A 144,179-nucleotide genomic window follows, 5' to 3' on the forward strand; every position below is an offset into this window, starting at 1 on the left:
GGAAAATAATGGAAAATTGAAGAAAATAGAGGCCTCAGTGATAAAAGGCTTCTTAGGATCAATTAAGAGCTTTTGTTAGTGTTAGCTTTTATCAGTTCAATTTTGGGAGCTCTCTCTATTCTCTCTCTCTCATACTCTTACACAATTAGAGTTTTCTTGGAGCACGCTTGGAGAAGTGTGGAACACTTGGGATTTGGAGCAAGAAGGCAAAAAGAGAGTAGGAAAGTGCAAGAAGACATCGAGATCAACAATAAAAACGTGTTTTTCTTGCAGGTACTGAGTTGCATGTATGATTTCCTTGCTAGTTTTGGCATGCATGGCACATGCATGTGGTTTCTAGGTCATGATATGTCATTGGCATCGAGGTTTTCTTGGATTGACAGTGGTTTTTCCTTAGCCTTTCCATTTCCTATATAGTTGTGGCATTGTGGGTTTCTTTCCTTTTGTTTTCTATTTCGTTCTCATGTTCCTTATGGTTGTGGGTTGAGTTACTAGTTCTTTGAGCCTTGGTTGGAAAAACGCTTTGGAATCCCTATAACATATTGGATTGAGTTACTAGTCCTAGAAGCCTTGGTTGGAAAAACGCTCTAGAGCCCTTAGTGGGTTGAGTTACTAGTCTTGGAAGCCTTGGTTGGACAAACACTATAGATCCCTTAGTGGGTTGAGTTACTAGTCCTAGAAGCCCTCGTTGGAAAATCACTCTGGAGCCTAGAAATAACTGTGGGTTGAGTTAGCAGTTCTAGCAGCCTTGGTTGGAACAAATGCTCTCGAACCCTAGACAGCTTGGGCAGAGACTGATCTTGTAACACCCTCCTCCCACATCTACCCAAACAACTCGCCAATCGGGGTAAACATGCAACGAGAGGCTACTATGATAGTATTAAACCTCCTAGGTAACCTTAAAAAGATGGAATTGATGGAAACACAACACAAAGACCTCCCTCATGTGCTTCAGGACCCCTAGAGATAATCCATCACTCCAGGTGCCCAACCCTTGAGTTAACCTAGCATTTAGATGAATTAAACCCAAATTAGCTCCCATGACAATGCATGCATGCGACTGTAACCCTATATTCGCTCTCACGGGCTTGCCTACTAGTGACCAGAAACCCAATTTGTCAGTGTTATGCCAACAACTCTGGGATTTGAGCCACTTTTTCAGGCCCAGAGCCCAGGTCACTACCCAAAATTGAACCATCTCTTCCAATCAGTAAAATAACATGGAAATGATAGTACTAAATCAAATTCTTGTTCAAGACCTTGATTAGACCCCTATTATCCATAACAGACATTTTGTCAAACACTTAATAAATATGGAACCTACAGGTGTAAATAACATATTTGAGCATAGGGGTCTCATACTTATCTAAGATTCGCTATGAAGCATTATATCCTCATCGCATCAGCTACCATTTCATCCATTAGGTCATAGATACATTGATCACTTAATAAAAAGTAATAACATGATGAGATCCATACATATCTGTTGTCATAAAATACATACATAACTAGTATAATAGGGACAAAAATACCAATGAAATCATATCCATATACACCGCATATAATCCATCATAATAATCATAGAAATACCAGGTGAAATAAACTTTCATTAATGGTGCAAAATCTAAACCGGGATGAGACTTCCATGTTCCACCTGACCGTAGAATGGCTGAGCCAAATCTCTTGTCAGCCTTTCACCCATGTGCCATATTCCAAGCATGAATGTAGGATCTCATAGAACACATTAATCAAAACTCATCTAGGGCTTCCAGAGGCCATCCACCTCAACCCATCAAATAGTGATTCCACCTCATGGTCGGACATCACAAAACCATCATCACATTAGTCTCCATCCAAGCCTTCCAGGGCTTCCAAAGTGCTTGTCCAACCAAGGCTTCCAGGACTAGTAACTCAACACACAACTCATTCAGGGCTTCCAGAGCATTTGTCCAACCGGGCTTCCAGGACTAATAACTCAACCCAAGCTAAGGAAACATGATAACTAACCAAAACAAAACAATGAAAGTAAACCCACAATCACCATGGCTATCCATAATAAGGCAAGGCTATGCAATCCACTGTCAATCCTGACCATCCTCCATGCCAATGATAGATCACAACCAAAAATCCACATGCATATGCCATGCATGCCAAAACTAGTGAAGGAAACATACATGCAACTCAGTACCTACAAGAAAATATGATGTAGTTGTTGATCTCGATGGCCTCTTGCGCTTTCCTACTCTTCCTTTGCCTTCTTGCTCCAAAACTCCAAGTATGACACACCCACCAAGAGTGCTCCAAGAAAACTCTAAGTCTCCAAGAGTATGAGAGAGAGAGAATAATGAGAGAGCTCCAAAACTGAATTGATCAAGTCTTACCCATTGATCCTCATAAGCCTTTTTATTAATGAGGCCTCTATTTTCTTCATTTTCCATTATTTTCCTTCATTTTCCTCCTCACATGCAACATGTGACCTTTCACCTTCCTTTTCTTCTAATTTCCATTATTTTCATAAATAAAATGCCAATTAATACCTTTTTGTCTTTTTAAAGCCTTTGCCATTTCCTTTTCCAATTTCCTTAGCCATAATAAACCGAATCAACACTCATTAGGATGTTTCCCCCACCATTCAACTTAGAAAACGTGTCCCATCGACCGTGGCCTTATATATATATTTTTACATGGAATTTTCACCAGGGATGTTACAGAACCCTCCCCCTTGGGAGGGAAACCATCCTCAGTGTTCAATGACACTTATAACCAACAAGACTGCTGAAAACAAAACATACTGCCCATGGAGCTTTATAACATAGCTCGTTGCAGTATTTATAATGATCATCTACTAAAACATGACAAACATATCGTTTACTAGACCTTTATAACACAACTCATTACGATATTTACAATAACCACATACACATTTGCTTCAACCGGAAAATAACCATATTGTCTACGGAGCTTTATAAATCCAGCTCGATACAATATTTACAAGAATATACATATATACACATTTGCTCAACCAACAAATAAAAGATACGATGTTTGCGTTCGCAACAAGGGAATCTAGAGGCTCACACCTCCATCCTCAAGTAATACGAGTATTCACCTCCTTCCCAAGAAGTCTAGAATCCACTGCCACAGTCAAACTACATCCAATGTCCAACACTATAATCTAGCACGATTTGTCCTCTCAATGAACAGTTATCGGCTCATTGTTCCAGGGTGTAGTCCTAATGTGCATTTGATTCCATCTAACAATGCTAATGACCAAAATAAATCAATCCTTGGTCTTCCCTTCTCTATTACACAGTCCCTCAGGAAATATGGTCAACCCCTTCCATGCAATCACTCACCTTCCAAGTGCTACTGGCACCCCCATCTCGGGCAGTCCATCCCTTGGCAAAGCTTCCTTGCATCAGAATATACAAAAATCAAGGCATCTCCCTGCCTCAAAACCATCATACCGGACATAGCATGCTCATGGCAATCAATGGACACTATTGGGTACAAGTGTCCCACAATGGCCCTGTTCCTGAATGCTTTACTAGCATACTGCTACATTTTCCAATTCCTTTTTTTTTACAAATTCTTGCAATTGATTTCAATCACCCAACCAGGCGTTTGATGCATTCCTGTACATAAATTCCATTAGATTTAAAATAAATTGAAATAAATTCACATCATACCTCATTGGTAGCTCATCAATAAGTTACATTTGTGATCCTGTTCACTTCCTATCACAACAAGTCAAACTAGTATATTTGACCAAATCAACATGTATAAAACTATCACATTAGGTTAGCTCAAAACATAACCATCAAAATCACAAATCATATGTAAGCATCATAAACCAAAATCATAGATCACATGTAATCGTCATAGACCAGAATCATAACTCATATGCATAATAAAACTGAAATAATATATCGATACTTATTCTTTAATCGATCCTTACTTCTGCCTTTGTTCTTATTTCATACACACACCAGATTGGTTGCCACACCCGACAAACACCCAGTACCTTCTCATAAACTAGGTGCACATATAAATAGTGTGCATCACACACATATGACCACACACAACATACAACTCCATGCAATACATGCACCTACACCTGACATACAACACATACACCTACACCCAGTGTATACAATATAATACATATGCCTACATCCAATGCATAACATAATACATACACCTACACCTAGCGTACAACACAACACAATACATCTATACCCGATGTACAACACCACACAATACATGCACCTACATAATGCACATACCTAGTAACACATGCCCTCAACACAGCATGTATGACATGCACACAATACCACACATGCACTAGTACCATATGTACAACATGTACACAGTACCACCTATACACTGCACCACCTACACAATGTGTGCACAACATCACATGTACACGGTGCCACTTACACAATGTGTACACAATGCCACATGTACACTACACCACTTGTTCAACGTGTACATAATACCACATGTACACAATACCGCATGCACGACATGTATGTGACACCACATGTACACAACGCCACATGCACGGCATGTACACATCACCACTTACACACAACGCCACTTAAAAAACATGTACACAACACCGAATGCACACAACACCACTTGCACAATCATGCACACCACACCATATGTGGATAGCACCACATGTACAACATGCACGCAATACCACATGTACGTAGCACAACACATCCAACATGTACATAGAATCATGTGTACACATCACCACATATCCAACACCCACAGAGCACCATATGCATACAACACCGCATATCCATCATGCACACAATACAATATGTACACAACACCGTATATCCAACATGTACATAGCACCATATATACCCAACACTGAATATGCAACATTCATACAACACTATTTGTACTAACACCCTATACATAATATTGCATAAACAACATGTACACACACTACATATGCACAATACTTCATGCGCATAATCATCATAGATGCAACATGTACAACATATGCAACATATGCTCAACAATAATACCACACATCCGAAACCACATTGTCCTTACCAAGAAACCTTGCTTCCAGTGTCTTATTCATGCTTATCCTAGCATGTCGCAGACCACACTGCTTTCATTTCGCTGATGTATCCCTTGGTATAACCTATCCATAACATAGACATAATATAATCACATAATATCAACTCATAACCACATGATACTAACCTCATATATTTTTCATGACTACTCTTCCCAATTGATTCCTTGTAAGACCAGGAACCTCTTCATGTCATTTGCCTACGTAAGCAATCATTCCTCCACCAAAACGATTCCCAATGACCCTGTCAGACAGTGACATAGATACATAGAAACATACATACATATACATATATATGAGCATAAAACAATCATGATCCTTGATGACCCTGTCAGATAACAACGTACATACATACATATATGCATATAATCATTAGCATAAAGCAATCATGATCACAGCATAAATACTAGATATCAAGGTCAAGGTTAAGAGAACTTCCTTTATTCATGCACAACATTGAGAACCATCATTCCCAACTTAGTCAAGCCATTTGACATCTCATGTCCATTTACTTTACCTTTTCTAGTTACCTTTCTCTTGACTATCTTGTCATTGTCCATTTACCCCAATGGACCCAACCAGTCCAACTGGTTGTCATAGTCTTACCCTCTGTTGCGCTTACTCATCCACAAAGGTTCATCTGAATCTTACATTACCTTTCGGGTACCACACAGCTCTCCCAAACTCCATTAACTTTCCTCTTTCCCCAAAAATTCCCAATACTTAAAGCGTAAAAGGCAAGAAACAAACAAAGAAGAAGAAAATCATGAAAACCAATAACAACCATATGACACCAAAACCGAAGTGGAAAGGCCTTGCACTAGACATAACAAAACTTCAAATCAAGCACAAGCAGATTAGAAAAGACCAAAATCACAAGACTAACAACAAACACCATGACTCATTCCCCATGGTTCCCAGTGCTTCCAAAGGAAAGCTCAACCTAAGCCTTCTTCAACATTTCATGGTAGTCTCTTTTTCCATGCAATCCTCTGCATCATACTGCCACAAACACATAATTGTCAGTGCATAAATAAACATAACAATACACCAGTTACCTTATCTTGTTGTGCCAAGCATGCTGCCTTGCAACTGAACACATCCACGCCATCTCTCAAGGGAATCCAATTCCCTTGACAGATCTAGCTGCAACTAAAGACTGGCTAGTATACCCGGTCAAGTACATGTTCATGATTATAGCACATATCAACATAATGTCAGACAAAATCAAGGTTAAGAATACTTTTTTGTATGCAAAACACTCATTCATTTGGAATTAGGGTTTCCAAACATAGCCAAAGGAATTCTTGTCCAATTCCTTTCTTTTACCATTTTACCTTGTTACAATCGAAGCTTACTATGCGCTATCATATCACCCAACTATTAGTTATGTAAACACATCAATTAATATCCTGTCACGCTAATATCAATCATGTTTTCTACAACTATTTACACATGTGAACCACATGTTCTAGATATAAAGACAGTCATATCTATCAATTTTAAATCAACCTTTACCAAGACTGACAATCACGTCATAATCCATAGTCAACTCAAAGTTATTATACATAATGCGACAACTATCACCTACCATATTCAAGTACATATCAACTGTCTCAACACATATGTGTTAGTACAATCATCTTAAATCAAGATCATTGGAACACATACTCATATTATGAAACTCATCAAACGTTCAACCAACTTAAAAACATACCATGTTAAATAAATCAACTATATGACATGATAAACACCAAGCACTCAACATCAAATAGATGACATAATCAAGAATGAAGCACCCAGTATACTACATAATAAAACTCATATCTTAGTGTACCTCAGAGGAGGCTATCTTTTGTACGCGATCAATCTAATTAGCAAGATATAACTTTACAACATGTCAACTCAAACATAAATAACATCATGATATCCATAAAATTAACTAACTAACATGTTCACATCATAATCTCATAAGCATTTATAGATCATGCGTAACAAGCACGTGTGAAAAGTCATCACAAATATGTCGGCTCATACCTGAATATCGTAACCATAACCATCTACATATGCCAATTCAATTTAGCATGATACATTTAACATCAAGATATTAATGTTATAACCATAATCATCAAGTTAACTAACATGTAACAACAATCAGTTAACATATATCATGCTCATTAACAACATATAACCTAATCATCAAGTTATCTAACATAAAACAAAAATAGTGATGCATACAACCACAACTTACTATCATTCATGACACATGTGCATGTGACTATACTAATCAACTATCATCTATCATGCATGTAACCATAACCTCAAAAACATGTACATAAACCTAATTTATATAAACCTAATGCATATAACAATCCTTAACTTACAAACCTGCATGCCAAACATACAATACTTATATGATGATCTGCTCTTGCCTCAAGGTCCAATGTTGCAACTTCACTTTCATTATATACATCTCATGTTCTATCTCAACCAACACATTAGCATCATAACAACCAATAACACCATGATGACCTAAATTTGCATACAATGACTTCACAAGGCATTTTTGACCTACTATTCATGCATAACTATAACCAATACTATACATGCATAACAACTACATATAGACATATAACACATGAGTGCAAAACCATATACACACCATTCTAGCTAGAGTCCAGTCATCAATGCATGACCATATCAACTACACAAACCATGACCTCATGCATGACAACAACAACCACCTCACGTGCATTTGATAATATGTGAACACTGACATGCATAAAATGCATAATCAACCATACACACATGAAGACATACTCCACGACAACACCTTCAACCTTCACATGGTGACATCACTACAACCATGATCAACACCATGCAAATGCAACAAGCACATGGACTACATGCATAAGGAACACATATGCAACCAACATGAAAGCATAATCAACACAAATCCCAAGGAGAGCACAACCACGCTCTGATACCACTCTGTAACACCCTCCTCTCATATCTACCCAAGCAACTGGCCAACTGAGGTAAACATGGGACAAGACGTTACTATGATATGATTCAACCTCCTAGGTAACCTTAAGGAGATGGAATTGATGGAAACACAACACATAAACCTCCCACAGGAGCTTCAGTACCCCCAGGATCTAATGCACAACTCCAAGTGCCCAACCCCTGAGTTAACCTAGCATTTAGATGAATTAAACCCAAAGTCGCTCCTATGACAAGGCATGCATGTGACTGTAACCCTATAGTCTCTCTCACAGGCTTGCCTGCCAGTGACCAGAGACCCAATTTGCCAGTGCTATGCCAGCGACTCTGAGATTTGAGCTACTTTTTCAGGATGAGAGCCCAGGTCACTGCCTAGAATTGAACCATCTCTTCAAATTAGTAAAATAACATGGAAATTGAAATATTAAAGCAAATTCTTGTTCAAGACCTTAACTGGACCCCTATTAGCCATAACAAACATTTTTTCAAACATTTAGTAAATATGCAACCTACAGGTGTAAATAACAAATATGAGCAGAGGGGTCTCATGCTTATTTGAGATTCGCTATGAAGCATTGTCTCCTCATCAAATTAGTTGCCATTTCATCCATTAGGTCATAGATACATTGATCATTCAATAACAAGTAAGAACATGATGAGAGCCATACCTAACTATTGTCATAAAATGCATACATAACCAACAAAATAGGGACAACAATACCAATGAAATCATAACCATATACACCACATATAATCCATTATAATAATCAAAGATATACCAGGAGAAATAACCTTTCATTAATGATGCAAAATGCAAACTCGAGATGGGACTTCCACGTTCCACGTGACCCTAGAATGGCTGAGCCAAATCTCTCTTCAACCATTCACCCCCGTGCCATATTCCAAGAATGAACATTGGATCTCGTAGAACACATCAATAAAAACTCATCCAGGTCTTCCAAAGGCCATCCACCTCAAACCATCAAACAGTGATTCCACCTCACGGCCAGACATCACAAAATCATCATCAGATTGGTCTCCATCCAAGCCTTCCAAAGCGTTTGTTCAACCAAGTTTTCCAGGGCTAGTAACTCAACCCACAACTTATTCAGGGCTTCTAAAGAGTTTTCCCAACCAAGGCTTCCAAGACTAGTAACTCAACCCACCAAGGGATTTTAGAGCGTTTTTCAAACAAAGGCTACAGGACTAGTAAATCAACCCAAACTATTACAGGGCTTCCAGAGCATTTGTCCAACCGAGCTTCCAGGACTAATAACTCAACCCAAGATAAGGAAACATGAGAACCAACCAAAAGAAAAGAATGAAAGTAAACCCACAATCACCATGGCTATCCAGGAAATGGAAAGGCTATGAAATCCACTATCAATCTCGACCATCCTCCATGCTAATGACAGTTCACAACCAAAAATCCACATGAATATGCCATGCATGCCAAAACTAATGAAGGAAACATACATGCAACTCGGTACCTACAAGAAAATATGATGTAGTTGTTGATCCTGATGCCCTCTTGCGCTTTCATGCTCTTCCTTTGCCTTCTTGCTCCAAAAACCCAAGTATGCCACACCCACCAAGAGTGCCCCAAGAAAACTCTGGCCTTATATATATTTTTACATGGAATTTTCACCGGGTTGTTACAAATCTGGTGATGGTTAGTGATGTTCGACTGTGAGGTGGAATCAATGGTTGAGGGTTGAGGTGGTTTGGCCTCTCGAAGCCCTAGTTTGGTTTTGTTTGATTTGTTTCATGAGATCCCACATTCATGCTTGGAATATGGCATAGGGGTCATTGGCTGAAAGAGAGATTTAGTTCAGCCCAATCTATGGTCATGTGGTATGTGGAAGTCCCTAACTTGGTCGAATTTGCATATGTTAATAAGAACTCTTTTTCCTTTTGGTATTTTCATGAGTAAATGTGCTTATCATTATGTGGTTTTAATAGTTGTTTCATCATTGACATATCTGGTTATTTGTTGGTTATGAGCATGTTTTATGGTAATCTTGGCGTATGGCTCTCATCATGTCTTGGTTAGCATATGAAATATTAGTGAATGACTGACCTAATAGATAACAATGCAATTATTGGGAGGATACATCAATCCTCCTTGACGATTCTCAGATAAGTATGAGATCCCTATGTTAAGATTGGTTGTTATGACCTGTAGATTACATGTTCATGATTTGTTTGGCGGAATGCCTGTCATGGCTGGTAGGGGTCTAGGCAAGTCCTTGTTCAAGTGTTTGCATTATTTGTCTTATTTCATTTTCATATATCATTTCTGGAAGTTCCATGAAGTTCTAGGCAGAGGCCTGAGTCCTAGTCCTAAAAAAGTGGCTCAAAATTCGGGGTCCCTGGCACATAACTGCCTAAAAAGTGCCACAGTCACATGGATACCTTGTTGTGGGAGCGACTGGAGAGTCTCAGTCGCATGCATGCCTTTTCATGGGAGTGAATGGGGGTCTAGTTCAACAAAACATCAAGTTCTCTTAGGGGTTGGACACCTGAAAGGGTTTGTTGGCTCCTAAAGTTTGTTGAGATTGCAACAATATGATGGAGCTTATTGAAAAGAGTCACCTTCACTAAGTGGGCCCACATGCTATTTTTGGCGCAAGTCTATTTTTTAGACTATGTCTATTTTTAGACATATGGATCATGTCTATGGATTGCAGGTTGCTGTTTATGGATGATTGATCAAGTTGGGAAAAAATAGATGGACTTCTATTTTTGATGAAAGTGTGAGTGATCACAGTGTGAGTGATCAAAGTCTATTTTAGACTGGCTGTCAAAAATAGAAAAGTCAAATATTATTATCTCACAATAATATTTGGACTATAAACTTAATCTTATTCTCTTGGACCACTTCAGTTTGAGCTACAGAGGTGGCACATGCAGCTGTCAGAAGGAAATACGCTTTTCCTATGAGTCAGTTGAGTTGTTGCATGCATGACTTCAGTTAGAACTCAATCAGTTGAGTTTGGAGGAGTTGATTGTGGAGTTGATGGAGTTGTGTTCAGTTTAGCTTTGTTAAACTAGTTGTATTTAGTCTAACTGGCAAATAGACTAGAGATGAGTTGGGTGAATTAGTTATTAATTTATTCACAAGTTATTAAGTCATAATACAACTAATGAATACATCAGTTAACTCAGTTGCATGTCAGTGCATGTTCAGTTCAACAGGGACAAGTGGTAGAGAATCAGATTGCTATCAGTTGTGACTATAGTTGTGCACCAGATCTTGCACAATAAAGGGATTGAGTATGCCAATGAGTTTGACCACGTATTTGCCCACATTATAGCTTGTGCTCACGTCCAACAAAGAGTGAGTGACTATTTTGCAGGTGAAAAACGAGTTTGGTAAGCCATTCTCATCAGTCCTTGAGCAGGTATTGAGTAGTGGAGGCAGGCAAGCAGTGGAAGAGATTTGGAGATCATATCTGAGCTGTATTGTGTGTAACAGAGGTGGAGATACTTGTGAGAAGTATTATGCTGTGTAATGTTACATGACTCAATCATTAATATACAGATAGTGTGGGGTTTTTAGCGAGATGCTTTCCCCGGGATACATACTGTGTTAATGTGTGAATGCTCTTGATGTTTTATTGTTATTGATGCTGCTATATTGATGATCAACGTAGAGGAGCTTATGTATTGTGTATGTTTTCCGCAATAGTACATGATCAGGATAATCTCCATTGAATATGTGTTAAATTATTCAAAATTTCTACAAAGTTTTGTAGCTCCCGAGGAAGGTAAGATTGGTCTTGTCTTGTCGGTTCCACTTCCTTAATTGTACATGGGTAGTTGAGTCATATCATATTAACTCTTCGTCACATGTTTACCCCAGTTGACCGGTTAGCTTGGGTAAATGTGGGAGGAGGGTGTTACAGAGTGGTATCAGAGCATGGTTCCATTCTCCTTGGGTGATGTCTGGTTCCCCTTTCTCTTTGGATGAATGTGTTGTCATGCATACATGTCAGTTGCATATATGTTCATTATGCTTGTGGTCTATGTGTTTGTTATGTATGCATGGTAATAGTCATTGTTGTCATTGTGATGTCATGCAAAAGATGATGATGTTGTTGTTAAGATGTGTTGTCATGAATGTATGTCGATTGTGTATGTATTGTTATGCATGTGTGTCATCCATATGTTTGTTATGCATAGTACCTAATCAGTGTTATAATTGTGGCATTATGCATGGTAACTGGATGACAATTAAGATGATGTCTATATACTGTAATGATTATGTTTATACATGTATTGTCCTAATATGGTTGATCTTGTAGACTAGAGATCCTCCCCTCAACTACACTGAGGTACATTGGTTTGTTTATAATTTGGTTTAGATGACATGATATACCTTGCAGGAAGAGAAGATCAAAGATGACTAGAAAGATGGTAGACTATAAATCACGAGATTCTCCCTATAGATCAAATGAGCAGCATGGTGAGGGATATTCTCCTGACATAGTAGACACTTTGAGAAGTTTGAAGGTAGAAATAAGGAGTTGCAAAGTAGATAATGGTCAAATCATTAAATCACAAGAGACACTTGCTAGGGCACAAGAGAAACAAGAAAAGGTCAATGCAGTGATTCTTCAAAGCTTGTTAGACTTTCAGAGACAAGGACCGCTTAGAATCAATCATGGGCAGGAGGATATGACTAATGGAGCATATGGTAGAATCAATCATGGGCAGGAGGATATGACTAATGGAGCATATGGTAGTAGGTCACATGGTGGGCACAGTTTAGATAGATATGACACGGTTACAGATCACAGATTATTGGAAACACCTTACAGATGAGACAATGGACATGGGCTTTACTCTAGTTCTGGTTCAGACAGGTATCATGGTCATCATCATTATCATCCTTACAAGAGGAGTGACATAGGATATTTGTCGGATGAGTTCAAGAAAGCAAAGCCACCTATGTTTGATGGGAAATGAAGAAGTCACAAGATGCAGAAGCATGGTTGTTTGGGATGGATAAGTTCTTCAGATTGCATGATTACTCAGAGAACATGAAGGCCGGAATAACTACATTTAGTCTTAAATGTAAAGAAGACATCTGGTGGGAAGATGTAAAGAATATCATAGGTATTCATTAAGAGGAGTTGACTTGGAGTGAGTTCGAGAGAATTTTCGGGAAGAATTATCTATCGAAGAGATACTATGATGATAAGGCAAAGGAGTTCTATGAGTTGAAGATGGGATCTATGACCGATGAGGAGTACACTAGCATATTCTTGGAGTTATTGAGGTATGTGCCTTGTCTTAAGGAGGAGAAGGAAAAGGTTCAGAGATTCATTAATGGGTTTCCGGTAGCAGTTAAGGAAAATATTGAGTTTAATGAGCATAGAACATTGGAGGAATCCATCAGGAAGCTAAAGCATTGTTATGAGAAATCAAAGCACAGATTTAAGACTAAGCAGGTTTTAATAAAGGAAAATAGGATAAGAAGCGAACAAGACCTCAGGAAATAGGTAACAAAGAGAATGAAACATCGCCTAAGAAGTTCAATGCATCTGATAGAGGACTGGGATTTCGGCCTGAGGAGCATAACAAGGGTGATGGCAGGAATCCCTTGCAGTGTTGGAATTGTGGAGGAGAGCATCGCAGAAGAGATTTTTCACAACATCAAGGTGGCAAACCACAGATCTACAGTTTTCAGGAGGCACAAACAGTGGGGGATGTTGGACAGAGTATTCCTTGAATCTATGTAGTGTTGGATAATAGGCATGCAGATCACTAGGCGTCTATTATCGAGATGGATAGTAAGCTTTGCGATCAAGTTGTTTCATTTTGATTGACCCTGGATTTAATTATAGTTATGTTAATATTGACTTGGTGGACAAGTGTGGTTTGAATAAAGAAGTGCATGCAGAGTCTTAGTTTGTGCAGTTGGCTACAGGTACTAAGAAGAGAGTTCATCATTGGGTAAGATATTGTGCATTTGAGTTGAATGGTAAGTCTACATTAGCGCATTTGAATGTGATTCTGTTGGGATCATACAATATGTTGTTAGCTATGGATTGTTTTTATCTTCATAGGACTAAGTTGGATTGTTATGACAAGGCTATTAAGTGCTTTGATGATAATGGAGAACCGAGAATCTTGCATTGTAAGAAGAAGGCAACATCAGTGAGAATGGTGACAGCTATGCAGGCCAAACGTAGTCACAGAAAAATGTGTGTGTTATTTACAATGCATATTTCTAGTGACAAAGGTAAGGAATTTGAGGACGTGAATTTATTGAGGAGGTATTCAGTTTTACAGCAGTTTCAGGATGTGTTCCAGGGACAGATTTCAGAGTTTCTGCCTCACAGGGAAGTGGACTTTTTTATTGAGTTGGTACCAGGGGCAGCACCAGCATCAAAGGAACCATATAGGATGAGCGCACCAGAGTCAGTGGAATTAAAGTTGCAAGTGAAGCAAATGATTAAAAAAGGATATATCAGGCCAAGTGTATTGCCTTGGGGTGCATCAATTTTGTTTGTGAAGAAGAAGGATGATAATCTCAGGTTATGCATTGATTACAGGTATTTGAACAAAGTGACCATCAAGAACAGGTATTCGTTGTCAAGGATTGATGATTTGTCTAACCAGTTGAAGGGAGCAACAATGTTCTCAAAGATTGATCTGAGATTAGGATACCATTAGGTACGCATTAAGAAATAAGACATCTACAAGGCTACTTTCCATGCTAGGTATGGGAATTATGAGTTTTTTGTAGTTCCATTTGGTTTGACTAATGTTCCACCTACTTTTATGTGCTTGATGAATAGTCTGTTGCATCCTTATATGGCCAAGTTTGTTATTGTATTCATTGATGATATATTGGTATATTCTTTGAATGAGTAGGAGCATGCCGAACACTTGGCCATAGTGTTGAGATTGTTGAAGGAGCATCAGTTGTATGCTAAGCTTAGTAAATGTAGTTTCTTCCAAACAGAGGTACATTATTTGGGACATGTGGTTTCCAAGGAAGGCATAATAGTGGATTCAAAAAAGATAAGAGCTATCATGGAATGGGAAACTCCTAGAAATGTGGATGAAGTAAGATCATTCATTGGGTTAGAAGGTTATTATAGGAGGTTCATCAGGGAATTCTCTCGGATTGCCTATTCCATTATATCATTGCAGAGGAAAGGTAATAAATTTTAATGGAGAGAGGAATGTGCAACCAGTTTTGAGCAATTAAAGAAGTTGTTGACAAATGCTCCAATTTTAAAGATTGCAAATCCGGAAAAAGAGTTTGTGGTATGTAAAGATGCTTGCAAGAAAGGTATTGGTGGAGTCCTGATGCAGAAAGGACAGGTAGTATGCTATGAATCAAGGAAATTGAACGAGCACGAGAATAATTATGTTACACATGACCTCGAGTTGGAATCAATTGTTCATGCATTGAAGATGTGGAGGCACTACCTTCTTGGTAGGAGGTTTGTATTGATGAGCGATCACAGTGGATTGAGATATCCATTTGACAAAACAAATTTGAATTCCAGACAAGCCAGATGGTTGGCCATGATTAGTGAGTTTGACTTTGATATTAGGTATATTAAAGGTAAAAAGAACAAGGTTGCAAGTGCTCTTAGCAGGAGAGGACATGTAAATCAAATAACAACCTATTGTACTGTTCAGCAACCCCCATTTTAACGTATTATAAAATTCCTATGAAATTTATTATATTAAAATAAGGGCCCTTTAGTTTTAGAAAGTCAACATAAAAATTGCTAAAAAAAAGAACTATAACCAAAGTTTAATACTTAGGCTTTTTAATTAAAACCCAACTATAAAACCTTGATTATCCAAAAAAAACAAATTAAATAGCCCCCGGAACCAAGACTTATACTTAGGCTTTAAAAAACCTTAAGTAATAAATAATATGGGTTATTTAATTAAAAAACAAAATAAATCGGAGTTTTTAATCCCCAAAGGTTAAAATCTTTATAAACAAAAGTTAACTCTTTACAAACTTTGACTCTCCACCATACCCCACATCACACATCCCATAATAAAAATTCCAAAGGCAAAGACTCCCCGCTAACACCGAATTGCGAAATGCGATTAGACAGGACCCAAACGGGTTGTTAACTGCATTTTTAAAAAGAACCCTGCGTCCATCAATCGCATGGTCCTCTATTATATAAGTCCATGCCTCCTACCTTAGCCGATTGTGATATGCAATCAAACCTGGACCCGACGGGAAACTACATGCAAATCCATAAAATCCTGCATCCGCAGGCTATCGCAAAAGTTCCAAAGTCCATACTTTGCTCCCTTTCCCGATTGTGATATACGATAAGGCCCGGACACAATGGGAATATACACTATAATTCCATAAATCTCCCATGTCCAGAGCTATCACAGTTACCAAAGAGCCTTGCCTCCTGCCTATTACGATTGCGATTAGACCGAACCCGACGCGATTATTAACTGCATTTCTAAAAAACCCCGCGTCTGTGACTATCACAAAGAGTTTCAAAGGCTTAAGTCCTACCTCATGCTGATTGTGATTGCGATAGCTGGACCCGATGGGATTATTCACTCCAACTCATAAATCCCCCGTGTCCACGCAATCGCAAGAATCACAGTCTCAATCCTTCCGATGTTGATTGTGATTTGCGATAAACCTTGGACCCGATAAGAATTACATGTCAATTCATAAAAATCTAGCGTCTGCAACTATTGCAATTCTATTAGCCATGCCTCCTGTTCCAAAGAATCTTGCCAAATGCGATTAGGCCCAATCCATCTGCCACATCATCCCTTACGTCATTCCATAGATTGCAAATCACAAATCTTTCAAGACTGTTGGTGTTGTACCGCTCTGTTATTGCGAAATGCGATCAACCCCGGACTCATCGAAATTATTCACTCCAACTCATAAATCCCCACATCCGTGGTTATCACAAAATACATGGAACTTAAGCCATTCCTCCTCTTCCCATTCCGATTGCGATTTGGTCTTATTCGGATTTTCGTCTATTTCAATAAGGATTCTCCTTGCTTGAAATATGACAATAATTCAACTCCCGGCCTAAAAGTGATTGCATTTTTGTGATAAGACTATAAAGTTCGACTTGTCTTACCACAGACCTCACTCCACATTCCTCTCCACGATGGTTGTATTCGGAATTTATTGCAACTCTACATTTTTCCTAATTTCCTGCAAAAGTGATTTGTTTCAAACAAAACTCGCTTATTAGTTTCACTTATTTCCAGCTTATCGATTCCTGTTTTTCTTGTTCAGGTTCGTGACAGAAGAGGACAACTTTGTTGACAAGCAATAGTTTAGTTCAAAATAGATAGACAAGTATCTAGATAATTTGATGGAACAAGCAAAGCTGATGAAGACATCAAATCACATTCAGAAATAGCCACAAAAAAAAAAAAATGTTTTCCTTTAAGCGTTGTTGAAAGGATCTATTTAAAGGCCCTCAACGCTCTGCACAATAGATAGAGTTGCTTTCTGCTATTTAAGCTTACTCGTTGTATGAAATAAAGGTCTGGAATTTCATGAAGCAAGGCTTACGAAAGCTCACATTGTTGTACTTTCACACTTTTCTCAATAGAACGACTGGAACATTGTTTTATGAATTTTCATAAAGAATTTTGGGAAGCTGCACTACTGTACTCCTCGAATCATTTTTGTGAGAAAGACTAAACTGTTGTTATTTCTTTTATGAGCTGAGCAACGTGCATCTGGTATTTCTATCTCTGTGCCTCTATTTTGTTCATAAATAAATAGTGAATTTATCTTTTAAGATTGCTCATTACATGGTATTTCTACTCTTCTATGCAATTCATGAATTCTTGACGGCACTATTGTATAAAGGATTTAGAGTTGTAGGTTAGAGGAGAAAACTTAGCTTTGAGGGATTTTCGAGGATTTTTCTTTTGCACTCTAAATTATGTTTTGATGGGTAGAGTTCGTACTATTACAACTCTAGTTTTAAAAGCAGAAGTTCAAGCATTGTAAAAGACTATTGGAGACCAGAGCCAGATAAATGCATTTAATAAATTGGTATTTTTAATACTATTGTTTTAAATACTAGTTTCATTTTATAATGACAGGAATGTGTCATTTTATTCATATTTGTGCACTATTGTCAGTATGATTAATTTGTCTCAATCATATGTTATTATTTATCTCTGCTCTTATGTGTTGAATTCTAATTTCTGAGTAACTATTTACTCAGAAATCTACCTTTTAATATCAATTTAACAAATAATGATATGTTGTGAACTATTTCCTCATATTCTTGTTTAATTATTCGAATTATTGATTTAACAATCAATATCATTTTGTGAACTACTTCCTAAATGTTATCGGTTGGTTATTTCAATTAAGAAGTCTCTGAATAGAATATGTTTTGGTATTCATAATGTTAGTTAATTGAACTATTTCATTAGCTTGATATTCATTATAAGCTAAATATATTTAAATCCAAAATCATTCAAATATCTTGCTCTCGATTGGGTTAGATCTATATCTGTCTAATTGAGATATGATTAGGATTTAGTTCCTTTTTGTTGCATTTTAGAATCAGTTTGCATTTAGATTAATTCTACATTTCTAGAAGTCCTCTTTTGAGGCGAAACTTTAGATTGGTTTGGTTATTCCACAAAAACAACTTAAGGATCATTCTTCTTGTCTAATCAGCTCGAATAATTGATCTGATGGCCCTAACTATTAGCAATTAGAGATATATTTAAAGCTAATGGCGGTTGGGAGAAGGTAATTGGACTTAATTGAACTAGTTGGAGCCACTATCCCAAACAAAAAAGGAGTTATTTTAAGGTTCGGACCGGGTGGTTATCCCCAATGTTATGGCAGTGATTTTTGAGGCCTCAACACAGCCATGAGCTCCTATGGGACAAACTTATAGGATCAAAATTTGCACGCAGGATAACAATATCTCAGGTATAAGGAGCTTATGCACAGGTTACAACAGGGTACAGGTGATCAGGATGTGGACTACCATATCACAACAAATGGTTGGGTTAGATTTAGGGACATGATATATGTGTCGGAAAACAATTAGCTCAAGAAGTTTATCTTGAGGGAATTTCATGCTAACCCATATTCAGGTCACCCAAGATATCATAAGACATTGACAACAGTGAAGAAGTTCTATTATTAGCAGAATTTGAAGAAGGAAGTGGCATAGTTTGTGTCTATATGATTGGATTATCAACAGGTAAAGGCAGAATGTAAGCACCCAGGTGGATTACTACAGCCGATTTCAATTCCATAGTGGAAATGGGAGGTCATTCCCATGGATTCCATTATAGGTTTGCCGAGGACATCTAGAAAGCATGATTCCATCATGATTGTGGTTGAATGGTTGACAAAGGTAGCTCACTTCATCCCAGTGAAGTCTACTTATTCAACTAATGATGTAGCACAAGTGTTCATCAGAGAGATAGTGAGGTTGCATGGTGTTCCAAAGAAGTTTGTGTCAGGCAAGGATTCCAAGTTCACTTCTAGGTTCTTGAAAGAGTTATTTGCAGGTTTGGGTACAGAGTTGGCCTTTAGCACAACTTGTCATCTGCAGATAGATGGACAAATAGAGAGGGTCAAAAAGATTTTGGAGGACATGTTGAGAATGTACGTCATGCATCAGCAACAAAAGTGGGAAGAGTATCTTCCACTGGTAGATTTTGCTTATAATAATGGGTATCACGAGTCACTGAGTATGAGTTCAATTGAGGCACTCTATGGTTAGAGTTGTAACACTCCCATCAGTTGGAGTGATCTAGTGAACGAAGTATTGATAGGACCAAACATGTTGGCAGAGATGGAATATGAAATGCGGGTAATAAAAAAGAATCTAAAGGCAACACAGGAGAGACAAAAGAGTTATTCATATCAAAACAGGATGTTTAAGGAGTTTCAGGTTGGGGAACATGTGTACTTGCATATCAAGCCCAAGAAGATCTCCTTGAGGATTGGATCATGTGCCAAGTTAGCACCTCTGTTTTGTGGGACTTTCAAGATTCTTGATAAGATTGGACTAGTAGCCTATCGACTTGCATTGCCTCCGATAATGTAAGTCCATGATGTTTTCCATGTGTCATTGCTTAAGAATTATGTTAAATATGTCAATCATGTGATTGATTGGTCTATATTGTAGGTGGAGCCAAAAGGAGAATTCCAACCGAAACCTTAGTTAATTTTTTAGAGAAATATGCTCATGCTTCGAAAGCGAGAAATCGAGCAGGTTAAAGTGCAATGGAAGCACTTTAGGCCCGTTGAAGCTACATGGGACATCGCTGATCAGATGCAGGTTATGTATCCTTCTCTATTCAGTGGTTGAGCTAATGTCTTTTAGTATATGTTTGGTGTGATATGTATCTAGATTTAAATACAGCCATGAGTGTAGAAATTTTGAATAATATAACACTTATTCACAGAGATTATCCTGATTATACACTATTTGTGGAATGCATGCATAATACATAACCTCCTCTACGTTGATCATCAATTTGCGGAATCAAAAACAATCACATGCGCACATTGAAACATCAATAACACATATCAACATAGTATGTACTGGGGAAAGCATACAGCTGAAAACCCCCAACTATCTGCATATTATAATGATAGAGAACATGTAACAATACATAGTACAATACTCCTCACAAGTACTCAGTACTATCTCCACCTGTTACACACAAACTAGCTCAGATCTGAATCAAGTCACAGGTTCAAATCTCCTCCACTGTTTGCCTGCCTCTACTGCACAATCCAAGTTGAGAATTAGGAATGATCTAAGCTCATTTTCCCTTGGCTTGTACTGCGCAATCCTCATTGGCAATCTCAATCAATGATTGTGCAAATCTCATGCACAACTATAGTCACAACTGATAGTAGTCTCCACCTCTAACACCTGTCTCCACTGAACTGTCCATGCACTGAGTTAACTGATGTATTATTTAGTTGCTTTATGAGTTAATAATTAGTGAATTATTTAATAATTAATTCACATCACTCATCACTAGTGTATTCTGCAGTTAGACTAAATACAACTAGTTCAACTAAGTCAAATTGAACACAACTCCATCAACTCCACCAAACTCAATCACTTGAGTTCTAACTGAAGTCCATCATGCAATAGCTCAACTAACCCATAAGAAAAGCGTATTTCCTTCTGGCAGTTGCATGTGCCACATCCGTAGCTCGAACTGAAGTGCTCCAAGAGGATAAGATAATGTTTATAGTCCAAATATTATTAAGAGCTAATAATATTCGACAATTCTATTTTTAGCCTGGCAGTCTAAAAATAGACTCCGCCCATATGTAGAAAAATAGAAGTCCATCTATTTTTACCAACATGACCAATCATCCACAAATAGCATCTTGCAACTCATAGACCATGATCCATATGTCTAAAAATAGACATAGTTTAAAAATAGACTTTGCGCCAAAAATAGCTTGCGGGCCCACTTAGTGAAGGCGACTTCTTTTCACTAAGCTCCATCATCCTGTTGCATTTTCAACACTCCCTCTCAATAAGATATGGATTATCTGCAACCCCTATCCTACAACTCTGGAATGTTCTGCATGCAACACATTTGCCCGGTCCACTTGCTCCAACAACACTTGGAACAAAAACACTCCCAACTAACCACTCTGTTGGGCTAGGAACATACTCTGATGCTGAAGATCTACCTATTGCTGACAAGTTCTCCCTCTCTGACATCTGTGCTATTGCAACATCTCCATGCATCTCGCACCATTTCACACCTCTCTGTGCCACCTAGCACTGTGCAAAACACTTGTGCCTCTCACATTGCTGCAGCCTGCTAGCTATGCGCTGTCCTGGGATTCCCTACACTGTCGCTCTCTCTGCCACTCCATCCGCATCTGTCTCTACCCAATCATTTAGTTTCTGCTACTCCACATCGGGGCTCCCGTAGCAAGGTCTCATCCAAGAGGTTAGGTACCTCAAGGATCCTGCCCCTCCTCCTTGGGACGATCACTCTATATCGCCCCACCTCCTACCTGGAGGTATGGCTGCATGTGATCCCTCAGCCCACCTGGCTCGAAGTTTCCCCCTACTGGAGGTCTCTGCATGAGTAGATGTCTCTACTCGATCTCCTCTCAGCTTCCCTTGTTGTGGCTGCTCCACAACCTCCTGAAGCTACTGCACCAATCGTGGCTCCTCCACAATCATCTGAGACTTCTTCTGGCTCTGCATGTTGAGAGGTAATATACACTCCCTCTCAACCACCAAGTCTCCATCAGTTGCCTCACTACTCAAGGCTTTGCATGCATCTTGAACCTCAAGAGCATACAGGTTCTTGACCCGTGAACCAATCTGCTTCACCTGTCTAGTGATGATGTGTCTAAGGAAAACCTTTCCCTTACTGAAGACTACATCATAGCCTCTGTCTTCCAGCATCGCGATTGACACCAAGTTTCTCTTCAGTCCTGGTATATACTTGACATCGGTTAAGGTAAGGCAAGCTCCATGCTCCCTCTGAAAAATAACCATGCCTAAACCTGAGACACTATACTTCTCATCATTACCCATCGCTACGAGTATCTGGAGATCTTTCTCCTCCAAAGTACTGAACAAACTCTTGTCACCGGTCATGTGGAAAGAAGCTCCACTGTCAAGAAACCAACTACTTCCCACCATGGATGAAACCATGCATGCGAAGAGTGTGAAATCCAACTCAAACTGTGAAGCAAGTGCCTCACCTTCAGATCCTTCCCCGGATCCCTTCTTGGATTTCCTCCGTGGACAATTTGTAGCATAATGGCCCACCTCATGACAACGAAAGCATCGCACTTTTGATTTGTCAACCTTCTTCCCATAATTGGAAGAACTGGATTCGGAAAGAGAAACCTTCTCCTTCCCCTTCTTTGCTTTGGCAGCCAAAGCGCAATTTTCTTCATCAGATGACTTTGATGAAGATCCGTCCCTGGTATTCCGCCTGATCTCTTCTTGCACAAGATCAGACTAAAGTCTCTCCCATCCTTCAAATTTCTCCCGACAATTGACAGAGTCCTGATAGGAATGCCAACTCTTCGGAAGACCAAGGAGAACCAAGCTCACCAAGTCCTCATCATCGACAGTCACCCCCACACTTCCCAGCTCATCCCGGCATTGGGTGGACGTCATGAGATACTTGGGCATATTGTCTCCATTCTCACACTTAATGTTTCTGAGTTTATCCTTGAGCGCCAACTTCCTCTGGTCACTCTTTCTTTGGAATAGATCTGTCAACGCTTTCTACATCAAGTATGGAGAAGCCTTTCCATGCAGGTTGGATACAATGTGATCCTTCACGCCCTCCAACAGAATCCTTCGACACTTTGTTGTCTTCTTTTGCCAAGCCTCAACGTGAGCAGCATCAGTAGGCTTTGGGACCTCAGCCTCTATGAACTCCTTCAACCCATTGTCATCTAACACCGCCTCCATCCTGTCTTTCCATGCAATATAATTCGAGCTGCCTTCAAGGGCATACTCCAATCGCAATCTGTTGAAAGACATTTCAACTTTGACACCAAGAAAACACTGCTGCAAATTCGAATTCCACCAGCTCAAAACTCAACCACTTCTGATCTAAAATTCGTGAGAACAAAGTATTTCTCGTATAGAGATTGACTGTATGGGCTTTTACCAGATATCTCACCTTGCAAAAGAAGGATGAATCCAGAGGCTACCTGGCCTGATTACAGACTCTGCCTGAAGAAATAAAATGTAATCACTTTCTGAATAATAGATCTGATGATCAACTCTGCTATGATACCATGTAGAAATTTTGAATAATATAACACTTATTCACAGAGATTATCCTGATTATACACTATTTGCGGAATGCATGCATAATACATAACCTCCTCTACGTTGATCATCAATTTGCGTTATCAAAAACAATCACATGCGCACATTGAAATATCAATCACACATATCAACACAATATGTACTAGGGAAAGCATACAGCTGAAAACCCCCAACTATCTGCATATTATAATGATAGAGAACATGTAACAATACATAGTACAATACTCCTCACAAGTACTTAGTACTATCTCCACCTGTTACACACAAACTAGCTTAGATCTGAATCAAGTCACAAGTTCAAATCTCCTCCACTGTTTGCCTGCCTCTACTGCACAATCCAAGTTGAGAATTAGGAATGATCCAAGCTCATTTTCCCTTGGCTTGTACTGCACAATCCTCATTGGAAATCTCAATCAATGATTGTGCAAATCTCATGCACAACTATAGTCACAACTGATAGTAGTCTCCACCTCTAACACCTATCTCCACTGAACTATCCATGCACTGAGTTAACTGATGTATTCTTTAGTTGCTTTATGAGTTAATAATTAGTGAATTATTTAATAATTAATTCACATCACTCATCACTAGTGTATTCTGCAGTTAGACTAAATACAACTAGTTCAACTAAGTCAACTGAACACAACTCCATCAACTCCTCAATCAACTCCACCAAACTCAATCACTTGAGTTCTAACTGAAGTCCATCATGCAATAGCTCAACTAACCCATAAGAAAAGCGTATTTCCTTCTGGAAGTTTCATGTGCCACATCTGTAGCTCGAACTGAAGTGCTCCAAGCGGATAAGATAATGTTTATAGTCCAAATATTATTAAGAGCTACTAATATTCGACAGTTCTATTTTTAGCCTAGTAGTCTAAAAATAGACTCCGCCCATATGTCTAAAAATAGAAGCCCATCTATTTTTACCAACATGACCAATCATCCACAAATAACATCCTGCAACTCATAGACCATGATCCATATGTCTAAAAATAGACATGGTCTAAAAATAGACTTTGCGCCAAAATAGCCTGTGGGCCCACTTAGTGAAGGCGACTTCTTTTCACTAAGCTCCATCATCTTGTTGCATTTTCAACAATGAGTTGTGTTATAAAAATCCAATAAGCGGTATGGTTGTCATGTCATTATGACTATCATGTTGGTTATGTTGGTTTGCTTCTCAGCATGTTGATAATTGTAAATACTGCAACAAGCTAAGTTATAAAGCTCCATGGGCAGTATGTTTTTCTTTTCAGTAGTCTTGCTGGTTGTAGGTGTCATTGAACTTTGAGGACAGTGTTCCCCCAAGGGGGAGGGTTCTGTAACATCCCTGGTCAAAAATCCATCTAATAAAGTTAATAAAGGCAAAATAATAACCAAGGTCATGGGACACATATTCCAAGATGAATATTGGGAAAAACATAGTGATGAGGATTACTTGTGATTAATTAATGGCTATGGAAATTGGCAAAGGCAAAGGTTTTGGAAAGGCACAAGGCATTTATTGTCATTTTGTTTATGAAAATAATGGAAAATAGGAGAAAAGGAAGGTGAAAGGTCACAGGTTGCATGTAAGGAGAAAAATGAAGGAAAATAATGGAAAATTGAAGAAATTAGAGGCCTCAATGATAAAAAGGCTTATGAGGATCAGTTCACAGCTTTTGTCAGTTCAGTTTTGGGAGCTCTCACTCTATTCTCTCTCTCTCATACTTCTGCACTCTTAGATTTTTATTGGAACACTCTTGGAGGAGTGTGGAATACTTAGGATTTGGAGCAAGAAGGAAAAAGAAGAGCAGGAAAGTGGAAGATGACATCAGGATCAACAACGACAACGAGTTTTTCTTACAAATATCGAGTTGCATGTATGATTCCTTGCTAGTTCTGGCATGCATGTGGTTTCTTGGTTATGATCTGTCACTGGCATGGAGTTTCGCCTAGATTGACAGTGGTTTTTCCTAGCCTTGCCATTTATTGGATAGCCATGGTGTTGTGGGTTTCTTTCCTTTTGTTTTATGGTTGTTTCTCATGTTCCTTATGGTTGTGGGTTGAGTTACTAGTTTCTAGAGCCTTAATTGGGCAAAAGATCTAGAAGCCCTGTAACAACTTGGGTTGAGTTAATAGTCCTGGAAGCCTTGGTTGGACAAATGCTCTTGAGCCCTTAGTGGGTTGAGTTACTAGTCCTAGAAGCCCTAGTTGAACAAATGCTCTGGAGTCTGACAATCATTGTGGGTTGAGTTACTAGTCCTAAAAGCCTTGGTTGGAACAAATGCTTTGGAGCCCTGGACAACTTGGGGGTAGATATCGATCTGGTGATGGTGATTTCTGACTATGAGGTGGAATCACTGGTTGAGGGTTGAGGTGGTTTGGCCTCTGGAATCCCTAGTTTGGTTTTGTTTGATTTGTTTCATGAGATCCAAAATTCATGCTTGGAATATGGCGTGGGGGTGATTGGCTGAAAGAGAGATTTGGTTCAGCCCAATCTATGGTCGGGTGGTACGTGGAAGTACCTGAATTGGTTGGATTTTCATATGTTAATATCATCTCCTTTTCCTTTCGGTATTTTCATGAGTAAATGTGCTTGTCATTATGTGGCTTTAATATGTGTTTCATCATTGACATATCTTTGGTTATTTACTGGTTATGAGCATGTTTTATGGTAATATTGATATATAGATCTCATCATGTCTTGGTTAGTATATGAAATGTTAGTGAATGAATGACCTAATAGATAACAATGTAGTTATTGGGAGGAGACATCAATCCTCCTTGACGATTCTCAGATAAGTATGATATCCCTTTGTTTAGATTTGTTGTTATTACCTATATATTAAATGTTCATGATGTGTTTGACGGAATGCTCGTCATGGTTGGTGTTATCACCCTAAAATTTTTGTTTCTACGCTTTGGAAAGTTTGCCTTGCTTCTAGTCATAGTCTTATAGGTTTTGAGTCATCTCATCTCAATAAGTGTCATTCTCTTTTCCAAAAAAAAGTTTCACAGCCTCATTCCATGTCCTAGAAGCCTCACCATGTGTTTTGACATCAGTTTGATTCCAAAGGATTGATGTTAGTCTTGGTCTAGTCTTTCCATGGTTGTTTTAGAGTCTAAGATCTAAAACAGAGTCTTGTTGGTTTGGTCAAATAGGTTCAATACTCTATTCTTGCCTATCACTGGTCCCACATCACACATAAGTTCCATGTGTCAAACTTGTGTCAAGGTTTTCATAGTGAAAAACTCACTCTAGGTGTTTTCGTAGCGCAAAACCCAGTCTAGGAGTTTTCGTAGCACAAAACCCAGAATTTGCACTGGCTGTGCTATGAAATCGGGGATTCTGAACTAGGAGTTTTCGTAGCACGCTACGAAACCCCTGAAGCAGCCTGTTTCAGCATAAAAGACTCTGTTTTTTTCTTTTACTAGTCAACTTCCAGAAGGGTTCCTGAGCAGCTGAGAACTCAATTTTCAAAACTGAAAGAGGCTTTTCTTCCTAACATACTCAGCTACAAAAACCTCTTTCATTTTCTTCAAATTCGTTCTGAGGTGGGAGGAATTTATGGTTAAACTTGCGCTACGAAACTGCTGAAAGTCAAGCTTTGTCTTCTGGTTTGAGCAGTCTTTTTCAAGATCATTTTCTGGTCACAGGAAAAGGTATTTTGGAATTTTGAAGGAGGTTTCTCTTCATCAACTCTCCAGATAAAATAACCTATCTCACTTTCTTCATAAGTGTTTTCAGTTGGGAGATAATAAGCTTTCTTTGAAACCATAATTTCAGAGAACATATTTTTCCTGTTTTACATGTGTTTGTCAAGGATAGGTTCTGGACAGCTGGAGAAGTGTTTTAAAAAACAAAGAGAGATTTTTGTTCTAGACAACATGGACTACAAAAACCTCCTTCAGTTTCGTAAAATATGTCATGGATGAGAAGATAAAGGCTCTATCCCACGTGCCAATTTTCAAGGATCCTAAACCTAAAAACAGGGAAACATGTCCCCTAATTTCTAGGGTTTATCATCATCAGTAAGGTGACAACGTGGGAGGCTTCATCAAATTCGACTTCAAGAGGTTGCATCTGTCAAATAATTATTTCAATGTTTAGATAAGGTTGTTGTAATCATAATAAGGAGTTACACTCCAAGTTGTATTAGGTCACTAGCACTGCTAGTTCTAATTAATGGTTTGTTTTATGGTTAGAATAGGTGTCACTCATAGCAAATTCGAATTCTCTTGATGAGGGATGAAGGAATACATGTTGTAAATGCTATATATAAAGCAAGAGGTCGAATTAGCAAAGGGTTGGAGACTTTTTGGCTCAGTTGCTGCTCTATGTGCAGACTGTGTATATTTTTAACCTAATGCAGAATTTCTACTTAGACAACTCAAGATTCATGAAGAGTTCTTGTATGTTCTTGTTTTGATGGCATCTTCCAATACTTACATTGTAGTGGTGTTTACTTATGATACTCAGAATTCATCAATGATGCTCTGACTTCCTTCATAGATAAACTAACTGTGTTTCACTGTTTTATATTTGCATTTCTGCACTTGAACTCTATAATGCCTTGACTTCCATGCTAGGTAGAATGTTTTGGCTTCACTACTCAGGATTCAAAGAGAGTTTTTAATGTCCTATTGTCTCATGGATTTCCTCTTTCACTTACTTACAGTGGTATGAATACATGTTACTTAGAACTCATCAATGATGCTCTAACTTCCTTCATGTATTTATAAACTGTGTTTCCTTGCATTGTATCTTTGTTTTGTTGATGTATAAAAACTCTCTATGCTCTGACTTCATGTTAAGCTGATCTTGCTATGGTACTAAAACATACTTTGACTCCATAGCCCAATGGTAGCCAGCCTTCATCTTTCAACCTATAAACATATACAATCACAAACCATAGAGTTAGCCATCTATCCATATCTTTAATCAAAATCATTAACCCTTTGAGAGAGCCCTCTCAGGCTGAGGAGGCTAAGCCTTAGCTAAAAGATTGGTTTGAAATAGTTACACTAAGATAGTCTGATCAGCAGCCTATTAGGGTCCTATTTTGGTGATAACAGTTGGTACGGGTCTGGGCAAGTCCTTGTTCAAGTGTTTGCATTAATCTTATTTCATTGTCATATATCATTTATGGAAGTTTCAAGAAGTTTTAGGCAAAGACCTGAGTCCTAGCCTTGAAAAAGTGGCTCATAATCGAGTGTCGCTAGCACATAATTGCTTGAAAAGGGTCACAGTCACATGGATGCCTTACTAGGGAGCAACCAAAGAGTCTCTGTCACATGCATGTGTTGTCATGGGAGCTACTGGGATCTAGTTCAACAAAACATCAAGTTCTCTTAGGGGTTGGACACCTAAAGTGGTTGGTTGGCTCCTGAAGGTTCTATAGCTCCTGAGGAAGGTCAAATCGGTCTTGTCTTGGGGAGTTGAATCATATCATAGTATCTCTTTGTCACACGTTTACCTCGGTTGGCCTGTTAGCTTAGGTAAATGTGGGAGGAGGGTGTTACACTCAAGGTATCTAAGGGGAGGTTATTGCATCTGCACATGCCAATCCAGATTAGCAAAATACATAATAATATCAAGAACTTAACTGCAATGACAATAATCATCATTCATATGACCACAATTCATATAACAACAAGTTAAATATCATGCATGACTAACTGATGCATGTGAATATGACCACACTAGTCAACAAGCATCTATCATGCATGTAACCACAACAACAATAAAATGACAGGCATGCATATAATCGCGATGCATATGAAAACCATCATGCCTACATACCCAAACATATGAGCCTATATGACAATCTATTTTTACCCCAAGGTCTAGTGCTGCAACCTCACTTTGATACCACTCTATAACACCCCCTCCCACATTTACCCACTTTTACAATCTCTACAGGGTAAAAATGAGTTGAGTGTCACTATGATATAACCTGACCTCCAAGTTCTAGTTATGGAAGTGGGGCCTACAAACCGAAACACATACTAACATCCCTAAAAGACTACAGACCATTCAGGAGCCTGACAACCACTCCAAATAGTCAATCCCTAAGTTGGAACTCATTTTCTCTGTCTTACCTCCATTATCACACCCAAACACAACATCCATGTGGTTGGGAGGCTATACCCACGCCCACAAGCCTGTATCCATGCGGTTATGACCCAAAATCCCTAGTTATGTGCATGTGGTGGCGAGATCTATGCCACTTTTTTAGGCTAGCCTCCAGACCACTGCCCAAAACTGCTTGTAACTTTCCAAAATCATAACAATAATGATAACAATGCTAAACAAACAAAAATTGAGCTAGATATTGACCAATACATGCCTAATACAAGATATACATTTCGTCAAATAGATAGTAAACATGGAAGCTATAGGTCATGATTGCATATCTGATCATAAACTTGTGAACTTCATTTGAAAATCACCAAGAAGGCTCAATCGCCTCTCAAGCTAGTTGCAACAACACTTGTTAGTCCATGCATTCATCAACGATCCAATAAATTTTCAAATTGCGAACAAGAGCCATAGCTAGAGCACATCGTAAAACCATGCATATATCCAGAATATAAACTATGACAAATCAACCATAAGATCACCATAATAACTAATACAAGTCCTCATAGATCACGATATGAAAATAACTCATATTAACATATGAAAATGCCAACCAAGTTAGGTACTTCCAAGTACCACTCGACCATAGATTGGTTTGAAGCAAATCTCTCTTTTAGCCAATCACCCCCCTGCCATATTCCAAGCATGAATGTAAGATAATATGGGTTAAACAAAAATAGAACCAACAAGGGCTTTTAGAGGTCAAACCACCTCAACTCTCAACCACAATGATTTCACCTAACCGGTCCAGAAATCACCAACATCAACTAGATTGATCTCTTCCCAAGTTGTCCAGGGCTCCATGGATTCCATCTCAACTCACAACCTCCAGGGACCTAAGCTATTACAGGGCTCCAAAGGTCCTATCCCAACCCATAGCCATATGGAACCTGAGAACGATCATAAAATAAAAAAAGGTGAACCCAATACACCATGGCTATCTAGTAAATGGAAAGGCAAGGTTAAAACCATTGTCAATCCAAACAAATCTCCATGCTAATGATAACACATAACACATAACCATAAAACCATATGCATATACCATGCATCCAAAAAATAGAAAGGAGATCATGCATGCAACCTGTTACCTACAAAGTAAGCTTGTTGTAGTTGTTGATCCAACTATCTCCTTACGCTCCCTTGCTTTCCTTTGTTTGCTTTCTCCAAATTTAAGTGAATTCTATGGTACTCCCAAATGCTCTAAGTGTGCAAGAGTGTATGAGAGAATGAGAGTATGGAAAGAGAGAACTAAAATTGAACTAGCCAAAGTTATGAATTGTTTCTCTCGTGCATTTTTATCATTCATGTCTCCTTTTCTTCATTTTCCTCTAATTTCCCTTGCATGAAAATTTGTGTCTCTTCACCTCCCTTTTCTCCTATTTTCCTTTATTTTCATAATTAAATGTCATTTATTGCCTCTTTTCCTTTGCCAATGCCTTTGTCGATTTCCATAGCCATTAATTAACCACAAGTGATGCCCACTATAGTGTTTCCCCACCATCAGCTTGGAATACATGTCCCACGACCTTGGTCTTATTTTTTTACATGGAAAATCAACCCAGGGTTGTTACAAATAACCTTCCCACTTAGCCAACTTTCTTAGAACAAAGATCATAAAAAACCCTCCTTATATCTACTCTACTTGAAAACCTCCCACCCAAATCTGAGTCTTCCTTTTCTAGCTTACCCAAAGGGGAACCCTCTAAGTTCACAAATTGAGCTTGTGGAGATGTTAGACCTTCAACTTCCCTTAGAACAATATTATAACTTGACCATCTAAAATCTCCTTCATTCTTCTTTTTAGAATAGTCTCATAGATTTTTTGAATAACTAGAGTTGATTATGGTTCCTCACCTACACTATTATGCTTAGGTAGAGGAATATCATATGATTGAAAGTATTTACTTAAAGAAATTATATTTCAAAGAGTAGTTTGAGTGACCACATCCAAATTTGCTCCAATATATCACAAATACCACTAGTTGCAACACCAACTAGATCATATAACAACATAATATGAGTTAACGTATTGAAATCCATGTGTTTTAGTGTCAATTATGATAGGTAATGTATGGACACAGGGTTGTTAGGTAGATCAATAACCCGTTCCCCTTAACACTCATCTACCCTACTATAACACCCTCGTCCCACATTTACCCAAGTTCACCGGTCTACTAGGGTAAACATGTGATGAAGATTTACTATGATATGACCTAACCTCCTGGATACAATTAAGAAAGTGGGGTCAATAACTAGAAACTTACTGATCTTCCTCAAGAGCTATAGGACCCCCAAGAGCTAAACAACCACTCCAGGTACCCAGACCTTGAGTTAGACTACTTTTTCACTGACCTAGGCTACCAGTCATAGCATAACACTACATCCATGCAACTGTAGGCCTCCAGTCGCATGAATAAGTCTGCAAGCCAGCGACTACAATCCCAATTTCCCAGTTATGTTCCTGCAACCGCGAAATCTGTGCCACCTTTTTAGCGATAGGCTCCATGTCATTACCCAGAACTTGATGAAACTTTCCAAAACAAAAAATGACACAAAGATAAAGCCTTTAACACAAAACTTGATCAAATACTTGACCTAACCAATCCTAACCATGACAACCATTTTTTCAAACATATGGCAAAATGTATTATACAGGTCATGAATGAATATCTAAACATAGCAGTTTAAAACTTATCTGAGATTCACCAAGAAGGTCTAATGCCCTCTCATAATAGCTGCAATAACATTTGTTAGTCCATGCATTCATAAACCATTCATATATTCATCAAACATGTCAAGAGCCATAGACATTATACATCATATAACCAACATATAACCAACATATAAACCATGGAAACTCAACCATAATATCACCATCATAATCAATACATATGCTCATAGATCACAATAGAAAATACCTCTTATTAAAATATGAAAATGCCAACCAAGTCAAGGAATTCCACGTACCACCCGACCATAGATTGGGCTGAACCAAATCTTTCTTTCAGCCAATCACCCCTGCACCATATTCCAAGCATGAATGTGGGATCTCATGGAATAAACCAAACAAAACCAAACTAGGGCTTCTAGAGGCCAAACTACCTCAACCCTCAACTAGTGATTCCACCTCATGGTCAAACATCATTAATCATTACCAGATCGGTCTCTACAAAGTTGTCCAGGGCTTTAGAGTGTTTGTTCCAACCCAGCTCCAGGACTAGTAACTCAACCCACAGCTGTCATAGGGCTTCAGAGTGTTTGTCCAACCAAGGCTCCAAGACTAGTAACTCAACCCACCAAGGGCTCTAGAGTGTTTGTCCAACCAAGGATTCCAGTACTAGTAACTCAACTCAAGTTGTTCTAGAGCTTCTAGAACGTTTGTCCAACCAAGGCTCCATGAATTAGTAGTTCAACCCACAACTATAAGGAACATGAGAACCAATAAAAAACAATCAAGTGGGAAACCCACAACACCATGGCTATTGAGGAAATGGCAAGGCTAGGCAACCACCGTCAATCTAGGCAATCCTCCATGCCAATGATAGATCATAACCAAACAATCGCATGCATATATCGTGCATGCCAAAGCTAGCAAGACAATCATACATGCAACTCGATACATGTGAAGTATCCCGTTGTAGTTGTTGATCCCACTATCCCCTTGCACTTTCCTACTTTCCCTTTACTTTCTTTTCCAAATCCAACGAAACTAGAGTGCTCCAAGCATGCTCCAACAATGCTCCAATATTTCTCCAAGTGTGCAAGAGTATGAGAGAGAGAATAGAATGAGAGTGCAAAAGACTGAACTAACAAAAGCCATGAACTGATCCTCAGAAGCCTTTTTATCGTTGAGGCCTTTAATTTCTTCATTTCCCTCTCATGCAAACATGTGACCTTTCACCTTCATTTTCTCTTATTTTCCCTTATTTTCATAAATAAATGCCAATTAATGCCTCTTTTCCTTTGTCAATTCCTTTTCCAATTTCCATAGCCATTAATTAAGTAAAATGAACACCCACTATGATGTTTTTCCCACCATTTAGGTTGGAATACATGTCCCATGACCTTGGTCTTATATTTTTTACATGGAAATTCAACTAGGGTTGTTACACCTATCACCAAAAATAATCTACAAACTCTTGATACTACCTTTAATGGTGTCAATTTCCACCAATCTCTAGCTACAGATAGCCTACAATCAAACTTGTGGGTTTTTTCAACCAAAATCATCTTACCAAGTCAATTCCCCAAAAAAAGAAATAACTTCATTAGTCTAGAACTCCATTAGAAGTGATGGGAAGTTAACAGAAATAGGTATAATCAAAACTACCTCCAATCTATTATTAAAACACAAGCGTCATGATTTAAGAGTAAAAAAAATTAGAACTCCAAAACCAAGTACCAGTAAGTATCATATTTGCATCAAACTCTAAGTGAAACACAAAACTGATCCAACCTTGTGAGAGAAGATGGGAAAATGGTCCATAACCTATAATTGGAGCTCATTTGGCTTGTAAAAATGATCCAAGGAGTCCTTTTCCATCTACTTCCCCTAAAATTTCCCAACTAGGGATTTTTTGTTGAAAGCCATGATCTAATCCATGTGGATATCTTCACTAGCGACCAACTTATTCCCTCCCTTCTTCTTTTGAAGCACCTTTGTCCATTTTCTCTAAATCTCCATCCCATTGGATACAAACTCCTTTTTTAATTTAAAGCCTTGTTGACAGATAATAATTACTTTGGTTAATAATAGGGGTTACCACCAACAAACTACTCAAAATCGAATCCTCACCTTTTGGAATAGGGAAGCCATCCAAAATTTAACCCAACAACCATTACTAATTTTAGGGTTTACCAATTGGAGCCTAGTCCATTGTTTATCATTTTCTAAACTAAGTAATGAAATGAAACTAATATAAGATGCAAATGAATGCATCTAGACATGACTATTAGTAATCAAGAAGCAAGCACAAAATCACACATGCTCTTATCAATGACCCACAAATTATTTCGCTAACAATAAAGACAATATATAAATAATTATAAACCCATAAAATCTAGTGTTGAAACAAAAATCTACATTCCTATGTTCACAAATTCAAACAAACAATTCCAAATAACATAAATAAGAATGCAACAACTACATATAAAAGTAGTCCATATTGTGAGTTACATTCTTTCACAACTCCAATGTAATGCAAAATCAATAGAATAGTCCACAATAGATAGACACATGAATTAGAGCTCTCTAAAAAAGGCTTGGCCAAAAGTGGAATTTTCAATAATAGTACATGAAAGCTGCAATAACAAAAAGTCCTATAATCTTAAGAATTTATAACATTTATAATGATTTAGAAAATAACTTCCCTCTCTTGGCCTAGTGGCCAAGTGGCAGTGTTAGTATGATACATGCTTGAGAATTCCAAATGAGTAACAAGAAAGGGATAATTTTTCTCGGGGTAATGATAATTATAACTCCTTGTAGAGCATGACAAGACCTTTCGAGCGATATAAAGAATGCACAAAATAAAGTTCGAGATATAAAGTTATGGTAAAAATTCCAAAATATATATTCTATCTTATGTGTTATGTCACATCTCTTTTTAAATTTTGGTGTGAGAAGCCCTATGTTTCACGCTTTTTAAAGTTTGGTGTGATATTCCAATGACAGATCATAACCAAACAATCGCATGCATATATCGTGCATGCCAAAGCTAGCAAGGCAATCATACATGCAACTCGATACCTGTGAAGTATCCCGCTGTAGCTGCTGATCCCATTGTCCCCTTGCACTTTCCTACTTTCCCTTTACTTTCTTTTCCAAATCCAACGAAACTAGAGTGCTCCAAGCATGCTCCAATATTTCTCCAAGTGTGCAAGAGTATGAGAGAGAGAATAGAATGAGAGTGCAAAAGACTGAACTAACAAAAGCCATGAACTGATCCTCAGAAGCCTTTTTATCGTCGAGGCCTTTAATTTCTTCATTTCCCTTCAATTTCCCTCTCATGCAAACATGTTACCTTTCACCTTCATTTTCTCTTATTTTCCCTCATTTTCATAAATAAATGCCAATTAATGCCTCTTTTCCTTTGTCAATGCCTTTTCCAATTTCCATAGCCATTAAGTAAGTAAAATGAACACCCACTATGATGTTTTTCCCACCATTTAGGTTGGAATACATGTCCCATGACCTTGGTCTTATATTTTTTTACATGGAAATTCAACTAGGGTTATTACACCTATCACCAAAAATAATCTACAAACTCTTGATACTACCTTTAATGGTGTCAATTTCCACCAATCTCTAGCTACAGATAGCCTACAATCAAACTTGTGGGGTTTTTCAACCAAAATCATCTTACCAAGCCAATTCCCCAAAAAAAGAAATAACTTCATTAGTCTAGAACTCCATTAGAAGTGATGGGAAGTTAACAGAAATAGGTATAATCAAAACTACCTCCAATCTATTATTAAAACACAAGCGTCATGATTTAAGAGTAGAAAAAATTAGAACGCCAAAACCAAGTACCCTTAAGTATCATATTTGCATCAACCTCTAAGTGAAACACAAAACTGATCCAACCTTGTGAGAGAAGATGGGAAAATGGTCCATAACCTATAATTGGAGCTCATTTGGCTTGTAAAAATGATCCAAGGAGTCCTTTTCCATCTGCTTCCCCTAAAATTTCCCAACTAGGGATTTTTTGTTGAAAGCCAGGATCTAATCCATGTGGATATCTTCACTAGCGACTAACTTATTCCCTCCCTTCTTCTTTTGAAGCACCTTTGTCCATTTTCTCTAAATCTCCATCCCATTGGATACAAACTCCTTTTTTAATTTAAAGCCTTGTTGACAGATAATAATTACTTTGGTTAATAATAGGGGTTACCACCAACAAACTACTCAAAATCGAATCCTCACCTTTTGGAATAGGGAAGCCATCCAAATTTTAACCCAACAACCATTACTAATTTTAGGGTTTACCAATTGGAGCCTAGTCCATCGTTTATCATTTTCTAAACTAAGTAATGAAATGAAACTAATATAAGATGCAAATGAATGCATCTAGACATGACTATTAGTAATCAAGAAGCAAGCACAAAATCACACATGCTCTTATCAATGACCCACAAATTATTTCTCTAACAACAAAGACAATATAAAAATAATTATAAACCCATAAAATCTAGTGTTGAAACAAAAATCTACATTCCTATGTTCACAAATTCAAACAAACAATTCCAAATAGCATAAATAAGAATGGAACAACTACATATAAAAATAGTCCATATTGTGAGTTACATTCTTTCACAACTCTAATGCAATGCAAAATCAATAGAATAGTCCACAATAGATAGACACATGAATTAGAGCTCTCTAAAAAAAGGCTTGGCCAAAAGTGGAATTTTCAATAATAGTACATGAAAGCTGCAATAACAAAAAGTCCTATAATCTTAAGAATTTCTAGCATTTATAATGATTTAGAAAATAACTTCCCTCTCTTGGCCTAGTGGCCAAGTGGCAATGTTAGTATGATACATGCTTGAGAATTCCAAATGAGTAACAAGAAAGGGATATTTTTTCTCGGGGTAATGATAATTATAACTCCTTGTAGAGCATGACAAGACCTTTCGAGCGATATAAAGAATGCACAAAATAAAGTTCGAGATATAAAGTTATGGTAAAAATTCCAAAATATATATTCTATCTTATGTGCTATGTCACATCTCTTTTTAACTTTTGATGTGAGAAGCCCTATGTTTCACCCTTTTTAAAGTTTGGTATGATATTCCAATGACAGATCATAACCAAACAATCGCATGCACATATCATGCATGCCAAAGCTAGCAAGGCAATCATACATGCAACTCGATACCTGTGAAGTATCCCGCTGTAGTTGCTGATCCCATTGTCCCCTTGCACTTTCCTACTTTCCCTTTACTTTCTTTTCCAAATCCAACGAAACTAGAGTGCTCCAAGCATGCTCCAACAATGCTCCAATATTTCTCCAAGTGTGCAAGAGTATGAGAGAGAGAATAGAATGAGAGTGCAAAAGACTGAACTAACAAAAGCCATGAACTGATCCTCAGAAGCCTTTTTATCGTTGAGGCCTTTAATTTCTTCATTTCCCTTCAATTTCCCTCTCATGAAAACATGTGACCTTTCACCTTCATTTTATCTTATTTTCCCTTATTTTCATAAATAAATGCCAATTAATGCCTCTTTTCCTTTGTCAATGCCTTTTCCAATTTCCATAGCCATTAATTAAGTAAAATGAACACCCACTATGATGTTTTTCCCACCATTTAGGTTGGAATACATGTCCCATGACCTTGGTCTTATATTTTTTTACATGGAAATTCAACTAGGGTTGTTACACCTATCACCAAAAATAATCTACAAACTCTTGATACTACCTTTAATGGTGTCAATTTCCACCAATATCTAGCTACAGATAGCCTACAATCAAACTTGTGGGTTTTTTCAACCAAAATCATCTTACCAAGTCAATTCCCCTAAAAAAGAAATAATTTCATTAGTCTAGAACTCCATTAGAAGTGATGGGAAGTTAACAGAAATAGGTATAATCAGAACTACCTCCAATCTATTATTAAAACACAAGCGTCATGATTTAAGAGTAAAAGAAATTAGAACGCCAAAACCAAGTACCCTTAAGTATCATATTTGCATCAAACTCTAAGTGAAACACAAAACTGATCCAACCTTGTGAGAGAAGATGGGAAAATGGTCCATAACCTATAATTGGAGCTCATTTGGCTTATAAAAATGATCCAAGGAGTCCTTTTCCATCTACTTCCCCTAAAATTTCCCAACTAGGGATTTTTTGTTGAAAGCCAGGATATAATCCATGTGGATATCTTCACTAGCGACCAACTTATTCCCTCCCTTCTTCTTTTGAAGCACCTTTGTCCATTTTCTCTAAATCTCCATCCCATTGGATACAAACTCCTTTTTTAATTTAAAGCCTTGTTGACAGATAATAATTACTTTGGTTAATAATAGGGGTTACCACCAACAAACTACTCAAAATCGAATCCTCACCTTTTGGAATAGGGAAGCCATCCAAATTTTAACCCAACAACCATTACTAATTTTAGGGTTTACCAATTGGAGCCTAGTCCATCGTTTATCATTTTCTAAACTAAGTAATGAAATGAAACTAATATAAGATGCAAATGAATGCATCTAGACATGACTATTAGTAATCAAGAAGCAAGCACAAAATCACACATGCTCTTATCAATGACCCACAAATTATTTCGCTAACAATAAAGACAATATATAAATAATTATAAACCCATAAAATCTAGTGTTGAAACAAAAATCTACATTCCTATGTTCACAAATTCAAACAAACAATTCCAAATAACATAAATAAGAATGCAACAACTACATATAAAAATAGTCCATATTGTGAGTTACATTCTTTCACAACTCCAATGCCATGCAAAATCAATAGAACAGTCCACAATAGATAGACACATGAATTAGAGCTCTCTAAAAAAAGGCTTGGCCAAAAGTGGAATTTTCAATAATAGTACATGAAAGCTGCAATAACAAAAAGTCCTATAATCTTAAGAATTTCTAGCATTTATAATGATTTAGAAACTAACTTCCCTCTCTTGGCCTAGTGGCCAAGTGGCAGTGTTAGTATGATACATGCTTGAGAATTCCAAATGAGTAACAAGAAAGGGATTATTTTTCTTGGGGTAATGATAATTATAACTCCTTGTAGAGCATGACAAGACCTTTCGAGCGATATAAAGAATGCACAAAGTAAAGTTCGAGATATAAAGTTATGGTAAAAATTCCAAAATATATATTCTATCTTATGTGCTATGTCACATCTCTTTTTAACTTTTGGTGTGAGAAGCCCTATGTTTCACCCTTTTTAAAGTTTGGTGTGATATGCCTTGTCTCAAATCCTTCTTAAGTTTTGGTGTGATGTGTTTCAATCTTGGAAAACTTTGGTCTTATACAACATTCTCAAAGTTCATCTTATCCATATCACTTTAAAAGCTTTTGTCTTCATGTGTCCCTCATGGAACTTTTCTTATGTGCACACTTTAACAGTTTTGTCTTTATGTCCCCCTCTTAAAACCATGGAATGATGCATACACTTTAAAGCTTTGTTTTTATGTGCCCCTTTTAATAAATGTTGTGTCCTTTGTGTATGACACTTCTCCTAAACTTTGGTTCAATCACTTTAAGAAAAAATTGTCTTATGTGTCCTTTCATGGAACCTTGTGATGATGTCTATCATAAGACTTTATCTTAATGTAAACTTCAAGAAACTTTGTCTCAACCACACCATAAAACTTTGACTTATGTTATCGCACTAAAACAAAGTTTTGGTGCAACATGCTTTTGGAAACCCGTCTTCTATGTATTGATTTAAACAAAATTTTGGTGAGATGCACCATTTGAAACCTTTATCAATACAAATTTGTATTCAACATATGCTCACAATATATTGTGTAACCTTTGCTCTATCTTCATAAAAAACTAAAGAAATGACCACATCTTCTGTAACAACCCCTGGTTGATTTTCCATGTAAATAAAATAAGACCAAGGTCATAAGACTCATATTCCAAGTTGAACGTTGGGAAAAACACTTTATTGGGCATCATTTGTGATTAATTAATGGCAATGGAAATTGGCAAAGGCATGTAAAGAGGCAATAATTGGCATATATTTATGAAAATAAAGGAAATAGGAGAAAAGGAAGGTGAAAAGACGCAAATTTGCATGCAAGTGAAATTAGAGGAAAAATGAAGGAAAATGAAGAAAATAGAGGCATCAATGATAAAAAGGTTTCAAAGGATTAGTTCATAGCTTTTGTTGGTTTATATTTTGTTAGTTCAGTTTTGGCTCTGTCATTCACTCTCATTTTCACATATTCTTGCACACTTAGAGCATTCTTGAAGTATGCTTGGAGCACTTTAGTATTCACCTGGATTTGGAGAAAGAAGGCAAGGGAAACTAAGAAAGCACAAGAGAACAGTTGGATCAACAACTTCAACATGATTGCTTTGCAGGTAACAGGTTGCATGTGTGATTTCCTTGTTGATTTATGGATGCATGGTATATGCATGTGATTCTCTGGTTATGTGCTATTATTGACATGGAGATTTACATAGATTGACAGTGTTTTCAGCCTTGCCTTGCCATTTTTTAGATAACCATGATGTTTTGGATTTCCCACTTGTTCTTTTTATGATTGGTGCTTAGATTCCTTATGGCCACGGGCTGACACTAATGCTCTGGAAGCCCTAGAACAACTTGGGTTGAGTTACTAGTTCCTAGAGTTGTTGGTTTGGATAAGCGCTTTGGAGCCCTTGGTGGGTTGAGTTACTAGTCCCTAGAGCCACGGTTGGAACAAACACTCTGGAGCCCTGGAAGGTTGCGGGTTGAGTTATTAGTTCTTGGAGCGCTAGAAAACTTGGGTAGAGACCGATCTAGTTTATGTTAGTGATTTCCGAACCGTAGAGGTGGAATCATTGAGGTTGAGGGTTGAAGTGGTTTGGCCTCTGGAAGCCCTAGTTGGTTTTGTTTTGGTTTATTCCACGAGATCCCACATTCATGCTTGGAATGTGTCGCGAGGGTGATTGATTGAAAGAGAGGTTTGGTTCAGCCCAATCTATGGTCAGATGGTACATGGAAGTCCCTAACTTGGTTGACATTTTCATATGTTAATAAGATCTATTTTTTATAATGTGATTTATGAGTACTTGTGCTGGTTATCATGTTGACATTATGGATGACTTGCCATGGTTTCTGTGTTGGTTATTCGTTGGTTATAAGAAATCTATCAATGGTTGTTGACATGTTTTGATATGTTATCGAAAGTTTGATGGATGTATGGACTAACAAGTGCTATTAGAACTAGCTGGAGAGGGCTTAGAGCCTTCTTGGTGATTCTCAGATGAAGATTATCAATTTAGGATCAGATTTTCATTCATAACCTGTAGCTTACATGTTTGCCATGTGTTTGATGAAATGTCAGTTATGGATTAGGCATCATTGGGCCAGTTTCTCGCTTGAGTTTTGATTGGATGGCTTTTTCATTACCTTTGATTGCATTATGGAAAGTTACAAGCAATTATGGGCAATGGTATGAAGGCTGACCTAAAAATGTGGCACAGATCCCATAACAGCATGCTCAGAACTAGAGGATTTAGGCCATAACCACATGGAAGAAGGCCTATGCATGTGGTTGGAGGCCTATAACTGCACTCTTGCCTTGCTGTGCATGCAGTTGGGGTGTTAAGCCAGAGAAAAAGGGTTACATCTCATGGATTGATCACATGGGGTGGTTGTCCAACTCCTGAGTGATCTATAGTCCCCGTGGGATGTCAATAAGTGGTCAGTTTGTAGGCTCCACTTCCTTAACTGGAACTTGGAGGTTGGGTCATGTCATAGTGACACTCGTTTCATGTTTACCCTCACAAGATGTTGAAGTTGGGTAAATGTGGGGTGAGGCGTTACATCTTCACCCATAGCAACACTACATGATGGGTTTGAGCATTATAACGTAAGTCATCTACAATCATATTTATTGAAATATGAATGTAGCCTATCCAACACACATTACAACAATGATGGCCAAAAGATGCCACCTCAAATTTGATACACAGGTAATAATCAAATAATTTCGCACATACCAAACTCATTTTCATAGGGTTTAACCTCCACACCAAGCTTTTCCAACATACCCACATCCATTCTCACCTTTTCCTCATTTGCAAACCATTCATCATTGACCCTACTAAAACTTGTCTTGAAGTGACATAAAAGAATTCTAACCTTAACTCTAGATATATAAAATACTATAGCAATAGTTGTTATATCCTCCTCTTGACGTAGAAGAATGTCTTCCTCACTTAAAATAGTGTAGTTCTACGAGGCCCCAAACCAAGTACAAATCTAACCCAGGGGCTTCTTTAATCTTAGGCCTCTACACTTTAACAATGCCCATTTGTCCAGAGCATCTTAAGCAAGTATTATATACTTGCTATTGCAATTAGGGGATTGCTAAAATAGTTAAAACAATTGACTTTAATGGAATTTCTAGCTCCCTTTCAATGCATGCAAAGGTGTTAGCATTTGGAAAAGTAAGCAGGGTATCTTGATTAATATCGACTTGGAAAACTTGTAGCTTTCCTACACGATATTTTATGGATATGCCATCCTTTGCAGTGTAGAAAGGATAGGTAAGATTTTCCAATGCATGGTCACACTACCCCACTTGAGATCATTTTAGCGGCTCTCATAAGCAACAAGGTTCATTTGATGAGAAATCCTTGGTGCACATTCATATAATTTTGGATTTTGGATTTGAATTATGTTAGTTACAGTGGGTCTGTAAACCCATAAAACAAACAATTGACTTGCTTTCAAGGTGAAAATTTCACTTTGGTTGAGACTCAAAATTATCCACAAAAGCATTTTCTAGTAGAAGCTCCAAACTTGTTCTTGCCACAACTTTACCTAAATTTAGTTTTGTTAACTCTTTTAACATTTGGGTTATTTAGGCTTTCAAGATGCTAACTAAAATAGGGGTTATCCATTATCAACCAAGAGATTTATTCTACCAAAACAACTAGTTGACATCTAGAGCACTTAATACTAAGAACCTGGAAGGAGTGTCATTTCTATTTGGAAATTAATTCAGAGCTAGCATATGCCTTGCAAATGCTACAATCAACCTAGGTGATAATGTAAGGCACTTTCATTGGTTAAGGCTAGTAAAATAAAAAAAGGCACAAAAACACACGCAATAAGAACCACTTTGTGATACAAAAAAACTCAACATGACTACTATCATACTCGATCACGACTGAAACATGAGGTGGACCAAAACAAGAAATAGTTGAGCAAGGATCACCCATTCAAATAACAAACACTCAATGATTAAAAACAAGGGAAATGGTTAATGAATGAAGCAATCAAAAGAAGTGATTTCAAATAATTTTAGGAGGGGTCCCAAGCTGATGGACATGGGGGGTTGTTAAGGCCTTAATAAGGCCACAACCTGATAAACATCCTAGATTAAGATTGCCTCCAACAAATCCACCTCCACCAAACTCGTTCAACTTTGTAGCATAGACCTCCCATGAACAATTATTCAAGCTACCATAAATTGTATGTTCATGTGTGCGAACCTTACTCAATCACTCTTTCCGATTAGCTCCACTTGATTAATTTCCACATAAGTAGAATCCCTTAGTCCATTGGAGCTTGTGTCATGCTCATTGAATCCCATCTCACTAAACCATACTTCTTCATCCACCACCACTTCAAAACATTCACTATCTCTACCTTCAACCTAACAATTCCCCTCTATGCTGCCACACTCCACTAAAACTAGTTTGCCCAAAGCTCCAGAGTGATTTGGCCTAGGCTCCTCGATAAGATAGTTGAAAAGGTAGTCATTAACATCTTCTTATAAAAGGTTAATTGAAACATAACTTATACATTCGAAGATATAGATACAATTTATAGGGGCTTCTAAATGATCAACAATTGAACATCTTCAACTTGGGGGTCCATGCTCCATGTCTAAATCCACTCATTAGAATCACCCATGAATTGAGTCTTTATAGCTACAATTCCTTTTTTATTAAGGCCCTCTTGTAGGGATATTATGATTCTTGTTCAACTTTGGTTATCCTACCTACAAACTACTCACTCTCTTTGAGCATTCAAGATCCTATCTAAGGTTTACACCAGGACCCTTGCCCTTGTAGTTTTTTTTCCTTGCAAGGCTATGATCCAACACTCCACGATCTTATTCTCGTAAGATCACTATGACCTAGCACAAATCTTCAGCGACATTGTTTTGGTTATTCCCAAGTTACTTGAAACAATTAAGATTACCTCCATTACTCAATATTGTTTTGGTTCTTCCTAAGCTCTTAAACTAATTAAGGGTTACTCCTTGAGCCCTAAGTTTCTTTTTAACATCCTCAACTTTACTATAACATTACAAAAAAAATTACCCATTTAAACATATGAATTCCGTAATCATAATCTTCTTACAAAACAAAAAAAATTCAAAATTTCTAAAAATTTGATTTCCACTCTCTTATTTTAAAAATTTAAAATCCACACTTTGTTTTCACCATTCCAATAACCTTTCCTCTATAACAATCCCTTACCATAGTTATTTCAAAGTTGATTTCCACTCTCTTATTTTAAAAATTTAAAATCCACACTTTGTATACACTTTGTATTCACCATTCCAATGACCTTTCCTGATAACAACCCCTTCCCATAATTATTTCAAAGTGTATTTTTATCAATCGCTTATAATGGTTATGCCCATTATTAAAAATGCTAAATAACCACTCTATAAATGATTTTAGATTATATATACATTATATTTTTTATTAAAGACACATACATTAAGTTTATATTTATTTTTATTTTATAATCATCATGACTAAGCCCTAGGTTACTTGAGTGGTTATGCAGGTTCTACCAATAAAACCCTATAGACATAACCTCTATGTGTAAGCGACAAAAGTGGAAGGCAACATATATGAGGGTGACCATTGGTCCAGGTCCAAAATACACGATGTACTTTTATCAGATTGAGTTGACACAATGACATCATGCAATATGCTTGAGAGTATAAAGGCCACGTGTTAGACAAGTCCATATGTCTAACATCTTTATTAAGAAAGAAAGCATATACTCAACAATCTTCTCCATGGTCTCTACATCCACTATAGGGTGTAACCATCGTTAGTCAAATCCCTCCTTTTGCTCATTTGGAAGGTCCACCATTTGGATAAAAAACAAATGGAAAGAAAGGTACATATCATATTTTTAGAGATATATTAATTTCTCATTCATCCAAGTGAAGCCCACCAACTTTTTCTCCCTTTCCTTTTAATATCATTTTAACATCTTTTTTCTTAGTCCAAAATTGGTGTAACCTAGAAAGGCTTTCAAACATTTGTTTTACCATTAAAATAACTTCTCATCATAGCATATATTTGTACTTTTGTATGTGAATGCACTTCTAAATTCCAGGTTGTCATAGAGATGGATGCTCCTCATTCATTATTTACATTATTCATTTTTCATTATTTTACTGGGTCAAAAAAATATTTTTTTATTAATATTCACTGGGTATAAAACCATGTTTTGGAGAAGCTTGGTGGTTGAATTTTATATTAAGTATTCATTTTATTTAAAAACATGTTTTTGGAGATATTAAAATTTTAACTAATAATAATTCATTTAAATTTGATTTTTAATATATTTTTCTAAATTAATTAATTTAATAATATTTTAAATGTTAGGTGATGTTTTCTTTTTTGTTTTTTTAAGGTAGTTTACAGGGTGACCGTTATATCTCCCAAAAAGATTTAGGCAAATCAACGTGAAGAGATCTATCCGCCGACCAAACAAGCAGGGCCTAATCCCAAGGGCGTCGAGGAGATTTGACCCATGACCTCCTACCTGACAAAGTACTTAGCAACATGAACTCGACCAACTAAGCTAGCCCTTAGAGCTTAATTTATGTCTTTGTTATAATAAAATTGTTGGTAATTTTATACATTGTATAAGGTTTTAATTTAATATATACAAATTAACTACATAAATTTGAAATTATTCATTTTATATTTTGTATATTCTTTGAAATTATTCATTTTATATTTTGTATTATCTTTAAAATAAATGAAGTGTTTGGATTTTTTTTTTAAAATTAGTAAAAAAACCACATTTCAAGAATTTTGATGATTGACTAGGAAGTATATTTGTTGGCTTTATTTCATTTTTTCTTATTTTATAAAGTATTGGAATTAAGACTTATATTATTTCATTTCTATCAACCTCTTTCGAAATTATATTGTTTTATTTTTATTAATCTCCTTTGGAATATGATAAATTTATTGTTGTTGTAGTTGTAAAATTAGTTTTACAAATCATGGTCTCATTTTTTTGAGTTATTGAGAGGTTTCATTATGTTCAAGATGCACGTGAGTGCATGGTTCAACGGCGAGGCTGACGGCTTACACGCTCCCTGCCCAGTTCGATCCCCATCTGCGACGCTGTTGTGCAGCAATTATGTGTATTTGATTGATGTGATGTATTCATATGTAAATATTTGTACAAGTGGCTTAATATAATGATTCTTCAGGGGCCTAGCCACCCCCATTTTAATTCATTATGTTCAAGATTGTGATTTTGCTTTTGTGTGATTGTAGTTCTACATTGTAAGGATTTTTGTGGGCAATTTCTCTATGTGTGTCTTTTAAAATAGTGAAAAACAAATGTAATCAAAATGCTCCTTATTCCATAATTTTGGATTACGTTATTTTTTTGCTTTTTTGGGTGTGAAAGTGGCAAAATGTGTCCTAACTTGGTTATAAACTAATAGAAGAACAATCTTCACTAGATGTTATTCACTAAAACAAGTTGATTCATCACTCTTTTTTAAAGGAAATCACATTATCTGAAATAATGGAAACCACATTATCTGAAATAAGAGGTAGACTTTAACTAGTCTAATGCTTTTTGGTCTTGAGCCATTAACTTGTTTTCTTATATTTGAAAAAGATGCAGTCTTAGCAAATTAAAAGTAATTTTAAATCTAAGACAATGTTAACATATATAACGTCCACAATAAAACTAATATTTTTTGGGTTGAAAAACTAAATTATTAGTAATGAAATTATCTATTTTTAATAATATCCAATTTTAATTTTATACATATCCATTACCATTTATATTATTCAAAAGTTTTTTTACAATTTAATTTAATAAAATGATAAAATAATTTAACTAAAACTTAATTAGGCCTTAAATCTATTTCTTATCGGTGTTGTTGGCTAGGAATTAATTTTGTCCGGAGGGGCAAAAATCGCTAGAATTTGGCCTTTTGTCATTTTTTTCAAAAAATCTGACACTTGCTTGACTCGTGTTTTGATGGTGGAAATAGATTCAACACCATCAAAAACCCTGGGGCACCCAAAATCTTAATAGGGATTTCGAGCAAATTCCGCCCAATTTTATCAAAATTATGCTGGATTTTCCATTATTTTCCACTAGAATTCAATTTTTTTTTTTTTTTCAAAAAATCTAACTCGTATTTGATGGTGCAAATGGATTTAACACCATGAAAAACACTTAGACACCCAAAATCTTGAAACCCGACAATTGTAATCTTAATTATGTGAAAATTTCCATTATTTTCCGAAAAAAATCTCCTTACCGGAGGACTTTCCCATTCCATCCATCTCCTTACAAAGAGTCCATACTCTCTCATGGGTTTTTTAACCCAAAAATACAAAAAATATTTTTTTAGGATCATTCCTTGAGAATCGCTTCTTTCACATGGGGGGACGAAGCACCACCTTCGGGAAAGAAAAGATGGATCGTCGCCTTCCTCTCTCCTTTCCACCCTATAACTAAGCAAATGGGTTTCCTAGAGAATACATAAAAATAGATGTGGGTGTTTGTGGGAGAGCAAGGGCTAGCCGGCATCGTCGGAGGAAGAAGATGAAGCTCGCAGGATTGAAAACAGTGTCCAACGCGCATGGAGAATCGATATGGGCGGTGACTTGGGCTCCTGCCACAGCCTCAAGGCCCGCTAAACTGCTTAGCGGATCGCTGGACGAGAGCGTCAAGATATGGAGTGGCGATGAATTGGAAGAAGAGGCCACCAACACTGGCCATTCCCTGGGAGTGGTGGCAGTGGCCGCCCATCCTACGACCCCAATTGCCGCTTCCACCTCCCTCGACAGCTTCGTCCGCGTCTTCGATGTCGACAACAACAACACTGTTTCTACGCTCGAGTCGCCCCCTTCAGAAGCCTGGAACATGCGGTTCCATCCCAAGGTAACCTCCCTTTATTTGATCCTCCTAATTTTTCTCATCAGGTGGTTCTTGATGAGTAATTGTCAGCAGATGGTTCTTGGTAAGTAATTGGCCAAGAAAAATCCTTGATTTTGTTTATTTCAGTCACTGATTGCTCGATCCCTTTTAATAATTTGGAGTGCCTCCATTTATTTTGGGGTTTAGGGTTGATGTATTATATCGAGTAGCCCAATTCTGTACACGGGTGTCTTTGTTTGTCTAGGTTTGCAAGCGGGTCCAGCCGAAACCTTGTTTTTAGCGTCTGTACGGACTTCATATTGTCCAAAGACAGTTTGGCAAACCTGTGCGCCGCTTTTTAGTTTTGGTTGTAGCTGTGAGATTTGAACCTAAATTACCCTGGTGGGATGTGCGATCCACATGGATATTCATGCTAAGTTATATCTTTTTGCGCACCTGGAATGTAATTACTATGACTAGTTTGTTTGGAGTTGCTTCGATAGATGTGTCCCAAGGGCTTGCACTTCACAGAGCAGACGTCTATTGGTTTATTGGTTTATGGCCAGTTATGAGTGGTAATAATTCCACCAAACTTGTCCAGGACTAGCCCTCAGACTCATCCCTTTGAAACTGCGGAAGATTACAGTAAGAATGAAGTCCTGGTGTATGTCTTAATACCTCATCAGCCTCACTAGAGAGCCAATGCGCTGTTGGCCGTTAGGACCATCAGAGCCAAAATATTGCATTGTGCTGTTAAACGAAAAACCACATCAATAAAGAATGATTCTGAGAATTTCTATATTTCAAATACAGAACAGAAATGCTTTACCCCAAAAAGCCATCTGTTGTGAATCGTGATTAGACTGATCACGGTTTGCAAACATCGAAGTTAAAAGCTATTATTGTGGCACTAATATGAGCCCAGTTCATTACAGAGCCTGATTCTAGACACACACTCTCTCTCTGATAAAATGCTTCATATTTAACATACAAAAGATATACATGCGTTTTACACTATAAAATACTGGAAGACAGCCATCACAAGCGACAACTGTGAGGCAAAGAGTTTTTCCAACCAATATTGGCCACAGAGGGCCAACGAAATTAATGTGTCATAAAGTGCTGTAGCACCCAAAGATGTCATCTGGCCATAGTAAGTAGACTGATCAAGACACTATAGGAATTAAATCCATGTTAGGGTTCATTGGGTTCATTGGGTTGATCTGGTTGGAGATGGCCAGAGGTGCAGTGGTAAACTTGTTGAACAGAAGGACCTCTTGAGTTCATATTGGGGGCCAGCTTCTTTGACTCTCTCAATAATCTATTACAGGTCAGCTTGCTTTATGTTAATACTGTCGACCTCTTGATGCTTGGGAGTTCACAGAGTGTGTAGGAGATTGTCCTTCATGGGGTGCCATGCTCATGGTGCATGACATACTACTCAAGTAGTTCATATGCTTGACTGGGTGGGCCACTTCTATCTCCATGTTCCATACCTGAATCGGTGTATGCAGAAGCAGATGGGAACATATTAGAAACCACTCTTTCCAGATGAAAAGGCAAATATGTTGAGAAATGGTGAATAAACTTTCGTTTTTTTGTATTCTAGATATGATATAATATATCAATTAGTATTCATTCTTGCCCTACAATGGGCATTGAGGGTGCAAAAGTTGCAAGTGTTCAATCATTGCCTAATGTCTAGGTCACCATGAGTTAGGGACCAATCCAAACAAGGCTTCTTGGGCTCTAATCACCTCTTCTAGATGTATTTCAGGTGATAGAGCTATGCCTTTTCTTTAGATTGGAATCTCTAGATTTTATCAAGCTTAAACTTGTAATTGAAAAAAACCTTTTCTAAAGACCAAGCTTTAGGGTATTTGGGACTAGTGTTTGAATCTTTTCTAGAAAAAAATTGATTGCAAGATTAAGCTTGAATTTTATTTTCAAATTGATTTTGACACAATGAGATCATGTAATATGCTTGAGAGGAAAAATTCCTTATGCTTGAGAAGTCCATTTGTGATAGGCAACTAGAGTGCATGGCTGAAAGCAAAAAAAGGTACTTAACAAAAACAATAATAGGAACCAAGGAAGAGACAAAAGGTTCCATCGCCATTTATTGACAAAGTCAATTTTAACTGTGTAGCTAATTATCAAAATAATACCTACCCAAAACTCAAAAAGGGTTGTGCATTTATTTATTAGAAAAATATATTATCATTTCTAGGAGAGAGTTTCCATCGTCTAGAAATGCACACCCCTGTTCTATATTAGTTCTCCCTATATAAGGAGAATTTGTCCCAACTTTCTTAGTAAGATGAGGCAACTTTGCTTGAAATAGGGAGAATTTGTACCAACTTTCTTAGCAAGATGAGGCTACTTTGCTTGAAATGCTAAGATGAATATTAGTTCTCCCTATATAAGGAGAATTTGTCCCAACTTTCTTAGCAAGATGAGGCAACTTTGCTTGAAATAGGGAGAATTTGTACCAACTTTCTTAGCAAGATGAGGCTACTTTGCTTGAAATGCTAAGAGAACCATTTCATTGGGGTAAGCAATTGTCCTTGTCCAACAAGATGAGAGGAGTGTCACTATTTTTTGATGGAGTGGGTGTGCATGCCTAGCCATGTATCTTTTACGAAAGGAGTTTGAAAATTTGGGATGATTATGTTGAAGGACATGGAGGTAAGAGTCCCATACAAGTTACATGGACTAGATTGCGATTGAATACTTGACCAACATCCTGATTCAAGAATATATTGACAGGTAAACCAAAATGGCACTTTACATGAGAGAAAGTAAGATCAATAGTTTGGTGTACAATTGACAATTGTTTTCTAATTGGCATTGGCAAATGAAAGATGTTTGATGTTGCATGGATGGCTAGAAGAAATGTCATTGTAGATGTTGGAAGATTTTAAGCTTATTTAAATGGCTTCCATAGAGCAAAGCACATGCCTCACAAATGAAGCACAAAACACTTTTATGTTTGGGGCATGTAGAGGTGTTTAGAGGTGATATAGCGACATGTCTCAAATGGAGTAATTGCACAAAGGAGTCCAATTTACTTATGTGGTGTAACAACCTCCTCCCATATCTACCCAAGTAACCATGCCAACCGGTGTAAACATGCGACAAGAGGCTACTATGATTGGATTCGACCTCCTATGTGACCTTAAGGAAGTGGAATCGACATAAACATAACACACAAACATTCAACATCAGCTTGAGGACCCTCAGGAACCAACTTGCCCGTGGGTCCTAATGAAGTTTTGACCAACTTAAGAATCGGTTGCTCTCATGCTATAGGCATGACAACGTCAAGAAACCCAGAGTCGCTCTCACAAGCTTGTCTGCCAGCGTCCAGAGACTCATTTTGCTAGTTCTGTGCCAACATTCTTGGGATTTGAGCCACTTTTTTAGGCCTAGAGCCTAGGTTACTGCCCTGAATGGAATGATAACTTAGGAGCAGTAAAAGAACAGGGAAACAATGGAGCAAATATAGCCGTGACAGATATTTCGTCAAACATGTCGCAAGCATGTAATCTACATGTGTAACCAACATAATTAAACATAGGGATCTTGTACATATTTGAGAATCTCTAAAAACCATTGTTCCCTTATGTCATTTGCTACATTACCATCTATTAGACCATAGATACATTATCCATTCATTTACAAGTAAAAACATGCTGAGAGCCATACATAGTTGCTGTCATAAAACGCACATATAACCAGCATAATAACAACATAAATTCTGATGAAAGTACAACCATATAGACCACATATAATCCATCAAAATACTCGTAGAAATACAATGAGAAATAACCTTTCATTAATGATGCAAAAACCAAACCAGGGATGAGACTTCCACGTTCCACCTAACCATAGAATGGCTGCGCCAAATCTCTCTTCATCCATTCACCCTCGTGCTATATTCCAAGCATGAATGTGGGACTCAAACCAAAAGAACCAATCAGAGCATACCGAGGCTAAACCACCTTACCCACATCAATAAAAACTAGGCTTTACTAGAATCCATCTTGGATCACTAGGCTAACACAAGAACACATCATAACTGACTTTACCGTGATCTCCACCCGATCACTAGGCCAAACTAGCATGGATGTCACCAGATTTCTCCTCCTACACCGTGAGGAATTTTCCTGTTTCCTAGTCTCTTAGGGTTTACCACAATCTAAACTAGGATCACTAGGCCCTAAACCGAGACCCCAATCTCTTAGGCTTTACCGCAATACACACTGCATCACTAGGCCCTAAACCGAGACCCACTCTCCATGCTTTACCACATATCCCAACCCGGGATTACTAGGCCCAACAAAGAGCCAACCACCTCTATGCCTTGCCGTATATCCTGCCATTCACTAGCAAGGATTCCTAGGCCATCTGAGGCAACACAAAGCCAACTTTACCGCAACCCATAGTTCGGTTCAGGGGTTATTAGGCCATGTGTTCTATCATTTCGGAGATCCACCCCACTCAGCTTTGATTCCATCTGACAATCCACCTCAACCAAAACATGAGAACCCCATCACACCATGGTTATCCGGAATGGAAAAGATAGGCTGGAAACACTGTTACCCCTGGCAAAACACATGCCATAACAACAAAAGAACCACATGCAATACCATGCATGCCAAATCTAGCAATGAAAATACACATGCAAGTTGATACCTGCAATGAAGCCTGTTGTAGCTGCTTGATTCTGCCTTTCCTTGCTGGATCCTTCTTTCCTCTCGCCTTCTTTGCCTTTTTTGATCCCATGCATAACCAAAGCAAAAGCTTAACACTGACTAAGAGCTTGCCAACTAATCCTCAAAAGCCTTTTTATGAATGAGGACTCTATTTTTTTCATTTTCCATTATTTTCCGTTAATTTCCTCCTCACATATAACCTGCGACCTTTCACTTTCCTTTTCTCCTATTTTCCATTATTTTCATTAATAAATGTGCCAAAAATGCTATTATATTTTTCCTTTACAATTTCCTTATCCATATACAACCAAATGAGCACCCGTAGGATATCTTGCCCACCATTCAGCTTGGAATAAGTGTCCCATCAACCATGGCCTTATATTTTTTTTACATGGAATTTTTACCAGTGCTGTTACATGTGGTATGTCAAACTACATGCCAAATGGGACCCATCACTTTGTGGGTGATATCCCCAGGAGAATTTTTTCTCCATGATGAGCCTAAGCCGACAGCTAGCAACCCCTTGATGCATCCTACTAGCTCGTTATGTCGTTTCTTTGCCACCTGAGCCAGCCATGTGGTCTCTCAGCCACCTGTATTGATCGTATGTTTGAAGGTGGGACTCCCGAATTTAAAGGTATGTCTTGTCGTTTGGTAATTGAGTATTGGGGCTACTTATCATGGATACTTCTAGGTATGGATTGATGGGGGGATTTGACGGAAAGAGTGGGCTTAGTTTATGCTCTTGTCCCCTTGATCTCTTTTGATCTCTTTTGGTTGTTACCCTTGGATCTTAGTCTCGTGGGATCTGCTTTATTGACCATTTAGTTCTAGGGTGGTACTAGGGAAACCCCGACTTTGGGTGTGTGGTCCCGCTCCTTTATCCGCACGTATTACTCCCTTTCCACTCACTATACCCCCATTCATCTTTTCTCCCACTTGGTTCCACATTCCCATTTTGGGTCCACATAGGGCTAGCCTCCATATTCCCTTGTCCCCCACCTTAGGTCAGGCCTAGAATGATGCCCTGGAGGTCGAAGTAATTAAAAGAAAAAGTGAAAAGCATAAATGGCCACATTCAACAGGAAATTGTACCACAAATTGCAAAATATGATCGGGACAAAAACAATTAGCACGTGGGCAAAAGCCATTACATGAGCTCTACCCCGATCATTGGCCATCACCCTGGTTCCATAGGCCCTAGATGAGCCTCCTTTATCATTCAGGATCCCATGATTGTCCCAAACCCTAGAGGGCAATGAACTGCCCTACCTAAAAGGGGGTAATCACTGCTATATCTTAAACACCATGCTCTTGTCCTTTGAGCCCTGAGCAGTTAATTAATCAAAATTCGTAAAAGACAAAAGGCATATGAAGAAGGGTGGAAAAATGAAGGCCGAGGCACTTCATGTACCACGATTGCTCCCTATTATACATTACATACCCAGATGTGGGCTTCCCCTTATCTAGCTAACCCTATGCCCCACTATATGGCCTAGGATTGCCCCACTCATTCCCTATTCCATTCCACTTATTTGTCACTTGCCACTCCCATTAGAGGGATATACCTTGGACATACTATCTCCCTTAAGGGCTAAAACCACCTAATAAGGTACATGGCTAACCCCCCTTTGGAGCTTGGAGACACTAGCACATGCCAAAGCCCACTACGAAAGGACATGCCATTATGGAGTGCCCACATTGTTATCCATGATTTGTAATCTTTTTACCCCATTATTTTAATGACTGGTTGTACTGGAAGCCTAGGGGACTCATTGGATCTTATGCAGGATTACAAGTGGTTCCCATTTGGTTTTTGTTTCCCTATATGGGATACTAACCCCCAGAGGTCTACATTGGCACATGTAAGGTGTGCATAGAGAGCCATGGGCCTCCACAACAACAGACAACACTATACGGATCTTCATGGATGCTTAGAGATTACTAGCGATCCACTTTTGGGATGATAATGACATGCTTGGTACATTATGCCCAACATCCCCCCAGATGCGCCCCACACTCTTGACAAGTGGCTGTGGACTTGTATGATGTCATGTCAACATTCATTCCACCACTTGGACCCTTGTAGAGGATCTCTGATTCATATGAAGGCCCATGGGATCATTTATGTGCCCTCATACCCAATGGAGAACAAGGGGCCAACCCTTTGTCCATCATATTCCGAGGAATTTATTCCTCAATATGGCACTTCAGGATATTATTGAGCTTTTAGAGGGCCCTATGACATGCACATATCATTATTTGGCCCCTTGTGAGGCTTGTTTTTACATTTATGAGCTAGTTTGGTGGGCTTGTCACCAATAGGGGTTTTATTTGCACATTATTTTATCATTAGGGGCTAATGTAGGCCCATAGGCTAATTTGAACTCCTTAGGAGGCTATATATTGATGTTAGATACACTCATTTGTATGATCACTTGACTTGGGATCTCTCTAATCAGAGAATTTTCACACTTTTTCCTTGGTCGATATTTTTGGAGATGGATGAATTTTGATGTATGGATTTGGGCTATTTCTCTTGTCTTTCAGCTTTATTGAGCAAATGAAATGTTGGTTGGATATACTCTATAATGTTGTAAGTAAATTTTGATGCTATTATTCTTGTTGTTGCATGCTGCTAAAATTAGGTCTAGTTGCTACATTGTTGAAATGTGGAATTGAGTATGTTTTAACTAATTCAATGTATGGGCCAATGTTATATGAATGAATTGTGTTAGAGATTTATTTATTTCGAGAAGCTTGCATCATTTGCTTTGAAGTATAAATGCTTGAAGGTCACTTTTCTTTTCTTTTTCTCAACATTGGACGAAGTCAATTTTCTGGGCCTCCTTGATCAAGAAACCAAGTTCTTACTCATCATTATCCTTGACTCCATATTGCCAAGTGAACTAGGCACTGATCCCTCAAAAAGGGTGATCATTTCAACCCTCTTTTAACCATTTCCCCCGTTTTCCCAAAGTCTAGCCCCATTAGGTCACATAGGGTATCAATTTCCCTGGAATTGACGCAAGGAAAAAATTCGATCTCCTATAGGCTATTGCGCTGGTGGGTCCCATCCCTCTCCTCCAAATTTGAGGCAATTCTAACGGTACTCATCATTATCCTTGACTCCATATTGCCAAGTGAACTAGGCACTGATCCCTCAAAAAGGGTGATCATTTCAACCCTCTTTTAACCATTTCCCCCGTTTTCCCAAAGTCTAGCCCCATTAGGTCACATAGGGTATCAATTTCCCTGGAATTGACGCAAGGAAAAAATTCGATCTCCTATAGGCTATTGCGCTGGTGGGTCTCATCCCTCTCCTCCAAATTTGAGGCAATTCTAACGGTGGAATCTCCAGGAATCTCAAGCCCTAGCTCTAGGATCGAATTATGCCTAGGCATCCCAAGGCTAGACCTCAATAGGATCCATTCAACCTTTTGAAGAAAGTATTCTTGTTTGGTCCTTTCCCCTCACCTTGTCAAGGATAGGAACATCATTGGTTGCTAAATTCTATCCCCTAACTTGGGCTGGGTCCACTTGGACCTGTGTGGTCCCACTTCTCAATAAAGACTATTTGTTTCCAAGTGTCTCAAGGATTATAGGGATTTGAAAAACTTGTTCATAAGCCTATCCTTTCTCCCACAACCCTCCAATTCACATCCCTTATCCTTGGTGGACCAAGTCCCTTGCTTAAAGAGCAAGTAAGCTCCATTCTTCACTCCATCCTTGGGAAAGGGTTTTCGGGGTCACTTCTCACCTATCCATTGAAATATACTTTACAAGCGAATACCTACACTACCGGGACTCCTCCCATCGGTGAAAGACAGTGGGCTAAGCCTCCACAATTGCCCTTAACCTAGCAGTTGCCCTCTTAGGAATCTCTTTAGGCCCCCTACTGGTTTGAGTGGTAACAAGACCAAATAGAGAGGTTTCCAATCATAATTGGTAGTTGAATGAACACGAGAATATTTAAGATTGGTGGAGGAGAGTGACTATGCTGGCCACCCAATTAGAACTACTCTTTTTATACTTGATCATTATACAAAATTGTTGGATGTAGAAAACCAATTTGAGATGGTGTCACTCGAGTCTTTAGATTACGAAATAATAAAGACCAAAAGGTGGTGTTTTGTATGCATAATTGTTTCTTACCTAAAATGCAATGACACCATTGCTTTAAAGAAAATATGTGCTATAGTTGAGCTTAGCCTTTGCTAGTGTCTTGAAATGATAAGCCTTAGGGTGGCCTCCCTATATCAAACATTTTTATTTCAAAGTGTCATGACATTGTGAATTTACAATGTTAATTACATCTTGTTAAGTATCATACCCATGTTAAAGTGAAGTGTTGGTTCAGTCTCAAAGGGTGGCTATAGGTAAAGGATGTCGCCATCCCTTCATAAAGGATGTCGCCATCCCTTCGTAAAGGATGTTGCCATCCTTCGTAAATGATGTTGCCATCATTTAACTTTTCAATGCTCCTTAGCGTTGCTTCATTCAATGTGAAGATGAGTTGACGCCATCCTTCGTAAAGGATGTTGCCATCCTTTAACTTTTCAATGCTCCTTAGCGTTGCTTCATTCAATGTGAAGATGAGCTGACTGGACAATTGATTCAAAGGGTGTGCAAGTCTTATCCTTAGACTTGATCCTCTAGATTTGCCCAAGGTTGTTAGAAACCCACATATATTCATTGGTCTGCTTATACTTAAATTTTTTTCTTTTTCTTTTGTTCCATCTCCTATTTGTCTACCATGTTTTTAACCATGTAATTCCATGCTTAAGGAAGAGTTGGGACCAAACTTGACATTTTTCCTAGAATAATTTTGTTTGTGAGATTAACTTGAATTTCGCCCTTTCTTGTATAGCCTCTTGGTTAGGAACTGTGAGATTTTGGCAAGAAACTTTCCCTCTTGAAGAACCAGTTGGGACCCCCATAGATAGTGGCTTAGTGAAAAACACACACTTTGTATGAATCACCTTTCCATACCAATTTGTGCTTGATGGCCTCCTTGGTTTTCCAAATGCTTTTGGTTGCAAAGGTTCCCTTTGCTTGAATGTGTGTTGAAGTGATCAATAACGTTTGTAGATTTACATTTCTCCATATCTTATGGCCAAGTGAGTTCCTTTAGGTGATGCAGTTTCTGAATAGCCTCTTCCATGCCCCATTTAGTGTAAAGATCCCGAGCTTTTGTTTAGGCAACCATAATACCTAGACCTCATTTCACTTTGGGGGTTACCATAAAGGCTCCAATGAACTTTATGAAAACCCTTGGCTCCATTAGAGTTATCCCATAGAAAATTTTCGAGAGGCTTTTCTAACTTAGCATAGGCATGGGCAAAGGGAACCCAACATGATGAGTGATATACATGGATGTTAATTTCAGGTATGTTCTATGCTTAGAGCAATTTATTTCAATTTTCATAGTTAGCTCAATATCTTTTTCAGATTAGCAATCACATTGGCATTAAAGTAAACTGCAGATAGAACATAAACATAAATTGTAGAAGACAAGCCAAGACAAGAGGACACAAGATGTGGCGCTAGCTAGGGACAAACCCCAATTTGGGGAAACCCTTGATCAATTCTTCTTATGTCTTCAGTAGTTTAGCAGAGAGAGAGAGAGAGTACATTTACAACAGAAGTCAACACTTAGACTTTCTAGATAAGAGAATAGATCATCTCTACATGAGATCAGTTGAAGACATGCTGCTTCAACTGATTCTCCAAGGTGACTCCTTCACCTATCATTGCGCTGCATCTCGTCATCATGCTGCACCTCACCATGCTGCACCATGCTGCACTCATCATCACATTGCTAGACCTCATGCTGCCACTGCTGTCCCACTGTTAGTGATATTACCATTCCATGGTTGCCATACTGCTGTCCTGTCTGCTTGCTCCATCAAGCTTCATTGCTGCTCCATGCATCACCATGCTTGCAGCTGTCCATGCTTTACCATGCTGCATTTCTGTCCCATTTAGACATGTTGTACCTTAGCATGTTTGGTGTACTAATGTGCTCAATTGGCTCCAACAGGCTGCAAGGAAAACTGATCCAAACTGGTCAACTCCTTTGACCCAACATCCCTCCACCAAACACTGCTGTCATTTGTTTGCACTGCTGTTTGCTGCACTCCTGGTTAGGGCACTTACTGCAGCCCTAGTTTCATCCCACAGTCAACAAACTAACCCTTTAAGGGTTGTGGCATACCCTCAAAGGTCTCCTCCTCACCCACGCTGCTTGCTTAGGGTACTGTCCACCCTTGATAACCCTCACGCAACCTCTAGCTGTGTGCTATGGCCTGCGGCCTAGCACAACAGATTTCTGTAGCAACAGACCTCCCAAAATGTGCCCAAACAACTTCCAAACAACAACGTATTTGACCCTTAGGAACTCGGCCTAGTCCTCTACACAACAAACTTGGACCTTGTTTACATCATTGTTCCAACCCTAAAACAATCTTCACTTGCCTTAGTCACTTGGCCTCCTGTAGTAGACTTTGGATCCCTTTCTTCCATGCTGTCCAGACTCCAGAACTCCTCTTGTTCTCTTTTAGGTTGCTGCGGCTAGGGTATATCCATACCACCCTTAGGAAAGTGTATAAGCTTCTCCATAAGGCAGCGTAGAGCCTAGGGCTTGATATGACAACGGTTAGGTCTTCTTAGGATCTCGGATAGGCCTCCTCTAAACAACGTATAGGAACCTTTCTTCAACTACAAATATATGATTGCATTAGACCTTCTTTTGCTGTAGCTAGGGCATGACTAGATCCCCTTCAACTGTGGCTAGATGTTCCTCTCTTCAACTGCGTCTAGGGCACCTTGATTTGTTGTGTATAGAACCCTTTCTTTACTGCGTCTAGGGCTTCTCCCTCTTGATCTCTCTAACTTCAAAACCCAGACGAGTGGAGAGAAATCTTAGGAGAAGTGTGTGTGAAATGACTCTCAAGTCATCTCCTTTTATACTAAAATATTGAGCACTTGTGGGGTTTATTTGGTCGCTGGCCGACCTTGACGAATTGTCTTATAACACAAATAAATTCATATCTCCATGAATACTTATCATAATCGGATGATCTTTAGATCAATCCTACACCTCTCGATGAGAGGGATCCAAGAAAAATATTAGTTGCCATAAATAAGATGACCGACATGGAGTTTGGCCCTAGTTGCCAATTTAACACTCCCTCTCAACTAGGGAGAACTCCATCTGCTGATCCATCTGTCCGACTGTACTATCTTTGCCATTAGTGCGTTGCACTGCTCGGCTCTACTCTACTGAACCATGAAGAAGAAGAGTTGATCGAGAATGTTTCATACCATTCGCTACTAACCCGAAGTCAGTTTCATATGAGGGAAGAGGAAGCCCAAGTGGCTTAAAGATACCTTGCGCGAGGCCACATCAGTTGTTGGGCCAAAGAGACAGGTTAGAGAGTAAACCACCTGAGCGGATTTGTAGTTACATGACATTGGTAACAAGCATTGTTGACTCCAAGCCTTATAATTATGAGGAGGCAGCCAGCCAGTAGGTCTCGAGAGAGGCCATGATGGAGGAGTATTCTTCTATTATGAAGAACAATGTTTGGGAGGTAGTGTCGAGGCCTGAAGGTAAATCAGTTATTACTTCCAGATGGCTCTACAAGATAAAGCATGCTGCAAATGGCAACATCGAGAAGTTCAAGGCTCGATTTGTGGCGAGAGGGTTCTCACAGGTAGAGGGAGTTGACTATGAGGAGACCTTCGCTCTCGTAGCTCGGTATACATCTATTCACTCTTTTTATTGATTGCAGCAGAGATGGGTTGGAAGATCCACCAGATGGATGTGAAGACCACATTTCTTAATGGCTTCATTCAGGAGGAGGTTTATATTGAGCAGCTGCAGGGCTTTGAGGTGCATGGGAGGGAGTCCCATGTATGCAGATTGAAAAAGGCACTCTATGGCCTGAAGCAAGCTCCTAGAGCTTGGTACTTGAGGATTGATACACCCAGAGCTTGGTACTCGAGGATTGAAACATACTTGCAGCAGTTGGGTTTCACAAAGAGTGAGGCTGATCTCGAACCTATACTTTATTATGGTGGGTGAGGAGCCTCTCATTCTGGTGTTGTATGTTGGTGACTTGATCATCACTGGTGCAAAGAGACTCATTGAGGGCTGCAAGAGAGATCTTGCTTCAGAGTTTGAGATGATGGATATCGGCTTGATGCATTATTTTCTGGGATTGGAGGTGTGGCAGGAGGAGGGGCATTTCTTCCTGGGACAAGGGAAGTATAGTGTGGATATTCTTAGTAGATTTCACATGGAGGACTGCAAACCCTTGTCTACACCTATGATAACTAACTGGAAGAAGCTTCACGCTGCTTCTGATTCCGAGTTGGTGGATCCTACTCTATACAGACAGTTGATTAGTTGTTTGATGTATTTGGTCAACACTCGACAATATATATGTTTTGCAGTTAACACCATGAGTCAGTTCATGTGTGAGCCCAGAAGAGTGCACTGGGTGGCTGCAAAACACATTCTTCGTTACTTGTAGGGGACTGTGGATTTTGGTCTGGATTATAAACAAGGTGATGGAGTGAGACTGGTAGGGTACACAGATTCAGATTGGGCAGGTTGTGCTTCAGATAGGAAGAGTACTTCTGGGTGTTGTTTTGGTTGGGTTTGGCAGTTGTGTTGTGGATCAGCGGGAAACAACAGTCAGTTGCATTGAGTTCAGCTGAGGCAGAGTATATGGCTGCTAGTTTGGCTAGTTGTGAGGCCATATGGCTTCGCATGATGTTGTTTGATCTATTTGGTCAGGCATTAAGACCTTCATTAATTTATTGTGATAATTAGAGTTGCATAAAACTCACGGAGAATCCAGTATTTCATGACAGGTCAAAGCATATTGAGATCAAGTATCACTTCATTAGAGACTATGTCCAAAAGGGCGCTATCAAGCTTGAGTACATTTCCACAAATGAGTAGGTAGCAAATATTTTCACCAAAGCCTTACCACAGGGCAAGCATGTCTACTTCAAAGACAAGATGTGAGTTGTGAGGAACACTTTCCTTGTTAAGAGGTAGTGTTAAAATTTGGGTACCAGAGAACAAGTGGTTCCCTAAGGCTTTGATATTTGGCCTAGGGAAAAGCGTCCAAATTTATTTGTACTTTTATCCTAAAGTGACTTTATAAGTGGTAAAGTCAATTTAATTTAAAAATGACTTTGTAAGTGGTAAAGTTACATTCTAATTTAAAAGTTATTTTATAAGTGGTAAAGTTACATTCTAATTTAAGGATGACTTTATTAAACTTAATGAAGAATTAGAAAGTGAAAACGTGACTATGGAAATAAAAGGCTAAGTGGGTCTTTATTTAAATGGATGAGTTAAAAAATAGAAAGTGAGAATTAAATGCACATTTATTCTCATCCTTAGATCTAAATGAATCTCAGCCATTAGATCTTAATGTAACCCAAAAGGTAATTTAGAGAATAAAAGGAGAAGAGAAGAAGAAAAGATTATTCACTCTTTCATGAGCATTTGAGAGAAAGAGAAGAGAGAGCAAGGAGAAAATTTCTGAGCAGTGAGGAAGTGAAAGAGAGCAGCAAGAAGACATTTCAACAAATCTAGGCAACATCATTTATTGGCACGCATCCCAAGGAAAATTTGTACAACAGGAGAAAGGCACAAATATTGAGGAAGAGGGACAACAAGTTTTGGGCACGTTTTTCAAGGCTAGCTGTACAACATTTAATGCTGTTTTAGTGTTGTAAAATTTTTTGTTTTGGCTGTTTGCTAATTGGCACGTTTTTCGAGGTGGAGTTCAAGCACGAAAATCGAGATAAGTTGTAATTTGTGGTTGCTGGAATTTTTACTCTATATTTCAATTTCTCTGTAAAAGCATTTTCAGAAATAAAGAAGAGCTCTCAAACTGGTTTTACCCAAGAGTTGTAGGGGGTTTTTCTAGGGTCACATTGACCAAAAATCACTGTGTTATTTTTTGTGTGTGGTTGTCATAATTTTGTTGTGTTTTATTTTTGCAATTTCAGCAGTTGTGAAATCTCTAAATTTGTGTTTTCAGAAAATTTTTGTCATTTCCAGATTTTAGAATTTTTATCATGCTTGGATTTAAAACTAAATGCATGGAGTGATAAGGAAAACTAATAACCGGAGTGGGGGTTGAAATTTCTTCATGTCTCAAACCACTCATACTGATCCTAGATCAGTTTAATTGATCCCAGACCAATGGAGGTCATCCTAGCATAGGGAGGGTAGGTACAACAATGCATCCATCGATAGTACTACTATGGTCCCTAACCCCATTTCCTTGCTCATTGATCAGAGGAGAGGTACTTCCCATGATTCCTAGACTGCCTGGGTAGGATGCCTCGACAGGAGAACTAATCATCCTGTCCACAGGAGAACGAATCATCTTGTCCCACAATTGCCACAGGAGAACTAATCATCCTTGCCCACAGGAGAACTAATCATCCTGTTCCACAGTCGCCACGTGGTGTCACAGGGAAGGCTGAGCCATTCACCTTGTACACAACGCACCATTAGGGAGGGTGAGTCGCCCTATGGTCGTGTGTTGCTCCAGTAAGTACCCAAGCCCCCCAGAGCTCTCAGAGCTCAATGCATGCAATATGCAGGACCCTTATAAGAAGGTCTCTCAATTGCTCCAAGTCGTTTGAGAAAGTCACATATTTGACCTTTCCCAGGGGCTTTGACAAAATGTATATGACCTGTACATCAGTCTCAATGCGATGGAGCCTCCTCACTCATCGACTTAGCATATCCCAGATAAGGTAGTATCTGATGTCTATCTGCCGGAGCAATCATCGAATACAGGATTTCTCAACAATCAAATTCCCCCTGGTTGTCACAGAGAATCATAGTGGTATTCATCATGTGTACAAACAGCTCACTAAAGAGCTTCCACAACTAGGTAGCTTCACACGAGATCATACTCGTAGTTATGTATTCGGTCTCTGCGGTGCTTATAGCATTTGACTTCCACTTCCTGCTCATCCATGATACCAAAGTAGAATCCAAAGAGAACCAACACTCAGAAGTGCTCTTGCGATCCTCCACATTGCCCGCCCAGTCAACATTCGAATAATCATGCAACTTCACATTTTCGGCAATGTATCTCAATCCATGAGAGATTGTGCCTCGAAGATATCTCAGAAGATTCTTGGCACCAATCCAGCGAGGCTCAACCATATATGAGCTCATCATGCTAACTGCAAAACATATGTCCGGACGAAAGTTCACCAAGAACATCAATGCGAATGAGTTTATAAAACTCAGAGGCATTTCCAAAATCTGGTCCGGCATCACTACCACGTAACTTCTGAAAGTTAAGCTCCATCGAGGTAGTCGCGGGCTTGCAGTTCACCATTCCCAATTTGGAATCCAACTCCCTCTTACTTTTGCAAATGATAGGATCTGCACCTGTCAGAAATAGGTCGTCCTCAGAAGGTGCCGATATGAGAGGTCTATTATCTACAACCTTCGAGCAATGGTTTGGATCGGCTTCACTCCTAGTGAATCTCAGCTTCATCAAACATCTATCAATCCTCTCATACTATGCGTGGGGTGTTTTGCTTCAAGCCATAAAGGGCTTTCTTCCACCTGCATACATGAGATTCTTGATGAATCTCGAACCCCTCGGGTTGTTCCAAGCCTGTGGACTTGCTACATAAGGGGAATGGTCCTCTTGTGATATTTTCCTTCGGTACATCTCAGACATGTACCTTCATGCTCTTTTTGAATTTAGGCATCCCAGTCACCATCTGACTCACATCGGGTAGGGCCCCACAATAAGTAGATCTCTGGTGCTATAGATGCGCTGTGTCAACTGACATGGTCCCCAATGGACCATCCTGCAACTTGGTACAAATTGCCAACCTTGAACCCATGAGTAAAAGCATCTTTGAAAATTCTATTTTCAAATACGTACCTTTCCATCAATGAATGCCACCCTGAAATGGACACCAGGTTCTTCTTGCGATCAGGTACATAAAAGAGATTTTGTAAATGAATCGAGTTACCCTCATTCAATTGAGGGGTAACATTTCCTACACCCTTTCTGGGATACGTGGCATCGACTCCAAGTATAATCCCATGATTGTTTCTTACCAAATTTGAGAGAGCACCCTTCTATCTGATGAAGTGCCTTGAAGCACTATAATCAATAAGCTAGATTCCCACAGAATCTGAAGGAGAGGGCTAATACAAGATAACTTTATCTTATCAGAAACAACATTTGATTTTCCATACCTAGGGTTCCATGCTTTCTTTGAAGAGTCAGCCATTTCTTTGATGACCTGCATTACTTGTCATTCCTCTGATCATTGAAGATCTCCCTGGAATGATTGTTATCATCTTCAAGTGATGTGTCCTTGCCATTCAGACACTCCTTCGCATAATGGCTGAACAAGTCATCTGCCTTTCTTTCCACCCTTAGATCCAGACTTCCCAATGAAGTGATCTTTAGGTAGGCCATCATAAGCTTCCACTGCACCATTCTGATAATGTTCTCTGCTTCAATTTCACTCTAGGTGAATTTGAGGAGGGATGAGGAATACATTGATCCTTTTGTCCTTTCCCAACTGCCTTCGGTGATTACTTCTTTCACTCTTGCTTGGGCATTGTCTTCACCTCAACTCTGATACCATGTTAATTTTAAGCATGTTCTATGCTTAGAGCAATTTATTTCAATTTTCATAGTTAGCTCAATATCTTTTTCAGATTAGCAATAACATCAACATTAAAGTAAACTGCAGATAGAACATAAACATAAATCGTAGAAGACAAGCCAAGACAAGAGGACACAAGATGTGGCGCTAGCCAGGGACAAACCCTAATGTGGGGAAACCCTTGATCAATTCTTCTTATGTCTTCAGTAGTTCAACAGAGAGAGAGAGAGAGAGAGAGTACATTTACAACAGAAGTCAACACTTAAACTTTCTAGATAAGAGAATAGATCATCTCTACATGAGATCAATTGAAGACATGTTGCTTCAACTGATTTTCCAATGTGACTCCTTCACCTATCATTGTGCTGCATCTCGTCATCATGCTGCACCTCACTGTGTTGCACCATGCTGCACTCATCATCACATTGCTGGACCTCATGCTGCCATTGCTGTCCCACTTAGTGATATTACCATTCCATGGTTGCGATATCGCTGTCTTGTTTGCTTGCTTCATCAAGCTTCATTGCTGCTCCATGCATCACCATGCTTGCAGTTGCCATGCTTTACCATGTTGCATTTCTGTCCCATTTAGACATGCTGTACCTTAGCATGTTTGGTGTACTAGTGTGCTCAATTAGCTCCAACAGGCTGCAAGGAACACTGATCCAAACTGGTCAACTCCTTTGACCCAACATCCCTCCACCAAACACTGCTGTTATTTGTTTGCATTGCTGTTTGCTGCACTCTTGGTTAGGGCACTTACTGCAGCCCTAGTTTCATCCCACAGTCAACAAACTAACCCTTTAAGGGCTGTGGCATACCCTCAAAGGTCTCTTCCTCACCCACGCTGCTTGCTTAGGGTACTGTCCACCCTTGACAACCCTCACGTAGCCTCTAGTTGTGTGCTATGGCCTAGCACAACAGATTGCTGTAGCAACAAACCTCCAAAAATGTGCCCAAACAACTTCCAAACAACAACGTATTTGACCCTTAGGAACTCGGCCTAACAATCATCCTTCTCGGCCCTCTACACAACAAACTTGGACCTTGTTTACATCACTGTTCCAGCCCTAAAACAATCCGCACTTGCCTCAGCCACTCGGCCTCCTGTAGCAGACTTCAGATCCCTTTCTTCCACGCTGTCCAGACTCCAGAACTCCTCCTGTTCTCTTCTAGGCTGCTGCGGCTAGGGTATATCCATACCACCCTTAGGACAATGTATAGGCTTCTCCATAGGGCAGTGTAGAGCCTAGGGCTTGATATGACAACGGTTAGGTCTTCTTAGGATCTCGGATAGGCCTCCTCTATACAACGTATAGGAACCTTTCTTCAACTGCAAATATATGACTACATTAGACCTTCTTTTGCTGCGGCTAGGGCATGACTAGATCCCCTTCAACTGCGGCTAGATGTTCCTCTCTTCAACTGCGTCTAGGGCACCTTGATTTGCTGTGTATAGAACCCTTTCTTTACTGCGTCTAGGGCTTCTCCCTCTTGATCTCTCTAACCACAAAACCCAGACGAGTGGAGAGAGATCTTAGGAGAAGTGTGTGTGAAATGACTCTCAAGTCATCTCCTTTTATACTAAAACGTTGAGCACTTGTGGGGTTTATTTGGTTGCTGGCCGACCTTGACGAATTGTCTTATAACACAAATAAATTCATATCTCCATGAATACTTATCAGAATCGGATGATCTTTAGATCAGTCCTACACCTCTCGATGAGAGGGATCCAAAAAAATATCAGTTGCCATAAATAAGATGACCCACATGGAGTTTGACCCTAGTTGCCAATTTAATAATAGGTAGCAACTAGTGGCTTGGTATAGATTGGAGCTTGTGTGAAAGGGATAAGGGCTTCATGATCGAATCTTATTGTTCTTTTTGAAACTAGTAGCAACATTGCTTCCCCTAGCTCCTTCATAAGGCTTTGAAGGTGAAGAGGATACTAGGCAATTTGAACATTTGGTCATGATGTGACCAAGGCCACCCTTGGCCTACTAGCAGATGATGTGATGTTTACTAGTTAACCATAATTTGGACTTAGGTGGAATACCTTCGATGAATCCTTGTGCTACCGTGCTGCTGATGAGAGAGCCTGGGGCTCATTAGACATTACATAGAGGGTTAGGGCTAGGGGGCAACCTTGTTAGACTGATCTAGAGCCCCATCTCTTCAAACTTGGTTTGATGGAAAAAAGACATGCTGTGTCCTCTCCAAATACAGTGTCCTTTGTCCTAACAAAAAAATGGTCAAGTCATGCACCTTAAGGACGGCAAGGATGAATTTCCATTCCACTTTGTTATTGGTGTCTTTCAAAGTTTGATCTGGAGGCCATGGTTTCACCCTGTTCTCTCTTTTTGTGTCTGTATATTTATTTATTCCAATCAAAATGTCATTGGATCCCCCTCTCTTACCTGGAATATATGGATGGAAGGTGGCTCAACCGGGAATCACAATGGCAGCTGGTGACCTTGAGGAACTTGACCAGATTTGGACCTGTGACCTATAGTCTCCTTGTTGGCAACATACCTTGGGCAGATGGTGTAGGTGATGATTAAGCTAACCCTTGGTGCTCAGAAATATAGATGTCTGTGTCACTCTCTCTGTGCACATGCATGTGTGTATGTGTCTGTGTGTATGCATTTATAATGTTTCGTTCCAAAAGTTGAATTTTCCACTAGACTAAATCTTTTTGATGGAAGGCGTTAATTAGGCACATGAACGCTGGACATGGATACCACTGTTCCATTTTTTAGATGTATAATTCTTTTCTCACCCATACTTGTTAGGTTGCAAGTTGGGCAAGTAAGAGCTGATATGTTATCTAATTATCTAGGCCCTATACAGTTTGTTTGAGCAGTGTTAAGCAGTGTTGCACACATCGCGATCGGGATTTAATTGGCGCCGGGAAAAAAGCGGAAAAAATCGTTAAAATCGGGAAAAAATCGGAAAAAAGCGGGAAAAAATCGTTTGGCACAAAAATATTCATTTTTTTTCAATTTTTTTAATATCTAAACCATCTACAACATAAAATAAATACATTGACACATAAATATGATAAAAAAACTAATATATAAGATGTTTAATATCATTTCTAGCGCTAAAATCACACATAACATTGAATCATGTCCTGAATAGTAAGTCCTGAGTCCCAAGTCCAACTCAGCCTCAAAATATCAACAAAAAATATGATAATGTATCTCATCATGTCATAATGTCATATACAATAAAATGAAAGTCTAATCCTATTGATTTCCTCTGCCCCTCTTGCGAGAAAATGGCACAACTTTCTCTTTCCCTCTAGATGTAGAAGCTGGTGCCTGTGGTGGTGGAAATGGCATTGGAGTCTGACGTGCTCTAGAAGCTGAAGAACTAGTAGTAGCAGCGACAGGAGGCTGAGGTGGACGGAGACCACGTCCTCTACTGGTGGTAGTGGTAGCCCGGGTAGCCCGGGTAGGCGGTGTCACCTCCTCCTCCTGCTCCTCCAACTCCTCCTGCTCCTGCTCCTGCTCCTCCTCCTCCTCCTCCTCCTCCTCCCCCTCCTCCTCCCCCTCATCCTGCACTAACCAATCCTCAGTGGGATCCATGAGAGGCCTCTCGGTCTCAACCCTCCATTCAGCAGTGGTGTCAATCCCATCCAATGAGATGGCTTCCGTATCAGGTGTCTTCTCTAGTTGTTTCACCCACAATCGAAGATTGTAGTAGACATAGACCATGTCATTAAGTCTATGGGACTCCAACCTGTACAAAGTTCATGAAATAATAAATTAATAATTAATAATTAATATTAAAAAAAAAATATTGTTTAAAACTTTAATGAATTCAAAAATTTATTTGGAAATTTGCAATATTTTAAATGTTTAAGTGTTAACCTATTGCGCTTCTTGTTGTGTATTTTTTCAAATACACTCCAATTGTGCTCACATCCCGAGGAGCTGCATGTTTGGCTGAGGATGCGTACGGCAAGATTTTGCAAAAGGGGTACTCTGCCACCATACATCTTCCACCATGCGTCTACAACAAAATTACAAATAAAATTTTAAATAAACATAAGAAAAAAATGGAATTTGAAGAAACAATGAAATTTGAAACAAAGTTACAAAGTACATACTACAAACTAAAAAATACCTGGCATTTTAACCGTCCTATCAATGACAGCCATCTCAAAGCCAAATGTGCCACCTGACAACTTATATTGCTCAATTTGTCTAGAGATCTCCATACGTTCTTCTGGAGATCTCACCATCTTCTGGACACAGGTTAATAATCCTTCCACGACCTCAACATCAAAATTAAACCCACATGCATAAGAAAATGCAGGGTTCAGGAAAAACCCAGCAGCATGAATGGGACGATGGAGTGTGTTGTTCCATCGCTCATCAATGACGTTCCATAGAAGGAGTTGTCTCTGGAACCCATCATCTCCCTTGTCATCATAGTAGGACCGAATGGCTTCTTTGGCCCTGTCCATGGCTTCATACAAATAGCCCATTGCGGGCTTCTCACCATCAACCAACCGAAGAACCTTTACCAAAGGTTCTGTAACAGCGCACACCTCCTGCACTCCCGCCCAGAAGTCTTCCTGGTATGAAACTAGTCTGCAGACGGCCTCTCCTTCTGGTTTGCGGCTCATTGACGAAGCACGCCACTCCTCTGAAAGAAACATTCTCTTCAAATCCCACATAGAATTCAAGAGGGATTGAAGAGATATGAAACTCGTCGCAAACCGTGTAATGGCGGGGCGCACCAACTCTTTGTTGTTGGTGCATTTTCTCATCAAGCTAAGCACAGATGTGTGATTGTAAATAAATTTTGTGATGCTTTTTGATGAGTCAACAACCTCTTTGACAAAGGGAATTTTCCCAATGTCCTCTAACATCAAATCAATACAATGGGCAGCACAAGGTGTCCAAAATAAAGCAGGATGCCTGTCCATAAGCATTCTACCAGCAGCAACATAATTTGCAGCATTGTCCGTTATGACTTGGACAACATTTTCTGCACCCACCTCCAAAATAAACACATCCAGCAAATCACATAAAGTTCTTGCATCTTTGATTTGATGAGTTGCATCAACAGATTTGATAAACATAGTCCCCTTGGGACAACTAACCAAGAAGTTTATAAGGGTTCTCCCCTTTTGGTCAGTCCAACCATCTGACATAACAGTGCATCCTGTTTGTGCCCATGATGCCCTAAAATCCTCCAATCTTTGGGTGCAGTCACGCTTTTCATCTTGAAGAAGCCGGCCTCTGAAATCATGAAGAGAAGGGAGTTTGTACCCCGGGCCAACACTGGCAATAGCATCAACAGTAGGTTGGAAAAATGGATTATTCCTTATAATGCTGAAAGGAATATCACTCCAGAGGAGAAATTTTGTCATCAACTTGTCAGCTTTTTCTTTTTCAGTTTTTTTTAGCATTGAACCAATAGTTGGTTGTGAACCAGGTGTGGTTCGAGGAACAAAATATGATGATGCAGCTACCGGATTGACTGACGCTGCAGTAGAACCAGTGCCACTTGGCCCACTTCCTTCAGCTGACCTTTTTAGTTGCCTTTTGAGTTCTTCTTTGGCCTCTCTAGTGTGCTCTAATTCTCCCAATGCTCTCATGGCTTTTTGGATAATTTCAGCATTTGTCTTTAGACAGGGCCCCACATCACGTCCAGGGATTTGTGCAAGGTGGAACTTCAACCTGTACACCCCCCCGAATATTTCCTTTCCACACAACTTGCAATACAAGTTTTGTCTATCATTCGGAGTTTTAGGGTCACCATATTCCCAGAAAGGATCCAATTTCCTTGGCATGTTTGTTTTTGAATTTTGAATTTGCAAACCTATGGAAAAATAAGGATTAGGAAATAGGAATTTAGGATTACATAAATGATAATACAAAATTACAAATTACAATTTAGCATTTGCAAAATTACAAGCTAATTATTTCCAAAATCCCAATTTCTAAACCCAAGTTACCCAACCAAATGCCAAAAAACAATGAAAATTAAAAAAAAATAAACAATGTTTAAAAAAAATGAGAAAATAAAAATAAAAAATTGGTTCTCATAGTCATAACAAATTACCCATCCCAAATCAATGAAAAATTTCAAAAAATTCTTTAAAAACAATGAAAACCAAAGTTTTTATAGAAGCAAAACCAAAAAAAATTAATCTACATACCTCTTTTATGGACAAATTGGTGATCTTGGCTTGGATTCCTCTTAAAAACGCTTCGATTCGCTCCCAAATCCGACGGAAACCCTTCAGCTCCTCTCCCTCACCTCTTCTCCTCCTCCTCCGCGCGGCGACAGCACAATGAATTAAAAAAAAATCGAATTTGCCATATAAAACCCCGCTGCCCGCGCCCTCCACGATTTTTTCACTAAAAATCGCGATTTTTTCGAAAAAATCGCGATATTTTCAAAAACTCGCGATTTTTTCGATAAAAATCGTTATAAAAAAAAGTGGCGATTTTTACGCATAAAGATCGCGATTTGATCGGGTAAATGAAAAAATCGCGCTTTTCCGATAAAATCGCGATTTTAACAACACTGGTGTTAAGTAACCACAGAGATATAAGAAGGGTTTGAGTGTTTGGGAATACTCAATAAAAATAAGTACGAAACCATGTGATGGAGGGAGAAATGGCCTGTCAAAATGCAGGACATGATATAAAACAAAATGAGAGGCAGGATGGGTGATTAGCAATATGCACCAACAGCAAGCATGAAGCATAAGCAGTAATACCAGCATCACAATATTAACAATGATGAAGGAAATCCAATGATCAAAAGAAAAATAAATTAGTAGCACAAGCAAGCATTGACAAGGTCATTGACTTTTAATCATAATGTTTGATAAATTTGATGTCCATTGTTATCTATGTGTTTAACCCCCTTGCATAATGATTTTCTTATCAATTCTTGGATTCAATAGTGTTCATGCATAAGGTAGCATGACCATAGGCCACTTTAGGTCCAATTTCTATGTAATGATGTGACTGAATTGAAATTGACATTGAAATTTAACAAGGCCCACAAATGTCCAAAATAGGTCTCTGTTGTGCGAGAGTTCATCTTGCATTACTGAGTACATTTTTATTGAATGTTCTAGAAGAGAAGAGCCGCCAGAGTTTACATCATAGTTACCATATACGGTTTCAGATTTGGATTCAGATTTGATACAATTCGGAAAAATATCATAGTGAAAAAATCAAATTCAAAAGTATTATCTTATTAGATGATTTTTTTTTTTTTGCAAATAATGTGGATATAACAATTTATCAGTGCAAAAATAACTTTAAACAAAGTTTTTTAATCTTGTACATAATTTCTAAATGCATCTGAACTGGAGTAGGAGACTTTGGCTGGGCTTGAACCACAGTTGTTAAGATTGGTTTTGTTGTGGTAACCAGTAGTTATGACCTTGATGGTTAAGGGAACTGGCTGTGAAGTGGGTGGAGGGATCACAATGCAGGCAGCTGCTAGTGATAGAAAAATTACATAAAATTGGCGTAAAAACATTTCAAGTGGGTTTGTATAAACTAGTAAAAAATGTATATAGAAAAGTTAATAGGTGGTGTGATGACCTTGCAGGCAGCAATAATGGTACTGCTCATGGGATTCCTTGCAAGTTGCCATAGATAAACTGGAACTTGGAAGAGACAGAGGGCATTCATCTTGAGGATGTTAGCAACCACGTTGCATTAGTAGATTGTTTGGCACAGTTAGCCACAATATTGTTGAGGGAGGGTGTCAAAGCACTTGAACCAAATCTGAATTTGAGCAGAAATTCGGCCGAATTGAGTTTCTACCTGAATTTTCATACAGATTGGCCCAATTCAACCGAATTTTGCCACTATGGTTCATGCTTGCAAAAAAGGTTGTCAAAACAACAATGCATCTCTTTGGCACAATCTAATGACAAAAGCAGCAAAGCTATAAGAACTTCTCAAATTTAGATTTTAGATTGAAGAAAGTACTCAATTTGAGAAATACTAAAGAAGCTATAGCCAAAAGAAATAATTATGCTTCATTACTCTTGTATGATATGTTCAGAAAAAAACAAGCTTATTCTTAGCTCAGCTTTCATCATAGATTCCATTGACCAATTCATGTAGTTAATGATTCAATGTAACTAGTAATGCATATAACCTACAATGAAGAGCAATATTGGGAATGACGAAGCTTTGGAATATCCAAGAAAGCACTTTTGAACACTGACAGATTGTAAAATGAGGAAAATGTGGTCTTGCATGGCATGCATTTGGAACAAAAGCAAGAAAATGCATAACAGAGGATAATGATAAAGGAAGTACAGTTGGTTTGGCAGATTGCAGTTTGTTTATTAAAGTATGACAATTGAACATTCAAATTGTTAAAATGAATATGAACTAGATGCCAAATTGTTGAAGTCAAGTTTGGTAGTATGGATGAAGGAGAACATTAAAGCAAGCTGGGAAGTTCGAAGTGCCTAAAGTTATACTTTGAGAAGTCGAAGTCATTGCTATATTAAACGAGAATCTGAAGTCAATTGAAGTTTGTAAAATGTTCTGTTAAGAAGCTATATAAAAGTTCAAAGTTGTCGAGTCCAAGTTAGTGGTTTGAAAGGCTGAGATGATTTGTTTCTTGTAATGATTATGGATCATTAATGTAGTATGGCAGTCCAATAGGTTTACTAATCAACTGACAAAACAGAACCCTCAGGGGGTTGTCTCTGTATCCTTTGTATCAGACGTATTAGACACATGTTTGGCACATGTCCAACACATGCCTAACTTGTGAATGTGAAAAGAGACCCATGGGGCCTCTAAAAGGTGTCTCTTCATTTTTTTCCACTTTCAACTATAGGAAAGGAGCTCTCATAGTTTGTCATTGTGCAGGTGAAGGTAAGAGGATTAACAAACCAAATTTGTTGTTTTTCCCAAAAATAACATTTATTTAGTTCATTCCATAGAAATCATGGCTCAATCATCAAGGGTGGCTACTAAAGGTCAAAGGAAATGGAGGAATGCCAATATTGGTGTTCCCTGCCCCCCCCCCCCAACCTTCAAGTTCATACATCTTTGTTTATGTTCCATCTATTTCAAGTGGAGTTGCATGTGCCGTTTGCAATGCTGAAAATAACCCTGCTATAGCATGATAGGAAGTTCAAGAAATGAAATATCTGTTGTGGAAGTATGTAACAAGATAGCACGGGCTTGGGGTAATGCTTGTTGGGGGAGGGAGTGTTCTTTGGACATGTAATTTCTATAACATTCATTCAGAGCACCTAATATCGAGTTAAGGGCCATTTGTTGGGCCCCAACTCTGTGGACTTGGAGTGTGTAAAGTGGTAAATTGCTACCAAATATAAAAAATGGAAAGGGAGGATAATATTGGCTTCGGGAATGTGGCAACAACAGGTAGGAAAAACAAAAATGAGGATCCTCTTCCATTTTAGAGGAACCCATGTAGTAGATTAGTTAGTGGGATTGCAATTTAGCCAAAATGGAAGAGGCCAACTCCAATTGGTGGTTTAATGGACAAGATCTTTCAACAAGCGAAGCAATATGAGGTTGATCTTACCATTGTTTTTTTTTCTATCTCAACTTCATTTCATTTAGTGTTGCATCGTCTGCTTTGTTTATTGAGATGTCTCGAGCTCTAGTTGAATGGGATCCAACTAGGTATGTGCCCTCTAGTTCAAAGAATTATTGGCTCAGTTTTGGGCCTTCATCAAATTCCATACCACATGGATGGAGAGATTTCATAGGGGAGGAAGTATTTAATAGGATGTCAGGATATCCGATAAAGCATTCCTTGATGAGGTGGATGGGGACTTTGTAGAATTTTTTTATTGACATTGAGATATTTGGGTGCTATGACGTGCTTAGAGATGGGGGGTTTAAGAAGCCCTATGCTTCGTGGACGACATATGGGGCAACATACCTTATTCTACAACAATTAGGCATGAGGCTCTTTTATTAGGTTGCTTCATCCTCTTGATGTAGGAGGAATTGAAATGCATGTGGGAATTTGTACAATTTGAAGAAGAGTAGGCTTGATTAGTTTAGGGTAGAGACCAATGTTATCAACACCAAACCAATCATTGACTTGGTCGACCCCTCGTATTAGTAACCGGTCTAGAACTAGAAAAAATTGGACCACAAAACCGATCAATCAAAAAATACATAAAATATTCAAATTTTAAATAAAAACATATATATTTATGTACATCCATATGAATCCAAACCATTTATACATGAATATGCAAAAGTTCTCATTTATATAGCAAGTAAAAGTGCATATAACCAAAACAACACTTAGTAAGTTAGTACAATATCTCTAAACCAAAAATACATCAACAATGAGGCTCTAGATGACAAGAAGTGTCAAAAAAATCATGCTACAACAAATACCTACACATCATTAAAATCATTGCCTATATTGGGATACTCATAGTCAATATCAACCTTTAAGCATTATAATAAGATTGAAAAAGCTTAACGTGTCAAATCAAGATTTTGTTTGAGTGATGGGTACATTTTTACTAGGGTCATGATAGAGGAGTTCAACAATTAATGCCAACATCAAGGTACATAAAGTACTTGGTGCTCTTGATTAAATTCTAGTGCCATACGCCCATACATGACATAATCCAATGGAAACATTGCAATTCCCCCAATCTTGAAATTCTAAAAACTTAAGTTTGTTGGAATTTGAGTGGATTTAAAATTCTACTTTCTCCATGTGAAATCCAACGATGTAATGGAACATCTTGAAACAATTAATGGTAATGCTAAAACTTTATGTAAGAATGAAAATGAAAGATAAAGGAGAATGTCACTTTTATTTAACTACCATTAATTACATAACATTAATAGGTCCCTAGGGTTGAATATTAAGCTGCCCCACTCATAAATTATTATTATTATTATTTATATTATCATTATTATTTTTTAAATTTAAGTTTGGAGGGTCCTCAGTTCCACTGCATAGAATTGGTTGGTTGGGTGAAAAATGACTGGATCCCACCAGTCGGATTGGTTTAGGCGTCAGAATGGTCAGACCAGCGAGTTCCATTGCTTACGATAACATTGGTGGAGGTAATGGTGTATATGCAACCCAACCTTCACCTTATTTACAGGTAGAGGGAGGTGTGGTTGAAGAGAAGACAAAGATGTGTGATGTGTTTCTTGGTGATATGCATTTGGATTGTTGAGTTGGCATTAGCCCACTTAGATAGCAATGTACCATTTGCTAGAGCAAGTGACTTTTGATGATGGTGATCCTTTTGAGGGGTCATCCTCCGCATCAATAGTTGCAGATCTTGAATTGGATATAGAATAGGATGGAGAAGAGAGTAGGGGCAATGGTGGTGATTTTGATGATTCTGGCATGGAGGAATTCCATCTAAAATTCTAGTATCCACCTTATTTTTTGTTGCTGTTAGCATTTCCACCTATAATATTAATGACTTAGTTTTTATGTAATACATTTTGATTTTGATTTGATGACTTAATGATTTCGATGTAATGCACAATGTTTTTAAACTCCGAATCAAGTTCGGAATCGGCTGAGGGTTGTAACGACCTATCTTTAAATATAGAGAACCCAAGAATAATAGCAGGCATACGATGCATGCATATGATAGCTACATATGCATGTGTCGCATACACCGCACTAGTATTTATATACTAAATTCAACTTAAGTACTAAATACCATGACACTTCTTCGAATAGAGGTTCTACTCATCCATCAACACCCATATTGCGTAATGTATGGGTAAATATTAAAAGAGGGCTAATAAATTATATATCTCAGTTTATTAATAAAAATTATAGTAATAAATTAATAAAATGGTTAACATATATATATGAAATTAATTAAAAGGTACTTAAAACAATGTTATAATTTTAATATTTAAAAATAAAGTACTTTAATAAAAAAACATATAGAAATGCCATTTATATATATGTATATATATATATATATATTTATACGTGACCATAAAAGAGATAAGAGAAGGTGATACGTGACATGGGAGGGTGTCACCAGGAGACTAAGCGGTGGCCTGCTGGTGGAAGAGCGGCCACCGCCAAGAAATCAGATAAAGGCCACCAAGCAGAAGTTTACGGGGGGACGGAGGGAAGAAAATCTGAAGGAGGAGGAACATCATCTACGGAAATCATCCACAGGAAGAGCCTGAGTTGTTCTGAGGTTCTGGGCACGGGGGAACAGTCGACTTCTACTAAGAAGCTTACTGGATTGAGTAGCCAGGTTCTGCTCAGTTTCGCTGGGTGGATTCGGTCTTTTGGTAACCGAAGCAGGGAGTTGGAGTCATCATCAACCACAAGGGCACAGGTAGGTACCCTCAACAGTTCTGTTAGATAATCTGTTAATTAATTTTGTAAGAGTTCAGGAACATGATTACAGGTTCAACATAAAATCTCCTTTGCTGTTTTTACACTTGTTTTCACGGTCTTGACAAGGGTCGACTTCGACTCTGACTCCAAATCGGTATCGACTCCTTCGTGTTTGATTTTAATGACTCGGTCGTTGTAAAAAATACTTTATATATATATTTATATTTATGAAATAACATAGCTTTAAAGATTTTCATTCATGTTTCCAAACACAAAGCATTAGAATATAGAGAGAAGACAACATATGATCAAAATAGGCTCATGAATATATCCATTATATCAAAATTACACCCAGTGCACTGTCCAATACGTACATGATATAGAGAGATCGAGACAAAAGCACATAACCAAGGAGGCTCTAAATGGCCTCTACAACAGAAGTAAAACATGACTAGTCACTAGTCAATACTGGCTACTGCTAGAAAGCCAACATCATCTGGCTTAGACTTTGAATCAAAGTGAAACAATGTTAAAATTGGAAACTAGGGCCAAACTCCATGAGGGTGTAGGATTGATCTAAAGATCATTCGATTTCGACATGTATTCATAGAGATATGAATTTATTTGTGTTATGTGACAATTCGTCAAGGTCGGCTAGCAACCAATTACCCCCATCTATCCTCAACGTTTTACTATAAATAGAGGTGGCCTTCAAGTCACTTTGATACACACTCTTGTGATCTCTCTTCATTCTATTTTGGGTTTGATGAAGAAGAGATCCAGAGGGAGTGCCCTAGGATATATGCCGACCAAATGATGCCCTAACGCTGCCATGAAGTACCCTAGACGTGGAAGAAAAAGGGTCTTCTTGAAGATCCTACGCTGCCCTAATTTACATTGAATGAAGCAAGCCCTTAACGTAGTCTTGGAGGAGTCTTGCAAGCAGCCATAGAAGAATCTAATATGCTGACATGGAAGGATGCCCTGGTATCTAATTTGCTGCCCTAGAGGATGCCCTAGACTCTAACGTAGTCATGGAAGAAGGTTTCCATATCACAAGGAAGTGACCTAAACACATGTCTAATGCCACTGTCTTAGAGTGCCCTAGATGCAGGATAGAATCATAGTCAATACGCTGTTCAAAGGGTCCTCAATCCGCTGTCCTAAGGAGAGGTCTACACGTTGTTCAAAAGAGACCTAGCCACAGTTAACCTATACACCGAAATAAGGACCTTAAATGCAACTTGAATAAGTGTAGCAGGCATCGATGTTGATGATGATAACAATCATTCCAGGGGCATCTTCAATGATCGAAGGAATGATAGGTACAATGGAAAAGGAAAAGGAATGCATGTCATCAAGGAAATGGTCGACTCTTCAGAGAAAGCAAGGAACTCCATGTATGAAGAATCAAATGTTGTTTTTGATAAGCTAAAGGAGTATTATCTTATATTGGCCCTCTCCATTGCTTCTCCTCCAGACTCTTTGGGAATTTGGCTTATTGATAGTAGTGCTTCAAGGCACTTCATCAGATAGAAGGAAGCTCTCTTTAATCTGATAGAGAAGGAAAAAATCGTGGAGATTATACTTGGAGTCAAATGCCACCTATCCCAGAAAGGGTGTAGGAATGTTACCCCTCAATTGAATGAGGGTAACATGATTCATTTACAAGTTCTTTATGTACTTGATATCAAGAAGAACTTGGTGTCCATTTTGGCAATGGAAGTCAAAGGTTTCAAGGTGGCATTCATCAATGGAAAGGTATGTGTTTAGAAAAATAATTTTAAAAGATGCTTTTACTCTTGGGTTCAGGGTTGGCAATTTGTATCAAGTTGCTGGAAGTCCATTGGGGACCGTGTCGTGTGACTCACTCTTCTATGGCATCGAAGGTCTACCCATCTTCATTATGGGGCCCTACCCGAGGTGAGACAGATGGTGACAAGGATGCCTGAATTCAAAGAAGAGCATGAAGGTACATGTTCGAGATGTTCCAAACGAAAATTTACAAGGGGACCATTCCCCTCATGTAATGGCAAGACCACAGATGTGGAACAACCCGAGGGGTTTGAGATTCATGATCAGGGATATCATGTATGCAGGTGGAAGAAAGCTCTCTATGATTTAAAGCAAGCACCTTGAGCTTGGTATGAGAGGATTGACAACTATCTGATGAAGCTGAGATTCACTAGGAGTGAAGCCGATCCAAACCATTTCTTTAAGGTTGTGGATGATAGACCTCTCATACTGGTACCTTATGTGGACGATCTCTTTCTGGCAGGTACAAACCCTCTCATTTACAAAAGTAAGAGGGAGTTGGATTCCAGATTTGGAATGGTGAACTACAAGCCCGTGACTACCTCGATGAAGCCTAACTTTAAGAAGTTATGCGGTAGTGATGCCAGACCTGATTTGGGAAATGCCTTTGAGTTTCATAAACTCATACTAGCATTGATGTTCTTGGTGAACTCCTGTTTGGATATATGTTTTGCAGTTAGCATGTTGAGCTCATATATGGTTGAGCCTCACTGGATTGGTGCCAAGAATCATTTGAGATATCTTCAGGGCACAATCTCTCATGAATTGAGATACATTGCTGGAAATGTGAAGTTGCATGATTATTTTGATGCTGATTAGGCAGGCAATGTGAAGTTGCATGATTATTTTGATGCTGATTATTTTGGGTGCTGGTTCTCTTTGGGTTTTGCTTTGATATCTTGGATGAGCAGGAAGCAGAATTTTGTTGCTTTGAGCGCTGCTGAGGCTGAATACATAGTTATGAGTATGACCTCGTGTGAAACTGCTTGGCTGAGGAAGCTCTTCAGTGCGCCGTTTGAACACATGCTGGATACCATCGTGATCTTCTGTGACAGTCAAAAGGGGATTCGATTGTTGAGGAATCTCGTGTTCTATGATCGCTCCAAGCATACAGACATTATGTACCACTTTATCTGGGATATGGTACAATGAGGAGCAAGAAGGCTCCATCACATTGGGACTGATGTGCAGGTCGTCGATATTTTGACAAAGCCCTTGGGAAAGGTCAAATTCTTGTCTTTCCGAGAACGACTAGGAGTCGTGGAGAGACTCTCTCCTGAAGGTCCAGTATAATATGGCATTGAGCTTTGGGAGCTCCAGGGGGCTTGGGGTACTTTTTGGAGCGATGAGCAACCGTAGGGTGAGTCGTTCAACCTTCCCCTAGTGGTCTGCTATGTAGGCAGGATGAGTGGTTCATCCTTCTCTTGTTGAGACACAATCATAGGGTGAGTGGTTCAACCTTCCCTTACTGATTTGTTGTGTACAGGGTGAGTGGTTCAGCCTTCCCCTGGGATACCCCATGGCGACATGTAGGCAGGATGAGTGGTTCATCCTTCTCCTGTTGAGACATCCTACCCATGCAGTCTGGGACTCATGGGAAGTAACTCTCATTTGGCTAATGAGTAGGGAAATGAGGATAGGGACCATAGTAGTACTAATGGACACATCGTGTAACTACCGTACTCCCTATGCTAGGATGATATTGATCTGGGATCAATTCGAATTGACTTCGGGTCAGTAAGAGTGATATAACTCACTCTTTTGGAACTGATTTCGGATCAGTAAGAGTGGCATGACACACGCTCTTTATTTGGAACTGATTTTGGATCAGTAAGAGTGGTATGACACACTCTTTATTGGAACTGACTTTAGGTCAGTAAGAGTGGTATGAGACACTCTCTCTTATATGGGACTGATTTCGGGTCAGTAGAGGATGGTATGATACATTCTCGATCACTTCTTCTTCTTCATAGTTCAACAGAGCAGAGCAGTGTAGGGCACTGATAGTTGAGATAGTATAGACTGGCAGATGGACTAGTAGATGGAGTTCTCCTTAGTTGAGAGGGAGTGTTAAAATTGGCAACTAGGGCCAAACTCCATGAGGATCTACTTATTTATAACAGTTGATATTTTTCTTGGATTCCTCTCATCGAGAGGTGTAGGATTGATCTAAAGAGCAATCAATTTCGACATGTATTCATAGAGATATGAATTTATTTGTGTCATGTGACAATTCGTCAAGGTTGTCCAACGACCAAATTACCCCCATCTATCCTCAACATTTTACTATAAATAGACGTGGCCTTCAAGTCACTTTGACACACACTCTTGTGATCTCTCTTCATTCTGTTTTGGGTTTGATGAAGAAGAGATCTAGAGGGAGTGCCCTAGGATATACGCTGGCCTAATGATGCCCTAATCCGTAGGAAAGGAAGAAGCCTAATGATGCCTTAACGCTTCCATGAAGTGCCCTAGACGTGGAAGAAAAAGGGTCTTCTTGAAGATCCTACGCTGCCCTAATTTACAGTCAATGAAGCAAGTCCTTAATGCAGTCTTGGAGGAGCCTTGCAAGCAACCATAGAAGGATCTAATATGCTGTCATGGAAGGATGCCTTGGAATCTAATTTGCTGCCCTAGAGGATGCCCTAGACTCTAACGTAGTCATGGAAGAAAGCTTCCATATCACAGTAAGGAAGTGACCTAAACATAGGTCTAATGCCACTGTCCTAGAGTGCCCTAGACGTAGTAATGGGAAGATAAAATCATAGTCAATATGTTGCTCAAAGGGTCCTCAGTCCGCTGTCCTAAGGAGAGGTCTACATGCTATTCGAAAAGAGACCCAGGCACAGTTCTGTGTGTGCACTAGTCACAACCAAGATGCACCCTAAACATTGGCCTAATCTGTACGCTGTTCTATCCATAGTCAGATGATGGTTCTATGCAGCAAGAAGGATCCTAATACGTTGGGAAGAGGAGGCCTTAACCATCGCTATACACAGTCAAAGAGGGGTCTTTATAAGCTACCCTAGCTGCAGTCCTCAAGGGCTATCAAGGAGCCCTAACACAACTTTCTAATTTGCTGTTCGATGATATGATGAAGCCCTATTCGCTGCAAAGGATAGCTGATCAATAGTGAACCTATACATTGAAATAAGGACCTTAAATGCAACTTGAATTAGTGTAGTAGGCAACGATGTATCAAGATTATGTTTGGGCATGAATTAAGGATTCATGAGACCTGTTGGAAGAATAGATTGCTACAGCCAGCTGCTTTGCTAGGTTGCAAGCCATAGCAAGCAGCTAAGGCTGTTCCATGGGAATATTGCAGCATGCATTGAGTGTAGGTGGCAGTATGGATTAGGAGGGGCTCTCCTAGGTGGTCTGCAGCCCTTGAAGGGCTTAGTTACCTTACAACATGATGAGATGCAACATGATGAAGGGTGCAACATAGTGAGAAGTGCAACATGAATGGTGCAGAATAGTGCAACTGTAAAAATTTTCTCATTTCCCACCCTGGTTTTCAGTGTCACTTATTTCTCCAAAATAGTTAAATGCCCTTTCCCATATCCATACATTTAACAACTGAAAAATAAATTTTGCTGAAAACACAAATTCTGGAAATTTTATAGAATGCTGGAAAATGCAGAAATATAAAAATCAACACATATAAACAGCCATTCAACACATTTAAACACAATGATATTTGGTCAAGGTGACCTTGGAAAAACCCCCTACAACTCTTGGGGAAAATCAGTTCGAGAGCTCTTTCTTATTTCTGGAAAATGCTTTTTACAGTGAGAAATATTCAGCAAAAAATTAACAAGCAAATTTTACAACTTATCTCGTTTTCCGTGCCTCACAGCCAACTGGGAAAACTTGCAAACAACAAAATAGAACAACAATAAATGCTGTAAGGCCTCCTCGAAAAATAGCAGTACAACTGTACAGATTTTTGCCCTCGACTTGGTGAAACTTAGCTATACGGACTTGCTAAAACTCTGCTGTACGGACTTGCTGAAACTCCGCCTTGCTGAAACTCCGCTGTACGGACTTGTTGAAACTCCGCCTTGCTGAAACTCCGCTGTACGGACTTGCTGAAACTCCTTCTCCTCACTGTCCAGAAATCTCCCTTGCTCTCTTGCTCTCCTTCTCTCAATCTGCTCATGAAAGAATGAATGACATTTTCTTCCTTTTCCTCCCTTAATCTAACCCTAAGTGACTTTTGGGTAATCCCTAAATCCAATGGCTGAAATAGATTGAGATCTAGGGCTGAGATTAAATGCTCATTTAAATCTCACTTTCTATTTTTTAGTTCACCCCACTTTAATAAAGACCCACTTAGTCATTTATTTCCAAAGTCACTTTTCCTTTCTAATTTTACATTGACTTTATTAAAGTCACTTTAAAATTAGACTTTAGTAATTTTATCACTTAAAGTCACTTTTAAATTAGATTTGACTTTATAAAAATTATAAAATCACTTTAGGAGAAAAATTAAATTCTTTTGGACACTTTTCCCTAGGCCAAAGATCAAAGCCTTAGGGAACAACCTGTCCTTCTGTACCAAATTTCAACACTCCCTCTTACCGAGGAAGGTGTTCCTCACCACACCCATCTTGTCTCTGAAGTAGTCATGCTTGCCCCGTGGTAAGGCTTTGGTAAGAATATCTGCAACCTGCTCATCAGTGGGAATATACTCAAGCTTCACAGCGCCCTTCTGAACACAGCCTATGATGAAATGATATTTGATCCCGATATGCTTTGACCTGTCATGAAATACTGGATTCTCCGTGAGTTTAATGCAACTCTGATTATCACAGTAAATCACTGAAGGTCTCAACGGCTGGCCAAATAAGCCAAACAACATCTTGCAAAGCCAGATGGCCTCACAACTTGCTAGACTGGCTGCCATATACTCTGCTTCTGCTGTACTCAATGCTACTGACTGCTGCTTCCGGCTGAACCATGACACTACTGCCGAACCCAACACAAAACAACACCTGAAGTGCTCTTCCTATCAGAAGCACAACCTGCCCAATCAGAATCAGTATAACTTGCCAATCTCACTCCATCCCCCTGCCTGTAGTTCAGACCATAATCCACTATCCCCTGCAAGTACTGCAAAATGTGTTTTGCAGCCACCGAGTGAACCTTCCTAAGCTCACACATAAACTGACTCATCGTGTTGACTGCGAAACAAATATCTGGTCTAGTGTTGACCAAATACATCAAGGAACCAATCAGTTGCCTGTATAATGTGGGATCCACCAACTCGGAATCCAAAGCATGAAGCTTCTTCCAGTTGGTAATCATCGGTGTCGACATGGGTTTACAATCCTCCATGTGGAATCTGCCAAGGATGTCCACAATATACTTCCCCTGCCCAAGGAAGAAATGCCCCTCCTCCTGCCACACCTCCAAACCCAAAAAATAATGCATCAAGCCGATGTCCTTCATCTCAAACTCCGTCGCAAGATCTCTCTTGCAGTGCTCAATGAGTCTCTCTGCACTTGTAATGACCAAGTCATCCACATACAACACCAGAATGAGAGGCTCCTCACCTATCACAATAAAGTAAAGGTTTGGATCTGCCTCACTCTTTGTGAAACCCATCCCCTGCAAGTACGTATCTATCTTGGAGTACCAAGCTCTGGGAGCTTGCTTTAGGCCATAAAGGGCCTTCTTCAGTCTGCACACATGGGACTCCTTCCCATGCACCTCAAAGCCCTGTGGCTGCTCAATGTACACCTCCTCCTGTATGAAGCCATTGAGAAATGCAGTCTTTACATCCATCTGGTGGATCTTCCAACCCATCTCTGCTGCTATCGATATAATGGAGCGGATCGAAGTATATCGAGCCACAAGAGCGAAGGTCTCCTCATAATCAATTCCCTCTACCTGGGAGAACCCTCTAGCCACAAACCTCGCTTTGAATTTCTCAATGCTGCCATCTGCAGCATGCTTTACCTTGTAAAGCCATCTGGAAGTAACCACGGATTTGCCCTCAGGCCTCGACACCACCTCCCAAACATCATTCTTAATGATAGAAGAATACTCCTCCTGCATGGCCTCTCTCCAGACCTACTGGCTAGCTGCCTCCTCATAGCTAGAAGGCTCAGAGTCAAGGATGCTGGTAACCATTGCCATATAGCTACAAAACCTCTAAGGTGGTCTACTCTCTCTGACTAGCCTCTTAGGCTCAGCAATAGATGTGGCATCTCTCAAGGTGTCCTGAAGCCGCTTGGGCTTCCTCTTCCCTGAGCACATTTCTCCCATTGGAGAATGAAACTCCTCCTCCCCATCATCAGGAGCCTGAACTCCTCACTGTCTGTCTGCTGTCTTCCTGCCTGCACCTGAACCTGTAGAAGCTGAGGTACTGTGTGAACTGTCCATCAGTGGACTCCCTAGTGAACTACTCTATGAACTGCTCTGCATGCTGCCCGGAGCACCACCCCTGTGGCTCGGTGAGCCACTGCTGCTCACTGACGGACCTGACATCCTCGTAGATGTACCTCCGGATCCTCCTGATCCCTGCCCACTGGATCCCTGTGACTGACTCAACTGCTGCTGAGGGTCTGGCTGATCCAGATACTCTAACTCCCGTGACCTCCTAAAGGCCCTGTCCTCCTCGAACTTCACATCCCGCCTGACAACAACTTTCCTTTGTGCAGGAATGTAAATCCGAAAGGCCTTTGAGGTCTCATTGTAGCCCACAAAGATACCCTTCTCTGCGGTGGGCTCTAGTTTGGTCCTCTTCTCCTTGGGTATGTAGGAGTATGTAATGCACCCAAAGATATGAAGATGACAAATATCAGGCTTCTTCCCAGAAAAAGGCTCCTCCGGAGTCATGTACCCCAAGGCACGATGTGGACTCCTGTTTTGTAAATAAACAGTTGTGTTGCAGGCCTCTACCCACAAGAACAATGGCAACCCCTGATCATGTAACATGGCTTTGGCAGTGCCTACGATGGATCTGTTCTTCCTCTTCGCAACCCCGTTCTGCTGGGGGTTGTGAGCAACAGTGAACTCCCTCCTAATGCTTGCCTCTGCACAATAGTCAACAAACTCTCCAAGGGTGTACTCTCCCCCATTGTCCGACCTCAGGGACTTGATCTTCCGCCCTGTTTGTGTCTCCACAAGAGCTCTAAACTCCTGAAACCGCTTGAAGACTTCACTCTTGGTCTTCAAGAAATAAATCTAGGTCCTCTTGGAGTGATCATCAATGAATAAAACATAGTACTCATATCCACTCAAGGAAACATGAGGCGTTCGACCGCTCACATCGGAATGAATCAAATCAAGTATCCCAGTCGCTCTACTGTCACTGCTGGGAAAAGGGGATTTGGTAAACTTGCCCATCGCACATCCTCTGCAAGTATCAAAGTGATCAGTACTGAAATCTGGCACACCTGTAGTGATCTCCCGCAATGTCCTCAAGGCTCCATGATACATATGCCCCATCCTGCGGTGCCAAATCTCACACAGCTCAGAATTGCTAGCTCTGCTGTCGGTACTACTGCTCAATGCCAAAAGGGGCTGGAATGCAAACTTGTACACCTTTGCATGGCGTACACCTATCACTCTAGCTGAATCAGCTGGAGTGCCCCTGGGATACATCAACACCTGTCCTCCTTGAACAGTACCTCATATACTCTGTCCTCCAAAGCTGATACGGATATGAGGTTCTTCCTCATCCCTGGCACATAAAGAACATCTGTCACCTTCAAGGGAGGTTTGGACTCTCTCTGAAATGTCAGTGTCCCCACACCGACTGCTCTAACAACTTTTTTCATCACCGAGTAGTACCTCTATATCAGTGTCACTCTCTGAAAGCTCTGAGAAGTACTCACGGCTCCTGTCATGTGACGTGAAGCCCCATTGTCCACATACCAGATACCTGAAGATGCTCCGCTAATCAAGGGAAAAGCATGCTCCCTCTGAACCTGTGTGGCAGGTGATCCTGCACTAGAGGACTTACACGCAGTGAATGCAAACTCCCTGTCAAAACGATCTGCAAAGTCCTCAACCTCTGCTGAAGCTGCCATGCTCTGGTTCTTCCCCTTCTTCTTCTTCTCCGGACACACAACTGCATAGTGTCCCATCTTTTGACAATTCCAACTCTTCACCTTGGAATAGTCCTTCTGTGTGTTATCCTGTTTATCTTTACCTTTGCCTTTGCCCCCACCATTGCTTGTGGAAGCCTGCTTCTTCCCTTTGCCTTTCTTGCCTCCTGCCACCAGTGCTACATCCTCATCCTGCTCAACTGGCTTGGCTGCCCCAAGCTGACCTTTCCTGATCTCTGTCTAAATGCAATCATCCCAAAACCTCTCCCATGTGGGAAGGGTCTCACGTGCACAAACCCCATCAGCAAAGTTCATCCATGAACGGGGGAGGCCATTCACTGTAATCCGCACCAACTCAGTGGGTGGAATGTCCTCTCCAACTGCTGCCAACTCATCTCTCACATTAGTAATCTTGGTGAGATATCCAGCTGCACTATCATTACCTATCTTAATAGTCTTCAGCTTCTCCTTCAGGACCATTTTCCGGTTCTCATTGGTACTTTGGTAGAGATTGGACAATGTTGTCCACATCTTATGGGAATTCTCTTTCTTCTCACATGAGGAATGCAATGGTTTTTGACTCGGTCTAGAATCAGTCTCTTATCCTTGTTGTTTTTTTTATTATACTCAGCCAACTGAGTAGCATCAATAGGCACAACAACAGGGTTCTGTGTGGTATGCACCATGATGTCCCAGACTTCTGCCTCCTCAAAGATACTCTGCATTCTCTCCTTCCAAACGCTGTAATTGCTATGCCCATCCAACCTAGCCTCCACCCTCAATCCCAATGACATCCTACTGTCCTAAAACTGAAAAATAGCATTGCTGTAGTAAAGATAAAACTGCTGTTTGTGAAAAATCAGCTTGCTGGAATTTTCTGAGTGAAAAATCAGCTTGCTGTAATTTTCCTCCTTGCTGTCCCAAACTACACTTCAGCACTCAATCTCTGATACCATGTAAAAATTTTCTCATTTCCCTCCCCGGTTTTTAGTTTCACCTTATTTCTCCAAAATAGTTAAATGCCCTTTCCCATATCCATACATTTAACAACTGAAAAATAAATTTTGCTGAAAACACAAATTCTGGAAATTTTACAGAATGCTAGAAAATGCAGAAATATAAAAATCAGCACATATAAACAGTCATTCAGCACATTTAAACACAGTGATGTTTGGTTAAAGTGACCCTGGAAAAACCCCCTACAACTCTTGGGGAAAACCAGTTCGAGAGCTCTTTCTTATTTTTGGAAAATGCTTTTTACAGTGAGAAATATTCAGCAAAAAATCAGCAAGCAAATTTTACAACTTATCTCGTTTTCTGTGCCTCACAGCCAACTGGGAAAACTTGCAAACAACAAAACAAAACAACAATAAATGCTGTACGACCTCCTCGAAAAATAGCAGTACAACTGTACGGATTTCTGCCATCGACTTGCTGAAACTCAGCTGTACGGACTTGCTGAAACTCCGCTGTACAGACTTGCTGAAACTCCGCCTTGCTGAAACTCCGCTGTACGGGCTTGTTGAAAGTCCGCTGTACAGACTTGCTGAAAGTCCGTTGTACGGACTTGCTGAAACTCCTTTTCCTCACTGTCCAGAAATCTCCCTTGCTCTCTTGCTCTCCTTCTCTCAATCTGCTCATGAAAGAATGAATGACTTTTTCCTCCTTTTCCTCCCTTAATCTAATCCTAAGTGACTTTTGGGTAATCCCTAAATCCAATGGCTGAAATAGATTGAGATCTAGGGCTGAGATTAAATGTTCATTTAAATCTCACTTTCTATTTTTTAATTCACCCCACTTTAATAAAGGCCCACTTAGTCATTTATTTCCAAAGTCACTTTTCCTTCCTAATTTTACATTGACTTAAAGTCACTTTAAAATTAGACTTTAGTAACTTTATCACTTAAAGTTAGTAACTTTATCACTTAAAGTCACTTTTAAATTAGATTTGACTTTATAAAATTATAAAGTCACTTTAGGAGAAAAATTAAATTCTTTTGGACACCTTTCCCTAGGCCAAAGATCAAAGCCTTAGCGAACCACCTGTCCTCAGGTACCAAATTTTAACAGCAACATGGTGCAGCATGGTGATGATGAAGTGTAGCATGATGGGTGCAGCACAGTGATAATGGATGCAGTATGATGAGTGCAACATAGTGTAACGAAGCGGAACACAGTGATGGGTACAACATGGTGATGGAATCACCTGTGTTTAGATCTGCTACCTCATGTGTTATCTTCTTGGAGAAGATCTCTGCTCTTATTTTGACAAGTCAAAATGTTGACTTTTGATGTATATGTACTATCTCCCTCTTTGCTGAACTATTGAAGAACATAAGAATAATTGACCAAGGGTTTCCCCACATTGGGGTTTGTCCGTGGCTGGCGCCACATTGTGTGTCCTCTTGTCTTGGCTTGTTTTCTGCGATTTATGTTTACGTTCTATCTGCGTTTTACTATCATGCTGAATATCATTGCTAATTTGGAATTGATTTTGAGCTAATATGGAAAATTGAAGTAAATTTGCTCTCAGCATAGAACATACCTAAATTAACAGATAGGGAAACCCATGGCTCCTCCTCCTCATCACCATCTCCAACTACAACTGTAGAAGTAGTAGCACTAGCAAGCGCAACAACTGCACGCTAAGATAGACGAGCTATGCCCTTGCGTCGTGGCTGAGTAGAGGAAGTGCCTACAATTGGAGGACTTGGGGCTGGCCCTGGTACTAGTGGATTTGCATTTAACTGAACATGATGTTCAACTACTGCCTCCATCTGTAAATCCAAATCAATACCAATATCCCTATAAGAATCAAACTTTGTTGGATGAATCTCCACTACCCAATCTGATGTTGGATCAATATCTTCCAATACAATGGGATTTGTATCAGGTCTTTTGTTTAGCAATTGGTTGCATCTTAGCCGGAGGTTGTATTGGACATAGACTAGATCATTTAACCGTTTTTGTTCCAAACGGTTTCTCTTCTTCGTGTGAATCCTCTCGAAGACAAACCAATTGCACTCACCCAGTAGCACTGCAAGTTTGACTCAAAATATGGATTGCAAACTTCTGCAATTGAGGACAATGGCTACCAAATGCCTCCCACCATTATGCTGCAAAAAACGTAGTTGTGTAATGAGTTAGCTCAACAAATTATATTCAACTTTCAAATTATAAACAATTTAACAATATAAGAATTTGAAAATTGAAATTGTTTGTTTACTGGGATCATCTGCTTCCCTTGCAATGCTTGCTAGGTTCTTGTGGCTCTATTGAAACAAGTGATTTGTTGGTGTATCTCTAGCTGGTCACTCTCCTTAGGGACCATGTGGTCAATTTATACAATCAATCCATCTCTAACCTCCCCAGTCAAAGCTTCTGCCTCTAGAGCTTTATAGTGATACCTTGGTTTTAGAAAATACCTAGCTGCATGTATAGGGCGATGGAGTTGATTTTTCCATCTTTGAGCAATGATTTCCCATATGGGCCCATAATTAGCCACTCTATCCCTGTATGCTGCCTTTATTTGCTCCTTTGCTTGATCCATAGCCTCATAAATGAAGCCCATAGCCAATATTTCCCCATCCACCAACTGCAACACCTTAACTAGTGGCTCAACAACTTTCACAATCTCTGTTGCCTTTTTCCAAAATATTTCTTCATTAACTTTCTTTCTCACAACTTTGCCATCCTGTTTGTGAGATCATTGACATTCATTCCATTCATCACTGGAAAACACTCTTTGCAAGCTTCTATGTTGGGAAAACATACATTGCAATGTCAAAAAATGAGTTGCAAATCTAGTGATGGCAGGCCTAATAATATCCTTACCCCCTATGTGTTTCCTCATGAGTTTCAAAATCCACAAGTGACTGTAGATATATTTTGTTATGCTCTTGGCATGCTCTATAATGTTCTTGATCCAATCTATTTTACCAATATCCTCAAGCATGAGGTCTATGCAATGTGCAGCGCATGGCGTCCAAAAGATGGTTTTGTGTTTTTCCTCTAACATTTTGCCAACAAGAACATAGTTAGAGACATTATCTATGATGATTTGAACAACATTAGCCACCTCCACCTCTTTAACAACCTCATCCAAAAGCTGAAACAAGAAGTGTGCATATTTCACCCTATCGGATGCATCAACTGATTTTAGAAACATGGTTCCGTATGGGCAAAAGGTAAGAAAGTTTATGATGGTACGATTCCTTTGATCAGTCCATCCATCTGACATGATGGTACATCCTGTTTTTGCCCATGAGCTTTTGAAATCTTTTAAATATTCATTAATGGACAAAACCTCTTTTGCAAAAGAGATCCCCTTAACTCATGCATAGTAGGGCCTTTGAAGCCCTTTCCAGCAACAAATATGGCATCAAACATAGGTTCATAATATGGTGAACGAGAGGCATTGAAGGGGATATCAACATCATACCACGATCTAGCTATGTAATCATAGGTAGTTTCTCTCAATTCTTTATTCTGATGGTCATCCAAAGTGGGCTGCATTTGACCTCTATTAGCTTGAGGACCATGTGCACTATCAGAGGGAGAGGAGGGTGTGAAATAACTTTTGATAACACCCTTCTTTTTTAATTTTACCCTTACACTTTTCTTGAATAGACTCTAAAGAGGGAGGAACATAGCGAAAGGGGTTGGATACATCAGTGCAAGGGATAGATGAAGAGCCCTCATAATCAAAATTGGGGTTGGCAGCCGTCATGTGTTTTATACTCTTCCTCCCAATTTTAGCCTCTATTTCTTTTTGCCTAGCTTTTTCTTCCTGAAAATTCTCAAAATTTTCTACCAACTCCTTCGTAATATCCCCAGTTTGTTCTACTGGTGCTACACATGGAGCAATTTGGCTTCTAATACCAGCCAAGTGTTGTTTCAGCCTATGAATGCCCCCTCCACCTCTCTTAATTTTTCTATGATAAAATTTGCAATGCATTTGATTATCAATCATCTCAACGTATACCCAAGCAACATCTTTAATTCAAGGAGCCATTTTCTGATATTTGGACTTGGAAATGAAAAGAAACAACTCTGAAAATGAAAAGAAAAAAAACAACTCTTCAATGTTCATTTCTTTTACAAAAAATACTCTTTTAGATTTCCAGATTTGCAAAAAAAACACAAGCAAAGGCAAATTTGAGAAGTGAAAGAAAAAATCTCTTGGCTCTAACCTCCAAAACGCTGCTCCAACAAACCAACTCCTCAATGCTGCTCCAATGATTGCCCAAGAAGCTCCTCACTGCGGCTCCAATGATTGCCCAAGACTCCTCACTGCTGCTCCAAAAACCAACTCCACAATTCTTCACAAACCCTTCACAAATTCTCACAAATGCAATGAAATAGCTGAGGAAATGTGAGGGGGTTGGGTAACTTTTATAGGCTTGGGAGAGGTTAGATGGACAAACAGAAAACCTAAAACCAAAAAATAAGCAAGTCTGGAGTCCGCTTTCCCTCCAAAATGCGCTGCAGACCAGGTTTGGTTGGCTTGGCCGGTTTAAGTTGGACTTGGCTGAGCTGGGCAGCCTGTTACCAAGCCGGTCGAGTTGGTGACCGGCTTGGCCAAGTCCAACTTAAACCGGCTCGGCCGGTTTGGTAACAGACCGGCCATTGAACCGGTTTTTGTGCCGAGCCGGCCTGGGCAAGGGTCAGGCTTGGTTGGCTCGGCTGAATTTTAAAACACTGGTAATACAGTTTATGGTTCTAATTTCTTTCGTGTTTGGTCATCGTTGATGTAGTAACTAGTTGTACTAATATTTTGTAAGTGTTATAGCTTTAAAAAAATGACGTTTATGTCTATCTTTTATTTTTTCATTTGTAATTTAAAAAAATTATATATAATGTGTCCTCCCTGATTTTGTGGTCGATGTGTCTTCTGTTGGGTACTCCTATTTATGTGATCTATGCCCTTGTGTCATGTGACTTCGCGGATCAAGTATTGAGTAATATAAGTTTGTCATTCTATTAGGTATTTGCTTGTGGCATAATGAGTAAATTGTTTTGTTCACCATATTTTTTTGGATATTGTTGACCGGGTTAGTTTTGGTTAAAGTTGAAGTCTAAAAGCTATTCATTGTTGAAGTTTGACTCTAACGGCCTCTAGGAAATATTAAGTAGAAGACAAAGATAGTAAGACTGAGTGGAAAGCAATTAAACAGTGAAAATTCTGAAGAAGAAAATTGTTTAAATCATCTGAAAATACTGAAGAAGAAGAGAGTTTGCTACAGATTACTGGACCAAACAAATAGTGAATTGTATCACAGTTAAAAATCAAAAATTACTATCTTGAGAGAGCAAGAGCAAAACTGAAATTTCATCATGAAGAAAAAGGTAGAAGACAACAAAAGGTTCGTGTATGGATAATTTGTATATGGTCATTGTTGTTATTATGAGATGGTAATTGTTGTTATTAGGGTTGTAGAATGCACTCAGTTTTAAATTTTTGATGAGGTTTAACAATAGTATTGGAATTATTGGTGTCATCTCTGCAATGTTATCAGAACTGAACTGGTCGACCCCCCTGAACCAGGAACAGGTCAGAACCAGACCGAAACCAGAAAAAAAACCAGACCAAAAATACTGTCGACCAAAAAATATATAAAATATTCAAAATTTAAAGAAACATGTGTGCGCGCATGCACATCCATATAAATCGAAACCATACACAAATATGCAAAAATTCTCATTTATATAGCAAGAGTGCATGTAACTAAAAAAACACTTAAGTGCTCCATAAATTTGCAATTTCGCGTCTTTCTATAGCTGCGGTCATGGTCAGAACTTCATTTATAAAATCATCAGATATTGGAACCGGTGGAACTGGCTGGTCAGGTCATTTTAATCCCAAAACCAGTCCAATCGGTGGCTTGGAACCAGAAAAGGCTGGTTCGGTACCGAACCAGTCAGCTGTGTACAATGCAACCAAGGACCTTTGAACGCAAATAATAATACTAACTATTATTATAATTTAAGTGGAGCAGTCTAATATTCAATCCGAGGGCCCTACTAATGTTGTGTAAATAATGGCAATGTTAAGAATTCAAGTAAAAGGATGAACATGAAAGATAAAGGAGAATGTCATTTTTAAAAGTTAACATTTATTGCTTCAGGATGTTTGAGAGTGGTTTCAACCTATATTTGGATTTCATTTGGCTAAAGTAGAATGTTAGATCCCACTCAAATCCAAGTTCCAACAGGCATAACAGTTTTTAGGATTTTAGGTTTGGGTGGATCACATCATTTTCTTCAGATTGTAACCATTTTGTGTACAAGGGGATGGAACTAACATTTAATCAAGAGCACCAAGCTGTCTATGTACCTTGATGTTAGTGGCATTGATTGTTGAACTCCTTTATCATGATGCTATTAAAAATGTACCGATCACTCTAACAAAATCTGGATTTAACATTTCGAGTTTTTTCTATCTTATTTTAATACTTAGAGGGTGATATTGATGATGAGTATCACAATATAGACAATGCTTTTGATGATATGTAGGTATTTCTTGTAGAATAATTTTCTTTTTTCATGCTAGAGGCCATCTAGTGCCTTTGTGAGCACGTTGGCAACAGTTATGCACATTCCTAAAATGTGAGGCCATCTAGTGCCTTCGTGAGCACATTGGCAACAGTTATGCACATTCTCCAAATGAACAAATGTGGCAAACATGGGAAATTGTTTACGAAACTCCGAGGCCTTGCTTGGTTTAATACATTTTTGGGAAGTGCAACTTCGAATCCGACAACCACCTCCTTACCTTTCGAAGTAACCTCCTATATCCGTATTGTTTCGAGTAGATAATAAAGTTGGCAGGTGCTTTTTGTCTTTCTTTCACATTCTTTCTTGTAAAAGTGAGTATTGACTTTTATTTCATTTGTGTTTTGCAGGGGGATATGTTGGCTGTAGCTGGAGGGGGTAGTGCCTCTGTGAAGCTGTGGGATACTACTTCATGGCGGACAGATGTTTCCCTTGAAGTTCCTAAAGGAGAGGGTACTAACACAAAATCATCAGAAAAAGCTGGAGGGAAATTTGTTCTAGCTGTTGCATGGAGTCGAGATGGAAGTCGTCTTGCATGCAGCACAATGGACGGGACAATTGCAATATTTGATGTGATACGTGGCAAATTCCTGTACTATTTGGAGGGTCATTACATGCCAGTGAGATCCCTCGCTTTTTCTCCCACTGATTCTCGGATCTTATTCTCTGCTTCAGATGACAAGCATATTCATATGTATGATGTTGACAACAAGAGCCTTATCTGTGCTATGTCTGGGCATACAAGTTGGGTTCTGAGTATCGATGTCAGCCCAGATGGTTTAGCTGTTGCCACAGGATCCAGTGATAGAACAGTTAGGCTTTGGGACCTCTCTATGAGGACATCTGTCCAAACAATGACCAATCATACTGATCAAGTATGGGGTGTGGCATTTCGTCCAACTGGGTCTTCCGGTTCTAGATCAGGCAGGCTTGCAAGTGTTTCTGATGATAAAAGCATATCATTGTATGACTTTACCTGAGATTTGGGTTAGTCTGCTTTCAGGGATTTTGTGTGATCTCAATGGCATTCTTTAGCACGTGTGAGATTTGTGCTTTCTGTCAAATTTACATAGTAGTTCTAATCCCCACTCTGAGGAGAATGGTTGATTGGTAAATTATTGTTTTGTGGAGTGAAGTCACAACCAACCTTTCCTAGGCTGTTTAAGTATCCAGAGTTTTATGCCAATCAAAATCAGATGCGATTCTTTGAAGGAGATAAAACTATAATTTTACCCGTCCCATAGTGACTATACTGGAAATGTTGCTATCTTTTTCAAGTTTGCTTTCTTGATATTGGATATAAGGCATGGATATATATTTGGTTTTTAGGGTTTTGTTCAAGTGGCCCGCGTATATAGTTCCAAGCCAGTACATCTGGATTTTGAAGATGGGATAATTACAGTTGGTTGTGTGATGTGAATGATTCTAACTTTGATTAGCGTTATCTATGTAAAATTATCTGGCAGTTTTGTTATATAATGATGGGTGGCAATTAATGGCACTCGAGGACAGCCTTTTATTGGCAACTATAACTGCATATTCTTCTTTATTATATGTTATGAGTATTTCCTGTAGAAACGTTATTGAAATGATTTTTTTTAAAATTCATGATTGTTAGGATTTTCTTGGTCAATTTAGGATTATAGTATGATTATGGTATGGTATAGAGACTGGGTTTAATGGAAATTTTCTGAAAAGTCTGATTGCGCTGGATACTCTTGTTTCAGATCATCTTTTAGTGAGTAGTTGCCTATAAGTTTTCTGATATTAGATACGTCCTTGTGTTTTTAATGTTCAACTTTTCCAACATTAGGTCAGAAATGACGCTTTTAGAAAGCAGGTGCACAGAGTATATGTTTTGTCGGTAAAATGTTTCCTATCCATCAAAATATTTTTTTTGTCATTCGTTTGTGGCTGCTGTAGATTTGAGCTATCCATTTTTACATATTAATATTTTCAGATTCTTGAAATTGGGGTCCTGTAGATATGAGTTTAGATTGAAATCGTTTGTCTTGTGTAGCTTTCAACTGTTTTGACAGCAGCCATTTCTAAAGTTGGCTTCGCTTTTGCATCTACAGATCTCTATCTTCGGTATGAAAATATAATCACAAATGAATTTTAGTTATCAGTCAGGCATATTGCACCTATCTTCGGTATGAAAATATAATGACAAATGAATTTTAGTTATCAGTCAGGCATATTACTGGTGCAAGGCATTTATAAGGATAATGGAATGTTCTTCCCTGAAGACCCACTAAATCTGGAGGCAGTGTTTAAAGACATGCAGTTGTTTATCAATTATCAGTTCATAATTGGAAACGAAATTTTGGGAAAACATAGCCGTGATTCATTCCATTACAGTATTTTTTATTAATATAATTCCATTGTGAAACAAAGTAAAAAGATGATAACCAATGCATTGCATGTTACCATACCGTTTTCGAAGTATCTTTTGATTATGAATTTAGATGATAGAAGTCAAAGTTAGCTTCTAAACAAAAACCATTTTTGTTATATAAATTGGTAAAGTATGTGAAGTATCTCTTCTTTATGAATTATCTTTTGATTATGAATTTAGATGATAGAAGTCAAAGTTAGCTTCTAAACAAAAACCATTTTTGTTATATAAATTGGTAAAGTATGTGAAGTATCTCTTCTTTATGAATTAGAAGATGAAGTCAAGCTAGCTTTTAAATTAAACAAAAAAAAAATTGTGCTAACTTGGGAAGCTATTCTACATTAAAATTTAACTGTTTGCGTTAAAATACATTTATATTTCATCTTTCTGTCGTCTTTGGAAAATTTTGAATAATTTTTATTTTAATATTGTTTTATTTTGAATTTCTTAATTTATTTTTATTTTTTATTTAAAAAATAAAATTGTTATAACTAGTGGGGAATGCATACTTTTATGAAGCAGTAATAATATTTCTTTTGTAAAAAGAAGTTTTGCATCCTCCTTGAGGTCCTTTTTTGTTTTTTTCTGTCTTTAATATACAAGATTAATGAATTGTTTTTAGCCAAAGCTTTTGTCACAAGCACTGTTATTGTTCAAAACCAGCGAGTTTCAAATATAAACTTTGGAAGAGGTGACAATTGAAATTTGAGAAAGTACTTTATAACATCATATACTCTCTTTGCACTTTGGATTATTATTTGCAAACCTTTGGGGCAATTCGTAGAAAATGAAGGTTGAACCTGGAGACCAACGCTTTTAAACTGTGAATTGTACTTGTCATTACATATAAATCAGATTTGGAATTTGCCTTAAAATTAATTTGGATAACAAGCTAAAACACAAATGTCCATCTAACAGTGAAATTCTGCGAATTTTGGAAAAATTTGGATAACAAGCTAAAACACAGATGTCCATCTAACAATGAAATTCTGCTAATCTTGGAAATCTGTTGTTAAAGCATTTAAAATTTGCCTTTGAAAGTGCAGGTCCATGGTAAAAAAAAAAAAAAAAAACCTAGAAGTTATCGGTTATGATCCAAGTGCCTTGAATTCTGTGGGCTATGGAGTTGGAAAATCAATTATAATGCAGTAGTTTTGAAAAAAAACCACAAATCTAGAAATTATATATTATAAGTGTAATGCCTTGAATTGTATGGATATGGATTATGGAGATGGAAAATTAATTATGAGGGAGTAGTTCATGATGTTAATTCATTTGAAAGTTCAAGCAAAATAAGAGACATAAAACAATTGAGATATATTGACCAAATAAGATGTCATTTATTCAACTCCCCGATTGGGGTGCTAAACATCTTATTTATTCAACTCCCCGATTGGGGTGCTAAACATTTGGAGAACCGCTTGGGTTTGATTGATATGACAGAGCATTTATTGGTTTGGGATGGTGGGTGATATCCCCCATGTTCTCACACACTTCACTGTGATAACATGAAGCGTTGCAAATCAAGGCAAATCCACGACGTGAAGGTTGGTAACCCTCAGTGCCTACAGGTGGTCGGAGCAGAGGTGGAGTTAAGGCTATCTGTCTGACGCATAAACTTGGGTCCTTAGCTTCTTAGGGAGCCTAAGTTTGATGTTTACAGGTTTGCAATGCGGGGAATGTGAGAGGTATACCCAACAACCGCCTGTTTCAGTTCGAGGTTGGTGTATAAAGTTTGGTATGTTATAATGCTATCTTTGTATCTTGGGTTGGGGGCTGCTACTCGTGATAAGCCTCGCGTCCAGAGGGGAAAAGAAACATCGGTTAAATTAGCAGTTTCTATGATTGGAAATGTTGGCCTTCTTGACTATGTAATGTCGATTTCTATTTTTTTTGCCGACATTCGTTCTTGCGTGAGCACGTTTACTGGTTTCCGGTTTTATCTCATGATGTTTCCTATGCATGTTGATAATTAGGCTTCTAGTTTTAAGCTTGCATTGTCTGGGCAAGCTCAGTGGAGAGTAAGGGTTCTAGTAAATGATCAGGGCCTGGTCTATGGACTCGAGACTCAAGGGTGCATGGGGGCCACAATTTTTATTTTGGTGTACCTCCCACTCTCGGAGGGTTACTGTTTATGTATATGCTTGCTGGCTTGGGTGGTGGAATTCCAAAGGGATGTAGTGCAGTCCGACGCTTCATTTATTTTTTTGGTCATACATTAAATTAATGCCTTTCTTTTGGGTGGTTTTCTGTACAAATCATATTCCAGGTCCACCTACGTTGTATCCACTTCCGACCTCTGTACAATGGGGCTAGTTTATGAGCGTGGGAAGGTGGAAGAAGGGTGAAGCAAGGGGGCCTGACCTTGGCAGATATGGTGAAGTCTCAGTGTTGCGGTGGAGCCTTGGGTTGAGGCGGAAGGGGCTGCGGACACCAAGAGGGCAAAGGAAAAGACGCTGGTTTGTCTTCTGGTCGGAATGCGCGACAGATTATTGAGTGACAAAGTACTGTGTGGTAGAACACTGCGCGACAGAGAACTGAGTGACAGAGTACTGTGTGGTAGAACACTGCGCGACAGAGTATTGAGTGACAGAGTACTGTGTGGTAGAACATTGCGTGACAGATTACTGTGTGGTAGAACACCGCGCGACAGAGTACTGAGTGACAGAGTACTGTGTGGTAGAACATTGTGCGACAGAGCACTGAGTGACAGAGAACTGTGTGGTAGAACACTGCGCGATAGAGTACTGTGGCAAAGCGCCGTGTGGTAGAGGGGTCAGAAAACAAACTCTGAGATTCTTTAGGCCGTAGTTCAGACATACTATGAAAGGACCCCGATGCAAGTGAAACGATTGATCACGATTTGGGAGACATAGTTGAATTTGAAAGGTGAGCTTGAATCGCCAGCGGACGATTGTGGGGAGCTAATCACAGACCCTGGGTACACTCGCGACCGTCTCACCCTGTTTAGATAGTCCGTCCATCTCTAATGTTTAATGAAATGCATAGTGGCTAAAGCAATGGCTGTAACCACCAACACATCAGCACAAAGCGAGGCCGAGCTGGGCCTTCGAGACCTTCAAAACGAGCTCCATCTTATTAAACTTCAGTTGCAGAATCATAATGAGCACCTAGGCCGCATTGAGCTGCATATCCCACGTCTTCTGCAATCTGAATTGCCAGGATCAAGTGCTAAAGATCTTGCTATGGTGGAATCGTCATATGATTAGTTGGTCGAAGTTATGCTTGTTAATTTTGGCTTAATTTTGGTTGTATATGTCAAGATGCCATAATTAGTGAGTTGCCTCTCTTCTCTGAAACCCCCTTGCTAATCCAAAAATAAGTCTTGATATTGAATGACTTAGTTTATTTATTCAAAATTTTAAGAATTTTATATGAGGCATTGTGTTAAGATATAGACCTAAATCTCGCAACGGTTGGGTTATTTACTTTAGGAATAAGTGCAAATATTCCTATTTTGAATTTTTTTAGTTCCTTTGAGCATGTAATGCAGGTCATGTTTAATGATGCTTAGTGGGGTTTCTAGAAGTGTAAAGAAAACCCATTCATCTCTAGTTCCTTATCTAGCTCAAAACCAAAAGAGCATTGTTTCTATCCTTCTTTGTAAGAAGCTATGAGTATGTAATGGAGGTCATGTTTAATGATGCTTAGTGGGGTTTCTAGAAGTGTAAAGAAAACCCATTCATCTCTAGTTCCTTATCTAGCTCAAAACAAAAAGAGCATTGTTTCTATCCTTCTTTGTAAGAAGCTATTGTCCTCACCTAACAAATTAATAAGGATGGACTACAACATGTGTTGTATGGTCACATTTGAGGTTGAATCCCCTTGAATATGTTTTTAAAATGCATATTCATTTCATTAGGTAGCTCATCAAGCTTATACACCTTTTTGTCCATTTGTTAAATCTATCTCCTACACATGATTGCGTGTTTGTCTAGCCCAAGCTCACATGGGAAAGAAATTTATGGTTTTTTCACCTACTTTTAGTCATAGGCTCCTTGCTTTCGTATGCTATTATTCTTATTGTTTTTGGAATGCTTGATGCATCTTCCTTACTATTTTTCCCAACAAGGAACTCAATCGTTCTCTTCTGATTCTATTCCTAATTGGATACTGATTAAATTTTGTTGAGCTTGTTCATGCTCTCTAGAAGGAGAGATGAATGAGGTTTTGGTCCATTCTTTTCACTTATGTTTGGTGGTTTGAAATTTTTATTCCCACACAAATGATGGTGAACGTTGAAGTAGATGCATCAATTCCTCAATTTTGATTGGCAAAGAAAATGAGTATTGTAACCAAATAAAAACAAATTTAATTGAATGAGGGCATACATTTATTATGCTTAAAGCTCAAAAGGATGGTTCTGTAATAAGAGACTAGAGACATGGGAATGGAAGATGATATATGATATTTCCATGCAAAAAAAATGATTTGGATTAAAAATATATCCAATCACTGACTAATATGCCTTGGGCTCGTTTCATTGTTAGTCCATGTATATTTTGGTTTTGGATCACATAGATTCCAATCTATTATCAAGTCACTAACCATTCCCTCATTCTTTCCTTGTTAAATGTTCTTACTTTTTTGCCAGAGAAAAGGCCATATTGAAATTGCCCACCACGATCCTATAAAGATGGGTAGATAGTCTCAAATCATTGATAGCCATCACTCTTGTTTAATGGAACACATTTGTTAAATAGCTACATGTGTTGTCTCGTGGATTTATTGGCAAGAAAACAGTGAAATCTTAATGTTGTGGCACATATATTTATAATACATCAATCACATTTTGGTTGATCCCAAAATGTGCAAATTCCTTAAGAGTCTCCTCTTGCACTAAGGGTCTTTCCTTAACTACATTTCCATTGTTTTCAATTCATTTCCATCATCACATTTTATTTTAACTTTGTTCACTTAAAAAGAATGATATTTGGGTTTTTAGTAGGAATCATATCTTCCATTAGATCTTGTTTCTTTTTCTGCTCCACATTCTCTTACATTTTTAGGATAACATTTGCATTTTTCAATTGTTGTGATTTTGTTTCCACTACCAAAAGATTTTTATAGGGCTGGTTATGAACCAATTATTTTGTCTTTGTTCATTGCTCTCTCTCTCTCTCTCTCTCTCTCTCTCTCTCTCTCTCTCTTGATTTTGCATTTGATTTTCTTGAGTTTTTTTCTTCCTCTTCATCTCGCTAAATGAAGCATTTCTTTCGAGTTCAGACACCATAGCAATGCTGAACTTTTTACAATATAGTTACAAGAATCATTGATTCTATTATAAGATTTCAAAGTAGAGTTTCTTACAGAGGAAGGGGGATGTATTCTAGTGGATTCAATTAGTGGGTGACAAAAGAAGGGTCAAGATGAATTATTATTAGTACTAGTGGGGGAAAACAACATAGGCAGTCAAGGCTACATTAGGATGTCTCTACTATATCTAGTGGGGATAAATCTATAGATCAATTTGAATCTTAAGGGGTTTTCCTCTTTAAGGGATAGACTTTGGTAGAGGTTCTTGCTTGGGTATAAAATGGACCACATAAGAAAAAATATGGTTGTTGAGTTGAAATTCAAAAGCCAATAAAACTTCAAGAAATTAGGTTAACAATAATCATTGAGTTGGAATTACACAAGTCAAAATAATGATGTGTTGTATTTGATATGACAATAATTAACTACATATAAACTTCACCTTGGTTAAGATTTTGATGAGATAACCTCAAAATATGATAAATATTCTTGAAATACTAAATATATTTTTGAAACACTAAATATAGAGTTATTCCATACTATTATAACGTCTAATGCTTTTGGAAATAAATCTCACATTTATTCAAATAATAATGAAGTCACTTGAAAATATGATAAACATTTTGTATTCTTAATTGTCTATATATATATATATATATATTACACAATCACACCATAATTTCAACTAATAACCATGAAAATAAAGTAGATATCACAATGTGTGTGAGAGAGATATGCGAGTGATAAGTGTGTATGTAAAATACAAAAGTTAGTCTTTCATGCAAGTACTTGCTTAAATTATGTTGGGTAGTAACTAATTGTAAATATGTTATTTCGTGAGTATGAACTATTTTCATGGGTTTTAATTTTAGGTAGTTTTGTTGATTTCCTTTCTACTAATTTTAAATTTAAATTTCTTTCATGTTTTTACATAGTATTATAAATACATAAAAAATTATGAAGACTGACCATAGCTACATTCTTTAACACTTGTAACTACTGAATTGTAATATATAATATAATATAACACTTGGATATGGAACCAACACTCGATATTTGACATTATAATGAGATCTGTTAATGGCATAGTATAATAAAATTCATTAAATACAACTAATGAGTTATAATATATAATATACTCTATTACATAATATATAATATAACTTGTTAGTTATCGATTATGTAATATGTTTGTGTGTGTGCACGTGGGTTCTAGAGGAATAAACATTTGGGTTGATCTTGTACTTGCATGACACAGGGTTGATTCCTATAGCTACCACTATAATGTCTAGATGTATGTGCCCCACCCCCAAGATGACACACGTGTTTGATAACCAAAGGATTTGAACAAAGGACCTCATAACTCACATAACACTTCATAACATGCGCTTTAAAAGTGAGTTATCTATAGTAGACTATGTAATATAAATTATTATATTATATAATATCTAACAATTAACAATTAACCATCACCAACTATACTCTATGTAATAGTTAATCAATTATATTTTATTTGTATTATATAAATATTTATGAGTATATATTATTATTATTTTGATTTTTTTTTACTATTTTATAATTATATTTTTTGTGCTTAAATTTAATATTATTAAGTATATAAAAAGGATTAACACTTGAAAGGAAGATGCTGATAATCTAAAGGTTGCATGTGGGTCCATTCATAAAGGGTAATATTCATAGCATCTAGTAGACCTTTCTCAAGATTTACCATGACAAAAGTTTCTAGCACTAGAAAACACACTAAATTTTGGTTGAGGTTTGTTTATACATACCCTTTGGCATTTCTTATAGATTCCAAGGATTCATCATTCTAGTAGTGTAAATATAGGCGAGAAAGGAAAACCCATATGGAGCTACTAAAATACATCTAATTCTAGATCAAAGTATAGAGACCATTAGTTCAAATGAATCCCATGAGGGCCCGTTAAATATGTTTCACTTCTCAAGATTAAATCCCTATATTATTTTAGTTCAAACAAAAGGTGACGTATCCTTTAGCATAGAAAAGTAAGACAACTTACATTTGGTTAGCGTCATCAATTTATTTTGTATTCACAAGTCCACTACTTTAGGTAAGGGCCATAACAGAGTAAATTTTCTTATTAGAGCCCATTTTGTTAGAACAAGAGTTATAAGATGTGGAACAAAGGGTGGCATTTAAACCTCTAGAATTGAGTTCAATTTCTTTACAAATCTTGATGTTGTTTATTTTTGATTCATCATCTACTTGCAAGATGATAATATTGAGTTCTTGAAGGCTAATGCTTTAGTAGAGGGGGGAGAAGAGGGGCTAGAGGAGGTTCCCCCACCTAAATCCACAACCATGAGGATCGAGAGGTGTATTGAAAATATTTGAAAAAAGTGATCTTGCTAATGAATATGATAATTTTAAACATTATAACACTTGTTGAATCCCATGTAAGACCTTGAAGAGGCACTGACTAAAATTTTCATTTTCCATGGAAAAATGCAAGTTCTTAAAGATAAGAATAATTTGTATATCAATAGCTAAAAGTTTTGTAAAAAATAGTGGTGCACAATAGGGGGAATGCATATTATCCAATAGTAAGATGATCTACACAAATTTTTTCTCTTTGGTTTTCAATATATATATATATATATTCACATGGAAAATACCTTTATATTCTATATCAGGAATATACATGTTCTGGTCTTGTTGACGGTGCTGGACCTGCCAACATTCAGGGGATCTCCCCAGTATGGAGTCCCAAATAGACCTCACACCGTTTGGTGTAGGAGTCCCATCCGGTACGATGGCCCGATTTCCATTATCTTAGAGATTTGCCTTATCTCTTGCTATTCATCACATGAGAGTGTTATGAGTATATCTTCAAAAAGCGAGGTGAGTATGCTTGGTGAGCACGTAATGTAACTTGTGTCCGGATTCTCTCACTGTAAAGGGAGAGAGTAAAGTGAGCCTTTAGATGAGAGGTAGTAGTGCCACCCAGGGAGAGACACATGCAAACTTGAAAGGGTCTGTCCAACATCCAACAGAGTAGTCCACAATGGATGCAACAATCGTTAAAACCGAAGTGAAAAACAAAACATGTACACCATCCAACAGAGTAGTCCACATGGAGATGACGATTGTTATAACCAGAACAAGAATGGTATGTATAATGTCCTGCGGAATAGCCCACAAGGACGAGACAACAATGATAAACAATACAACACATCTTCAACAATGCAAGTACTAAAACAACTGAAGTAGTTCAACTTTAGTATAAGTTAAGCAAACATGCATTACAAATGTTTAAGGAGTAGTCTTACAAACATCTACAAAACATGTGTGAAAATGTGTTGGCCTTAACAAGCTTCTGAATCAAGCAAAATTCCCAAGACACATCTGTACACCATACATCACTAGTCCCAATAGTGGGACATTAGAGCCACTCCTCGCTCTTTAAAGAACATACTGCAGACTCTCAAGGCTATGTGGGAGGAGGCAAGGTGAAAATTCCTTGCTCATACAATGGGAGGGGTATATATAGCCAAGGGTGATGCTTGACCCTTGTGACTCTTGGACTACCCTCATGACCGGTCAACTTTCCATGACTTTTTAATTGACATGAATCTTCAACTTCTTGTGTGCGTCCATTGGAATTTCACTTTACATTACATTCAGTTACAATGGATATGGCCCATAATGGTGATTTGGCCAAGACAACTCATGACACAACTCCACATGAAACTGCTGACATGTACTAGCTAACTGTGGTGTCCATGTCATGCTGCTACGTTGTTGAGTGATGGATGTACTCTTGGTGTTCTTTGTATTCTCCTTCTCATGACTTAGAGTTTGCGGGGTCTTCGATGGTCTTGGCCTTGCATGATGGTTCAATGCATGTGTTCCTTTCGCTTGTTGTTTGATATGTTTGGTACGTTCGTCTAGCTGCAAGCAAGTTTTCTAGCATGTGCGCTCCTTTTTCATCATTTCGTCATCTCACCATAATATATCAGTGTGCCTATTCCTGCAATTCACTCATGATGGGATGACATCAAATCCAAAACCTCCTAGTCTAACATGATGCATTGTTCTCGTGTTTTGGGCCCGAGACGAATGACAGATTGGGAAGAGGGACCAAAAACTGCACAATGCATAGTTCCAGGTGATAGGGAGGGAGGACAAGTCACTGAGGCAACACATAACACAACTCAGGTTGGGATGAGGAACTCTAGGAGCACAACCTTCACGGTTGAGAAAAAATATGTAGTGACCACTAGGAGGCAGGATTACGTAGTGAAGAACACTAGTGGCATTTGCAAGGTGGGATCATTCCTGGAGGGAAGACAAGATAGGGTTTTAGGGGACTTGTTGAGCAGTTTTGTGCAATTTCTGAGAGTAGTGCAAGATAGGCAGCAGAGGGCCAACTGGGCATGTCTGCGCAGTTTTGGAGAGCACTGCAGACCCAAGTCCCGGTGCAGTGCAGGGTTCCGACAGACAATAAGGAGGCTTGATGAATGTGCTTGAGAAATGCATAGTTCAGTTTGGACATGGAGGTAGTTTGCTATAAAGTTATGGGAGGAAAACAGGTTGATCACCTCTAGGATTGTGCAGTGCAACTAACCCAGAGGACAACCTAGCACTGCGTAGTTTCGGGAAGCAAAGAAGGGTCACTGAGAGTTGAGACTGCAAAGTGTAGCTCCGTTGGGGTCCGGTGGAAGAGGGTTGTCCGGTCAGACAGATTTTTCAGAAAATGGCTAAGTGCAGGAGGCAAGTGAACTTGTGCACTCTTGACATTGAGATCACACACTTAGCATACTCCGACAACATGACGATGCTAACCACTAGGACAACATAGAAAAACATTACCCTTTGTGGGACTGTCTAGAGGTGAAAGAGACAAGCGCGATACTTGAGGTAGACCTTTGGACGACCGTGAAGACACTTACATGAAAGTGCTTAAAACTTTGTGTGTGAGTACGACATATGTTCTCATAGTGGAGACAACCCAAAAACACAAAGACAAACCTTCGAAATCACTAGAACAAGATCGTAAGCATGACAAAGCAATCAGTATGCCAAAAGATGACCGTTGTTCAAATAAGCAAAAGGGTGAAAATAATTCACAAGAGCTCATGGGGTGAGCTCGAGTGTTTGCAACCATCAAAGGCAAACACCAAGGAAGGCTCCAAAATTTGGATGCAAGCCAAAATTTTGGAGGGTGTTGCAGCCGCTATAACACTTGGCGACACACTGGTTGAATACTAACTTCTCTATTTTGTTTCATTTTTAGCGCAGGGCCTTGGCCTTTCGGAGAGTATTGATTCATTGTGCAAATCACTTCGGCTTCCCCACTTTCCCCAAGGACAGACATGGTTCACTTTGTACCAACTCAATTGAACACAACACAAGATTCAGCCAGATCATAATGTTTAAAATCGGGAAGGATAATTTGGCTCGCGAGCTTAAGATTTTCAGAGTATAACTTTTCATCTCTGGTGTTGCTCCGCTGCCAGTAGGCCTGGACTTATCCTCAAGGAACACAAACATTGCTCCACTGCCAACGAGCCTGGACAGTACCCCGGTGGAGTTGCTTTCTTCACCTCTCTGCATAAGAAGCCTTTCCCTTCTTTCACCTTTGTTATTTTTGAAAGAGGATTGTGCATAGGCACTTATTTATTTTTGGAGGGGAAGATGGATCCTGACTTATTGAGAGAAGAAGAGGTTGTTCCTTCAGAGAAGCATATAAATACATCTGATTCAGGTTTGCTTGTTTAGAATTTCCCCTTCTTCGTTTCTGCTAGGGACCCCAGCGGGCATAAAAGCCAGATACGTAGGCACCGGAGACAGCGGGGGAAGCACCACTAGCAGTTTCTTTAGATCCTCCAGTCCCAGTCGTTGCGTCGTATAAGCTTGAACACACCAGAACAAAAAATTGAGTATAGGCATGAGCTTTCCTAGATTGGACACAGGTTTATGGTTCGACTAAAACTTTCCTTATAGATGAATCGTATTTTCCGTCAAGACTTCATCGGCCAAAAGTTACAACCAAGCACAAAGAAGATGGACACAGGACTAGCCAAGCGCTGTAATGTGACAAGACTCTTTGAACTTCAACCACATACCCATTTAGAAGCCAAAACACAATGCATGACAACAATTATTTACAAAACAAAGCAACATAACAAAAAAGCAAAGCAAAACAACAAAAAAGCAAAGCAAAACAACAAAGAAAAGAACAAAACAATAAATAAAAGCAAATAACATAACAAGCAATGAAAGGGCTATGTACATAGTGAGGGGCACGACCCCAGATCATTGAAAATAACATTTTAAATCTTCGCCATTGACATTGAGAGTGTCAATATTCCCGTCAAGTTATTGTAGATGATACGTGTGTTGGCCAAGCTTCTCATGAACAGTGAATGGGCCAATCCAAAAGGACTAAAACTTCGTGTGTTTGCCTTTTTCTTCATGGGGTTTATCCCACTTCAAGGCTAAGTCACCCACACTGAAGCTAGTACTCCTTGCAGACTTTCTGTCAAACCATCTCTTGATACGGTTCTAGTGAAGTTTAAACTTTTATTTTGCTTTCATCCTTTCTTCCTGTAACTTGTGCAATGTTTCCATCCTACACTGAGCTAATAGACACGACTTTACTTGGGATTCTTGGGACAACTGAAGAGCATGCAAGTAGATGTTCGGCAGGAGGATGGATTCTTTTTCATATACCAGGAAGTAGGGGGAGGTATTTAGAGAGGGTTTAGTTCTGACTCAGTCAAACCATAAAGCATTCACTAGAGCGAGTTCCAGTTTTGCTGTTTAGAGTAAATGGTCTTTTTTATGATGCGGATGAGGTTCTTGTTCATGGACTCAACAAGACCATTTCCCTGCGGGTAGTAGTTAGCAAAATTCTTTAACACAATACCATTTTGCAATGAAAAGTCATAAATATTTAACAAAGAAAAGTACGTTGCATTGTAAAAAACAAGTGATATAGGAATGCCAAACCTGGAGATGATTTTCTATTGTAGGAAGTTGATGACTTCCAGGTCATTCACTTATTTCAGTGAAACTGCTTCTGTCCACAACGTAAAGTAATATGTAGCGGTGCTACTTTGACGAATGTGGAAAAATCTCCCCAATGATGTACAAGCCCCATTGTTGGAATGGTTCGTCCACTTCAACAGGTTGCAACGGGGTTGTTGACCTTCAGTTTCAGTCGGCACATCTTTGACAGACCCGACACTTGCGGGCATAGGCATGTGCATCTTTGAATAATGTAGGCTAGTATAAACGAGCCTGCATGACCTTGTGCGCTGTTGTGATAGTCACGAAGTGACCCCCAATTGGTCCGTCTTGGAGATCACGAAACACCCTTTCTAAATCCTGTGCCTCAAGGCACTTGAGCAAAACACCGTTGTGGTGCTTTCTGTAAAGCACTCCACGCACCAACTGGTAAGATATAGCTTTGAGTCAGAGTGCCCTTTTCTTCCGCATAGAGAAGCGAGAGGGCATGATTCCATGCTCAAGGTACTGGCTGACATCTGCATACCAAGAGTTTTTGTGCGAAGTGGGTGGGGGTGGGGGTTGATCAACATTATACATTTCAATTTCTTGCTCCCAGCCAACAAGCTCTTCTTCTTCCTATTGCACATGTACTACTTTCACTACTAGTATGTAAAGACCATGACCCTTGATGATGTGAACTAGATTGATTTCAAGATCCTATTCTTGTAGTCCTATCATCCAGTTCAACCTTCTTTCACCCAGCTCTTGTTGAATAAGCAATGATTTGACTGCTGGTTGTGATACATAGAAAATGCAATGATTTTTCAAGAGGTAGGGTCTGTAGTGTTTAACCGCCTTGTGTAATGTGTATGCTTGTTTGTTCATGAAAAATAGTTTAGTTAAGGTCCTTGCAAACTCGCACTCATGAAAGAAATAGGTCGTTCATTGTTCATCTCTTCCTTCTGAGTGAGCACAACATCGAGTGAAGTGTCGGAAGCAAAATTGTAGAGAAAGAAATCCTCATTGAGTTTGGGCTGTACAGTGAAGGTGCCTCTACTAAAGCTTTCTTAATCTGCGTGAACGCTTCCTTTTCCATTTTCCCCCAATTGTACACAATGTCCTTCTTGATATCTCTTGGATGGGTTTGACAATCTACGCATAAACAAAGATGAAATTTCTGAGGAAGTTCATATTCCCTAGGAAGGACTGCATAGCTTTCTTGTTCATGAGGTAAGGTATCTGCATGATGGGCCAAACTATGTCCAGATATACCTTGATCCCACTCTTGTCAATGATGTGCCTAAGGAGGTTACCCTTAGACACTGCGAAGACACTCTTCTTGGGATTCAAGGATATCTCGTACTTCAAACATCGCTCAGATATTTTCTTCAGATGGCGTAGGTGGTCTGACTGCTGTCTAGAGAAGACTATCATGTCGTCGAGGTATACCACTACTCTCTGTTCGATGAGGCCACAGAAAATGATGTGCATTGTGCACTAAAATGTAGTGCCTGCATTTACTAACTCAAAAGAAATTCTACGGTAAGCGAACGTACCCCATTTGGTACAGAATGTTGTCTTAAGTCTGTTAGGTTGTGCTACTAGAACCTGGTTATATCCTTAGAAACCATAAAGCAAAGAAAACATCTCTGCTCCAGATACTGTTTGCAGTATATGCTCCATAAACAACACTGGGTAGTTATCCTTGTTCGAGGCACGGTTAAGATTTTAGAAATCAACACAGGTGGATCTCCTAGACTTCTTTCTATCAGGGACTAGATTTGAAACCCACGTGGAATGATGAACCTTATAGATGATCCAAGCATCCAACAACTTAGTCAATTCTTTCTGTATGAGGGGCTCAAGTGATGGGTGCACGTTCCTTAGCTTCTGCTGAAAAGGATTTTCCCCTTCCTTGATTGGAATGATGTGCTGGATTATTCGCGTGTCATATCTTTTCAAGTCATTGTACATCTACGCCAACACATCATGGTACTATCTGAATAGGCAGACAAAAGCTTGCCGCTCTTGTGGTGTGAAACATGTACCGAGATTCATAATCTTTGGATCTTTTTCTATTTAAAGATTAATCTAAGAGAACATCTTAGCAATAGTGGAAGCTACAAAATTCTTCCCAAGAATCCTTTAAAGAAGGTTTCAAGGGCAGTTGCTCTTGCTATCAAGTCATGTAATTCTATTGATTCTTTATCCCAGAAGCTCATAGAAAGCAACCCCATCACCCCTAGGATCTATGGCCTTCCAAAGATCCATAAATAGGGGGTTCCCTTAAGACCTATTGTTAATACCATCGATGGTCCTACTTACCTTCTTGCAAAATTCCTTGCCTTAAAGCTTAGACCATTGGTTGGTTGCACGGAGTCCTTCGTCAAAGACTCTGCGTCGTTTGTTGATGATCTTAAGAAGGTAAAGCTTGACCCCGATGATATTCTGGTTAGTTTCGACGTGGTCTCCCTTTATACTTGTATTCCCATCAATGAGGCCATGGAGGTTATCAACAGGCTCACTGACCCAGATACCACTCGGTTAGTTGAGTTGTGTCTTACTTCCACCTTTTTCAGCTTCGAAGGAGAGTTCTATGAGCAAACCTGTGGGGTGGCCATGGGCTCCCCCATATCCCCGGTCGTCGCAAATCTTTTTATGTAGGATTTCAAGTCCAGAGCTTTGTCCTCAGCCCGTCTCTTACCAAAGATTTGGAAGCGATTTGTAGATGACACTGGTGTCATTTGGTCTCATGGTCATGATGAGTTGGATCCCTTCTTCCATCATCTCAATGAGCAATCCTCCGCCATTAAGTTCACTATGGAAAAGGAAGTCAACGGTTGTCTTCCATTCCTTCATGTTCTCATCTTTAAGAATAATGATGGTTCCTTCTCCCACCAGGTATTTCGAAAAAAGACTCATACCGATCAATATCTCCATGCCAGCTCTCATCATTTCCCTGCTCAGAAGTTAGGTGTTCTCAACACGCTTGCTACTCATGCATTAAGAATCTCTGATGAGAAAAACTTGGCAAAGGAGAAGGCTCATCTCTTGGATGTCTATGGTTATAGTAGACACCTAGGTCAGAAAGCCTTCCTCAAGGCCCAGAAGGAGCACTCTGTCCATAAAGATCCTAAAGACCGGATCTTGGGGGTACACCTCCCCTACATCCAAGGAACCACTGATAGGATCACCAGGATTGTTAAGAAGCACAATATTCCCTCGACCTTTAGACCTCTTAACACCATCCGTAGCTTTCTTAGATCTTTTAAAGATCTTGTTGACCCTAAAGACATGAAAGGGGTCTATGTCATTCCCTGTTCCTATGGGGCTCCATACATTGGTGAAAATGGTCGTTCTATTAATCAGAGGATTAGTGAGCACTCAACAGACTTGAAGCATGGAAAGGCCAAGTCCTCAGCCCTTGCAGAGCATGTCGAGAAAACTAAACATCATGTCTGTATCGAAGAGGCTCAAGTTATCGCAAGAGTTGCGCAGTTTCACCATCGTAAATTTAGGGAAGCCCTTGAGATCGAGAAAAGACCTATGAATCTCAATAGGGATGACGGTTGGAAGATTAGTAGGTGTTGGATCCCAGCCCTTTTACCTTAGCCTCTTCTTCGCCTGACCCCTCTCTGTTTGTTTAGCTGTACGCTGTTTTCTTATGATAACAATGGTTTAGTAATAATAATATCGCTCTTTTAATAACATTAGTCTCTTTATTAATTAATAATCTTTAATTATTCACCCTAGACCAGTATTATTAGTAATTAAGTCTCTTTTAATATAGCGAGTATCATCAAATGACAAAGTAGCAATTGTAATATTATTCATATTACTCATATATTAGAAAATTTACCCTAGGCTAATATTATTAATAATATTAATTTGAAATTAATATAATAATATTACTATTAGCTTGAAGTTAATATAATAATATTACTAAAAGTTAATACAATAATATTACTATTAGTAACAATATTTTAATAAAAATTTGATGTTAATAGAATAATATTGCAATTGATATAATATTAAAAAAAATAAAAAAATAATATATATATATATATATATATATATATATATATATATATAATTATTAATAAATAAATAAATAAAATAGAATAAAATAAGATAAAATTTACCCTAGTCTATTATTAAATTAATAATATTTATTTTAGAAGTTAATTGAACCATGGTCTCTTTAATTATGATTAGAAATTATTATATTATTTGAATAATTTAACGAACCTTGACCCTTTCCCCTAGGCCCTGGTCTAATCTAGACGTTAAGGGTCTTTTTAACCGTTTCCCGTTCATATAGCCGTTGAAGGACCTGCATGCACTATTTAACTGATCACTCAGAATTGTTCCTCAACTTGTCCTGATGATGAACCACCCTAGTTGGTTCGAAACACGTCAACAAATGATTCTCTATGTGATTTTTCTGAAATCATTCTCACAATCAAGATTAATCTGTTTGTGCAACCTTGTGGAACTGTGGGTTTTGACATTCAGGGGTCTCCAAAAGTGGTTCTGCAAGTCATACAACTTCTCAAGTGATACCACACCCTTGGGGATGAGGTTTCCTTTGCTGTCATCGGTTGAGTCTTGTAGAGATTGCTCATGCTCGTCTTCGTCTATAGATGTGTCCTTGAAGAAGTCAGTGTTAACCATGAAATGCAATATCTGTTGGTCATCATCAAAAAAATGTAAATTAGTGATGTTATCTGGGACATATGGTTTATACAAAATTTCAACAGAAAATCTATCCCTTAACAGTGTCATCCTAGCAGTTGCATTCGCTAGAGCATCTATAGCTGCGTTACACATTCTTGGTACAAAAATAATATTGAAAGCTTGGAAGTTAGAGATGAGTCGCCATACCTCTTGTTTATAACTCTTAATACAGGGTGACACACAATGTATAGTGTTATGTACCTGACGCACCACGATCTCTGAATCACCTACCACTTTTAGCACAACAACATTGAGGTTGATGGATTTTTGTAAGCCCAAGATGAGTGCTTCATACTCGATGGTGTTGTTCGTGCACTCAAACTCCAAGTGGCTAGAGACTAAGTGTTTCCTCTGTAGCGTGTCTGTTAAGACAACCAGATCCATAGCCCTCCTACGTCTTGGATCCCTCAAAGTACAAGGTCCACATATCATCTGTACAAGGACCGCTTTCCACACTAGTAGTACTATCACTATTTCTATTAATGTTACAATCTACTATAAAAGTTTCATTTTCACCAGTTGGGAAAGGAAGGAGACCCACTTGTGTGTCTAGTGGGGTAGGAGCTGGCTGTGCAAGATGACACCCCAACTGTGTTTCCAAAAAGCGATTTCCGAACATGAGTTCTGCAAAAGCCAACAGTTCATTTTCAGCACCCAAGGGAGTCACGTTGTGCTTCACGTATCTTTTCGACAAAACACAGACCTTGAAAATTTCTAGACCAGTCTCTGCTGAGTAATAAGCCGTATGCTTCTGAGATGCACGCAGTGACAATGTTGATGCATTGATGAACTTGTTCGTCAGACGATAACTGAATGATCACATTCCTGAGTTCCCTAGTGGCTGGTACGTGCGTTTTGTCTAAAGGGATGATAAGCACAGTTGTGATGCTCGATTGAGCATTGATCTTCTTAGCAATGGAGAGTGGCATGACATTGACTAATGCGCCAGAATCAACCAAACAGTTGTGAACATTGAAGTTGAATATTTCGATTGACAACAAGAATGGTGGGCAAAGTGAGTTCGCTTCCTCCATATGAAGCGTGTTAAGCATAGATGTGAGTGAGTCAGGAGACTTACGTGATCCCTTGCTCGAAGAGGTAACACTGTCTGTGGAGGTTTGCCCCAACGCGTGCAGAAGACTGTGCCACTGACCTATGATCTTGGTTAAATCATACAAAGATATGTTCGCACAAGTCTTTTCCATGTCTTCGACAATGTTGTAGTCAAGAGCAGGAAGACTCACCGAGATGTCCGTGGGTAGACTTGTGTTTGTGTTGTCTGGTGGGATGCTCTTGTCTTTGCTTCTCACATATGTAATTTTTGTTATGTAGATTTTTCTCTACAAATCAGCTAGCTCACTGATATCATGTATAAATTTCACCTGCAGATCCAACTGATATATGCAATGTACTAAAGCATAATACTAGATCTACATCTACCATAAACTTAGCGGAAGCTTAATTGAACATGAGCAACATCAAGCATGAACACATATAACTGATAAGAAGGAATCAATCACACATAACACAGAATATAGCACTGGGGAAAGCACCAACATAAAACCCCAACACTGTCTTATCCATCAAGTGGAGATCCTCAACAACATACAAAAAGAATCAGCTCAATAGCTATCCTGCTCTCTCTGTAATCAGAAGATGAAAATCATGGATTACCTAGGCCTCAATATATAGGCTGTAAATTGGCCTAATGATACCTGCTATCACCTCAGGTCCAACTACGTAGTCATAGAAGAAAATAGATTCCTTCCTCATGCAAGGAATACTTACTAGAAATATCCTAGCATCTGATAGTACACCATCCCTCATCTGATCTCAACTAGGTCTTTGTCTGAGCTGCCATGCATCAATTATTCATGAGAGAATACTCAGTTATCTGAAAATAATAATTGTCACATGCATGCAAGCATCAACAAACTATATCTCATTAATTTAACAACTTGTCAAATTAATCTAACTGGACTTGACTAAGTTAAACTAAGTCAACTGATCCTCTCAATATAGAACTGAACCTTATCTCCTTTAATCAAGGGATAAATTCCTAAATCAAGAGAGAAAACAATTGCATGATTCACAAAGACTTCAAGTTTAATTTTACATAACTAATTAACTCATGGAGATTAATTAATTAATATTTTAAACTGCTAGTAAGACCAAATTCGTTTTTACTTCCTATAGTTAGACCAGGGACTGCTAAAAATAGGAAGGGACCTAGAAATGCTATTTTTAGAAGTTTCTATCTTTAGCAGTTTCACCTCTCACCCAAGGTGGCCAAAATGCTCATTGGCCAAACTACTATTTTTAAAAGTGCTATTTTTAGCAGTTCTATTTTTAGCACTTCATAAATTTAGCATTTCTTGTTGCATACTTTTCAACACTCCCTCAACAAGAAAGGCCTCCTCTCCAACCCGATCTTGTAACTTTGGAATGTTTTGTATGCAACACATCTACCAAGTGCGGTTTCTCCAACAACACTCGGAACAAAAAAACTCCCAACTGACCTCTTTATTTGGCTAGAAACATAATTTGATGCTGAAGCTCTACTTGCTACTGACAAGTGCTCCCTCTCTGACCTCTGTGCTACTGCAACATCTCCATGCATCTCACACCGTTGCACCCTTCTCTGTGCTACCCTGCATTGTGCAACACACTTGTGCCTCTCGCATTGCTACAGCCTGCATGCTCTGCGCTGTCCTGGGATTCCCTGCACTGTAGCTCTCTCTGCCGCTCCATCCGCATCTGTTTCTACCCAATCAATCAGTTCCTGCTACTCCACATCGGGGCTCCCGTAGCAAGGTCTCATCCAAGAGGTTGGGTACCTCAAATATCCTGCCCCTCCTCCTTCGGACGATCACTCTACATCGCCCCACCTCCTACCTGGAGGTATGGCTGGATATCCCTCTGCCCACCTGGCTCGAAGTTCCCCCCTACTGGAGGTCTTTGCATGAGTAGATGTCTCTACTCGATCTCCTCTCATCTTATCTAGTTGTGGTTGCTCCACAACATCCTGAAGCTGCTGCACCAATCGTGGCTCCTCCACAATCATCTGAGACTTCTTCTGGCACTGCATGTTGAGAGGTAATTTACTCTCCCTCTCAACCACCAAGACTCCATCAGTTGCCTTGCTGCTCAAGGCTTTGCATGCATCTTGAACCCCAAGAACATATAGGTTCTTGACCTATGAACCAATCTACTTCACCTGTATAGTGATGATGTGTCTAAGGAAAACCTTTCCCTTATTGAAGACCACATCATAGCCTCTGTCTTCCAGCATCGCGATCGACACCAATTTTCTCTTCAGTCCTGGTACATACTTGACATCGGTCAAGGTAAGGCGAGCTCCATGCTCCCTCTGAAAAATAATCATGCCTACACCTGAGACATTATACTTCTCATCATTACCCATCGCTATGAGTATCTGGATATCTTTCTCCTCCAAAGTACTGAACAAACTCTTATCGCCGGTCATGTGGAAAGAAGTTCCACTGTCAAGAAACCAACCACTTCCCACCATGGATGAAACCATGCATGTGAAGAGTGTGAAATCCAACTCAAACTGTGAAGAAAGTTCCTCACCTTCAGATCCTTCCCCGGATCCCTTCTTGGATTTCCTCTTTGGACAATTTGCAGCATAATGGCCCACCTCATGACAACTAAAGCATCACACTTTCAATTTGTCAACCTTCTTCCCACCATTGGAAGAACTGGATTTGGAAAGAGAAACCTTGTCCTTCCCCTTATTTTCCTTACTCGCTAAGGCACAATTCTCTTCATCCTCCAAGGATGAAGAACCGTCTCTGGTGTTCTGTCTGATCTCCTCTTGCATCAAATCCGACCATAATCATTCCTAATCTGGCAGTTTCTCCCTTCCATTAACTGAGTCCTGGTAGCTATGCCAGCTCTTAGGAAGGCCAAGGAGTGCTAGACTCACCATATCATCATTAGCTGTCATGACCCCTACACTTGCAAGCTCATCCACGCATGTGATGAGCTTGGTCAGATACATAGAGATTGTCTCATCCTTTTCACACTTGATATTTCGAAGTTTTTCCTTCAGGGCCAACTTCCTCTGACCACTGCTATTCTGATATAAATCTTTCAATTTTTTCCACATTGCAAACGACGTCTCCTTCCCATGGAGGCTTGAGACAATGTGATCTCGCACTCCCTCCAAGAGAATTCTCCTAGCTCTAGCCACACACTTCTTCCATTCCTCTAGTTGAGTAGCATCAATAGGCTTAGGGACTTCTTGATCAATGAAGTCCTTAAGACCATTATCTTCCAATATTGCCTCCATGCGATCCTTCCAAGCTATATAGTTTGAGTTGCCATCAAGGGCATACTCAAGCCTCAAACCATAGAACGCCATCAGTGAAATAGAGGCGATAAGAACTTGAGATCTATATCCCGAATAATAAACTTTGAATTCCTTCTTGTATACTGTTCTTCCTTGATCACCTGTGCTCCGATACCATGTAGAATTTCTCTACAAATCAACTAGCTCACTGGTATCATGTAGAAAGGTCACCTGCAGATCCAACTGATATATGCAATGTACTAAAGCATAATACTAGATCTACGTCTACCATAAACTTAGTGGAAGCTTAATTGAACATGAGCAATATTAAGCATGAAAACATATAATTGATAAGAAGGAATCAATCACACATAACACAAAATATATCACTGGGGAAAGCACCAGCATAAAACCCCGACATTGTATTATCCATCAAGTGGAGATCGTCAAGAACATACAAAAAGAATCAGCTCAATAGCTATCTTACTCTCTGTGTTATCAAAAGATGAATATCATGGACTACCTAGGCCTCAATATATAGGTTGTAAATTGGCCTAATGATACCTGCTGTCACCTCAGGTCCAACTACATAGTCATAGAAGAAAATAGATTCCTTCCTCATGCAAGGAATACTTACTAGAAATATCTTAGCATCTGATAGTACACTGTCCCTCATTTGATCTCAACTGGGTCTTTGTCTGAACTACTATGCATCAGTTATTCATGAGAGAATACTCAGTTCTCTGAAAATAATTGTTGACACATGCATGCAAGCATCAACAAACTATATTTTATTAATTTAACAACTTGTTAAATTAATCTAACTAGACTTGACTAAGTTAAACTAAGTCAATTGATCCTCTCAATATAGAATTGAACCTTATCTCCTTTAATCAAGGGATAAATTCCTAAATCAAGAGAGAAAATAATTGCATGATCTCACAAAGACTTCAAGTTTAATTTTCCATAACTAATTAACTCATGGAGATTAATTAATTAATATTTTAAACTGCTGGTAAGACCAAATTCGTTTTTACTTCCTATAGTTAGATCAGGGACTGCTAAAAATAGGAAGGGACCCATAAATTCTATTTTTAGAAGTTTCTATTTTTAGCAGTTTCGCTTCTCACCCAAGGTGGCCAAAATGCTCATTGGCCAAACTGCTATTTTTTAGAAGTGCTATTTTTAGCAGTTCTATTTTTAGCACTTCCTAAATTTAGCATTTCTTGTTGCACACTTTTCAACATGTTATAGCTATCTTCCCAGACTTTCTTTGAGTTTTATGTGTTGATTTGACTCGCGAATAAACTGCTCTGAGCATTTGTTGTCTGAATTTTTCTTTCAGCATCTTAAACATAGTGGGGGACCCTTGACTTCTCAAGTTTTATCAATTGTTTTTCTTTGGTACCAGGTGACTGCTCAAAGGCTTCTTCTCGGTGGTCGTCTTATGGGAAGTGCCGGTGCATTGATACATGCCTAGTACTTGGAGCTTCTTCTGATGCAACATATTATTCTTCATATTCATCCTCACGCTTAGCCTGCTTGCTAGCCATGAATGGATTAGACAACTATGTAACCGGGGCGCTCATTCCTTGGTTCCATCCTGGGCAAGTCCCCTCTGAATTTCGTTCGCTATGGAACTTGCAGTAATGATTTTTCACGATCTAATCCAAGATGAGCACAAGGTTAGAGCTCTGTGCAGATTTGGTAGGGTGGCTACTGCTGCTGCCTGAAATCATGTTTTTCTTTTGCGCAAACCTGGGAGGCCTACTGCTCACAATTGTCTCGCTCGTCTGTTGCTTGAGTTCAGAAACTTTGGTTGTCAAGGACTTGACAAGATGAGTAAGGCTCTCAATTTCACTTGCTTCATTTTCCTTTGCCTTACTCATAGTGGCCTGAGACCTCTTGCCCATGTCTTTGGAGTCCTTAGCTGATTCATCATTAACAATGACTCCAATAGCGCACATGTATTTCTCCACAACAATTTCCTCTTGGAAATTTTCCAATAGTGTTGGTCTCACAGCTCGCTTGACGAACTGCACAATATTAGTCAGCAGTATAGACATGTAGTTGGGTTTGACAATCTATGCATAATTAGAGATGAAATTTCTAAGGAAGTTCATATTCCCTACGAAGGACTGCATAGATTTCTTGTTCACGAGGTAAGGTATATGCCTGATGGGCCAAACTATGTCCAGATATACCTTGATCTCACTCTTGGCAATGATGTGCCCAAGGAGGTTACCCTCAGACACTGCGAAGACACTTTTCTTGGGATTCAAGGATATCCCATACTTCAGATATCACTCAAATATTTTCTTTAGATGGCGTAGGTGGCCTGACTGCTGTCTAGATAAGACTGTCATGTCGTCGATGTATACCATTACTCTCTGTCCGATGAGGCCACAAAAAGTGATGTCCATTGCGTGGTGAAATGTAGTGCCTGCATTTACCAACTCAAATGAAATTCTACGGTAAGCGAAGATAACCCACTTGGTACATAATATTGTCTTAAGTCTGTCAGGCTCTTCTACCAGAACCTGGTTATATCCTTAGAAACCATCAAGCAAAGAAACATCTCTACTCCAGATACTGTTTGTAGTATATGCTCCATAGACGACACCGGGTAGTTATCCTTGTTCGAGGCACGGTTAAGATTTCAGAAATCAACGCACAGGCGGATCTCCCCAGACTTATTTCTAACTGGGACTAGATTTGAAACCCACATGGAATGACAAACCTTGTAGATGGTCCAAGCATCCAACAACTTAGTCAATTCTTTCTATATGAGGGGCTCAAGTTATGGATGCACGTTCCATAGCTTCTGCTGAAAAGGATTTTCCCCTTTCTTGATTGGAATGATGTGTTGGATTATTCATGTGTCATATGTTTTCAAGTCGTCGTGCATCCATGCGAACACATCACGGTACTGTCTGAACAGGCGGACAAAAGCTCAGTAATGATTTTTCGTGATCTAATCCAAGATGAGCACAAGGTTAGAGCTCTGTACAGATTTTGCTGGGTGGCTAGTGCTATTGCCTGAATTCATGTTTTTCTTATACACGAACCTGGGAGGCCTACTACTCACAGTTGTCTCGCTCGTCTGTTGTTTGAGTTCGGAAACTTTGGTTGTCAAGGACTTCACAAGATGAGTAAGGCTCTCAATTTCACTTGCTTCATTTTCCTTTGCCTTACTCACAGTGGTCTAAGACCTCTTGCCCGTGTCTTTGGAGTCCTTAGCTGATTCGTCATTAACAATGAATCCAATAGCGTGCATGTATTTATCCACAACAATTTCCTCTTGGAAATTTTCCAATAGTGTTGATCTCGCAACTCGCTTGACGAACTGCAAATTATTAGTCAGCAATATAGACATGTAGTAGTCAATAGTGATGGAGTCATGAGGTTTGGTGTCTGCTGCGAACTTGTTTAAGATGTGGTTAAACCTTTGGTTGAAATCTTTAACTTTTTCCTTCTGTTCCATCTTGAGACTACCCAACTCCTTTAGCAACATGTCGAGGTTTTGCCTTCAACAAACTTCTCAAGGAAAATTGTCTTGAACACTTCCTAGTTCTGAATGGAGTTCATAGGAAGGCTATGGTACCATACAACTTCTGTGGCATCCAATATACATGGAAACAGTCTACATGCAATGTCATCATAACATACCTTGAGTGTCTTTAGATGTAGGTAGAACGTGTCTAAGTGATCTTCTGCCTTCATTGTCTTATTATGGCCATACTTTATTAACAACTTCTTTACGTGTCTTGGCATCTTATGCAAGACACCAGGGAGTGCCAATGGGCCCCGGGTCATCCGTTTTAGATTTTTCTTTGCCATGTTGTCATCTTCTTCTTCCTCCTCCCCTTCTTCGGAATCTGATGGTTCTTCCTACGAATCTATTGGTTTGTCTTCGCTTCGACCTCCTCCGCTGCCTTCCTGTCCACCTCCTACATCGAAACTTGAGCCCAAGAGTAAGAGGTTGCCTTTTTCTTTTTTTTCGAAAGATTGGAGGTTCCTCTTCTTTTTCCATAGCTTATGCCCTCTCTTCAAGAGTGGCGAAGATTGATTCTTCCACAGATAAGACTACCACTCTTGTGGGAGTAGTCTTTTTCTTCCTCTGCGAATATGGAAGAGAGTACACTATTGGAATCAGTCAAACAACTTTAGCTAATTAACTGGTGATGGGATGAACAATGTGGATATGCTGATAAGAAATTTCCCGTTCGGTTCTGGGAGGAGAGAAATGACCAACTTTAGATTTGCGCGTAGGGGAGAGGGAGTGTGTGTTACTACCTTGCCTAGATGATGGATGAGTGGGGTTGGTAGGACATTCAACCATAAACTGCTGGAGGCCCTCCTTGTAGCGCCAAAAATGTTGACAGTGCTGGACCCGCCAACATTCAGGGGATCTCCCCTGTATGAAGTCCCAACTAGAGTTCATACCGTTTGGTGTAGGAGTCCCATCCGGTAGGATGGCCTGGTTGCCATTATCTTAGAGATTTTCCTTAGCACTTTTTGTTCAACACATGAGAGTGTTATGCTTGTATCTTCAAAAAGAGAGGTGAGTGTGCTTGGTGAGTGCGTAATGTAACTTGTGTTCTGGTTCTCTTACTGTAAAGGGAGAGAGTAAAGTGAGCCTCTAGATGAGAGTTAATAGTACCACCCAAGGAGAGACACACATGAACCAGAAAGGGTTTGTCCAACATCCAATGGAGTAGTCCACAGTGGATGCAGCAATCGTTAAAACCAAAGTGAAAAAGAAAACACGTACACCATACAACAGAGTAGTACAGATGGAGATGACGATTGTTATAACCAGTAAACAAGAATGGTCTGTCTAATTTCCTGTGGAATAGTCCACAAGGATGAGACAACAATGATAAACAATACAACACATCTTCAACAATGTAAGTACTAAAACAACTGAAGTAGTTCAACTATCTTAGTACAGGTTAAGCAAACATGCATTACAAATGTTTAAAGAGTAGTCTTACAAACATCTATAAAACATGCGTGAAAACGTGCTATCCTTAACAGGCTTCTGAATTAAGAAAAATTTCCAAGACACATCTATACACCATACATCACTAGTCCCTGTAGTGGGACATTGGAGCCACTCCTCACTCCTCAAAGAACACACTACAAAATCTCAAGGCTATGTGGGAGGAGCCAAGGTGAAAAGTCCTTTCTCATACAATGGGAGGGGTATATATAGCCAAGGGTGATGCTTTACCCTTGTGACTCTTGGACTACACTCATGACCGTTCAACTTCCCATGACCCTTCAACTTCTTGTGTGCGTCCATTGGACTTTCATTTTACATTATGTTTAGTTACAACGGATATGGCCCATAGTGGTGATGTGACCAAGACAACTCTTGACATAACTCGACATGACACTGCAGACATGTATTGGATGATTATGGTGTCCATGTCAAGCTGCTGCGCTGCTCAGTGATGGATGTACCATTGCTGTACTTTGTCTTCTCCTCTGCATGAATTAGTGCTGCGGGGTCTTCGACGGTCTTGGTCTTGCATGATGGCTCAATGCATGTGTTCATTTCGCTTGTTGCTTGATATGTTTGGTACATCCATCTAGCTGCAAGAAAGTATTCTAGCATGTTCGTTCCTTATTCATTCCATTCGTCGTCTCACCATGATCTAGTAGTGTACCTGTTCCTGCAAGTCACTCGTGACAAGATGACATCAAATCCAAAGCCTCCCAGTCTAGCATGATACATTGTTCTCATGTTCCAGGCCCGAGACAGATGAAAGACTGAGAAGAGGGCCCAACAACTGCACAATTCATAGTTCCAGGTGACAGGAAGGGAGGAAAAGTCACTGAGGCAGTGTAGAGCGCAACTTAGGCTGGGATGAGGAACTCTGGGAGCACAACCTTCACTGTAGGGAAAAACTGCACAGTGACCATTGGGAGGCAGGATTGCATAGTGAAGGACACCTATGGAAACTGCAAGGTGGGATCCTGGGGGCACTTCTTCGCATTTCTTGGAGGGAAGACAAGATAGGGCTGCAAGGGACCTGCTAGGCAGTTATGCACAATTTATGAGAGAAGTGTAGGACAAGCAACAAAGGGCCAGCTGGGCATGTCTGCGTAGTTTTGGAGAGCTGTGAAGACCCAGGTCCTGGTGAATTGTAGGGTTCCGACATACAAGAAGGAGTCTTGATGATTGTGCTGTAGAAATGCGCACATCAGTTTGGACATGGAGGCAATTTTCTGCACAGTTCTGGGAGGCAGACAAACTACTCACCTCCGAGATTTATGCAATGAAACCGACCCAGAGGAAAACCTCAAGCACTAAGCAGTTTCGGGCAAGAGAGAAGTGTCACTAAGGGTTGAAACTGCACAATGCAGCTCAGTCGGGGTCCGGTGGAAGAGGTTTATCTGGTCAGACATATTTTCTAGAAAATGGCTAAGTGTAGGAAGCAAGTGAACTTTTGCGGTCTTGACATTGAGATCACACACTTAACATACTTTGACAACATGACGACACTAACCACCAGAACAACATAAAAAAGCATGACCCTCTGTGGGACCATCTACTGGTGAAAACAATAAGTGTGACACTTGGGGTAGACCTTAAGACAACTGATGACACTTGCATGACAATGCTTTCATCTTTGTGTGTGAGTACGAAAAATGTTCTCATAGAGAAGACAACCCAAACACACAAAGATAAACCTTCAAAATCACCACAACAAGATCGCAATCATGACAAAGCAATCAATATGCCAAAAGATGACCGCTATTCAAATAAGAAAAATGATGAAAAGAATTCACAAGAGCTCATGGGGTGAACTCGAGTGTTTCCAACCATCAAAGGAAAAACCAAGGAGGGCTCTGAAATTTGGTTGCAAGCCAAACTTTTGGAGGGTGTTGCAGCCGTTAAAACACTTGGCGACACACTAGTTGAATACTAGTTTCTCTATTTTGGTTCATTTTTAGCGCACGACCTTGGCCTTTCAGGGAGTATTGATTCGTTGTGCAGACCACTTCGGCTTCCCCACTTTCCCCAAGGATAGACATGGTTCACCTTGTACCAAATCAGTTGAACACAATACAAGATTCAACTGGATCACAATGTTTCAAATCAGGAAGTATAATTTGGCTCGCGAGGTTAATATTTTTAGAGTATAGCTTTTCATATCTGGTGTTTCTCCGCTGCCAGCAGGCTTGGACAATTGCCCGGGGGAGTCACACAGGAACACAAACATTGCTCCACTGCTAGTGAGCCTGGACAGTACCCTGGTGGAGTTGCTTGCTTCACCTATCTGCGCAGGAAGCCTTTCTCTTCTTTCACCTTTGTTATGTTTGAAAGAGGACTGTGCATAGACACTTATTTATTTTGGGAGAGGAAGATGGATCCCAAATTATTAAAAGCAGAAGAGGTTGTTCCTTCAGAGAAGCATGTAAATACCTCTGATTCAGGTTTTCTCATTTAGATTTTCCCCTTCTCCATTTCTACTAGTTGGATAAGCTTGAACACATTAGAACAAAAAATTGAGTATAGGCACGAGGTTTCCTAGATTGGACACAGGTTCATGGTTCGACCAAAACTTTCCTTACAAACGGATTGTATTTTCCATCAAGACTTCATCGGCCAAAAGTTGCAACCAAGCATAAAGAAGATGGACACATGAATAACCAAGCGTTGCAGTGTCACAAGACTCTTTGAAATTCAACCACATACCCATTTAGAAGCTAGAACACAATGCATGACAACAATTATTTACAAAAAAAAGCAACATAGCAACAAAGCAAAACAAAACAAAAAGGAAATTTAGAACAAAACAATAAACTAAAGCAAATAACATAACAAGTAATGAAAGGACTATGTACAGAGTGCGGGGCATGACCCAAGTTCATTGAAAATAAGATTTTAAATCTTTGCCATTGACAGGGAGAGTGTCAATATTCTCGTCAAGTGATTGTATACGATACGTGTGTTGGCCAAGCTTCTCATGAGTAGTGAATGGGCCAATTCACAAGGACTAAAGCTTCATGTGTTTGCCTTTTTCTTCGTGGGATTTATCCCACTTCAAGACTAAGTCACCCACACGGAAGCTGGTACTCCTTGTAGACTTTCTGTTGAACCATCTCTTGATACAGTTCTGGTGAAGTGTAAACTTTTCTTTTGCTTTCATCCTTTCTTCCTGTAACTTGTACAATGTGTCCATCCTATGCTGAACTAATAGACACGACTTGCCTTGGGATTCTTGGGACAATTGGAGAGCATACAAGTAGATGTTCGACGGGAGGATGGATTCTTTTCTGTATACCAGGAAGTAGTGGGAGGTATTGAGAGAGGGTTTAGGTGTGACTCGGTCAACCCATAGAGCATTCATTAGAGCGTATTTATAGCTTCACTGTTTAGAGTAAATGGTCTTTTTTATGATGCGGATGAGGTTCTTGTTTGTGGACTCAATAAGATCATTTCCCTCTGGGTATTAGTTAGCAGAATTCTTTAACACAATACCATTTTGCAATGAAAAGTCATAAAGATTTAACGAAGAAAAGTACGTTTCATTGTAAACAACAAGTGATACAGGAATTCCAGACCTGGAGATGATGTTCTATTGTAGGAAGTTGATGACCACTTGGTCATTCACTTATTTCAACACAACTGATTCTGTCCACTGCATAAAGTAATATGTAGTAGTTAAGATATAGCGGTTCTGCTTTGACGAATGTGGAAAAATCTCCCTAATGATGTCCAAGCCCCACTATTGGAATGGTTCGTCCACTGCAATAGGTTGCAATGGGGCAGCAGAGCTTCGGTTTCAGCCGACACATCTCTAACAGACTTGACACTTGCGGGCATAGGCATGTGCATATTTGCATAATGTAGGCTAGTATAAACTAGCCTGCATGACCTTGTGCATTGTTGTGTTACTCACAAAGTGACCCCCGGCTGGTCCATCATGGAGGTCATGTAACACCCTTTTTGAATCCTCTGCCTCAAGGCACCTGAGTAAAACACTGTTGTGGTGCTTTCTGTAAAGCAATCCATGCACCAATAGGTAAGATAGATCTTTGAGTCAGAGTGCCTTTTTCTTCCTCATAGAGAAGTGAGAGGGCATCATTCCATGATTAAGGTACTGGCAGATGTTTGTGTACCAAGATTTTTCATGCGAAGTGGGGGGGATCTCGATCAACATTATACATTTAAATTTATTACTCCCAACAAACAAGGCCTTCATATTCCTCTTGGGAATGTACTGCTTCCGCTGCTAGTCTGCAAAGACCATGACCCTTGATGGTGTGAATTGGCTTTATTTCAAGATCCTATTCTTGCAGTCCTATCATCTAGTTCACCCTTCTTTCACCCAGCTCTTATTGAATAAGTAGTGATCTGACTGTTGGTTGTGATAAAAAGAAAATGCAATGTTTTTTCAAGAGGTAGGGTCTGAAGTGTTTTGGGATAGTTTAGTTCAGGTCCTTGCAATCTCGCACTCATGAAAGAGATACGTCGTTCATTATTCAACTCTTCCTTCTAAGTGAGCACAACATCGAGTGAAATATCAGAAGCAAAAGTGTAGAGAAAGAAATCCTTGTTGAGTTTGGGCTTTACAGTGAAGGTGCCTCTACTATAGCTTGCTTAATTCAGGTGAATGATTCCTTTTCCTTTTTCCCCCAATTGTACACTCCTTCCTTCTTGATCATCTCTTGGATGGGTTTGACAATCTGCACATAAACAGAGATGAAATTTCTGAGGAAGTTCATCTTCCCCAAGAAGGACTGCATAGCTTTCTTGTTCATGGGGTAAGGAATCTGCATGATGGTCCAAACTATGTCCAGATATACCTTGATCCCAACTTGGAAATGATGTTCCCAAGGAGGTTACCATCAGACACTGTGAAGACACTCTTCTTGGGATTCAAGGATATCTCATACTTCAGACATCACTCAAATATTTTCTTCATATGGCGCAGGTGGTTTGACCGCTGTCTAGAGAAGACTGTTATGTCATCGAGGTATACCACTACTCTCTGTCCAATGAGCCCACACAAAGTGATGTCCATTGCGTGTTGAAATGTAGTGCCTGCATTTACCAACCCAAAAGAAATTCTACGGTAAGGGAACGTACCCCACTTGGTACAAAATGTTGTCTTAAGTATGTCAGGGTCTGCTACTAGAACCTGGTTATATCCTTAGAAACCATCAAGCAAAGAAAACATCTCTTATCCAAACAATGTAAACTTTGAAACGGGAACTGATACTGTTACCCGTTTCGTAGAGATAGCAAAAAAGTGACCTGATTTTGAAAAGGGGTGATGCAGAACGAACATGTTTTTTTTAGAGCATAATTTTTGGCACTTTAATTTTTTTATGTACATTACGTTTTAGAATCGTTTTAGAATGGTAGTGATTTTCATGCTGATTTAAAAAAGTGAGTATTCTGCATCACCACCTTTTTTTAAAAGACCTGTGTTTTGGCTTTAAATTTTCTAATGTATAAAATGTAAATAATTATTTTGTAAATTTGATCATTTTTGAAGTGGTCGTTTTCTTCACATTTTCTTGTTTTTATTTTAATTTTAACTTTTTTTTTAGTGAGGTTTTTATTGTTTTGCATTTTTAAATTAGGAGGTCGATATTTAGAATTTTCGATATTCTACATATTTATACATCCTTAATTAATTTTTGAATCCACATGAAATAATTGTTTCTAAAAAACAATATTTTTTAACAATGGACATAGAAATAACCATTTTTAACATAAATATAACTAAAAAATTACATGTTTTGATAATCTATTGCTAGAATTGACATGTCAAAATCACAATTTTTATACGATAATTTTAACCAAAAACAGTGTAATAATAGCTTTTTTTTTTATGAATTTCATGTCAAAAACATAATAATAATCACTTTTTTTTCAAAAAATAATGATTAACTTAAAAATCAATGCGAAAGTCACATATTACAAATATTGAACGTATAACAACCCTAATTGAGTGTTTATTATTCTCATAAAATGTCAAAGTCAAAACATTGGAAAGCTTGATTTACAAGCATAACTTAAATTTAATCAACAATGTCACGTAATCCAAACTCTTCGTCCTCTAGAGTTTCATTATTGTCTTCTTCCACAATATTTTCTGTTTCCTTTTGCTCACTTTCCTCTTCTAATGGGTCTTTGATGTCTGCGAATCTCTCAATGTATGTCTTTCCAAACATTCCATGTAATGGTGGTTGGGGTTCCTTTGCCTTTTTTGCCACACGTGATTCACTAAAGTCCCATTTATTCAACCCAATTTCTTGCATTGCATCTGGAAGAAATTGAAGAACATTAATTCTTTGGTGAATGAAATTGCACTGTACTGGATCTTTTTCAATTGCAATGCAATTTCTTCCTTTTTGAAGGCAACATGCTAGCGTTGTACCTAATTATCAAGCACAAAAGAAATAATGAACTAAATTAGTACAATGACATATTAATTAAAAAATAACATATTGAAATTCAATTCCATATAATAAAACTTACCTGAGCCAGAAAATAAATCCAGAACCCAATCTCCTTCATCTGACAAATGTCTATAAGATAGTTAATCAATAATTGTGGTTTTTGATAAATGTTAACTATCTCTTCTTTTGCTTTTGATTCCGGGAATCAACCAGCCACCAGCCGGGCGGGCGGCTGGTGGCTGGGTGATTCCCACCAGCCGAGCGAGCGGCTGGTTCATTCCCAAAATCACCCAGCCACCAGCAGGGCGGGCGGCTGGTGGTTGGGTGATTCCGGGAATCAACTAGCCACCAGCCGGCCACTGGTTGATTCCGAGAATCAACCAGCCACCAGCCAGTCGGGAATCAACCACCCACCAGCCGCCCGCCCCGCTGGTGGCCGGTTGATTCCTGGAATCACCCAGCCACCAGCCAGGCGAGCAGCTGGTGGCCAGCTGGTCGTTGGTTGATTCCCAGAATCAACTAGCCACCAGCCGCCTAGTTGGTGGCTGGGTCATTCCGGGAATCAACCAGCCACCAGCCCAGCGGAAGGCTAGTGGCTGGTTGATTCTGGAAATCAACTAGCGACCAGCCGCCAGCCCGGCTGGTAGCTGGGGGATTCCGGGAATCAACCAGCCACCAGCCGGGCGGCTAGCTGGTGGTTGGTTTATTCGGGAATCAACCAGCCACCACCACCAGCTGGCCACTCAACTGCTGGCTGGTTGAATCTCGGAATCAACCAGCCACCAGCGGGTCGCCCGGCTGGTGGCGAGGTGATTCCAAGAATCAACCAGCCACCAACCGGCCGCACCAGCCACCACTCGCCCGCCTGGCTGGTGGCTGGGTGATTCTGAGAATCAACCAGCCACCAGTCGGGCGGCCGGCTAGTGGTTAGTTGATTCCGGGAATCACCCAGCCACGAGCCAGACGACCAACTGGTGGATGGTTGATTCTAGTTGATTCCGGGAATCACCCAGCCACCAGCCAGACGGCCAGCTGGTGGCTGGTTGATTCTGGGAATCAACCATCCACCAGTTGGGCGGCAGCTACCAGCTAGTCGCCCAACTGGTGGCTGGTTGATTCCGGGAATCAACCAGCCACCAGTTGGGCGACTAGCTGGTAGCTGCCGCCCAACTGGTGGATGGTTGATTCCCGGAATCAACCAGCCACCAGCTGGCCGTCTGGCTGGTGCCTGGGTGATTCTCGGAATCACCCAGCCACCAGCCGGGCGGGGGAATCACCCAGCCACCAACTAGCCGTCCGGCAGGTGCCTGGTTAATTCCGGGAATCAACCAGCCACCAGCCGGGCGGAGGCCCCAACCGGGCGGGCCGCTGGTGGATGGTTGATTCCGGGAATCAACCAGCCACCAGCTAGCCGCCCCGCTGGTGGTTGATTGATTCCGGGAATCAACCAGCCACCAGACGCCCGCCCAGCCGGTGGCTGGTTGATTCTGGGATTCACCCAGCCACCAGCCGGGCGGGCGGCTGATGGCCGGAATCAACCAGCCACCAGCCGGGCAGCCAGCTGGTGGCTGGTTGATTCCTGGAATCAACTAGCCACCAACCGCCCACCCGGCTAGTGGCTCCGCCCAGCTGGTGGCTGGTTGATTCCCGGAATCAACCAGCCACCAACTGGGTGGTCAGCTGGTGGCTGGTTGATTCCGGAAATCAACTAGCCACTAGCTGGCTGCACTGCTGGTGCAGGTTGATTTCGGGAATCAATCAGCCACCAGCTGGGCGGGCGGCTGGTTGATTCCGAGAATCAACCAGCAACCAACTAGCTGCCCGGCTGGTGGCTGGTTGACTCCCGGAATCACTGCCCGACTGGTGGTTGGTTGATTATGGGAATCAACCAGCCACCAACTGGCCGCCCGGCTGGTGGCTGGTTGATTCTGTGAATCAACCAGCCACCAACCGGCAGTGATTTCGGGAGTCAACCAGCTACCAGCTGGGTGGGCGGCTGGTGGCTGGTTGATTCCCGGAATCACCCAGCCACCAGCTGGCCGGGCGGCTGGTGGCTGGTTGACTCCCGTAATCAACCAGCCACCAATCGGGCAACCAGCTAGTGGCTGGTTGATTCCTGGAATCAACCAGCCAACAGCCGCCCACCCAGCTGGTGGCTCCGCCCGGCTCGTGGCTGGTTGATTCTTGGAATCAACCTGCCACTAGCCGGGTGGCCAGCTGGTGGCTGGTTGAATCCCAGAATCAACCAGCCACCAACCGAATGACTGGTTGGTGGATTGTTGGATCCCAGAATCAACCAGCCACCAACCGGCCGGTTGGTGGCTGGTTGATTCCGGGAATCAACCAGCCACCAACTGGCCGCCCGGCTAGTGGTTGGTAGATTCCGGGAATCAATGAGCCACCAGCCGCCCGCCCGACCGATGGCTGGTTGATTCCGGGAATCACCCAGCCACTAGCCGGCCGGGTGGGTGGCTGGTTGATTCCGGGAATCAAGCAGCCCCAAGTTGGCCGCCCGGCTGGTGGTTGGTTGATTCCGAGAATAAACGAGCCACCAGCCGCCCGCCCAGCCAGTGGCTGGTTGATTCTGGGAATCACCCAGCCATCAGTCGGGCGGGCTGCTGGTGGCTGGTTGAATCCGGGAATCAACCAGCCACCCTCCCGGCTGGTGGCTCCACCCGGCTGGTGGCTGGTTGATTCCCGGAATCAACAAGGCACCAGCCGGGCGGCGAGCTGGTGGCTGGTTGAATCCCAAATTCAACCAGGCACCAACCGGGCGGCTGATTGATTCCCCCGCCCGGCTGGTGGCTGGATGATTCCGGGAATCAACTAGCGACCGGCCGGACGGGCGGCTGGTGGCTGGTTGATTCTGGGAATCAATCAGCGACGGGCCGGGTGGGCGGCTAGTGGCTCGATGATTCCGGGAATCAAACAGCCACTAGCCGGGCAGCCATCTGGTGGCTGGTTGATTCCCGAAATCAACCAGCCACCAGCTGTCCGCTCGGCTGGTGGCTCTGCCCGGCAGGTGGCTGGTTGATTCCCGGAATCAACCAGCCACCAACCGGCCACCCGGTTGATGGCTGGTTGATTCCCGGAATCAACCAGCCACCAACCGGTCGTCCGGTTGGTGGCTGGTTGATTCTGGGAATCAACCAACCACTAGTTGGTCGCCCGGCTAGCGGCAGATTGATTCTGGGAATCAACTAGCCACCAGCCGGGTAGGCGAATGTTGGCTGGTTGATTCCCGGAATCAACGTGCCACCAGCGGAGTGGCCAGCTGGTGGTTGGTTGATTCCCGGAATCAACCTTCCACTAGCCGGACGGCCAGCTGGTGGCTGGTTGAATCTCAGAATCAACCAACCACCAACCGAGCGATCGGTTGGTGGCTGGTGGATACCGGGAATCAACTAGCGATCAACCGGGTGGCCGGTTGATTTAGGGAATCAACCAGCCACCAGCCGCTCGCCCAGCCGGTGGCTGGTTGATTCCGGGAATCACCCAGCCACCAGCTGGCTGCCTGGCTTGTGGCTAGTTGATTCCAGGAATCAACGAGCCACCAGCCGCCCGCCCCGGCCGGTGGCTCGTTGATTCCCGGAATCAACCAGCCACCAGCCGGGCGACCAATTGGTGGCTCGTTGATTCCCGGAATCAACAAGCCACCAGCCACCAACCTCCCGCCCAACTGGTGGCTGGGTGATTCCCGGAATCAACCAGCCATTGGCTGGGCGTGCGGCTGGTGTCTCGTTGATTCCCGGAATCAACCAGCCACCAGCCGGGCGGCCAGCTGGTGGCTCGTTAGTGGCTGGTTGATTCCGGGAATCAACCAACCACTAACGAGCCACCAGCTGGCCGCCCGGATGGTGGCTGGTTGATTCCGGGAATCAACGAGCCACCAACCACCGGCCGGTCGGGCGGCTGGTGGCTGGTTGATTCCCGGAATCAACCAACCACCTGTCGCCCGACCGGCCGGTGGTTGGTGGCTCGTTGATTCCCAGAATCAACAAGCCACCAGCCACCAGCCGATCGCCCGGATGGTGCCTGGGTGATTACCGGAATCAACCAGCCACCGGCTAGCGGGTGGCTGGTGGACCAGACGGCCGGCCAGCTCGTGGCTGGTGGACCAGACGGCCGGCCAGCTCGTGGCTGGTTAATTCCTAGAATCAACCAGCCATCGGCTAGCGGGCGGTTGGTGGACCAGCCGTCCGACCAGCTGGTGGCTGGTTGATTCCCGGAATCAACCAGCCACCAACCGGGCGGCTAATTGATTCCCCTGCCCGGATGGTGGCTGGATGATTCCCAGAATCATCCAGCCACGGGCCGGGCGGGCGGCAGGTGGCTGATTGATTCCGGGAATCAACCACCGGTGGCTAGTTGATTCGCAGAATCATCCAGCCACCGGCTGGGCAGCCATCTGGTGGCTGGTTGATTCCCGGAATCAACCAGCCACCAGCCGCAGCCGCTCGCCCGGCTGGTGGCCAGCCGGCCACCCGGTTGATAGCTGGTTGATTCCGGGAATCAACGAGCCACCAGCTGTCCGCCCGGCTGGTGGTTGGTTGATTCCGAGAATCAACGAGCCACCAGCCGCCCGCTCGGCCGGTGGCTGGTTGATTCCAGGAATCACCCAACCATCAGCCAGGTGGGCGACTGGTGGCTGGTTGATTTTGGGAATCAACCAGCCACCAGCTAGCCGCCCGACCAGTGGCTGGTTGATTCCCGGAATCAACCAGCCACCAGCCGGGCAGGCGGTTGTTGGCTGGTTGATTCCCGGAATGAACCAGCCACCAGCCACCCTCCTGGTTGGTGGCTCCGCCGGGCTGGTGTCTCTGCCCAGCTGGTGGCTGGTTGATTCTCGGAATCAACTAGGCGCCAGCCGGGCGGCCAGTTGGTGGCTGGTTGATTCCCAAAATCAACCAGGCACCAACCATGGGGCTGATTAATTTCCCTGCCCGGCTGGTGGCTGGATGATTCCGGGAATCAATGAGCCACCGGCCGGGCGGGCGGCTGGTGGCTGGTTGATTGCGGGAATCAACTAGCGACCGGCCAGGCGGGCGGCTGGTGGCTCGATGATTCCGGGAATCAACTAGCCACCAGTTGGTCATCTGGTTGGTGGCTGGTTCATTCTGGGAATCAACCAACCACCAGTTTGTTGCCCAGCTAGTGGCATGTTGATTCCGGGAATCAACCAGACATTAGCCGGGCGGAGCCTCCAGCGGGGCAGGCGGCAGTTGGCTGGTTGATTCCCGGAATCAACCTGCCACTAGCGGGGCGGCCAGCTGGTGGCTGGTTGATTCCCGGAATCAACCTGCCACTAGCCGGACGGCCAGCTGGTGGCTGGTTGAATCTTGGAATCAACCAACCACAACCTGGGTGATCGGTTGGTGGCTAGTGGATTCTTGGAATCAGCTAGCCATCAACTGGGTGGCCGGTTGGTGGCTGGTGGCTCGTTGATTCCGAGAATCAACGAGCCACCAGCCGCTCGCCCAGCCGGTGACTGGTTGATTCCCGGACTTGCCCGGCTAGGGCGGCTGGTGGCTGGTTGATTCCGGGAATCAGCGAGCCACCAGCTGGTCGCCCGACTGGTGGCTAGTTGATTCCGAGAATCAACGAGCCACCAGCCGCTCGCCCCAACGAGCCACCAGCCACCGGCCGGGCGGGCGGCTAGTGGATCGTTGATTCCCGGAATCAACCAGCCACTAGCTGGGCGGCGAGATGGTGGCTCGTTGATTCCCGGAATCAACAAGCCACCAGCCACTAGCCGCCCGCCCGGCTGGTGGCTGGGTGATTCCCGGAATCAACCAGCCACCGGCTAGGCGAGCGGCTGGTGGCTCGTTGATTCCCGGAATCAACGAGCCACCATCCGGGCGGCCAGCTGGTGGCTTGTTGATTCCCGGAATCAACCAGCCACCAACGAGCCACCAGTTGGCCGCCCAGCTGGTGGCTGGTTGATTCCAGGAATCAACGAGCCACCAGCCACCGGCCGGGCGGGCGGCTGGTGGCTCATTGATTCCCGAAATCAACCAGCCACTAGTCGGGCGGCCAGTTGGTGGCTCGTTGATTCCCAGAATCAACAAGCCACCAGCCACCAACCGCCCACCCTTCTGGTGGCTGGGTGATTACCGGAATCAACCAGCCACCAGCCAGCGGGTGGCTGGTTGATTCCCAGAATCAACCAGCCACCGGCTAGCGGGCGGCTGGTGGACCAGCCGGCTGGCCAGCTGTTGGCTGGGTTATTCCCGGAATCAACCAGCCACCACCCACCCTCCCGGCTGGTGGCTCCGCCCGGCTGGTGGCTGGTTGATTCCTGGAATCAACCAGTCACCAACAGGGCGGCTAATTGATTCCCCTGCCCTGCTGGTGGCTGGATGATTCCGGGAATCAACCAGCCACGGGCCGGGCGGGCGACAGGTGTCTGGTTGATTACGGGAATCAACCACAGGTGGCTGGTTGATTCACAGAATCATCCAGCCACCGGCCGGGCGGCCATCTGGTGGCTGGTTGATTCCCGGAATCAACTAGCCACCAGTCGCTCGCCCGGCTGGTGGCTCTGCCTGGCTGGTGGCAAGCCGGCCACTCGGTTGATAGCTGGTTGATTCCGGGAATCACCTAGCCACCAGCCGGCCGGGCGGGTGGCTGGTTGATTCCAGGAATCAACGAGCCACCAGGTTTTCGCTCGACTGGTGGTTGGTTGATTCCGAGAATCAACGAGCCACCAGCCGCCCACCCAGCCGGTGGCTGGTTGATTCCGGGAATCACCCAGCCATCAACCGGGCGGGCGGCTGGTGGCTGGTTGATTTTGGGAATCAACCAGCCACCAGCTAGCTGCCTGGCCGTTGGCTGGTTGATTCCCGGAATGAATCAGCCACCAGCCACCCTCCCGGCTGGTGGCTCCGCCCAGCTGGTGTCTCCGCCCGGCTGGTGGCTGGTTGATTCTCGGAATCAACTAGGCACCAGCTGGGCGGCCAGTTGGTGGCTGGTTGATTCCCAAAATCAACCAGGCATCAACCGGGCGGCTGATTGATTCCCCCGCCCGGCTGGTGGCTGGATGATTCCGGGAATCAATGAGCCACGGGCCGGGCGGGCGGCTGGTTGATTCTAGGAATCAACCAGCGACCGGCCAGGCGGGCGAATGGTGGCTCGATGATTCCAGGAATCAACCAGCCACCAGCTGGGTGGCCATCTGGTGGCTGGTTGATTCTCGAAATCAACCAGCTGCCCCTAGCCGGACGGACAGCTGGTGGCTGGTTAAATCCGGGAATCAACGTACCATAACCCAGGCGATCGGTTGGTGGCTCGTGGATTCTGGGAATCAACTAGCCATCAACCGGGTGGTCGGTTGGCGGCTGGTGGCTGGTTGATTCCGGGAATCAACTAGCCACCAGCCGCTCGCCCAGCCGGTGGCTGGTTGATTCCGAGACTCACCCAGCCACCAGCCGGGCGGACGGCTGGTCGCTGGTTGATTCCGGGAATCAACGAGCCACCAGCTGGCCGCCCGACTGGTGGCTAGTTGATTCTGGGAATAAACGAGCCACCAACCACTGGCTGGGCGGGCGGCTGGTGGCTGGTGATTCCCGGAATCACCAAGCCACCAGCCACAAGCCGCCCACCCTGCTGGTGGCTGGGTGATTCCCGGAATCAACCAGCCACTGGCTGGGCGAGCGGCTTGTGGCTCGTTGATTCCCAGAATCAACCAGCCACCAGCTGGGCAGCCAGCTAGTGGCTCGTTGATTCCCGGAATCAACCAGCCACCAGCCATCCGCCCGGCTGGTGGCTGGTTGATTCCGGGAATCAACGAGCCACCAGCCATCGGCCGGGCGGGCGGCTGGTGGCTCGTTGATTCCCGAAATCAACCAGCCACCAGCCGGGCGGCCAGTTGGTGGCTCGTTGATTCCCGGAATCAACAAGCCACCAGCCACCAGCCGCCCGCCCGGCTGGTGGCTGGGTGATTCCCGGAATCAACCAGCCACCGGCCAGCGGGCGGCTGGTGGACCAGCCGGCCGGCCAGCTGGTGGCTGGTTGATTCCCAGAATCAACCAGCCACCAGCCACCCTCCCGGCTGGTGGCTGGTTGATTCCCGGAATCAACCAGCCACCATTCCGGCATCCAGCTGGTGGCTGGTTGATTCCCGCAATCAACCAACCACCAACCAGGCGGCTGATTGATTCCCTCGCCCGGCTGGTGGCTGGTTGATTCCCGGAATCAACCAGCCATCGGCCGGGCGGGTGGCTGGTTGATTCCCGGAATCAACCAGCCATCGGCCGGGCGGGTGGCTGGTTGATTCCGGGAATCAACCACCGGTGGCTGGTTGATTCCCGGAATCATCCAGCCACCGGCCGGGCAGCCATCTGGTGGCTGGTTGATTCCCGGAATCAACCAGCCACCAGCCGCTCGCCCGACTGGTGGCTCTACCAGGCTGGTCGCTGGTTGATTCCCAGAATCAACCAGCCACCAACCAGCCACCCGGTTGATGGCTGGTTGATTCCCGAAATCAACCAACCACAAACCGGTCGCTCGGTTGGTGGCTTGTTAGACCGGTTGGTGGCTGGTTGATTACGGGAATCAACTAACCACCAGCTGGCCGCCCGGCTAGTGGCAGGTTGATTCTGGGAATCAACAAGGCACCAGCCGCCCGCCCGGCTGGTGGCGGTTGATTCCCGGAATCAACCTGCCACTAGTCGGGTGGCCAACTGGTGGCTGGTTGAATCCTGGAATCAACCAGCCACCAACTGGTCACCCGGTTGGTGGTTGGTTGATTCCGAGAATCAACTAGCCATCAACCGGGTGGCCGGTTGGTGGCTGGTTGATTCCGGGAATCAACCAGCCATCAACCGGGTGGCCGGTTGGTGGCTGGTTGATTCCGGGAATCAACCAGCCACCAGCCGGGCGGGTGGCTGGTGGCTGGTTGATTCCGGGAATCAACAAGCCACCTGCTGGCCACCCGGCTGGTGGCTGGTTGATTCCGGGAATCAACGAGCCACCAGCCACCCGCCCGGCCGGTGGCTGGTTGATTCCGGGAATCACCCAACCACCAGCCGCCCGCCCAACTGGTGGCTGGGTGATTCTCGGAATCAATCAGCCAGCTGGTGGTTGGTTGATTCACGGAATCGACCAGGCACCCTCCCCGTAAGGTCCTTGGGTACGGGCGCGTTCGGGCGCCGGGCGAAGTCACCGTGCACGGGCGGGCGCGGGCGCACGGGCGAGCTCGGGCGACCGGCGGGCGGGTCTGCACGACAGGCGGGCGAGGCTGCACGGCGGGTGGGCGAGGCTTCACGGCGGGCGGGTCTGCACGACGGGTGGGTGAGCGCACACGGGCGGGTGAGCGCACACAGGAATGCGAAAATTGGCTAAGTGTCATTCACACTTGAGCGTACATAATATGAGGACATATGAGATTTATATGCGTGGATAATAAAACAATAAAATATAATGGAGCCAACATGTAAAAGGAGCATGGAGCATACAACAAAAGATTATGGGGGGTGGTCGGCCATGGGTTAACACCCCATGTAATCATCACATGTATGCGTATATATACATGAGCATGAGAGCTCATTAAGGCATGGAATCTTCGCTCATATACTCTTGCATAAGGGAAGGATAAAAGGTGCATAGTTTTGGAAGGATATGCGCATATCTCATGCGCATAAGACTTAAGGACTTTGCAAGCTATCTTATGTGAAGGGGTGGCAAGTGTGCCATGATTTGAGGAGGTTCTAGTGTGCGGTTTTATGCAGGATTTGGTGGGAAGGTCGAGTGGCTCGGGTGAGCACTCCTTCTTATGTAAAGGTGCATAAAATGTTGTAAAAGGCTGTTCTATGCCTTGGTGGTAAAATTATTCTAAGTGTTGTCTTGGAGCTTGCCAAGCATCACTTGTATTGTAATATTAAAGAAGCTGTTATAATATATTGTTGGGCAGACTTTACTGGGAGTTGCCCCTCCCTTTATACTTGTGTATTGTTGATGTTCTCGGTTTATTGTTCATGGTTAATAATTGAGAATGGTCTTCTTTAAAGTATAAAGGATAACTCTTCACTTGGTTGCAAGAGAACATAAGTTAAAGTAAGTTTATGTTGGAGTAGGCGTAGTCCATAAACGTTAGTATTGTTAAAAAGAAAGCGTTCGGTGGTGCCGCACCTCGCTACAAGCGGTTGAAAGATCACCGCAGGTGTAGGGGCATGACAGTTGGTATCAGAGCTCGGTTGGAGCTGGTGAGCAAGGTTGCTCGTAACAGTGGACAATAAGACATGGCAAGTCTGGATGAACGTGAAAGGAGACTCTTTATTTTCTTGGGCAAGGCAAAGAAGCTAAGAGAAGAGAGACCCGAATCCATGAAGTGCTTGAAGCCTTGGAAGAAGGTGTTGAAAATGAGCTTCTTCAACCTGGTTGGACAATGGAGCAAAGTGGAGTTGCAGATTGTGCCATCAAGGAAGAGGAAGCCGTGATGATCAATGATGTTGAAGACATGACTACGATGAAGGATGAACTTGAGGCTGATCAAGTTGAACCAGGATCGTGCAGTTTGTCAGCATGGAGTGATGAGGACACTCACATGGAACTTCATGATGATGAAGACATGATGGAGGATGAACTTGAGGCTGATCAAGTTGAACCGGGATCGTGCAATCTGTCAACATGGTTGAATGAGGAGGAGCCTCATGATGATGAAGTAAGTGATGATACTTGTGTTTCATTTGGGCATTTGGGAGATAGACGATGTGCAGAAAAGGGCAAAGTCAGTTTGCCAAGACAAGGGGACATCTTACCATGGATGACTATGATGGAACCTTGTATGGAAGAGCAAGGATTGTCAGTTGTTGGAAAGCTTGTTGGGGTTGCTTGTGACCTTATGATGAAAGGTGCAAGGACCCGGGGCAAGGGTGGAACTTGATGATCGTTGTGGAAGAATGAGTCATGCTTTAGCCACTTTGGCTAAGTGCCCGGCATGACTCATGGACAGATTGAGGAGGGCACACACTTGTGATGTTTTGGGTGGACTTCTCATGGCCGAGACCAAGGGCAAGACTTGGTGGACACTTTGGTGGAGGAGCTATGGTGAAGGGACTCATGACATGATGATGAGATGGTTGGGTGACCGAGTTCACTAAACCGAAGATCGAAGACTTGGATGGAATGACCAGATGTTGTGATGTGTCTACTTGGTTGGACTACATGGGCATCTTAGTCATGGACATCAGGTTGGAGACTTGAAGACATAAAGCATGGCAGAGACCTATGCAAGGACATTGTGTGGAAGCACTTGTAGAGATGTCAAGGGACATCCTAACAAGGTGCTAGGGCAGGAATGTTATGTAGGAGGACTTGCTAGTGTGACATGGAGACTTGAGGATGGCACATTGCAGATGATGAAGAGGGCTTCATGGACTTGAATGGGGCACATCAAGAGTTGATCAGATTGGAGACTTGAGGATGGCACAATGCAGATGATGAAGAGGAATTCATAGACCTGAATGGGGCACATCAAGAGTTGATAAGATTGGAAACTTGAGGATGGCACATTGCAGATGATGAAGAGACTTCATGGACCTGAATGGGGCACATCAAGAGTTGAATGAAGACTTGAGGATGGCAAATTGCAGATGATGGAGAGAGCTTCATGGACCTGAATGGGGTACATCAAGAGTCGGTTTGATGCGATGGTCTCTTCACGTTGAGGAGGCACACATATGGATGATGATGCAGGGATGGCTTGGCATCAAGCATCATGACATGTTGCAGATGAGATGGATGGAGTTTCCATGGACCTGAGCATGGATTATGGAGATACATACTTTGGTATGGGGAGCTCGGTGGCAGTGGTCACTAGGTCGGGACATAGTGGAGAAAGAGTCTCTGCATATGTTGCAGGGATGTTTGCCTTGTGTGGAAAGGTCGACATCGTGGATGATGATGATCTTGGTGGATGGATACCGGGATGGTATGTTGTTGAGGATGACAACGATTTCAGGTGGAGGAGGATGTAAGGTCCTTGGGTACGAGCACGTTCGGGCGTCGGGCGAAGTCACTGTGCACGGGCGGGCGCGGGCGACCGGCGGGCGGGTCTGCACGACAGGCAGGCGAGGCTGCACGGCGGGCGGGCGAGGCTGCACGGCGGGCGGGCGAGGCTGCACGGCGGGCGGGTCTGCACGACGGGCGGGTGAGCGCACACGGAAATGCGAAAATTGGCTAAGTGTCATTCACACTTGAGCGTACATAATATGAGGACATATGAGATTTATATGCGTGGATAATAAAACAATAAAATATAATGGAGCCGACATGTAAAAGGAGCATGGAGCATATGACAAAAGATTATGGGGGGTGGTCGGCCATGGCTTAACACCCCATGTAATCATCACATGTATGCATATATATACATGAGCATGAGAGCTCATTAAGGCATGGAATCTTCGCTCATATACTCTCGCATAAGGGAAGGGTAAAAGGTGCATAGTTTTGGAAGGATATGCACATATCTCATGCGCATAAGACTTAAGGAATTTGCAAGCTATCTTATGTGAAGGGGTGGCAAGTGTGCCATGATTTGAGGAGGTTCTAGTGTGCGGTTTTATGCAGGATTTGGTGGGAAGGTCAAGTGGCTTGGGTGAGCACTCCTTCTTATGCAAAGGTGCATAAAATGTTGTAAAAGGCTGTTCTATGCCTTGGTGGTAAAATTATTCTAAGTGTTGGCTTGGAGCTTGCCAAGAATCACTTGTATTGTAATATTAAAGAAGCTGTTATAATATATTGTTGGGCCGAATTTACTGGGAGTTGCCCCTCCCTTTATACTTGTGTATTGTTGATGTTCTCGGTTTATTGTTCATGGTTAATAATTGAGAATGGTCTTCTTTAAAGTATAAAGGATAACCCTTTACTTGGTTGCAAGAGAACATAAGTTAAAGTAACTGTATGTTGGAGTAGGCATAGTCCA

At 40.7% G+C, this 144,179-nt stretch overlaps 1 protein-coding gene across 1 annotated transcript; it reads left to right on the top strand.

The window, feature by feature from the left end:
• The first annotated feature begins 48,509 nt into the window (after positions 1-48,509).
• VIP3 (Transducin/WD40 repeat-like superfamily protein) lies at positions 48,510-97,489 on the top strand. Its single transcript, XM_089436223.1, has 2 exons — positions 48,510-48,939; positions 96,454-97,489. The coding sequence occupies exons 1-2, from the start codon at positions 48,601-48,603 to the stop codon at positions 97,081-97,083; spliced, it is 969 nt and encodes a 322-aa protein (XP_089292349.1). The 5' UTR covers positions 48,510-48,600; the 3' UTR covers positions 97,084-97,489.
• The last annotated feature ends 46,690 nt before the right edge of the window (positions 97,490-144,179 follow it).

This window comes from Pinus tabuliformis, chromosome 5_2 (genome assembly GCF_031772625.1).
Source record: "Pinus tabuliformis cultivar Carrire ecotype Pingquan chromosome 5_2, CPIR1, whole genome shotgun sequence".
Lineage (NCBI taxonomy): Eukaryota > Viridiplantae > Streptophyta > Pinopsida > Pinales > Pinaceae > Pinus > Pinus tabuliformis.

Coding starts and splice junctions, on each gene's coding strand:
- VIP3 (XM_089436223.1), top strand. CDS start 48,601: ATGAAGCTCGCAGGATTGAAAACAGTGTCCAACGCGCATGGAGAATCG. Junction 48,940..96,453: donor ACATGCGGTTCCATCCCAAG/GTAACCTCCCTT, acceptor TGTGTTTTGCAG/GGGGATATGTTGGCTGTAGC.